This window comes from Thunnus thynnus, chromosome 13 (genome assembly GCF_963924715.1).
Source record: "Thunnus thynnus chromosome 13, fThuThy2.1, whole genome shotgun sequence".
Lineage (NCBI taxonomy): Eukaryota > Metazoa > Chordata > Actinopteri > Scombriformes > Scombridae > Thunnus > Thunnus thynnus.
In genome coordinates, this window is record NC_089529.1 from 2,891,073 (window position 1) to 3,012,983 (window position 121,911).

The window sequence follows — 121,911 nt, forward strand, 5'->3', positions numbered from 1 at the left end:
TTAAGGTCTGGTTAGGTTTAAGCACAAAAACCACTTGGTTAGAGTTAGGAAAAGATCATGGTTTGGGTTAAGATGCCATTTTTTTTGCCAGAAGAAACAGCTCCAAATATCCCAACGTCTCGCTAAAAACACCCAGTTTCGTCGGTTGAAATGGGAAGTGAGCGGTGGTCTCAAACAGTGGTCTCTGCTGCTTTGATGCTTTTGCAACCTTATGCCATGCAACTAACTTTCTGTAGATGTCATCTGAACTACATCACTTTCTCTATGTTACGCATTGTAGAAATGTTGATATGCTACATATTAAACATATTGAAACATAGAGATTAAATGTATCCATGGTTTGCAGAAATGTACAATGCCAACATTTTATTCTGGCGACTGGGCTGATAGAACCTCAACACAAAAGAGGCTGCCTATATTTCAGGTAGCTATTACTGGACATGAACACAGTAGCTGTCATCCCTGAGAATCACTACCCCCCCCCCCCAAAAAAAGAAACCTCTAAATCGGTCTTAATTAGTTGGTAGTGTGGTCAGTCTCAAAGCAACCTGATCCCATACACCCACGGTCCTCTTTTCTCAGCAGCTTCTAACACATAGATCATTGCCATACACAGTGGAAACAAACAGGATGAGTGCAAAGTAATTGGATGTTTCTATCTGTTCCCATCAGTAGATTTCTCACGCAGAGTTGAGGGAAAAGCTCAGGGCACAGAGAGTTGTCAAGCTGTATAACAGTATAACAGTACAAATTCAATCACTTGGATCCAGCACAGAGCTTGCTGCTGTGCTGTGAGCTGCAGAAGAGTATTATGTAAACCTTGTGATGATATCGCCTTAACATTGTCTGGATATAGCAGAGGCATCACCATTATCCAGGCAGGCAGGAACGACAGTGTAAAGCAAACTAAGGACGTCTCTGATCCCTCATTTCACTCAATCAAATCCTGCTTTAAAGCATGAGCATTGTGCCCAACATTTGGGGAAACACTGAGGGCAAACAGTGGTAGTCTGTGTCCAGCCTGCTGACATAGCTGAAATCAATGAAGATTGCCAGCAATTTCTTGTTTCCAAAAGGCAGTGCTCCAATCACAGCAATACCAGCCTCCTCACACACACTGACTCTGGGAAATTGGCTGCGGCACAGAAGCTTTTACAGACTCTGGCAGATGAGTCTGGACCTGGTGAACGCCTGATAAAGCTGATTTGAATGAGACTGCATTCTCTTTTGTTTTGATTACAGAAATTATAAATATCAGCAGTGACCCCACTTGTGATGCAGCCCTAAATTAATATATTGCAGCTTTCAAAGCAATGTGGGTAGTCTAGCTTCAGCGTGACTCAATGATGCCCTCAAGTGGCCTGAGCCAGCCATCTGTAGCCAATACAGCAACAATACCGTCACAGACAGCAAACACTTATGGTTCTGCTTTTCTGTGAAGTTTTGAGTTAAGACGGCACTTATTCAAAAATGTGCAGTTGAGAAAACAACAATCATCCATTATCATCAGCCTGCCTTTTTTGTTTGCCAGATGGGTGAATGAGGACTGGACATGCGTTACTGTTGATGACAAGAAAACTTTTTAAAGTTTTAGAGAAGAGCAGCATAAAAGCTTAACCATTAATTTATACCCAGGACTGAAAAAAAGTGTTCCATGGCCAGAGACCTTCTGTTTCAATAATAAAACACAGCACATTCAGAATGTTGCAGGGACATGAAATTCTGCAAAACACATAACCATTCTTTGTAATTGGACTTCCAAGGGGGGTGCTTGTTCATTATAAGTCTCAGATCTGCAATGTATTCCTCCTGTGCACCAGTGGCCCCTATTACCCATCAAGCAACTTGCCTGCCTTTGTGTCTTCGAGTACATCAAAATAATTGCAGGGTTTGCTCTGTGGATAATTCAGTGTTGCTGTGCAGTAGTTATTTTGGGCTCATTCAGTAGAACACACAAACATGGTAACACAAGCGGAACAGTTTGCTATATATTTTTTGCCAGGGAGGCTGTGAGTATCTAATTTGTGCCCAGCTAGGCCTCCCTTCAGATGGCTTTTGGTCGGTGTGGAGCACACAGTTGGTGGTAGATGCCACATGTTTACTGCCTATTGCTTGTTTGCTGTATGATCTGGTTCTTTCACAGTTGAATATGCATTTAAAGCACTTTGACCGACCAGAAACACAAAGTTGTGTCGAAATGTTGAAATTTATAGAACTCCATGCCTCCTCATATAAATGAATGTGATCACTCAAAATGTTCACCTGTGAATATAAACTTTTACAGATAAAGTACATATTTGTGAAAATAATGCCAGTGACAACTGATACAATAATAAAAACAGTTAAGAATAAAGTAAATTACCAACTAAGAAAATTCCAAGCTTTTTAAAGTCATAACTATGCCTATGACCTAAATGAAAATATTTTGTCAGCATCTACGATTTGTAGACAAGTACCTATAATTGTGCACACATGCAGCAAAGTGCACAAGTCATTCCATCTCTGAAATTACATGTACTAAAAATAAAAGCTCTAAAAAAACAAGTGACTCTCTGCTGTCCTTAAACTGACAGTTGAATTAGAATTTCTTATGTATTACTTCAGAAGATTGTTTGTCAAGAATTCTACTTTATATAATGTAAACTTCTGGGATTTAATGTAATGATGGAACATTGAAGACACTGATGAGGGGAACACATGTAATTACACAAACTTCATTTATTTAGAATTACATAGAATACACTTTTCCATAACAGAAAGATAAAAACATATTTTATCTGCTGATAAAGTAAATAACAATAGAAGGAGGCAAAAAAGAAAGCAAGTACAACAATTACAATATTCACTAAGCTTACCTTCATCTAAATTACTGACACTGGTGTCCATAGTTGCCACTAACAGTGTTTTTCTCTTTCTCCATTTACACACTTTCATATTTTCAGAACTCATATTTCTAACGAATGCACAAGTCACAATGAAATTTTGTTCATACTTCATTGAAAGAGCCACTTTGACTTGCATGCTTTCCTGTGACTACTTGCCATCACCGACTTCTTCAAAAAGACATGGAATAGAGCTAAGAGACAGACAGAAAGTCTGTGGCAACTACTGATGCATGGAGGCTGAAAACTGAACATCACATCCATTGACATTTCCAGCCAGAACAATTTACCCTGTAATTCTAAAAGAGGCTTTTTTTGTCTTCAGACAGCAGAAACCCTTGATTGGTGTCCACAGTCTTTGTGGGTACAATACTCTTTAAAATCTATTCTAGAGAGTCCACCCCCACCCCCACCCCCCATTGTTATCACATTGATTCAGTCCATAGGAGGCCTAGTAATGACTAAATGGTGCAGTCTCCTTCAACTCATGGTACCCCTGGTGGTTTGGCTCTGTGAAGAGACAGAGAGGGCAGTTAGGGCTGGGAAGTACCACAGATCCATCTCTTCTACATTTAGCCAAAGCTTTTAAAAGACTCTTTTAGAAATATAGGCAGTTCAGTTTGGTTTTATACAGAAATACAACACAATACAGTTATGAACAATACAGAGAAACAATTTTACTTAACAATGTAATTTGGATTCACTGCCTGTGGCTGCAAAGGTTTCTCTATAAACTGCTACCTTGAGTCCACTTGGATGTGACCTTATTCTGTATTCACTGTCTGTTCAGTGACAACTACTCATGCTTCCTTATATTTAGAGTGCTTGCTATTCATTTTCAGAGCCTGTATCTGTAGTCTGGAGGTCACTTAATAATTTTCTGTACATCCCAAATGATGAAGACGAAAATAGCCACTAGCAGAATACGTTTGAGTGTGTAGATAAGTGTTACAGTACCGAGACTCATATTCTCCTCCACCAAAGGCCTCTGCTCGCTGCAGTTTACTACTCTTCCCTGTGCTGCTCCCAGAATAGTCATGATATCCACCAGGTTGAGCTTCCCTTCCTCCTTGGCTTCCTCCACCTCTTCTGCCAGCTCCATAGCAGCCTCTTCACGTTCTTCCATCTCTTCTTGGCTCAGCATTGCGTTTAAGCCCTGCCCTGGGGTGGTGTTGCCAACCTGCGGCGGCGCCAGTGAGCACAATGCCCTCACTTTCCCGTAGGACTTCAGGTGCGCCACATTGGCACGCAGGAAGAGCAGTAGCACATTGAGGTCATTCAGAGGGCATCCTAGACGACGGCGGTTGATGAGATCCAGGGCTGGAAGAAGCTCATAGACAGAGATGAAGGTGGTGTCCCAAACAAAGAGCCGTATCAGGCTGAAGAGGACGATGGGTGCCAGCAGGACATAGATGGCCCCGTTGGCAACACTTATCACCTGAAAGACCAACTGGCCAATCATTTTACACTGAACCAGTTCAGGAACCCAGTTCTGATCACGCAGCATGCCTGTGCGGACAAAACAGCTGAACTCGTCCTGCAGGAAGGCAGAGAGATGGAAGTAGGCGAGGTAGAGACAGGCAGCTGTCATGAAGGTCAGAAGGAGGAAGCCACGCAAGAAAAGCATGCTAACAAGGAAGTAGGAGTTTTGTTTGCACTGCATGTATCTCTCCAGTAGAGGGTACTCAAAGTATCGCTTCTTCTTGGCCCTGCAATTGGACAAGAAGAAACTCAGAACATGCTCCTCCCACTTCATGTTCATACAGCTACACACATTCCCAGCTGGGAGCCTCCCAACGCAACCACTATACTTTTACTTCTGGCTATAGGAGCTGCTCACCACAACACCCACAACAGGCCTCCACTGAGAGTTTTGGAGGTTAAGGCCTTTCTCAAGGGTATGTCAGTGGTAGTTGCTGAGGGAGATTAAAACATTACTCTTCATATTCCCAGACCACATTTCCTAGTTTATCAAGAGATTCAAACTGACAGCAACAGACGATCAGCAAGCTTTGGGCAATATTTCTCACTGGCAGATCATCTTTATTTGTCACTGTATTGACCCAATTTCTTTACGGGAATCATTCATTTACATTTAATAAGGCTCATTCGGCTGTGGTTTGGGGGCATCTCAGCACTTATAAGATCAGGTTAGTTAAAACATAAACATAAATATGGAAAACACTTTTTAGATTCACATATAAAGAATAATGAATATTCATGTTACAAGCCAACAGTCACCAGTCTCTTACCTCTGCAGCTCAGCCTGAAATGTGAGTGGGTTCTTAGTGATCTGGCGCATATCCAGAATGTTCTGGGCCATTCGGATCGAGCGGTTGTACGACTGGTCTAGTTCGTCAATTATGAAGAGCAGGTCTGAGCTTAGTGTGGGCATGACGAGCTGGCGCCAGATCAGAGCCGGCAGGTACATCAGCACCGCCATGGCCAGAAGCGAGTAAGGGAACATCTGGATGGACAATGAGAAAAAAGAGTGACAGGGAGAAGATGTAGATAGAGGGAAAGAAAAAAGAAAGTGGCAGGGAAGAATTGGGAGAAGCAGATGAGTCATAAAAATGGCCTCACAACCCAGTATTACAAATGAACATCCACCATCTCTGATTTAGGATTATTTTTTACCTGTTTGTGACTGGGCTTTAAATCTTAAGCGCACTGGGACCAAATAGTTTGCAAATGGTTTTGGCAGAAAAACAGATACTCTGGTTCCTATTAAACACCGACACTAAAACTTAAAACTGTAGTTTTGCAAGTTACAGTGAGGAGAAAAAGGTTTCAGCATTTATCTGCCAGCAGTCAGCCACTAAGTGGGAATAACAAGTCAACTAGGCTTGATCTGAATCTCTCAACTTACTTTGTGTACCCAGAGAGAGCGCTCCTCAAAGTTCCCATCGTTGTCAAACTCATGATGCATGAGAGAGTCCCAGCAGTATGTGTCTACATAGCTGGCCTGCTTGATGGTGAAATTGCTGGGAGGGAAACAGCTGATCTGAGGCCCTGCAGAATAAACAAATGTTGATCTGTAACATTATCTGCTAATATGGGGAATTGGTTTCTGCAGCCTCCTTTGATCTTGCTTTATCAATTTACCTCTAAGCAACACCCAGGCACTTGATATCACACACACACACACACACACACACACACACACACACACACACACACACACACACACGGTGTTCAACGCTGGAGGTGCACCACCAGACACATACATCTGAGCTTCCACGTGCCCTTTTCCTTTCAGTGCTACAAAATTTCACTGGAGAAATCATATGTTTCCAAAGGGCAACCTGGCATTTAAAAACCATGAGTGACTCCTTTCCAAAATTGGACTCCTCCACCTTATATTTAGTTCACCTTGATATAACCACATATAGTCCAACCACTTGAAACCGTGCTTTGCACCCATCTGTCATTTCCCAAGGGTGCTCCACCCTTAAACAGAGAGCTTGGGAGGGAACACACCAAGGGTGTGCCCCACCTACTTCAGAGCTTACAAGAAAAACATGGGGCTTCTATTTTTACAAGCAGCCTCCACATCTGCCCAGCTGTCTATAAGTAGGAACATATTGCCACTAATTTACTGTCAGGATGGGAGTCCTGCTGCCAGTCCACTTCATTATAGGCAACCGTTACATGGTTCAATCATACTATAGGTGTGTATGTATGTGTGTGTAATTAATAGGACACATTTTAACATATTGTTAGTGACACCGCAGATGTAAACATGGTAGCTGAGGTTATGATGGAGTATATTAATTAATAGATATTAATATTATAGATATTTAAAGAAAGATAGAAAGAGGTTAAAGCATGTTTTTAGACTGCTACTGAACTCCAACTTAACATTCATTGTCTATGTTGGATAGCGTCTCATATAGTTAACAATGTTAATTTAAAGGATTCCCTCCAGACATGTCAAGACATATAAAAAATACTCTGCTTTGACTAATAATTTGTGTCTAACATGGTTTTACCACAAAAAAAATCAATTACCTCTAAGTTCAAGTGGACAACATAATGTCTCCTTCATTACTGGAAAGTCAGTTTTCAGTGTATGTGCACTGGAGACGTTAAGTTTCCACATCACACTTGTGTAAGTTGTATACTGGACCACAATTGGCTACAAACTAGTGATGTCACAAATCATGCTCACAGGTGCACATGTTAAACTCAGATTTTAGATGAGCACAGAGAAACTTCCTTTCAGCAGGAAAGAGAGCTATATATATTATTATTCATATATTAAAAAATTTATGAAAATATTTTGTAAACATTACATGCTACATTTATAGTAGATTTTGCTCCAATTTTTGTGATTTTAATGATATGTTGAAATCATAAATGAAAGTGGATTTTATTGAAGGCTGTTGTGGTGAAGCTAATGTATAAGTATTTGGTATACAAAGTGGGCAAGCATTGTCAACCATTATTGGCACTCACATAATGCAGAAGTGTTAAATATATGATTTCTGAAACAGTTTTGTAAGAATCTGCCATTTTTTCTGTCCCCAGAGTTGTCACTTAACAAAATCCTTAAGACGTCATGGCGAAGCAATGACTATAATTTGCTCAAATAAAATGGTGCAAAAATGTAGATTAGCAAATGAGCCAAGAGAAAGTAATGTTATTGAGGGTATGGTGAGTGCTAGAGTTCCAATACTACCTGACACCACTGTATGTCTTCATGCAGCTTACTGTGATAATCTATTTTTCCAGTTTGCTTGGAGTGCATGTGTGGGCGCATGCGTTGACAAGTCACCCCAAATAAAGAACGACAGCACACGCCTTCTCATGGAATCTGGTAAAATTTTCTCCCCCTCAACTCCCCACCCCTGTGAGCCATTTGGCAAAGAGAGGGAGCCTAAATTTCTGCCACTGCTCCTATCTCCTACTCCCACTCCCCAATTAACACTGGCAGATCAGCCCCATATTTGTGCTTTGTACAAGAATTCTTGGCTGAGAGTCCAGGTGCGAGTAAACCAAACTCCAGACAGCAGCGCAATCAAGCCCTGTTGTGAAACTGACAACTTGGCAGATAGGCAGCCAAGATCCATCAGTTGAGCCGCGTGCCCCGACACCACATCATGTTCTACGCCCCCCCTCCCTTCCCCCCCTCTGGTTAATCAACATATCCTCTCATTTGACTCAAATGGAGGGGAGCTGCCACAGAAGAACTTGCCTTGTAATTACAGCGTGCCAGCGTTAGTGAACGCTGCTCTCAATCATCCCCCATGGCAATTAGCATCAGGAGCATCAGGCTGATTGCAGACCAGCTCTGGAGAGACAACGTTTAGTTCAAAGTCAAGGGAGTCAGTCTCCTCAGCAACAGACTTGTGCTGTACACTTGCCACGTATACTCTGGATTGTCAGCTGTGCTTTTGTCAGTTCTTTGAATGGACAGACAAGCTGTGGGCTTATTTCATGTGAATAACCATCAGATTTCACTCAAAACATGTTCTTCTCTCTGATCCAAAACTGTTCAGACAATAAAAAGACACAGCAGACCAGTTGATCCACTGCTGAATAGACATGGAAGCCTATTGTGAGTTTGTGTTGTCATATCATTACTGCTACTGGTAGGTATCCATTGTATTTAGGAGGTCTTACTGGAGTCAGCAGTTAATGTATTTTTAAATGTCCTTTTATGATAGGCCTTGTCTAAGTGTTTTTGCCCTCTTGCTTCATAGCACTCCAATTTTGTTAAAGAAAGTACTGTGTAATTATAGCTCTCATTGTTATTGCTCTTAATATTTAGTTTCCTCAAGTAGGAAATGTGAGAGATGAGGAGATGTATCTGAGTGCAAAGAGATATGCTCATTTATCAAGGATTAAGATTTATAACACATTTGGGTGAAGGACTGAGCTTCGGCACATGAACATTTTTGTCTAGACCTTTGTGTCAACTTTGAATTAACTACAATGGGCCACAGGAATAATAAGTATGTTTATATTATGTATAATATATGTATAATATCCCTCCTTATCACAAGTTCAACTAAATACAGTTTAGCAAGTAAATTATAAGCCATTCAAGGACAAACTGTACATGATTACTTTACAGAGGACACTGCGTAACAGTGAAGTTTAAACACAGAAAAACCGCAAAGCCAAAATACGACCATGGAATAAAAAATGAGCACTCATGAATATAGGCTATAATTAGGAGCAAAAGCAAATGGAATACAAAACAAATGTCCTAACACGGTTTAAAAAAAGGACAGAGGCAGAGAGTTGCTCACCCAAGGAGACCTCGCGGGCGAAGGCCATGCAGACCAGTACCAGTGGAAGGCCGACAGACACAAACTTGATGACCTTGTCCAGAGGAAGCTCCAGCTCCAGGTGGTTGATCCGGTTTAACCCGGAGCCGTCCTGCAGCAGGGCATCAGATAGCATGGCCTTGGCCGCCGCCTGGGCGATGGACATTTTGAACACCTACCCAATGATAAGAAAAAAGGTCTTTTTTGAAAAAGTCAAGTAGAAAAGGGAGATATCATGTGCTCTCTGTGCTGTAAGTAAAAATCAGAGTCATGACCTTGTTGCACATCACTGCTTGCTTTTCACTATCTTATCTTGCTTGTCATTTGTTACTATATGTCATATAATAAAGCAGAAATGCCTATAAATCTACAATAATAAAAGAAAATCTCTAGAGTGGTGTGTTGCTCTCCCAATTAGGTGTAAATTCAATCAGAAATGCAATTAACATTATTTCCAGGAAATGTCCTCTTTCTACAACACATCACATTTTATCTGAGACAGCATACGGTGAGAGCTATTGCCATCTTACCTGAAGTCTTCCAGCTTTCTCTGGTAATACTATTAGAAAATATGTTTGCAGAGCCAAAGAGTTTCTCTAAAGGCCTGCACGGTGCTGGGAAGCTCCTTATGTATTCAGGGAGGGCCTCTGTAAATGAGAGGTTGGATTTGGGCTGGACCAGGCCGAGCTGGGTCTGGCTCTAATTACAGAGGGGACATCTGGGAGCATGTAGGCGCCCAGATGGCACTGACTTCAGCAGACCTCCAGTACTGAACACTAGGCCATGTAGTTATGTGTGTGTGTGAGTGTGTATATGTGTGTTTCTCTGCTCTGTCCATGCTGTGAAGCACGATGGCTCTGGCCCACTTCAAACAAGTGAACCATTGCTTTCAGTGGCTTTTTCAGCCTCTGTCATTCTGAGACTATTTTTACTGCTCTTCAACCTCAGAGCTACTGCTGTATACTGTACCATACAACAGCAATGTTCTTCTTTCTGACCTTGCAGTACATGTGTTACAGAGAGAGAAACTAACAATGTGTGAAAATCCTTTTTGTTTGAGTGGATCTGAGACACAGAGGAGAACATTGTAGTCTATAGTAGTCTCTGAAAACATCAAGAGGAACACAGATGAAATAACAACAACAACAAAAATTGTCTTATGTTTACATTTTTCTGACAAGTGACCTCAAGTGGTCATATCCAGAATTGATGAACTGAACCACATAGTTTTAGATGCCTACACAAAAAAGACCTTAAACCAGAATTAACTGATTTGTATTTACGGCTGTAAACACAACACCGAAACAATTTCTCAGTTGAAGATGATATGGCTAACATGTTAGCATAGCAAACAGTTGCTATCTACACCTCCAGCAGATACAAAGCAGTACTAGCATTTAATAACGGTCATGTTTGTGTTCACCTAGTGAATAGTCTAATATTCACTCTTTTAGCTCTGTTTTTGCTCTCTACCAACTCCTGAGGGAAATATGTCTCTTTAGCTGCTAAATGCTCCACAGAGTATTTTAGCATCTTTCGGCTCATTGTTTTAGTTTTCTGGCTCACAACTGTCCTGTTTTGGTTCACTCTAACAGCTCTCCTCAGTATAATTTCCAGCCACAGCAGGCAGCTGCTTTCAACAAAACCCACTGTACATATACGATATACAGAGTAGTATTAGTTGACGAAAGATCTGTGCAAAATTCTGTATACAGACAGTCGGTAAATGTCTGTGAATGTGCAGTAAGGTGTGTGTATGTGCATCTGCGTGTGTGTGTGTGTGTGTGTGTGGAGGAGGGGGGCAGAGTGAAGCATCCTGTGTGTTGAGGTGGGTTAGGGTGGGGGCAGGGGCAGTGGTTTGGATCTGTTGATCAGTGTGATGGCCTCAGGATAAAAGTCCCTCAGCCTAGATGTCCTCCATATTTCACACTTCTGTTGGTCCTGCCAGAGGGCATAAGTGTGAAAACCCTATGTTGCGGGTTAGCGGATTCTTTGATGATGCTGCAGGCTCTTCTATGGGCTCACTGGTGGTAGATGTCCTGCAGAGCTGGTGGGGGCACCCTGACAATCTTCTCAGCAGTCTTTACCATTCTCTGCAGGCTTTTGTGGTGCATGGCGGTGCTGTTCCCATACCACAGTGATGCGGCTGATCAAGACACAACTGTAGAAGTTGCTGAGAAACCTCTGACATGCCAAATTTCCTCAGTCTCCTTAGAAAGTACAGCCACTGTTGTGCTTTCTTGACCAGCTGGGTGATGTTACATGTCCAGGTGAGGTCATTACTGATGTGGATGCCCAGGAATTTAAAGCTGCTGCTGACTGTTTCCACCTCACATCATGGATTGTCAGCAGTTGATGAGGTCTTCTCTCCTTCCTCATGACCACTATCATCTCCATGAGAGAGGTTGTTGTTGTCACACCATGTCACCAGACTTGCCATCTTTCTCCTGTATGCTGTTTCGTCATCCCCAGTGATCAGACCGACTGTGGTGTCAGGAAATTTCAGAATTGTCCTTGTGTGAGGCGACGTAGTTGTAGGTAAATAGTATATAGAGCATGGGCTGAGGACACATCCTTGTGGGGTGCCAGTGTTCATCATCACATTGGTTGAAGTTAGATTTCCAATTCTGACAGATTGTGGTCTGAGGAAATCTAACAGCCAGTTATAGAGTGTGTGGTTCAGGCCAAGGTTGTACAGTTTGTTTGTGAGTTTGTGGGGGAGGACTGTATTAAAGGCTGAGCTTTAATCGATGAAGAGCATTCTGTTGTAAGGATCTATGTTTTACAGGTGGGAGAGGGCTATGTGCAGAGCTGCAGAGATAGTGTCTTTAGTGGATTAATGATTTAATCATAGTTGCAGATCAGAAGGTGCTTGTATCATTTTTATGACAAGGTTGAAAGGAAATGACTAATTTCTTTTAGGTCTTTTAGGTACATATGAGGACTTGTTGGATCACACTTGGGTACATGACAATGTTTCTCTATGTAGGCCAATCAGATTGAACACAGCCCTGCATTAAAAGACATGCATGGGGGTGTTGGTATGAGGATGCTGCTTTTGGAAAATGACTGAATCAGTCGTTTCAGCAAGTGCTCCAAAATAACATTACGTTTTTTTGGCTGGACTGGCCACGGACCAGCCTATAACCGCAGTTGTCTATGAGAGAGTGGGTGAGTGAGTGAGTGAGTCAGTCAGTCATCCAATCAGTCAGTCAGTTAGTTACACCACTGGTCAACCAGCTGAGTGTTAGAGTTTCACCATTGGCCTTGCTCGTTCAAAATGAATTGGCACAGTTAAAGCAAATAACCATAACTCTGACAAAACACTCAATGCAGAAAAACAAGAGACATCCACAGATAGAGACAGTCAGATCAGAAACACATCTGTATCATTTTGTAGTGCATGGAACAACAATTTATTTTATTGTTAAAGTTGGAGGATTTGTTGGAGAATACATGTTTCATTGTATTCTGTAAAAGAAAAAATCTTTTGTCAAGACTGTCACAAGGTAAACAGTATAAATACTGCTTTCATGTGACAAAGTATCAAGAATGAAGTGGCTGTGTTTTCTGTCGGCCCTGTGATGGACTGTTAACCTTTCCAGGGGGTATAACAAACACACAGGCACAGAAAAAAAACCTAAACCACCATTTATATCATATTTAAACATATTCATATTAAAATAATGATTGTAGCTGACCACTGTTGCATTATAAAGAATTGTAAGAACTGAACCTTGAAGTGCTTAAAGTGAACCACAGTACACCAGCAACAACCTGCCTGTGTATTAATAAAAAAATACACTAGTGAATGATTTATGACCAGTTCTCCTGCTGTAGCTAATCCAGTGACGGACTGGCCATTTGGAAATTTGGCAAATGCCAGAAGGACCGCCCTACTATGGGCTGCTCGGGCTGCTCAGAATGGGTCGTTGCATTGATAAAAATAAAAATAATAATAATAATTTTGTCTTTGAGGATTTTGATTCAAAAAGTTATTTTATGCATTCAGCCCAAAATATCTGAGATTGGCCCAATTGCACCTTTTAATAAACACATTCTCCCATCATCCCCTCAATGTAGGTAGTGAAAAGGGGGATGGCGCTGAGGCGATGCACCAAATAGTTGGTGCTGAAGCTGGAGGCGGTGGCCAGCAGCGGCACGGACTCTGCCTGTCAATGGGCACTTCAGCTAGGTTTGAAATAACTCGGCTAGTAACTCGGAGACAACTGGGATTCACAAATAACCCACTGTCACTAGTGAATGGGGCCATTTTCAGTCAACAGTAGTGCTCAAGGAGTTATTTCAAACCCAGCTGAAGTCTCTGTTGACAGGTAGAGTTGGTGCTGTTTGGCTGGTAGCTCTCAGGCAGAGGAAGAGCATTTGCTGAGCAGCACTTCACCAAAATGCATGGAATTAGAGGCTTTTGCTCCAAGAGTGACAGTGAAAATGAAGCCAACAGCAGACTCTTCAGCAGAGAAACGATAACACCAAACTCCAATGAAAAAAACAACAATTCAACATAACAATGATTGGTGATGGATCGCTTATTAACTAGTCATATGAGTCCACATTTACCTACAAAATATGTGCTGAATTAAACAGTGGTTCCTGAGGTTACTTTAAAATATCATCCACATTGCTTTGTCCTACAAACAAGGCCTATTTTAAATTGTGCATTTTTTATACACATTTCACTTTCAGTGTTTCAGAGCATTGCCATTGACTGTTCGGGAGGAAGCGTCAAAAGTGGGACAAAAGTATTTGTACTTGTAGGTTTAATTCGTAGCTGTAAACTCAGGATTCACACATACAACTGAGTTCTGTGTGAACTTTTTTCATGCACAAACCGATAGACGTGTAACTACAAACCTGATGTGTAACTGCAAACCATTGTGCAAATCTTCTTTATGCACTCACACATTGGAAATTATGTGTGCAAAACTTTTTCATTTGTTCACAAAATGTCATGCAAAGTTACAGATCTCCTTATGGATTCAAAAATCAAATCTATTTGTTCAGATATTTTTTACACATTCACACATTTGAATATATTTATACAAAATGTTTCGACACATTCAGATAAGGTGATACACAGTTTCAATACTTATGACTCTAATTTTATTCCATAGGAAAGTGGATTACCAGAGCCGGAGGCAACTGAAGCAGGAGGAGTGAGTGTAATAGCAGGTGCAAGTGTGGCTTCAGAGGATGCTCAATACGATTTTTTCAGGTGCCCAAATTCCAACACACTCACACTTGCCAACACTCCTGATTTTCGCGGGAGTCTCCCTATTTTTAAACCTTTCTCCCACTGTGCTCTTGATTGGTAATTACTCCCGTTAATCTCCCGATTTCATAGTTTTTCCTTTTCGTTATCACAACCTGTTTCTGGCACTGTACAGCGTGTATGTGCAGCTGCTCTCTGTGCAGGCAGTTCTTCATCCTGTCCTCTGTTTTCTGCTGCTGATGTGATTCTCTGCCTGAAGGTACTGCTGATAGAGAGAGGAGGTACTGTTTTTTGTGCACGGCCCAAGACAGGAAGGCTCTGCAGCGGGTGATTAAAACCACCCAGAACATCATTGGTACCCATCTACCAAGCATCAGTGATATTGGTTAGGTGAGGATACTAAAACACAATACCCACCCCAGCCACAGCATGTTCACCCTGCTGCTGTCTGGCAAAAGATACAGAAGTATCTGCTGTTGTACCACCAGACTACAGAGCGGCTTCTTTCCTCAGGCTGTGAGACTCCGCAATTCTTCCTCCGCACTCCAATATAAACATATTGTTTTATTTTCTGGCTTATTATTTATTAATCCATTTATATAATTTCCATTTTTGTGAGTAACATAAAGGGACTACAAACTACATTTCATGATACAACTTGTGTTGTAAAATGATAATAATAAATAAATCTTGAATCTTGAATCTTATTATATCACTGCCCCATCATTAGAGCATGAGTAGATCTGACTGTAATTACATTTTTGTATTCCATTAAATTAATGTGTTGCTTAGATGTATTCTTATGTATGACAATTTTAGCCTTATTCTTTGAGCTGCAACCCCAGCAGTGTCAAATGGACAAATAAATAAATAAATAAAATAGAATTTAAAAAAAACAGAAAAACAATTCAAAGCAGTAAGTAGGCTTACTTTCATATGTTATGAAGTACAACAAGGCTTTAGTTCTTCAATCTGTCTCTTTTCATATTCTGATGAAGCTACTGTAATGTACACTTTGGCTGTGCATGGCTCTTTTCATGTTTCGGTGGAGCTGTTGTATTATTATGTACTGTGTGCCTTTATGTCAAGCCTATGTATTTGTGCTGAATGTGCCTTTAGTGGAAAGTATCATGTCGTAGCACCTAGCGATCTGATGCTCTCAGATTGTGTTAAATTGTTGTCGGCATTCGTCAAAGACTGTAGCGATTATAGTGTGTTGTTTGAGTGTGTGTCCTGTGTTGTGAATTTCTGCATTCTAGTCAGTCTGTATGGTTTTATCTCAAGCTTTTTATGTTAACGTTTGGGTGGGGTTGGTGTTGCGTTTGAAAAGGGCTGGTCTGTTGCAAATGCCAGGGCCGTTTTTTGATCCCAGACAGTCCGTCACTGAGTTAGTCCCATGATAAATCAAAATGCCCACTTTAGCTACTGTATGAGATAGATTATTATATTTACATTTTATCTCATTCCAGCAGGTGTTCTTACTGTTTAGCTGCTCTGCTTATCTGACCTATAAGTGGAATAATTACAGAAAAAATGTTGTGATGCCCACAGAATTGCTTCCTTATGGCAATATTGAGTACCTAATCACCTCATCGCATATTCCCAAAAGCCACTGCAATTCAAATTCCTCAGACTAGGAAATGTATCTGAAGGAGGAGAAAAGTAGCTGTAGAGGTATACAATAACTGATATTTAATAAGCGTTGCTGGGGGATGGGGGGGAGGAGGTAGAAAACAATGCAAATATGCAATTATACACAAACGTACAAGCCATGCAATGTTGGGTAGTAATGGATTACATGTAATTGGATCTGTAATCAGATTACAAAAAATAGTAACTATAATCAGCCCAGATTACATTTGCAAAACTGTGTAGATTATAGATTATAGTTAAATTGTCAAAGATTACTTGATTACATCTTTAAAATATGTCAATTTTAAAAATAATACACTTTTTTCATGAGAACCAATGCTCTATTAACTCATGAAAAGTGCGTCTGACATACAGCGCTTCTTAGCCAAGTGCTCCACTTTGTGGCAGCCCTGACCGGAGAGAAACGAATGGTGTTGATTCAATGGATGGAAGTTTCAAGCAGCAGCAGTCCCTTCAAAACAGCCTACCATTTCTGGCAATATTGTCATCACTTCAACTTCAAAAATGTGCAACACAAGGATATCTATGTCCTGCGCAGTTTGTGCAAGCCAAAAATAAAGTTGCTGTCATCCACAAAGACCTCAACTTCAAATTTGAGGACACACTTAGAGGTAAGTTTCCTTCTCAGTTAGCCTAGCATAGCTAACATCAGCCAGCTAATGTTAGCCAGCTAACGTTGCAGAAAAATGTAGGATGGGTTTAGCTTGGGGGTATAGAATTTTGTTTCAACCATTTTCATGCTCATCAGCTCATTTGCGTCTGCCACAGTAATATGGTTTATGATGGTTCATTAGCTAACGTATAATACCAAGCAAATTACAGATATTGGATCTTGAAAATAGCCTATGTCTTGAGAAATGTGATACTCCCGTCTCCAACTGCGGTTCCTCTGGAGCGAGTGTCACCTTTCCAACTGTTTTTAAAAACTGTAACTACGATTGTTGTGGTGTTTACTGTTGCCATGAAAATGAAGGTTGCCTGACTTTAAGGATGTATTAACTTTAACCCACACCATGTTTCAAGTGATCATTTTAACCCAAACCATGATCTTTCTCTAACCCTTACCAAGTGTTTTTTGTGCCTAAACCTAACCAGACCTTAACCACAGCGTTGTCACACCATAAAACATCTTTATTTTTTAACAGTGTTTTGTAATGGTTTTGGAAAGCACTGAGAAATCATGTTGTCCTGCTGATTATTGCTGATAGAGGCGTCATATTAGAAAATGCTCCTAATGTACATATGTGTACTTTTCATGCCTAGGCAAGGCAAAACGTGACACTGACATGGTGGACCAGCAGGTGTATAACATGCTTTGGCGTGATACCAAGTTATACTAGGGTAGTACCAGTCAGAAGTCAATTTATGATTTATGAAGTTGAACACATTTTCAATTATTTTAAAAGTAATAGGATAAACATATTATTTCTAATGATTTATGATTAAACAATGAAAATAACTTTCAAGTGAAAATTGCATTTTTGTTTCATTTTTTCCTTCCATGTATGTATTTCAGAGAAAACATGCTGGGAAATTTACGAAGAGCACACAGAGAGCTGACATAGAGGCTTCAGGACCTAGCAATGCTTTTCAGCAGACTCATGGAGAGTAAATTCCCATGTCTTAAGTTCCATTGTGGATAATGTCCAGTCATTCTCTTTATTGTAACAGCATGTGTTCAGGAAACTAATTGAGGGCATAAGTGGGGGAAAGACTGTAATGACCCAAAAGACACTGATGACTTGGCTTGATAAGGCATACATGCATATGAAAGAGGAACTTCAAGAAAGTTAGGCAAAGTGCATTTGGTGTGCACAACAAATGATATTTGGACAGCTTCCAAAAGGAGCTTTTTGGGATGACTTGCCAATGGATTGAGGGCAACGAGCTGGAGAGGAAATTGGCAGCGCATGCCTATGCATGGATTCAAGGTGGACACACATATGACATTGTTGCTACTAAGATATAGGAGATTCATGTAGCTTATAACACTGAAAATAAAGTCCAAGCTACTGTCACAGATAATGGTAGCAAATTTGTAAAAACTTTTTCAACAGCAAGTGATGACCACGATGAGGTGGATGACCAAGGTGAATTCCAGGATATGGATGCTATACCCGTATCTGTTTGTACCATCCCACCAGAGATGTGCATCACTCACAATGAATTTGATAGCCTCCAACGATCTTGTGAAAGCTTTGACACAGGGACCAACGTGCACTGCAACGTGTACTACAGTGCAATGGCCAAATGCTCAGCCTTATGGAACAAGGCGCACTGATCTCCATTGGTTGCTGAAGCTGTGGAGGACATAGGGAAAATGAAACTCATTGTTCCATGTGTTACCTGCTTGAACTCAGAATATAATGTGCTGCAAAAAGTTGAATCTTTCAGTGAGGTACAACTGGGGGAAGTTTGTGACTGCCTGGAGATTGCCAGGATGCTTTCCCATGAGATTGCCCTCTTGAGAGCATATGCTGAGTTCTTGAAGCCACTCATCATCACTCTTGACCTTTTGCAAGGAGAAAAGAATTGCCTCTTTTTGCTGATACCCACACTAAGAAGCTATACGAGAAGAGGGCTGCAACATGCTTTTTCTCTGATGCCATTAGCTGTGTTTCCATTAGATTCGCAAGATAATTTTAAGCGAACTTTTGAAATGACGGAAAAAGGAAAATGTGAATTACGTGCATTTCCATTAACTGGTTTGAAGCAAATAAACTAGGCTACGCAATGCATAGTTTCATCAGTAGATGGCAGTATAGACTTAAATAATCAGCCAGTAAACAGAGTAGAAGAAGTAGAGTTTGCAAACCAGAAACAAAACTAATAGTTATATTGTCTTGGCAAGAGAAAAATGGAGAGAGGTCTTCAGGAATTTGTTTCAACTGGGAAAGTTGTCATTGTTCTTTCATGTCAGCTAGTATTGGCCATGCTTCATGTTATCTGGAGAGGCCAGAAGACGCCAAGAGCGGAAACAGCTGATCAGTCATGTGAGTTAAATGTTCGCTACGTCATAATTTATTCGACAAATGCGTTTCCATTACCCATTTTGCACTTAAACTCTTTTTCGACATTTCCAAAATCCAACTCAAGTGAGCGTAAAAACTTTTTTGTGAAATTGAGGATGTTTTTTAGAATTTTGGCGTTTCCAATAAGCTTTTTTAATGTGATACTTCAAAATGCGCATAAAAATAGGTTAATAGAAACACGGCTTTTGGCACCATCCTGGCAGCAATATATACGCTTTTGCACAGTTGTTTAACAGTCAGGATGCAAAAATTGCAACAGCAACTAGACCTATGCCACAGTTCTGTTTGTGGTGGCTGGCAGAAGCAGAAAGAGAGGAAATATGTGTAGTGTTGGTGTCAGAGTTAACCCGACTGGACCCAGGTGATGAAGCTGAGTCCGATGACAGCAGTGTAAATTCTACACAGTTAGATGAGGATTTCTTCAGTTATGGACCTGGAAACTCCAGTGTCAACAGCTCTTCAGCCATGGTGGCAACATCCTTACCCTCCAGAGGAACCGTCTGACAGATGAACATTTTGAACAAGTGCTCCTCTTGGTGTTACAATAGCAAACTCCTCCCTGTGGCCTTTGTTAAAAAAAACATCAGCAACAAAAACTTAAAAGAAACAATACAGTACACCTGTAGATGTTTATGCCAGCATGTTTTTGTAAGGGTAATTTGATTTGATCAATCCTAAATACTGAATATGTTCTACTGTATATCAAAGTAAGTTACTCCTCTCAGGTTGCCAGGTTGCTGTATTTGTTAATGGTGACTTAACTAGTATTTGTTTTTGTTTTTTTAATGATGATATATGGATAATGGAGTTTTTATTCCTTTTTATTTACACTGAAAATGGAAGATGAACATTTTGAGTAAGTGCTCCTCTTGCATTACAAGAGCAAAGTCCTCCATGTGGTCTTTGATTAAAAAACCATGGCAACAAAAACTTGCACAAAAGAAACAGCATCTCACATGTTGTAGAATACACACAATACACCTGTAGTTTGTGCCAGTACTGTTTTTGTAAGGGTAATTTGATTAGACCAGCTGTAAACACTGAATATGCAAAATGCATTTTATTTGCATTGAAAATGTTTTGAGATGTTTAAAGAGAAAAGAGAATATTCATTTTTTTGTGAGTGCATCCATTTTTTAGTATAACGTGCAATACTTTCAACATTTGATTTTGAAGTAATCCAAAAGTAATCCAATCCATTTTGGTAATCCAATGGATTATGTTACTAATTACAAAAATTGCTGTGTAATTTGTATTCAGTAACTGAATTGCAAAGTAATTTGACCCAACCCTGAAGCCATGTTATGTTGCACAACAACAATACAATGTGGCTCATGCAGCAAACACCCACAGTAGTGATTAGCATTTACTGCGAGGGAGCAGAATCCACATTTCAAACGTTGAAACCCCGTGGTTGAAAACTGTTGGGTTCTTTTTATTGTAGCCGGCTGAAAAGGTGGGAGAGCGTTTGGGTGGGCGTCTTCCACAGGCTTGTGGAAGTTAAATCACAGTCTTGAGCAATGAGTGGGTGGTAGACTACACATGTTGACAAGATAATGAGGGAAGTTAAACCAATATTTAGACTAACTATTTAGACCAACTCTGTAATCTGTAAATATGTCACAATGAAGCAGAGCCTGAGAGGGTTTTGAAATGTCACACACACACACGTAAATCATTCTCTACTGTGATACTGGCTTAGATATTTGTAATTGGGAACAATATTCAAGTTAATTGTTCTTTTTGTATAGTGCTTTTCTTCTCTAAATATTTTCATGAATCAAACTGCCTGTGTGTGGATCTATATCCCAGCATGTGTTTGTTCAGCCTTAACATATGCATCAGTCAAAATCAGTACCTTTACATGTTTTAATTATTAAAATTGGTCTATTGAAACACAATAGATTATGACAACAAAGTGTACAAATGAAATAGAAATATTCCCTATTGTCTGTCACTTGCTCTGGAAGATCCATTTAAAAAAAGCAATTGAGAAAAGAATATTAATGAGCAACATACTTCACAATGAACAGTCAGAACATTCAATATAACATGGGTTTCTTTTTCTAGACATCTTCACATTAGAAACGAGTGATTCCAGTTTATGTTTTAGTACAAAACAGAGAGCTGAAATTGTTTCACAGTTTCTTCAAAATCCTTCACATAAAATTGAAAGAGATGTTACTACTGAGTTTTTTTTCCTTTCTTGCTCTTTCTTGTTTTCCTCGAAATTCCTCAATGAAAAAGTTTGTCAGTAAATGACATTGGCTCTGTCGGTTGGGGATTCCAAAGTCACTGGCCATCTGTGAGTGATTTCTCTCAATGTTGAGATGTGGGTGAGAAAAGTTTGTAGTGACCGGCAGTGCTTGCCATGCTCTTTTTTTTGTGACAGAATCACCCAAGGTCACAAAAATATACAAGCAATCTTCTAAGAACTGATGGTTGAAGTCAAGTGTGTGCGTGGCCATCATGTACTCAAAAACGTTATCTTTTGCAGTATCTTCATGATATGCAGAAGCAACCATCATTATTATGTCGTTCTTGAGCTACCTTCTGGTCACACGGAAAAAAAAACTGAATAAATATGCAAACTTTCAACACTAGAATGCAAACATATGAAAAATCCAATATACATACTATATGTGCAGTCAGTATACACTGGTTTACTACAGTTGTTTTTGCTCATGGGACAAGGAAAAAAATTAACTAAGATTGTTTCAAAAGTCATGCTCGAAAAGGTTTGCTGCAGCGATGAGTCAAGTGTTTCGCTCATGAGGAAGAAACACGCGAGTGTTGTTCAACCTGAGAACCTATGAGTCATTTAATAGGCATGGATGATGTCCCAGCAGTATAAGCCAACGTATACAGTCACTTCTGCAGATATTTGGACAGCATCACACCTTTTTTCCCTCCCTTTCTTTTAGCTCCTCAAGGAAGCTAGATGGCACACAAAGTCAAAGTGTAGACTGTTAGTTAAAAATTGAGAGTACTTTCAAATGAGCTGTTCAAAAAGCTGCAGCCCTTTTTGTATCTCATTTATGATGCTAAAATATTTGGACAGATTGCATTCAGAAAATAGTTGTTTTACATATACTGTCAAGAAAAATCTCACTGTGCAAAGATTTTTAGTTTTCTGACTCCTCGTACTTTGTCTTGTCAGTGCATTCTCCTGTCCAGCATTTCATTTTTCAGTTCACTGTAATCTGTGTGAGATTTCAAACAGCCTCAAAATGTCATAGTTCCTAACATGGTTCAAATTTAAACTGACAGTAATCTTTTCAACCTCCTGGTTCCTGTGCCATCTCTTTCCATAGTAATAAATGTGCTACTATCCAAATATTTCTGGTGCTCACTGCATGGAGACGTACTATATTAAAATGAAACAACACATATTCATCATTAAACTAATATTCGTCCTCTATAATCATGATCATGATGGTCATTGTGTCTGATTAGACTCCATCGTGGCTCTGCAGAAGAGTCTCTGATGAATCTGGAGAAAACCTAATACACCCTTACATGCTCTCAAGAGTCACTTAGCATCAGAGCCATCCTAGTTGAGTTTGAATGAGGCAGCATTTGCCGTATTAAGGGGACAAGTGAGATTAAAGTTCATACAGTCTTCCCCTCTTCTCTGACTACTCCAGTTCCTCTCTGTGCTCCATGCTCAGATCTCTCCTTCCGCCTCCTCCACCAGACATCTGCCTTCCCCTGTCATTTTCCTCTTCTCCCTCCTCCTCTTCCTCCTCTTCCATTCCTTCCTCTTCTTCCTCCTCCTCCTCTTCTTCGTCCTCCTCCTCTGTGCCGTCCATGGAGTCATCAGCTCCCAGCATGGCCTGCTGCATGGCCAGGGTGGCTGAGTCTGATGACAGTGACTGGAGGCTGTCCATGCTCAGCGGGTCTGGGGGGAGTCGGGAGAAAGAGCAGGGGTGAGGGTGTGGCACGCATTTATAAACCCAATAACAGACCAAATCCATTCCAAGACAGACAGACTTCTATATTTCTTCATTCTTACACATCATTTATTAAAATGTGCATTCAGGCAGCAAAAGTATAAATACGGTCCTGATTTATGTGCAGAATGAAGAATTATCCTATGTATGACAATGAAGAAATTTAGTTTTGATCACAGGTGCAGTACAGAGATAGCAGGTAACATAACCAATAAATTACACCCAACGACTAAAATGTAAGACCTAAAATGGGATTTGACATGATTTCTGATATCACTATTTCTTTATCTAACTATTTTCAAGACATGTAGACTCCATGTACTTTTAAATACTCAGATCCAACTTATGATTCTTGTATGAAAAATACAGATTTTATTCAAGAATATGTTGCTATCTGTTCTTGACTTCATCTTCTCACTTCCCCACATAAATAAAAGGAAAGAGTCTATAGTGGCACCTAGTGGTGAAGATTTAAACACACAAGATCAAATTTCACTTCTTCAACTTTCATGCCTGTGTTTTCTGTATTTAAAGAAAAATTACAAGTACAATTAAGAAGCTCGGAAAAAAAAAAAACTTGGAGTGAGTTTGTGTTTTTTATTTCTTGGAAACTGTTGCCGTACTGTCTGAGTTGTTTCCTGTTTGAGATCTGTGCGTCTGCAGAACTCCAGCCACGATGGAGTCGGGCCAGAAGCGCTGTGTGGGACGGTGCTGGGACTTCATCTTCTTTGCTTTGGGAGCTGGGTCAGGGTTACTGGCATCCAACATAGGCTGGAGAATACGCCGACGAGCGTTGATGAACCTGCAAGGAAGAGGCAGGGATGAGGGATGAGGGGGTGGGGTTGATGTAGAGTAAGCAAGCCAGCAAGAAAAACTTTATGTCGCACATTTCATTGCAGGTGGAAGCACAATGTGCTTCACAGAGTGTGAGCTACCACAGATCCTGCATCCACAAAAAGTATGTGGATAGTGTACAAGATAAAACATTAGAAATGAGTAAACACAATTAAAACAAACACATACATAATACATGTGAGTTAAAAACCATTAAGAAAGTAGGAATAAAATAAAGTAAAATAATTAAGACCACTAAGCAACCAGTAAAAAATAATAAGACATGTGGGTTTAAAACCATTAAAAACAGTAGGAATAAAATAAAATAATAATTAAGACCAGCAAACCAGACTGCTGAGAGGCGCTGTTTCAAAAGTTTCAAAAGATAATAGCATTGGAGCACACCTAACAAGACTGGGTAGGATGTTTCAGTGGCTTGGAGCATGAAAGCTAAAAGCAGTTTCACCAGTTTTCGTGGAGACCCAGGGAATAACCAGATGACCTGAGGGGTTTAGCTGTTTCATAGCTCACAAGCATGTCAGAGAGATCTTGGGGTGCCAGACCATGTAGGGCAAACAAGCATTAAAATTTTAAAACAGGTGGTCATATTTACTATTTCTAGTTAAAACTCCAGCAGCTGCATTCTGGGGTAGCTGCAGTCGATTGAGATGTTTTTTAGGTGTTCCTGTGAGCAGCATGTTACAGTAGTCTATCCAACTGAAAACAAAAGCATGGAGGAGTTTTACAGTGTCCTCCTGGGATAAAAAGCTCCTCACCTTTGCGATATTTCTTAAATGATAAGATCCAGTTCTAATTATGCTGTTAATGTGGCTCTGGAAAGTGAGGTCAGCATCCAGGATGACACCAAGGTTTTTGACCTATGTGACACTTTCCAGAGACAGTTGTGAAAATTTAAAAGTGATTTCCTGTCCCTTAACCTATGCCTTGATAGCCAGGATTGCCGTCTTGTCACTGTTTAACTGTAAGAAATTACTAGACATCCAGTTATCACTATGCTACTACATATCTTATAGTATGTCAACAGGGCTCAGATTATCAGGGGACAGGGAAACATATAGTTGCGTGTCATCAGCTCAATTATGGCATCACACATTGTGTTTCTTGATAAGTTGGCCCAGAGGCAACAAGGGCAAACTAAACAACAATGGGCCTAAAACTGACCTCTGGGGAAAAACACATGTGATACATTTTATTTTTGGAGCTAAAATTCCCAAGACAAACACTAAAATCACGTCCTTTGAGGTATGATAAAAACCAGTCCAGTGCTGACCCAGACAGGCCAACCCACCTCTCAAACCTCTCCATTAAAATATCATGATCAATCGTGTCAAATGCCACACTTAGATCCAGTAATACTAAAATAGATACTCTACTAGAAACTCTGTCACTATTTATTCTTAAGTCACTAATAACTCACCAAGGCTGTTTCTGTACATACATACATTCAATACATACATTCAGACCTTTGTTCAAATCAAGACAATGAGCATGACTGTCATGAAATGGCTTTGTGGATAAATTATGTTGGAATAAGAGAGAAACACAGAGGAAAAGAGGCGTAATTTGGTCTGTGGTGTATTTGATGTATATGACCAGGAGATGGCGCCACAGTGCCAGCAATGTGCTGAGGAGCTCCAGTACACTCAAGCTCAATTTAAGGAAAGCCTCCAGATATATTTCTACTACAAATACTTGTCTTTCTCTCTACATGTGCAGATAATGAATTTATGACTCTGGTGATACTGTCATTCTCCTTACAGGAATATAGCATCTTACCAGTTGTTGACTTGCAAAAGGGTTAGACTTGTTTGTGCTGCAATTTGCCTTTTCTCATCTTCTGTTGGGTACGGGTGCTAGAAGAAGGAAGAAACACCATCTCAATTTTCAAACAGTTTGCTCTCAGTCACTGCATTTGACTTAATATTGACATCTCATGTTAAACCAATGAGTAAAACCTCTGAACACTGAAATGTTCTCTGACAATACAGGAAACAAGCATTCAATCTTTAATTCCCATATACATCTCATACATCATCCTTTCCTTCTCCTGCATCCATAGCTACTGCTTCAAAAACACTTCCACTGAAAAGGCCAGCAAATGACCATTTCAGCTTAATGCACACACACCCATTCACCCATAGCTTCCTTCTCTGCCTCACCATGAGATGCTGAAAGAGCCAGGAGCGCATGATGTTGGTGGCCTGTTTGGGCAGGACCCCCCTCTTATTCTTGGACTTCTTGTCTTCGCTGTCCAACAGGGACGACAGGTCCACGTTTAGCTTTAGAATGGACACCAAGAAGAGAAAGAAAAGGAAGTAAGAAAAGGAGCGGATGGCACATCTTAGTTATTGTTGCCACGGAAACAAAGGGAGACTACCAATTACCTATCATTTTTTCTGTGGCAAGGGCAGAAACACCTCCTCAAGTGTCACCATGGTAACTGAATTTGAGTAATGATACTTAAAATATAAAAAAGCAGCACCCTTGATCAGTAGTCTGTTTAGTGCTTCCACAAGGAGTTTGAAGAGGCGAGAATCAGGCCAGCCTTGGGTCAGAAGTTTGGACATTTGGTGCTAAATTAGTAAGGAGCTGGTACAAACTGTGACTGTGTGTGGCTTAGTTTTTTTTCCATTTGTGTTGACCCAAAGCCTGTCTTTGTGTTCAGTGAGAAATCATTATTCAGATGTTATTGTTTGGAGTGCGAGGGCTGAAGGACGAGATGCTCTCAGAGTATTGACAGTCTTTGAAAGCCTACAGTGTACATATGGATATGTGTGTGCATGAGTGTGAGTCCATGTGTTTGGTCTGGCTAAACTGTACTTGTGAGGACTGACTCTTGATAGTCCACTATTCTTGTGAGGACATGGGGTTGTGATGGTGTTCAGGAGATTGTTAATTCAGATTATTTCTGTGGTTAATGTTAATTTTAGGAAACGTTCTAGTTAAGGGGACATATGGGTAAGTACTGGTGATATTCTATATCTTTCTTATCATGAACAAATACCATAAAAAGACCCAAACATACAATAAATTGATCCACTAACTTGTGTGTGTATCCAACCCCTGATATATCTCACTCCTCTGTGCCATAGAGCTCCATTGTTGTCCAAAAACTATTAAAAACACATCATTGAGTCACACTGTTGCACTGGGTGATGTTCCTTCATTACCATCAATATACACACTATAGAGTCAATCCCTCATACACCATCTGCAGCCAAAAATACTCACTAGAGCACCAAATGTGGATTAATATGCCGTTAAAAATAATCCCCAAGAAATGCACTATTTCCTCCTATTTGAGTAATGTTTGCTAAAAACTACAGTGACCAGCCTTTTAGGAAATAATGGAGTTTTCTTCTGGAGTTTTTTCTTTTAAAAAGTGAAAGTATATATTTGTGAACTGTTTTTAAATATTTGGGTCTTCAAAAGTGCCACAGACAAGGTAGAGAAGTCGGAAAGTACCGAGAGAGGGACAAACACATTGTTGGTGTTGGTCTGTTCATGGGATTTATTGACAATAAGAAACAAATAAATATCACCAGCCTTATCTTTCAGTGCCAGTTAATGTGATGTCTTGTCTAGTAAAATCTATTCACATGGTCAAATGTGGAGACCTGCCAATTTTGGGCCAAATGCTTGATGATAAACTGGTTAACTCAAGGGTTAAGTTTTTGGTTCATGTTAGGGTAAATGTTAGGTTAGGGTTAGCCATGTACTGGTTATGGTTAAATGTTAGTTTGAGTCCCCAGAGAGAGGATTTAAGTCGATGTAATGTCCTCCTAGTGTAAGTGAAAAAAAACAAGTGTGTGTACACTAGTACAGTGTGTGTGTGTTCATTTCATTGTGGAGATAAATGTGCATGTGTGCTCTGAGCCAGATAATAGGAAACACAATGGGCCCTCAATAGCAACCATTACCAAGCCCTCTTTGACACTACCAGCAAAGAGCTACACTTCATATTCTGTATAAAAACTGTATCAGGATGTACACACATACACATCTTTTCATGCCTGCGTATTCATAAATATGTAATATATAATAAATGACACAAATCTTTTTTTTAATTTGTCACTGTTATTGTACCAGGCAGTGCTAGTAAAAGTGAAGATGCTTTAGTGACTTTGAGTTCTTTTTATGATACTGTATGAAAATTTCAAATGCATAAGCGTGTAGGAAAAAAGTGCATGAATAAATTAAAAAACACATGTCTGCTAAAGAATATCAAATTGATTAATTTTATGCAAAGCATAGTAATGGAAACAACCCTGGCTGTGTTGGAGATAAATAACAGACAAACCTATATGCACTCACACAAATGCAGAACCCCCTTAACCCACACAATGCCCATAAATACACATTTGCACATGCTCAGATTCCCCCTTAGACTCTCCACACAAAACATGACTCATTAGAGTTGCAGCTGGGTGTCACGTGGATAACCCTCCTCTTATGCCCCCTCAGCCCTGGGAGCGCGTGTGTTCCGGGGGAAAGCGAGGTCGAATTAATTGGCGGCACCGAGCTCAAGAGTGTGATTACTCGGGGCTTGTCTGCAAAGTAGCGACGGGGCTGTGTTCAATTCCCAGCCTACATGTAGCACTCTGCCTCGGCTGGGTCACGGCTATTCACCGAGGCCTCGTCTCACTGTCAAGCACAGAATTACCTGCCTGAAACTGAGCCGCTGCTGCTGCATGTGGAGCCCTGTTAAACTCCCATGCTCACAGTTTTTATTTATATCTATAGGCAAATGTTGAGACCGTCAAGGCCAGACAAAGACTGGCCTTGCTGGTGATACAATAAATCTACCCAACCTGGTGCTTTTCTGAGTTGTGTGTGTTTGAAATGTCTTGAAAAATAAGAAAAAGGGCAGTGGTTTTAAAATTGAATCCTAAAAATAAGTTTAAATCCCAACTAAATTTAATGTACTGTATAATCCTGAATTCTAATTACCTACCCACATGGATCACAGTTTGTGGGTCAAAAACTAGTTACAAGTTAATTTCCTGCCTCCAAAATGAACACTAGCATCACACAGACTTCCCCTCTGAAGAGCAGAATTACATTTTTAGAAAAATACATGTTTCAACTCACCCATTATCCTTTGTTGCATATTTTAATAGTATACTGCCAATGAGACTTGTGGCTCAATAGAAACGTGGTCTCTTATAGTATATTTAAAATAAAAGTTACTCATTGTTTCACTTTATGCATAACTTTCACTTCATCTTTTAAACTTTTCTTATAAATGACTTATTCTACCATTTGCAGTAAGGAAAAGCATGCAAGTGTGATTAACTATTATTTTAACACTAACACTGATAACTATATTAAAGACCTTTTACTTAGAAATGGATAGGAATGGAAACAATTCTTGTGTGTTTTTATGTTCCACTGACAGTATGTTTTGTCTATGCAACTTTTGTTGGTCTGCTATTTTGCCTTCAGTCTGGTGCTTCAGTCCAGAGTTGTGACTGTCCTTTAATGAGTCAGCACCAATTATACAGGTCAGATTCCTCGTGCTTCCGTTGTACGGAGCAAAACAAAGAAGTTCTGACTCTGAAAAGATCCTGCCCGTTACAAGCGTCCTGTGAGCAGACCTAACAAGGGCTCAAGTGCCTGATGGTCTCTACTTCAAGAATAGGGTTTCTGCTCTTGAGACTCTGGGGCCTCCCTCCCAACAGAGGAGGGTCTGTGCTGTGCTGGTTGCTATTGCTGGATACAACAAAAGGAAAGTCATAAAGGTTTTGGATGCCAACAACAGTTCTCTCCATACAGTAAGACTTTAATAAAACAAGCACACTTTACAAAATAATTAAAATGGCTTTCTAATAGCTGACTGCTTGCCTGGAAAACCTTAAGGCAACAAACACTGCATTGTAGGTAAATTACAGAATTACAGAATGAACAATAAAGTTGTCCTTTTGTTTTATGATATTTATAAGAACATAATCTGAGATTAAAGTTTTATTATGTTATTCTTAGATTCTATATTCATCTATAAGACATAGTTAGATTGGAGCTAGACTGAATAAGTACAAGTAAGCGAGTGTCAAATCAACTCTGACTCATCATACAGAGATAAACCAGAGTGAATGAACAAACTGATAATGTTTTGTATTAAGACATGAGAACAGTACATAGTAGTGGTTCTATAACTAAGCAGTTTGTCCTACAGTAGCAACATTTAAAGAAAACTTCAGGAAGAGCACTACATTAGCTTTCAGTAGCATTGCTTTTGGCCTTCAATATTCTAAATGACGTTTTTCATTTGAATGTCTCTTTTCATAAATATTGTTTGAATTCATACTTCATGAAACTAGAGATGCTCAATAGATGATGTTTTTGGAGTTGAGTAACACCGTAACAGTCTGTTCTACTGAAAGATTCAATTGATTAATAGGAAAAGGTATGAGGCTCATTCATCTCCACAACAACCGAACAGTCAAAGACTGAGGATACAGTGAGTGTCCCAAAACAACTATAGATGCCTTTTGAGGACAAAATTTAATTGAAAATGAAGGAAATATTAAAACCACAAATGTGTCATAAAACAATCTAATTCCAAGCATTCGTGTGGGCTTGACTGTTATAAAGTCTTTCATGGAAAGGAGATAAAACATTTGTGGTCATCATATTTCCTGTCCATAATTATTCCACAATGCTTTCCTCTCTTTGTTTGTGAAAGACAAAAACTCGGTTTGTCAAAAGGTTGTTGAAAAGAATAATAATAATAAAAAAAAAAATGTTGAGAGAATGTTGCAAAGCAACTTTGAGTTGATTACTTCTTGGATTTGTGTAAATCACATCAAGAAAAATATTTGATCCCTAAATGAAGTTAGTCTTAAGTGCATGTCCTTATGACTTTCATTCACAATCAAACCTGATAGACTCATATAAGCACCCAAACATCACAGGAATAAACAATTTCCATTTTGTCTGTCAGCAGGGGATTGTGTGCAGACAGAGACAATGAAAAGGCGCCCGGGAGGGCTTCTGTGAGATGTAAAGAGGCCCTTTTAATAATAACAAACTGAGACAGTGGGTGGTGAGGGCACAGTGAGGGAGTGAATGTGTCGGCCAAAGCATCATTGGTCAGATGGCTTTACCTGTGAGTTCTGGATCTGTATGGTTCCCGGCGGCAGCGCCTGTGTTAACACTTGCCCTTGCGATGTCACCATGGCAACCGGCTGGTACAGGGTCCCACCTGAGGGGATAATTTGTCGTCATGAGTATCAAGTGGCTTCAGCAGCCAGTAGCAGCCACATCCTGCGCCACTACCAGAGCTATATTAACTTCTTGTCAACACAGAAAACAAAAGTATGGCAAGCAAGAGGCAGAATTATTAAATTCAAGGTGCGTTAATGTCCTTTAACCCAGAAGAAAAAGAAGAAGAAGGGAGACTGTTTTTGCTGCTGGTTTAATTAGCCTTGATCAAGACACTCTTATCACAGTCTGTTTGAGCTCCTCAATGTGTAGTGATCAAAGGCAGAGACATTGATTTATTTTGGGTTAAAAGGGATTTCCAGAGGGCAGGATTAACATTTAACTGTACAGGCTTGACATTATGAGAATCTATCAGCCAAACACTCTAAAGGATACTTACCATGCTCTCTGATCACATGTACACAACACTCAGTCACTTATACACAGCAGTGTAATGAACAGGAACATTTTTATAAATAACACTTAAATGTTACGGTTAAGAATGGTGTACAATGGATATGCTTGAGCTAGGTGATTATGATTGAAATCAACAACATGCTAACAATACAGAGTATTGAAATTAAAATTAAATTTAATTAATTAATTAATTGAGTGCTGTCCACCACGTATTAACTAAACATTGACGTTACATAATATCAAAACTTTAAAAAAAAAATTTAATGGAAATTTGTATGGACAATTTGCTCGTTATAATCTCTTTTTCATTTTGTGGATCAAATGTCATTTCAACACAAGTCCCATGATGATTATTAATATTTATTTTAATATTAAACTGTATTTACATAGCATTTTTCTGAACACAAAGTGCTTTGCATGGAACACAACAAAGCAGCACTGTAAGATTTGCTAAAATATTTCTAAACATGTCTAAAATCTATACTTTATGCTTTTAATGTTATCAGCAGGATCTTGAAATTAATTCTAAAATGCACAGGGAGCCAGTGAAAGGAAGAAAAGATGGGTGTAATGTGTTATCTTTTTCTAGTATTTGTCCGAGCGGCAGTGTTTTAGATAAACTGAAGACTAATTTATGGCTGAGACCTGAATAAAGGGCAATAGAGTGGTCTAAATGAGAAAATAAAATCTGAGAGAGTTAAAAACTCACTTATGGAAAGCATGACTGAACCTCCCCGGTCACTTGATTTTCAAACAAAAGATGAGTGAAAAATCACTGCCAAGTTATGTGCACGGTCCTATATTTCGAATGATAGATGACTGGTTGTGACTGTACATGAATAGTGAAAGATGGTGGGCAGAATAGAAGTTGTAAAGTTTCTGACATCCAGCTTTTAATTTCCAATAGACATGACAAGGTTTGTGTTATACTAGCAGTGTCACCAGGTCTTAGAGGGACATACAGCTGTGTGTCATCAGCGTATAGGTGAAGTCATTCACCTCAGATCTCCTCAGATCTTTTTGGTCCCAAAATAGATCCTTGAAGAACACCACAGGCGAGACAGACAGTTATGAAAGATACCCCTAAAATGACGACGGAGAAATTTCTACTAGTATGGTAGCAAAACCAGAGTCAGAGTAAGGATGTTGCATTGAAGTGGTAGAGAAGCTTTTTGGGCAATAAAAACACCTCAAAATGGATGATATCTTTAGCAATATTTCCCTCTAGATTTCTCTGTCTGTTTTTATCAGTTTCAAATTTATAATAATAATAATGATATTACATTTTATTTATAGAGCGCTTTTCAAGGTAAGATTAAATAGTTATAACTTTGATTTAGCAAAACTGATTGAGATCCAAACCTAACTAAAACTAAATGTCTGACTGGTACTGTATATATATATACTTTTTTTTTTCAAAGCATTTTTTTTCCTACAACTAAGGGTGTTGAGATTTAAAGTGCACTTCTTCAGACCATGTCCATGGATTGGTCAAAATATAAAGTTTTATTATGGAAAATGGACCAAAATAATAAATTAGAACTCAAACTTCACCATATGATCAGGGTAAACCCTCAAATATAAGACTGGGTAGTCCTTACTGTTGTTCGTTAGTAACAAATATGCATATCACTGCATAATGTCTGTCTATATTCTTACTGTAAGTGTCAATTATTATTTCTCTACATTCTTATTCTGTGTTTTTCCCCCTGACATTGACAGTATGAATCACTAATATTTTGTTTATGTTTTGAATATAGGAATGTCTCAGTATTTCCACCATATATACAGACAAGCAAGATTCTCCTGTTTACATCTACAAAAAAAACACTATACACTACAGTACAGTGCTGGCAAAAATGGAAAAGTTAAGGGTTCTGAAGTAATGTATTCCCACTTACTGATAATGCCTAAAAATAGTTGCATTGTAAAAGCAAATATTACCATGGGAATTAAAACTACTTGAATGAAACTACTTGTCTGGCCAGAACAGCATGAATCAATCCAAGTCTCATGGATGTTAAAGATATTAGCAGATTATGCCATACAGAGTAAGTCGGAGACATATGATTAATAGTTCAAATAATCCCTTCCCAAACTTTGAAATGTGACATTGCAGTAGGAAGAGAGGAAACTAACACAAGCCAGGATTAATACTGTTTGTGTATATGTCAGAGTCACTGTGTTTTAATGTGCTTACCTGATACCACTTGAGAGTTGATGGTAGTCATGGCGACATTGCCCTGTTGCAGACCCCCGGCGGGCACCACAATCCCTGAAGGGTTAACAGAGCTGGAGACAGAGGTCATGGATGGAGAGGAGGTCTGAATTAGTTCCTGGGGAATCACAGAGAGACACTAGTGAGCAAATGTAAAGAGGTAGCTATATTGTGTGTCAGGCTCATGTGACTCAAAACTCCCAACAGCAAAATCTACATGTAGATAAAGGAAGGACAAGGTGTATCTTGGGGAGTGCTAATCAAAGAGGGGTACCATCGAAGAGCTATGAAATCCACAGAGTCCATGACTGACCTGCTGCATGCTGAGACTGGTGTGTGTTGGAGAATAGGGTCCTCCGAGGTCATTACGAAGGAGGTTGTCGCTGTGCATCTTGGTCTTGAGGCAGGTGATGTAGCGGTTGCAGAAATCCTTACAGAGCTCATTGACCTTCTCTAACTCCAGTAGGTGGATCCGCAACACCTGAATGGCCTTTACCATCTGAAGGAAACAGAGGCAAACCATGAGCAAAGATCACCATTACAACATACTATGAAACTGAATCACTTATTGACCATAAAATAATGCTGATTTACCCCTTAATAATGGTGTTATTAAGGCATTTTAATGGGATTTTAAGGGGATCATGGAATAATTCATGCATTTTGTGTAGATTTTAAGAATGTCTGTACAAAATTCATTCAATGGTCATGCATCCAATCATTGAGATATTTCAACCTGGATCACAGTGGTGGACCAACATTGCCATCCCTAGCTGCTAGCATGGCTAAGAAAATCCATGCAGAAAACCCATTAAAAAAATCTTAATAGTGTATATTTTAATCCTTTAATTTACAGCAAATCTAAGATGAATCCCTTAAAATCTGTCAACAAACAAAGGCAACCATGAATTTACACCTACATTTGAAAAATTGTGGTCATTTTAAAGCAGTACTCTAGTGATTACCTATATCCAGTTGGGGGACTTTTGAAATATAGATTTTAAAAAAATGAATCATCAAAAATGAAACAGCAGAGACTGCACTTTAGTCACTAGTATGGGTCAAACCCCAGAAACACTGGATCCTACATTTCCCACAATGCAATAAATTAACGTCTTTCATTAGAACCCTTAGAGGCTGGAGTAATGAGCTGTGCTCGTCGCAAGCAAAGAAGGAAGTAATTTGACATTGTTATAGATGACAGAGTCCACAAAGGGGAGAGGGATGGATGGGTCAACAAAATGGCCGGCATGAGAGAGCTCAGTTAGCTTCCCATTTTCTACCAATAGTCAATGTTGCTTTCTTTTAACCATAACGACAAAGGTCCCCTAACCTTAATGAAGTGGTAATTTTAAACCAAACCATGATCTTCCCTCACTTTAAACAAGTTGTTTTTGTGGCTTAACCTAATCACACTTTAACCACAGCTGTGCCAGCTCAGAAACACTTATATGTGTCAATCTGGAGGGCATGGACCAACAGCATATTGTCATAACATATATAACATATTGTCATTGTCTTCATTTGGAGGATTTCTTGTAAATCCATGCAGAAGACCCATCACAAATTCTACAGGCTCTGAGAGACTGGGTAAAAGCTTTGTATAAATATACATAGAGGAGCTGATCACCCATATCAGCTTTGGACATACTCAAACACATTAAAACAAATCAAAAACCAGATTGTCAGGACACTATGTGAAACAGGTGAGACAAGGTTTTAACAGTCCATTTTAAAAAGTGAGATGTGATGAGAGGAAGTGACATGCAGCAATTTCTTTTAGTGATGAGCAGGGAATGACATTCGATTTTAATGTTTATGTCAGAGATGCATATAGTATACACAATGCATATAGTATATACAAGTATACAGGGGGGCTGTAATCCTTTCATCCTTCCCTCTCTCAAAGCCAGAAGTCAACAGACAGAGCTTCTTATATGCAGAAAGGCAGACTCTTCTCCACTGAATCGCTCTAAAGCTAGCTTTGTGGGCTATAACACTTAAACAAATAAAATAACTTATTTTCATCATGGTTTACATGCTAATGATGTTGATAAAATGTTATGTTATGCTCAAATAAGTTTTCACCCGTTTGCACTTAACCTGTAAAAACAATTCAAAGCGGAAAACTAATAAATAGTGTTCACTATTTATGGTACTCCTCCTTTTGTTGTAGCTTTGAAGTTATTATTAAACTTTAGAAAAAAACACTGGCAGACAAGAGTGATTGGAAATACTAATATTTTGTGCTGATGATTGCATGCATTCTGTATTTTTCTCAAAACAGTGTTCCTGGCATGCAAGCAAAGAGACCAGACAGCATTTAGACCATCAAGGGACATTAACAATCTCCAGTGAAACATGTCCTAAAGGAATTCTTTTTAGTAGCTTCTTAAGGCTGACGAGGCAGCTTTCAGTCCAGGTTTTACAGACTAACACTCCTCAAGCTGTTGAGGAAAATCATCCCTTGCCACAATGGATTTATTGGTCTGATCAGACATATTCAGGTAATTCAAATAAATGCAATAGCTGGGGTCAGAGAGGAACTCCTATCATAACAGAGGTAGATGACACAGATGGCCAAATGTCTGATATTTAACAGACCGTTTCATTGGAGTTGCGTTGCTAGGAAACAACTTGGGTCCAGGTTTATTTCTTGACAGCTATAGATAGTAGCAAATACAACTGAAAAAACAATTTGAACATATTAAGAATGTTGTTTGAAACTGTGAAATGGCTAAAAGGCCAATGTTGAGTCAAATTTTGCTAAACCTATAAATCAGTCTGACCCTAGTTAGGGGTTTAGTTGTGGTGATAACAGGTATCTTAACAGGAATCATTCAGTGAATGTACAGTAATAATATAATTCAGTATTTTCTTCTCTTCAGCCATTATCTGACCATCAACAGCTTGGCTTTTCTCCACTCCATGCGGCACACTGTGGTGCACTCCCTCAAAGTCACCACTCAAGGTCAACAGAATGGACAGAAAAGTGCTTGGCCAAGGAGGAGATAAATCAGCTAATTAAACTGCGCTCGCTTAATCAAGGGACCAGTAACTCTTGTGCCCATCACAGCCAGTCAGGCCCAGTGTAACATTACTACCCTGTGGAAGAGTTAGTGCCCTCTGGGAGGGATGCCCGTACATAGTGCCTCATAAAACACACAGATGCGGGGTTAATTGACTGTTCAGCACTTCCCAAGTACTGTAATGGCAAAAGTGCACTTTTTTTTCTTGTCTCTGTCTTTGTCTCTGTCTGGCTTCAACTCCTCCCCCTCTTTTCTCAGTGAACATGCTCAGCATCCTCCTTCTCTTCGTTTGTAATTACAGCTAGGTGTTGTGCAAGAGGAAGTGCAGGGGGAGGATGGGGAAGATTGTATGAAAAAGGAGGGAATGATTAAGAGTAGAAATGATGGGATGCACTGTGAACATGCATTTCTACAGTTTCACTATTTTTATTATTGTATTACTTTTCACGTTTCCTAAAACACAAATATTACAGCGCTGGTTAAAACATTTAACTGAGGAAGTGCCACAATGAAAGGACTTGAAATCAAAATGGTTGATGCCTATGTTGTGTTAATGATTACCATCTATTATTTGTCACAGCAGTTGACTTACCAAGTTGTCCAGCTCTGGATCTTCACTGAAGAAGGGCTTGTGATCTCGCTCCTGCTGGTGCACAAAGTTTTCAATGTCCACATCAAAGCTGGCTGATGTGATGCATTCAGATCCCTGTGTGGCCTGCTCACATTTCTCAAACAACAACGCAAGCAGGGGGAACAATGGATGTCTGAAGAGAAAGAGAGATGGGAGAGAGGTACAGTATGTGTCAGTTCATATTAGTATTGTCTTTTATTACACTTATAATTCTTGTCTGTGTTATTAATTGTGTATTAGCAGTACATTTTGAAGCTTAGGAAATTCTCATTTTACTGAATTTCTTAAGTTTCATCAGAAGATAATCAATGCATTTTAGGAGTTTGGGTGATTTTTGTGTGTTGCAATTCATTCTCCTGGTGCAGCCTACTTTTACTTTGGTTAGTAATTTCCTACATTTCTCAGAATGCCTTGCCACAGAAGAGGTGTTAATTTGTCACTCTCAATCAAAGGTGGGTGTAAGGACAACTAACTAGTCAACTTCTTTTTGTGAAAAAACTTGTTATTTGTGCTTGTGTGATTGTGAGTGCATTTGGGGTGTGATCTGTCAGGTCTGGAAGAGGCACTTGCTCCTTGACTCTAAAGGGCTGACACCAAAAATCTGATGTCTGCTGTTATGTTTTATACACAGCTGAAAATGTTTGTTGCTTGAAACTCATTTGGGTTATCTTGACATGATGTGACATATAGTCTTTGTTTACCTTTGAGAATATGACATTTGACCTGAGATGCAAGATAGTGACCGTTTTATCATGGATTTTTTCATCATCCTGTTTCCATCATCAAGTAAAGAAAAAGAATAAGTTACATATTTTATATTCATTACTTTACAATATCACTTGAGTGCTGGACAGATTATCATGACCATGGGCCCTAGCACAAATTTGTAAAGGGCCTTACCTACCAAACAATTTACAAACACTATGTTTTATGTTGCAGTTATGTCAATTATTTTGGTATATTACTTGACAAGTTCATATTCAGTGACTTTAAGTGACAGTTCGTTGAGGCAGTCATTCGTCATTTTGGATCATTTGTGTTTTTATCTTTGAGATTTGAGAACAAGTATGTGTCAGAAACACATTAGGAAATATTAACAGTAATCCACAATCCAGCTTTGTTTTCAGTATAGTTCTGATGGAGTTGTAAGTATATACACTTTATTTCCATAGCACCTTTCAAAACCAGAGTTACATGGTGCTTCACAGGTGCACAGAAAATCCAAAACCATAAAATACAAGAATCAAGCATAAAATAAATAAATCAATACATACATACATATAAAAAAACAAAAAAGCCCAACATAAAACCACTAAAGTAGAACTCATAAAAAGGTTATAAAAATGTCAGTCTATACAAGTGGGTTTTTTAAGCTGTTTAAGCTTTTTCTGATCTGATACTGAATGGGAGTTTGTCCCACAGTGTTGGAGCTAAAACAGTAAAACGCATAATTCCATTTGTCTTAATCCATGGAACTTTTAACAACATTTGGCCGTCATATCTACGGGGGGCTTGGCACAGAATAAGCCATATATATGAAGCGAATGAAACATAAAGCAGAGCCAGACTGTGTGGAGATTTAAAAGTAATTATAATCTTAAATTGAATTCTGAAAAAAATAGGGACCCAAATAAATTCAGCAGGACAGGAGAGATACAGTATATTTTACATCTAGTGTTGTTTGGAAGTTTTGCTGCTGCATTCTGCACCAATTGTAGACAGGCAACTGCTGCATCATTCAGGCCACTAAATAATAAATTGCAGTAGTCTAGGCGAGAGGAAACAAAGGTGTGAGTAAGTTGTTCAACTATGTTTTTTGTGTAGGATTAGTTTAACTTTGGCAATATTTCTGATTTGTAAATCTCAAGATTGAACAAGACTCTTGTCTGTCAATGCGGGGAATACTGATTGGTATGATTTCCAGGATTAAATGAGACATACAATGCCATGTCATCATCATAACAATGGTAGGACACAGCGTTTAAGTGACAAATAACATAAACAAAGCTGAACAAAATAGGGCCAAGGATTAAGCCTAGTGGGACACCACCATCCCCGAGCTGGGAAAGAAGTTAAGTTGTCAAAAGTGACTCAGTTGGGTCTAAGAGATGTTTGTTCAGATTAGATCCTTGATATCCTTGATATTCTGTCTGTCAACTGCAAAACTGTGCTATTCTGTTTCTAGCTGGGTCCATAGTGTCTTTTTCTGTTTTTAAGGTTACACAGGTTGGTGCTGACCCACTAGCAATGTGTTTTTTTTCCCCTTTTGATTCTTGACATTAGTGTTACTTTATTTTTGCACAGCAAGCAATTTAATTGTGTATAACACCCATATAAGCAAATAACTATATCACATTTTTATTTACATGTGAGTCTGCTCTTATATAAACAGAGTCATTTTACTCATATTTCTCCTCATATGACTCCAGGGCCTTGAGCTCATCTGTCTATGATCCTTTCACCTTACATCTAAGACACATTAATGGAGAGAGAAGAATTCAAGACATAATATGAGCTCCACTCCAAAGCACCTCTCCCTCCCTCGCTGTACTTTTAATAGCGTGGCAGCTCCATGACATTCCCTAAAGGACATGCTGAACATACGGACAAGGTTCAGCTAGAGATCAAAAAAAGATCTTTAAGTGGATAGGATATGGTCCAGTGACAGCGCTAGGCTTCAGAGTGTCACCTACATTGTTACCATCTGCCTTTTATAGGGAATGTCACTCACATAAGATTCCCCAGATACACTGTGCAATGGTCCATATTGAGCTGCTGTACGTAGTACATGCCAGATTATTGAGCATTTCCACTTGGAAAAAAGCTGCTGCCCTAATGGCCAGTGTGATAGAATACTACAATGCAATAAAATCTTACAAGAACATGGATAGGAGATTGACTGATAATAAAAAGTTTTGGTACATATGAATATTTGTGCCCCAGAAGAGCAGTATTTGATAGTGATGAACTCCTTTCTCCGTTCTGATTCTTTTTCTACACTCTGCCTCTTCCATACTCACTGACTGTCCTTTGTGTCACCTTTAACTTAGAGGAAACCCAGTGGAACTTCTCAAAATATGTCCCAGTCAAATTAATTATGATAAGGACACTTGGCAGTATGTTATATAACCCTTGTAAGCTGCTTACTAGTGGCACACATTTCATTACTTTTACATCCAGAGGCTTTAAATGTTCAGAGTACACAGGAAGGCATCTTCAATCGTGATGTTTTTGCCATTTAAAATAGCAACAAGCAATAACGGAAGAATGAATTAAGTTTAAACATATAGTAATTTTAGGATTTGAAATACAAGGCACTGCTAAATGGCATTACAGTACTGCTTTCCTCATAAAATTTCAAAACATCAAGCATTTCCTAATCGGATTCTGGGTGACATTAAAGCCCCTATGTGTGGAATTTCAATGTGATTAGAACATCTTTCATTAGCATCATTTTTTCTGATTGCACAAGTTTTTTGTTTGTAGAAAAATGACACAATCACAGTAAAAACTGGTGGAGTCTACAGTATGTCTTGCTTTCATCTCATTCATGTCAGTGTCCCCGGGTCAGATCAGTGGGGGGAGGGGGTGTGTAACTGTCTGCCACAGTGTGTATTTTGATACCATCACTTTGGGGGTGCCAATGTCACTCGTCTTGTGATTTTCTCACCTATCATAGATTGCAGTAGTAATTTTATGTTCTGTACACCCTCTGTGGGAAGGCCTATAGGCAGTTTTAGGTCACCTTCCCACCTGTTGTTCAGTTCATTTGATCCACATTGTTTCTAGAACGGTTCATATTCAGGCTGACTTATTACAGATGTTTCATGATGATTAGACATACAGTGATATGGACTCACTGGTAACTCTTACTGACAGTCATGCAGTGTTTTTCTGCCTCTTATGTGTATATTTATGTTCTCATTAAGCTCATCAAGAAACAATTGATCATGAGAATTATTATATGACACTGTAACTGGACCTAATTTTATGAAACAGAATGTAAAAGAAGCATCCCTTATCCAAATACAGACAAGTACAAAAGCACAACACACTTGTGTTTAAGTCCTTTTCATTTCTTGGTCCGAGACAATCCTGACACTTGGTGAAGCCAGTCTGTCTTCAATGATGTCAATATAAGGTGACAAATTTCCATATTTGGAGGTTGGGTGGATGGCTAGATGGCAAAAAGTGGACTTAGCTGAAGAAGACAGCTGTTCGCTTCCCATTTCCAACCGTAAGTGTCATGTTTCTAACCATGAGTCAGGACAGTTTTTAAAAACGAAACTGATTGTTGTGGTGTTTATTGTTGCCATGACAACAAAGGTTGCCTAACTTTACGGAGATAGTAACTTTAACCCACACCACATTTCAAGTGATCATTTTAACCCAAACCATGATCTTTCCCTAAACCTAACCAAGTGGTCTTTGTGCCTAAACCTAACCAGACCTTAACCACAGTGTTGTCACACCATAAAACATCATTATTTTTATAACAGTGATTTGTAACAGTTTTGGAAATCTGCCAATGGAGGCTGCATGGAGTACATGTGGTCATTGAGGAGCATGTGTTTCGGGTGAAGCACATATGTGTTACCATGGTTACTAAATTATCTTACATATCTTATATATATATATATATATATATATGCTGCTTATATAGATTATTTTTAGAATTGTTTCTTGATCAGCAGATGGATTTAATATTAAGTATTAACTTCATGTTTAAACCCCTTAGTGTATCTACTATCATAAAAACCTGTTGTTGGTCCGTTTTGCTTCCACACCACATGCAAACCACACCAAACCAAATTGGCACACACAGTAGAGTTAAATTAAACCTGAACCAAAGAGATTAGGTGTGAAAGTACCCTTAAATACTGATTTGAGAGCTTCAGTTCACTATTCTTTACCGCGTATTTCTTTGACTGTAGTTACACAGCAGGTAATGGTTACAAAAAGCTTTTGACTGGAATATCAGCAAGATCAGCAGGATTAAATCTGTCGGAAAGAGGAAAATCAGTGCTTGCCAACCCTCTCCTCACTGTTAAGGTGCCATTGAGCAAGGCATTTAACTACCCAACAAAAGGGCATTTACTCTCAGCCAATCAATGCTGGATAATAAAGGTAAAATAAATTGAGTAGAATACAATAAGTTTCATGAGTCTAGTTTTATTTGTGAAAGTATAGTGATTAGTGGTAGTTGTTTGATGATGACAATCAACTAGAGGTAATATTTTTCTCATGTTTTTATGTCACACTGTGTCATTGTTGTGGTCATGCATGTGTTTGTGTGTGTATGTGTGTGGTGCATGTACATATATTGCAGGGGACTGCACTGGCATGGAGGCAGGCTGGGCCCCTGCTCAGGCTCTAACCCATGACTCTCATTTGCAGCCTTTAATAGTCATCTATATTATACTCTAATCTGCCTGATCCCAATTTAATGCCGCTCTCTCAGCCAGACGTGGCAGGAATACTAAACAGGAGGGTCACGTGCAGAGTGGAGAGCCTCTGCCTTTTCTGTTTAATGTCTGCTTGTGGTGAGGTGGGGAAGAATCTGGCTGGGGGTGAAGGAGAGAGAGGCGGGGAGGGGGGTATAACTGAGAGCAAACAGGGGACTCTCAGCACTGCAGATGGTGTCTTAAGTTATTTACTCTTACATTCAGTCTGTGTTATTTTTATTACAGAAAGTGATTAATTCTGCCAATTGGGTGTGCTAATTAAACCTCATCTTTTTTTTCCAAAAGTGTTAAAATCTATAAAGAAGGAAGAATAAGACATATCAGCTCACTAGTGTCAACAAAATGCCTCTTTGTTTGAGTGTTGACTTGCTTTATAGACATCACGCGGGGATAGAAAGGCGTACTCTAACTAACACATCTATTCACAGACATCTGCTGTCAAGGAGATGTGGCACTGCGGGGCCTGAGGACCCAGGAGCATTGTGGGTAGGCATACGGAGCACACAACACCTTTACTAGCTGGTAAATCCATAGACATCCATGTGTGTATTACAGAACAAACACAAAAAGCCAAGCTATAGACAAAACAAATACAGCAATTAAAGGTGATAATCCAATGATAGCAGAATGTCTTACGTGTCAAAGAAAAAAAAAACTGTTTCATAAAGCTGTAGATACACTGTGCATCAAGCTGTTGCCTCATAAAATCCTTAAAAGACAATCAAACTTTGTCTCGGATTCATCATACACACAAGTAATGTTCATAGGATTGCAAGCAGATTTCAAAATGACATCTTACTAGAAAAACATTACGATGCTACACTAGTGTATTACTGCCACCCATGACAAAAATAATATTTGTTCAGTTTCTTGTTAGCACAAGAATTTCCCTTTTGTTATAATGACATATTTTTCTTGATATTACTACACACCAAATTATTCTGTGTCAATGAGAAAAATGTCTTGTTATAACAACATATCACTCTATCACTAACAGTCAGGAGCCAAAATGAACATTTAAATATGTTTTTCTTGCTGTAATAATTCCTCCTGTTCATACTGACCATTAGAAGATTCCTTCATAATACACTAACAAAGTAAGTGATGGGGGACAAAATCCGCAGTCCTCCTTTTGTGTAAAAATGTATTTAAAAGTTTATCCGAAACTAATATGGAGCTTCAGCATCCAAATGAGTCAAATCAAATAGATATCTTTCAACGTTACAGTTTTTTTAGTGCCAAAGTCTCTCTTTCTGTTACTATACTTCCACCACAAATCAACAGCAAAACACTGTCATGAGGGAACTTGATGCTAAAAAGACTGTAAATGTGTCAGATATCCACTTGATATGACTAACTCTGACTGATGAAGCCTCATATAAGCTGCACATCAACTTTTAAATGCATTTTTGCACAAAAGGCTGTGTGGACACACTGTGGATTTTGGTCTCCATCACTTACATTGAAAGCACATTTAAGCATGTATGAACAGGAGGAATGATTACAGCGAGGAAAACTTCTTTCAATGTTCATATGGGCACCTGACTGTTGACACACTTGAAAAATTGTGAACCTGTCCTTTAATATGATTTGATTTAATTTTAATTCATGCTAGTCCTGTGCAGGGTCACAGTGGGTGACAGGCGGGGCACACCTGGACAAGTCACCAGTTAGTCAGTAACTCGCCTTGTGGTTTTTGTTCACGCTGCCGGGAGGGGACAGCGGGAGTCTTTACTTGTGCATAACATTACGGCGGTATGCAAACACTGCATGGACCAATACTTAGTTTAAAAGTGAATCAATCTAATCAATCAATTAATCTAATATGACACCAAATCCAGTCATAGTAATGACACATAGGAGCACATAACAATACAAAAGCAGCTAAGAGCCATAAAACATAAAAACATCCTGCCACATATCTAGATTAATCGTGTTATATGGTTGATCTAGGCTACAGTGTCTCTAGGTATTGACTGATCTTTAATGTATCAAGAAACTTTTCTGTTTTTTACAAGGAACATTAAAATGTTTCTTGTAAAAGCTGAATAATTTAGTATATGCAGTAGTAATAACAGGAACAATGTCATTACAGCATTAAAAATATCTTGTTATAACAAGAACATTTTTTTATAGCTAAATACTGTTTTTTTTTTTTAATCATAGAGGCATAGGCAACATGCTGCCATATTATGTCTTCGGAATCGCTCAGTAAATTATATCAGATGACAGTGATTCAATAATGGCACTGCCTGTCATGTCTTTGCCACTCCATAACTGAATATGAGTCTGAATGAAAATGGAAATGTCAGTGTAAGTCCAGCTTATAGATACAACCTACTGTATAAAAGCCTTGTGTTTTCAGCTCATCATTCTTTGTTCTGATGTTTATTGTTATTCATTGTAATTTCATGTGACATTTACATGATCTGAGATCTGAGAGTGAAGCAAGTGAAGCTAGTTTGCAGGCACTAGTCTGTGTTTGATTATAATTGCAGATTGGTGTGCTAACACACAATTCTCTCCACTGAATCCAAACGGGTAAATTTGTTGTTACATTTCTCAGTATGTCTCTTTAATTCATGGCCATTTGAGTCAAATTCTTAAATGCAACAGAAGTTATTATTCGTTGCACATTTACAACTAACAATACAGCTACTGTAAGTGACACTTACACTCTCATTAGTCAGATACATACAGTATGTACTTTCTGTTGCTACTTTTCTTAAGCAGAAACAATAAAGCATGTCTTGTTTAATGACACTGAGTCTATTCCACATTCAGACACAGTGAAGTTCAATAAACTAAAATTACATTTGTTCAACAGACTTTGTTGATCTGACATATAAACAACTGGTTAAAATACATGTTGAGAATATTATGTAGACAGCAACAGTTTTTTATAGCTTGATGTGGTTCAATTTGCATATATATTATATTTGCATTAATTTTCTTTATTACTGCTGCAATTTATTTAATTGCTTTCTTCATTTATAGATGTGTCAAACATTTCATGAGCTCTTCATGCACATAGTATGCAGAGCCATGAAAACAAAAGTGCTATAATTAAACACATATCAAAAGGAATGTTTTCAACCTGCCATTTTGCTGTTTAACTGGGCAAAAAATGGTTTCTTTCAGTTTGATGTGTGTGTGTGATATTTAGCTTCGATTGAGTTATCGTACTAGAAAAACCAAAATAGGAGCATCATAATATTGCGTTCTCTCTAGAGAGAGTGAGGGTTCAGTGGTTATGTTCAAGATCATTATGGTTGTCTGAGATTAGCTTCAGTGTTCGGAATTGGAAGCTCTGTTGTCACTTGTGCTCTGTGGCTATCAGCCAGATTCAGAATAAATTACGTAAAAGGCTAAAACCATCAAGGCAATCAGGGTTTGCATGAGGAAACGTCTGTCCTTGATGACGTACCATTGCGCACAGTTGGACCTCACCAACTTGGAGCGGGGTAAAATCACTACCCTTCGGCTCTTTCTATGACCTTTACACAGGAAGTTGGGATTAAGGTAGATGGGGTGTGAAAAGGCATGCATTTTTATGAAAGTGAACATAACTGCATGTGTCTGCTTGTGTGTGTGAGCGCATGGTCTCGCGATGTGTGTTTTCCAGTCTCCCACTATACCTCCTCCAACCATCCAGAGCACCCCCCGCCCCCCACCATGTCGGCTGCCAGAAGCGGCAGGTTCTGCAGTGCAACGGAGTGGAGATTGCCGGCTGGGGGATCATTACAAGGACCATAAAAGAGCGATTTACAGGACGGCCAGTGAGTGGAGTCAGCACGGTCCCCCACCCTCTAGCACTGCACCGTGCTGGGTCACCAGTGAAAAGCCCAAAACGGAGAATCAGAGGCCTGTGGGGTACTTGATGACTTAAACATGAAGGTGAGGGACGTGGCAGCTCTAGTGGCATCTGGTTTATGGTCGGAGAGTCAGACGCTGAGGGAGGAAACAAGGTGCTACTTGATTTTTCATGTTTGATCAGTGCACCTATAAAGATAAAACATGGCATGCCTTAGAGGTAGAAAACAACTGTAACACCTATTTGACAACCTTGTTGTCAAGTGACAATTACTTAAATTCTGTATCTGATCTGGTAGCTGAGCGATTTTTTTTAGTCAAATACTGCTTCCAAGGTCAGGAATGAATGTTCAATCTTCACTTTCGATCTCAGCTGTTTAAGTGAGGCTTGAACATAGTCAATCTCACAGTCAATCAGCATATCAATAGCCTTGGTCCTTACAAGTAAAATGAGCAGTCACACCTGGCTGCATTTTTCTTTCTTATGGCAACCAAGCAAAATGTGTGCATCAAAGTTGGGTGGTTTCGGAAGAGGTGTAAAGAGTTCACTAGTTGCTTGTTTTATTTATTGGTTATGATGCTTTAGTTAACTATTCTCATTGTAGGTGTTAATTCTTGAGCGACATGGTTTGAAATGTGTTTTTTTCAGTTTCACTTTGGTACATTTCTTGAATCATCCTTAACATTTGCAAAACAGTAAGTGCATTTCTCAAAACAATTCATACAAACAGCACCACACAATGGATTACCTGAAATACTGTAATATTGCATACAGTAAGTATATAGTATTCAGTGCAGTTCACGTTGTTGGATTACATGCCTGCTCTGTCTATGAAATATCTGAATGATTGAGGACAGTTGTTCTCCCAACATTTGGCTGCACCCTTCGACCAGCCTTGGCCATTTTAAGGCCGTGATTGAGAACATGGTCCACAATTGTGTTGACCCTGTTCATTTCCTTGTTGTTCTTTCATTGCCATAAACGGTAACACTGTGTTGTGCTCTGTCTGTCTATGCTTGCCAGTTGAAGGTTCATGAGATGCACCTCTGAGCTATTTTAGAGAACTGGTTGATCATTGGTTGAACTAACACTTCACACATTCCCCTTCATTAGTGAAAGTCAAGATTCACCTGAGAGCAATTCATCAATTCAGGACACATTTACAAAAAAAAAGTCTAATAGAAATGTCCAGAAAATATGTCTGACAGATTATGACAACCGGTTTGACCATTTTGCATGTGATGAATTATGCAATGAACTAATGCTTAGATGTTTTTGGGGGTAAGACTTTTCAACGAAAACCAGTATAATACATTTTGATCAATATGAAATAAGCAATTGATAATGCAGGAAACAGCAGACAATTGTACATAATCATTTGCACAAATGTGCCAAAGCATTTGCAATTTGTTCAAAAGAATGAGAAATTGCTTCTATGATGTGCACAAGTGACTAGATGATGTGGAGGTTGAACAAGTAGTTTTGAGAATTTCCATTCTGATCTGAGAAATGTACCAAAGTGACTAAGAAAAACTGTAAGTAGACGTTAGTTGCAGTTTCTTCTTGCTATGTATTGTTTATGAGGCTGTTGTAAACCAATGGTTGCTGTCAGTTTCACCAACAACCTCATAGATTTCACTTGATAGTTGTGTTACCGTTCTGAAATGAGCTATCATTTTTGACACCTTCAGCATTCTATTAAAATGCATTTTGTAACAACATTTTTCTAACCTAAATACTACTGTATATAGTCCATTATAGATATTGAATGCAATTATTCATATGAAATATTTAAATATTTCTTCATTTTCAAATAGTCTTGACTTGAAGCTAAATAAGAGGCTTTAGGAGGATGATAAATAGAAGCAGTGCTCAGATTCAGGACTGAGAGCTCAGAAAATTTTGAGCATTCCAAGGTCAAAAATTAACCTTCAGTCTTAGCTGGAATTACATTTTAAATTTGAGTTTCATCACCGAAAACTCAAGTTTTCTCCTGACAATGAGGAATGTTAAACCTGCAGACGCAGAGCTGTGCATGAAAACAAGCTCAAATCAAAGCAGCATAGTCATCTAAGGAACAAGTCATGTTTGCCTGCTTTCACGAATAATCTGGCAGGCCACCAAGGGGGTACTGAAAGAGGTGGGGGTGGGGTTTAAAGGTATGTGTTTATGTGAATGTGTGTGTGAGCTAGAGAGAGAGAGAGAGAGATGGAGGACTCTCTCTCTCTCAGCTCCCCACTGTTTGCCAGCCTAATCAGGCCTGCTGTACCCCCGTATATTAGAAGCCAGTTTGTGGTGGAGTCCTGCTGCGTTTGCTCCTGACAAGGCCCCTGTTTCCCCAGGCTACATGTCTGAAGCACACCCTGTGTAAGAGTGTGTGAGGAGTTGGGGTACACACACACACATACTGTACACATGTGCACACACATACACAAAGAACACCCGGCATATCTGAATAAACTCTGTCTCCTTTTCTCTACTTTTCAAATTCCCCTTTTCATTCTCATGTCTTGTCCTGAACTTCACTCTGGTTTTTGTTTCTCTTAGGCCTCCTGAACCAAAACCTCCATCTCTCCCATCACCAACCATAACCCAAAATGCAAGCTACAGCTGCCTGTGTTCAGTTCTGGCTGAAGTCCACAGCAGATGTATACAGAAGGGAGTACGAACTGCAGTTTTTCTCCTGCCAGAGAGTACACCATCCTGACTTTAGCTCACACTTGGCCTGGTGTTAAACCAATCAATGGACAATGTTATAAAAGAAGTTCTAAAAAATACACAGACATATCACTAGATTCTGCATCTAGCAATACTTCTTAAAATAATAATGAAATAAAGAATTTCAGCCAGCCTTTGTGGATGACTGTTGTTGTCTATCCAGAGGGCATTACTTGACAGCTGTGAAGCACCAATCATCTTCTATTCTCTTCTATGTCTGCTGTAGGCCACTCTTGTGCCAGGAAAAGATAACATGGATTGCTAAGTTGCCCGAGTAAAAAACAAAAAGAAAAGAAAACTGTGGACTTCCTTTCTCATCCAAATTCAAGCAGTGAGGAAACTCATAAAAATGGGTATCTGAAAGAAACAGTCAATAAAACTACTTGAGCTTTGACACAGTTTCCTGCATTCAGCAGCAGCTGAACACCAACACACGCTGACCCGCTAAATGGAGGAGGCACGGCCTGTTTTAAGCCCGTCAGACAGCGATAGTCTCTGCGCCGCTGGAAAAGCTGCACAGTGGTCGAGGATGCATTGATGCATTGTGGCAGTGAGGATAAACAGACTTTATGGTGCATTACAGAGGCAGACAAACACACAGGCAAGCACAAATGTGGCCGCCGTTGGATGTGTCAAATTAAAAACACTCCCTCCTGTTGTGTACGACACGAGAGGTGTTCAAATCGTCATTTCTTTTATGCCATTAACAACAAGTGCATATACAACCATAAAATTCCTGTATCTCGTGGAGTTGGCCGACTGTCAGCATGACGGCATGTTAAACATCCCACAAATACACACACAAACCCTTAAATCCAGTCTCAATGCAAAATACCAAGGCTGACCAGCATGAGGGAGGCTTTCAGCAAAGACCCACTATGGAGGGGAGGGAATGATAATATGCACCATACAGGGCTCTGCACTGCAACACTGGCATCTTTGTAAAAGGATCCTACCACTGTCAAAACACAGAATAAATCCAATTGAAATCTTTTTTTCCTGTTTTCCTCTTTTTCCTTTTTCTCACTTTCTCTTGCATATAAAATGTGTTACATATCATTGACAACTGTTTCTTAAGCCAAGCATAGTTCAATATGTGCAATGAATAAGACAGATGTAAAGAACTATTGTGTCTTTTATTCTGGACTATTTAGATCGTTTTCTCTACAAGTGTGTAGGCCTATGGGAATGTAGTGAATGTGGCTCTTACTGTGTGCAGCAGATGTGTAATACTGCCTGTGTGGACTTCTGGAGAACACACTTGTCTTATTGTTTATCATTTATTCCCTAAGTTCTCTACATGTAAAGCAAGCGAGCAGTTAACTCAAGCAAACTCATAAAAGTGTGACCTTAACGCAGCACGTTCTGGTAAATACAGCTCTTCTACCCGACTTGTTTCGAAGCACAACAAGGACATTTCTGTTTTAAAAAAGAAAAGAAAGGACAATTATGATGTCTCTTTCAATTAAGTGCATGTCTCCATCTCTAAGCTGAATCTGCTTCCATCAGCCGCGCACGCTACATCTGCAACCTGAAAAACAAAAGCCTTACCGGCTTTTTAATAAGATGCAGAGAATCCAGAAGGATCTTTATAGTAAATGCCACAACTCATTAGGCTAATTACCCTATCACACATTTACTCCGCTGCTAATAACAAAGTAGGCAGAGAGACAGAGAGAGGCAGAGAGGAAACCACACATCTCCTCATAAAGTTGGCATTCTAGCAATTAGTGAAAAGAAACATTAAAGCCCACACAGACTTCCTGAGCAAAATAATTAAAGAAAAATGGCAGAGATGCTGATTCTCTACACTTCTCTTTTTTCTAAGTCTACAGCCCCCATATGAGCACTGTGTAGAGGCAGGAACACTGTCGGATTAGACTTTTATTAAAATAAGAGCGCTATTTGTGTCTTTTTGCATAATTTGACTCACCGTGGGAGACAGTGACTTGTGAAGTCAAATTTAATTGCGTTTATAACAAGGTATCAAGGTACGTTTAGTCATTAGCTCTTTGCATGGGTAAAATATTTCCAAAAATTCAAATCTGCTCTGCCTCTTCTGAATACATAAACAGCAAGGATTTCACTTAAGAGCTACAAATAATCATATTTTAACAGCAACACGCTGGTGAACCCTCAGCTCTTGTTGCTCCCTGAGCTCTGCACCACCTTTGACACCGTTGATCACAACATTTTAATTGGCCATCATTCAGATTTACAGACTCAGTTTTACAGACCATATTCTCCATGGCACTAACAGGTAACCGTTAGGAAACTCAAGTTCCCATCTTACTCTATTCTATCTGCTCCAGCAGGATGCACAGCTATATTTGCCTGTAAAACTAAATGATAGGGACCTTGATACTCGTTAAAGAGTTGCACATAGATAATTGGTGCTCTTGAAACTTTCTTCCACTTAACGGTAATAAAACTGCGGTTAAATCTGAATCATCTGGAAAAGTAACACTTATTTTACAGTAAAGTATATACATAGTCAGGTATATTTATCTAAGAAACAGATTCACTGCCTGACATCGAAGAGTGATGTTAGCACAGTGTTGTTTTACCTGAAAGAATCCCTTTTAAATTGAATTTAATTTAAATCTCATGTCTGCGTGTTAGTTTTGCTTAACTTAGGTTAGACTGGAAGCAGGGTCCAACATCTAGCTTGGCTCTGTCCAAAGTGAAAAAGTATGCCTACCATCACCTCTAAAGCTCACCAGTTAACACATCGTATCACATTTTTTTTACCCCGTGCACAAATAGAAATATGTGAACGCCCAGCAGTTGCTGCCAAAAAATTGTTCCAGCATGAAACTCCCTAAAACCACAAATGTCATTTTTACATTTCTGTCTGTCTATGGGTTACACAAACAAAAATGTGTGTTATTTAGTAAGCTTAAGGGGTGTTGGGAGGCTTTTTTTCCCCCACTTTGGACACAAACTGTTTCTCCCTGTCTCCAGTCTTTATGTTAAGCTAAGCTGACCATGTCCTAACTCCAGCTCCTTACTTTAAAGATAAAGCTGGTGTTATTCTGTATTTTTGTTATTGTCAACAAAGTCCTCAAAAAATAAATCCAACAATGTGTTTGTCCAACATTCTGCCCAGTCTGTGGCACTCAGCCCCGAGCCATTTGTTCTTACTGAGGATGTAATACTTGTCAGTATAGGAGCAATTGATAATTTATTGTTAGTTTGGGTCTTTTTCATTGGATTTGCTGACAATTATTATTCTTTAACACACAGACATGAGGTTAATATCCATCTTCTTGTCTCACTCTTAACTAGTAAGTCAGTCATACACCACTCCCCTGTTTGATGCAGCTCGCTATAGTTGAGCCGATGCTTTTAGCACCCGGCTCCACACAAACAATACAAGCTGCTGCAATTGCTCTTCCACTGTGCATGTTAAAAACTGTTTTACATTAATTAACGTAGGAACGCACTCAAGAACACAGATCCCAGCTCTTATAGAGGCACTCCAATCAAGCAATTAATGAAGTACATTAGGGTTATTAACATTAATGTATTCTCTATAGAAGACAACATTCAAATAAAGTCATCAGTAAGGTCTATACTGTATGTGATTGCTACAACTCTGGTTGTAGTTGCTGCTGTGAGCTTCTTCTGTTTCCTGTGTATGTGGTTTAGGGGAAGAAGAGGAGGAAAGTAGAGATCCAAAAAAACCCACGTGGAAGTGGAAGAGGGGCTGATTAGAATTGAGTCCCCCACCACCACCACCACCACCACCACCCAGAGCTGCTCCAAACATGGCTGCTCACATCAAAGGGAGCCTTGTATCTCAGAGGAGCTGCTGAGGACTTTACAGCAGCTCGCCTCAGGCCTGAGTGCGGGGGCTCGCACCTACTCAGACAGCGGTGGCGGATACCCGCCGGTGGGACCTGAGGAGCCGGGACAGACGGCCCAGCACAGTCTGCAGTGTCATCATTACAGGACAGACGTTGCAGGGCAGCTCAACTCTCCTTTGGCTCAACAATTCTAGTTAGTTGTTGGTGCACTGCCTACACCAATAGATCACCCAGCTCGATTAAAAATGTCTGTATTTTGAATAATTTACTTCATAAATAGATAATACAAGCTCATTATAAGGGTGCATCAATATTCTAGTGATAAGCTGTGAGAGGAGTGAGGTGTTTTTTTTTTTTTTTACTGGTGTTTTGGGTTTCACCCAGCAGTGATTTTCCTTCTTGTTTTCTACACCTAACAAGGTGGTGCCTTCGAGGGCTTCTACACGGTAAATAAAAGCATAAAATTTGCAACAAATGTCTGTAGGGTGATCTGTAAACATCCGAAAATAAGAGTGACAAAAAAGACAAAAAGCTTATCTAAAGTTCAGTGTGAAAATTGTCAGACAGTGTTCCAGACAATGCTTTTTCTGAGAGCTTAATGCAAATTAATTTTAAAGTCTTCATGAAATGTGGTGCAAATGATTATACATTTGTTATTAGGGTTATTTCGACCAATAACTCAAGAGCAAGAGAGGTGGGACGAAACATTAAAACAACAGAAATGATCGGGACAATACAACAAAGAAGTTAAAAGAAGACCACTCAATGCAAGAGAGTTTTTTGTAGCAATTTAAAGGAAGTCATTAAAGTTGCAAGATGAATTTCAACAGGAAAGCTGTTCCAGAGTTTGGAGGCTCTGACAGCAAATGCACAATTTCTTTTAGTTGTATATCTGGTGGATCTGAGATTGAGTACGTATTGACTAAAAAGCTCACAAATCACCATAGTGTGCTTTAAACATAAAAAGTATGTATGATGATTATTTGAAAACTTCCACACCCCCTTTGCTATTTGATGGTTTAAATGTGTTCATAATGAAAGTGTGGTGTCCCCCTTCACTTGTTCATATCTATATTGTGTTATTACCTACACCAAGAAGGATACTTGTAGTAAACTAGTAGTTTCATTCCAAAATTAGGTCTCTACCTCTTGAAGAGTGATGCTTACCTTTGAAAATGACTGTTGGCGTGAAAGAGAAATAAATTATGTTTTACAATTAAAGTCTAGAGTCATGCTGAGACCTTACACAAAACAACTATATGTTAAGAGTTTGCCTGATGAATTTCAGGAGGCATTTTATAGCATTTTGTGGTTTAAATATATTTTCTGGATTTCTTTAGTCAGCAGTAGCATAGTGGTTATAAACCAGTGCAATGACCGGAAAGCATTTGGAAGTCATTCAGTCATTCATTCATTCATTTATGCATTCACAGATCCCCTCATTGTCTCATCCTAATAATCAAAGTCACAGGGGGCAAGAGCCTATCATAGTGATCACTGCAGTCAGAGAAACAGCCTGACTATTGCCCGTATATCAAATGGTTATTTTAAAGTCAATTTATTAAAGTCAAAGAAGAGGAAATGGAGGGTGCTTCTGCTCAGCTTTGATGAGTGAAAGCATTTACTGAAGGTGCTCTTTGGTTTATGAGCGATACTAAGTGAAAATTGAAGGAGACACCTTTCAAGTACAATTTTCAAAAGCTTTATGTCATTGCTAGTTTAAGGGAACATATTAAAAACAACACTAGTGCTTTTGGCCTTCATCTGGAAGTAGCGCATCAAGCCAATTTAGTACAATTTCTTACAGCCAGCAGGGTGCAAGAGAGAACATGCAATAATTATTTCAAAGGAAGAACAAGTGAAAGGAAACTCACAGGCAGAATAGTGCACACCGCTGGACCCAGTTTGACAAATTTTGAGCCAAATAGTCATATTATTTAGCAAAAGACAAAGTGATTAACAGTTGTAAAAATAAACTGGTGTTCACTGTGGTCAGTGCTCTGTGCTCTATGGCAACTATTTCGGAGTTCAAACTTTTGCATCTTTCACTTAAGACATATGTGTAAACCTATAATATAACTCTGTCTCCTTGAAATTATGTTTATGTACTACTTAACAGTTTTCCCAGTTACGTAGTAATAATCATATGTTTTGGCAGAAACATTTTACTCCTGAATTCAGTATCAACATTTATGCAACTTACCAGATGCAATAATTAACAAAATGTTCTCATTATGTTGACAGAAAACATAATTCCGCTGGCATTATGTTTCCTTCAACACAAAGTTACTGTTGCAATTTAGTAGTATACAAATGTAATTTCTAGGAGATATATGGGATTAGATTTGTGTCATAATAACGGAACTTTCACAAAAATAAAAAAATAAACAAATTGAAAGTGAATAGAAATAAATTGAAACAAAAAAAATACCTTTAATTACAAAATATTCTCACTTTTCTTTCACTGATCGGAATTTCTCTTTTACAGTCACTTTTTCAGTTTCGCTGCAAATAGCTCCAAATATCTCCATATGTTGTTATTTGGACCAGTTTTTAGCACTGCTAATGAAGCTAATTCAGTGAGGAACATGTTTTTACTTCCTGTAAATTCTTCATAATAAAAGTCTCCCATTAGTTAGTCATTGAAAAGCTTTAAGATACACAACTCTGATACGTAAAGATGACCAATCAGAACAGAGTGGGCTCATCGGGAGGGGAGAGTGTAAGAGAAACTGCGTATTTTGAGGGGCTGCATAAAGGGCCAGTATAAGATAAATAAGGAGTTTTTTGAACTGTGAATCATCCCAAGCTACTGTAGTGGAGTCCAAAAATAAAAAATTTAGAGCTGAAATGAGCATAATAGGTCCTCTTTAAGCTTTCATGGGGGCAGGTGTTACAGGGCTGCATCCCCATTGGTCAAGTACTTTTGGGGGATGGGTCAATGGTCCAGAAGTGCAACAAGTGGTATGACTTACTTTTTTTTTTTGAGGTACTTTTTGTTTCAATTTATTTTTGTTTACTTTCAATTTATTTTTTGTGTTTGATTCTTGTGAGATTTTCATGATTATTATGAGACAAATTTAATCCCACAGAGACAGGGTTGCTGTAGTACATGAATATCTCAAAGGTGATTGAATTTACCTGTAAACAGCTCTCTTGTCAGACTCAAGCTGGGCCTGGGGGTCAAGGGTCACACTGACAGAGGTATTTCCTGCTGCAGAGGCTGCTGGGATATGGACCTGTGGGGTCTTGGTGTTCTGCTGAGTGGTGCCCGTCATCTGGGGACAGAAAAAATAAACATAAAATGAATTTAATTTAAGCTACTACCACAAAACCAAACATCTGTAAACAACTGTAAAACAGGCCAAATTTGAAAATCACATGAAAATAACTGGCTTCTCAATCATGCACATTCCTTGCATTCTACTGCTTGTCATGAGCTTGCAGCTGCTTGTGTGGTCTAAGTAAATTTTTAATCACTTTTCAAAAGCAATAAGGTGCAACATGCATCTGATGCTGACAGACTACAAATGAGGATGTAGCTGGATTGAATCATTGTTGCTTGACAGGTCAGCAGCCTTGTAATGAAGCTGTTAAGCAAAATGAATGAGATAGGAAAGATTCAGTAATTGAACAAGGAACACTCAGGTCATATATAGATTCCTGTTAACGGATAAATATTCAATTAGTATTTAGCAATTGAACAGTGCCACTTCAGTGAGTGTGTTCACACCTGAGTTATCAGTGACCAACTTGTACTGAGATTACCTTACTGCTAGCACAATACATCTTCTATTCAATTGCTCTGAAGACAAGTGAGGGTTTAACATGGAATCATTAGAGAATCTGATCATTTCTTTTGGTGTTATTTGTGCTGTGGTGTGGACAGGAGAGTGACATGTTTTATCAACACGATCCGTTGTCTTCTTCATCTTTTACCCCGCTTTCCTTTCTCTCTGAGGAAATGAGTCTAACAACCCCCAACCCACTGCCCCCTGCCTTTTTTTTTTTTTTTGAGTCGAGGTGGGGTGGGAGGAAGCTTCAAGACTTAATCCCAGCACCAAATGGGAAATAAATTAGCTTCTTCACACTTAACTAGCTCTCATTTGCATTTGCCGAGCACGCAGACTGCAGCTCGGGAGCTCTCCCCTGGCACTAATCCTTTGGGCGAAAGCAGACAGAGGTGGTGTGGACGAGGAGGAGGGTGAGGCGGTCGGATGAACCTGCTCTGCTTCCCCTCCACGGGATGGTCTGCAGCATTAGACAAAGCTTGGGTCCAGCCACAGTCAGGCTCCATTAATTACACTGACCTGTTGGTGGCATCACGTGTTGTGTTGAACACTGCAGGCTGGGGCATGACCTTTATTCCTCCACTTTGTTCAGTTAAACTCTTTGACATACAGTGTGTATCACTCTTGCACTCATGTCTTAATTATGAAGTGCAAGTCAACCTCATAAAAAATCATTTAAATATTCCTATAGACACTAAGACATTATGTTTTATAATGATATTACTGTAGCTTATGTTATTTTTACTCTATTTTTATTCTTTGTCACTGGCCACTTTAAGTGTGTTGTTTTCTATAGTGAGTTAATTGTAACTCTATTGTACCTTTTTTCTGTATCTGTATAACCATAGAGTCTCACAGTTTACTTGTCCTTTATTATCTGTCACAAACACATTCCTAGACTTTACAGTGCTTTGTGTAAATGGAATTATTATCATGAGATTACTGATTTAAAGCACCGGAAAACTTCAATTTTTGTTTTTTCTTATAGCAATAAATAATCATGACTAAATAAGCAACAATTAAAGTTAAGATTTGAGGACAAAAAACTAAAAGCTAAAAGCTTCAACTGAACTACTGTGAAGTTTTTAGATTGCTAAATTCTGATTGGTGCACGGAAATATATGACATCCCCTATTTCCAACTGAGCCTTGCCCACTTCAAATCAGAGAGCAGAGATAACACACATATAAAAATCTGTCTAAATAACCAAAACTGTTCTGACTTTGGCATTTAAAGTGGTATGAGCTGGTACTATAAGTGCTCAGGTACATTCTGATGAAGCCTCTGACCTGTTGGCTCTCCTGGTACGATGGTGGAGGAACGCTCTGGGTGGTGGCCATCATTGTCACTGCAGGTGCTGGGGACACATGTTGCATCATGGGATAGCTTCACATTGAGACTGGGGAAAAACAGAAAAAAAAGAGACATGAATCAAGTGCAAGTACTGATTGTAAATTCTATTACAGCAACAGCCACCAGGTGCTGCTATGATTAAATAATAGATGGGATTTTCATGCAGCATCTCACTCTCTTCCCTCTCACAATTCTTTTTCCCCTTCTCCATTAACTAAATTATTTCTTTGCCCCTGCATGTATTGCATGGAGCTGACAGAAGGGCTTGGATGATGTATTGAGTGATCTAACAACACTTCTAAGAAGACAAAGCAACACAAACTCAATCATGAAGCCCTTTACAGAAATACTTTACATACCAGCAGGTTCATAATGACACCGCAAACAAACTCGACTACTTGTTTACCAATTACATACTGCCATGCTTGTTTGCTAATTACAGTTGGCTTTAAAGCAACGCATCACAGTGGAGTCACCTTGGTCGTCTGTATGTGTTGGCTGCTGGTGTTGTTGTTACGCTGTTACCAAGCCAATCAAGAGGGCTAATTAGGGCTCTTGTCGGTGGACTAATTGCTATTGGCCGGAACCCCACAGGGCTGAGGGCTGTACCCTGTGGAACACCGCTGTAACCGTCGCTCCCACCCCCACTGAAGGAGCTAATTGGTTCAGGGGTATGTTACACACACACACACACACTCATACAAACACACACACATAGACCCCCTACCATCAGCCCATCTTACTATAGGCAAGCACAGCAGGTACTCCATCCTGAAGCCACATATAACCTATGTGTATACGCTGCATGAAAATGTCCTGTAAATTACCCATTTGACCAGAAGGGAAAGGGTGTTTTGATAAATGTGAGGGCAAACTTTAATAAACCTTTTATTCATCAAACAACATTGTTTTCTTTAAAACGTAAATTTAAAGTCCTGATCTCTTTACTTGATTGATTCAGACACTACAAAGGTCAATTTGGTGCTTAAAATAATGGTGCGGACCATCAAATAAACATTTTTTCAAAGTCCAAATGTTTGCTGGATACCTTGAGCCACTGAACTTGTGAATGCCTTATAATGCCACATAATAATGCCTTGTGTGGTCATGAAAGGCAGGCAGCAATTACAATGGACTGATGCACATGGACTGAATGGTATTGACCTGGAGGAAAACGCTTGATTATGAGCTAGTGAAATGGAACTGGAACATCTGAGCAAAATCTCTGCACTGGTTGCAACATCCGTTCAGAGCTACTGCCTCAGGAAATAAAAATGTGCAGTAAATCCGCCTGACCACTAAAGCCAAGGATTTGCAGTATGTGACTCTGAGCCGTGAGGTTATGGCCTGATGAAAAAGAACTATAATAATCATATAATACATTTTACAAGAATGCCATGCAAGGAAATATTATAAAAGGAATATCATTCATTGGTATCATACAAAATGAAAACATACCATTTAGAACAATGACCACATTATAAATGTATAACTGAATATTACAGACACACTAAGTGGGATTATTAAAAGAGCATTAATGTGATGTTCATTCAGCTGTATGCTTAATTCTGGCAAGAATGAACACTTTTACAGAAGTATTGCACAGAACTCCTGCTTTCAGTGTTATAAACCGTCTGCTGCATGCTACAGTCTCACACATCTGTGTGTTGAGCCCTGCACTCCACGAATAAAAAGACACTTTTTGGGTAGTTTTCAGATTCCTGATGCCAGACAGGAAGTGATGCGAACATCTCATCCCCCTCTTCAGAATCAGGACAATACATGACAGACGTTCCCCGCCAGTGAGCTCATCCCCCACTGAGACCCAGACCCTGGCAATATCTCTGACTGGAAAAGTCAAAGACAAGAGAACTGGCTGAGACCCTTCTCGATTAGAGTGGCATCCGAGTCCAGCACTGCTGCCAAAATTCAGATGTTAAATGTTGGTTTAGTTTCATTGACGAGTTCTAATTTGGGGTTTTAGCTGCAAATTTGCATGTTTTATCATGTCATACTGTGCTTGTGTGAGCTGCATATGCGTGTATTCAGTGCAGCATTATATGAGCATGACTGTTTGCACTATGGGTGTTCACACATTTGTGTGCCATGTGCATGTCTCTGCAACTCATTTTGTGTACTGATTGCGTCTTCTGGTTTCTGTTCTCATTCCAACTATCAGCTGAAAGGCATCTTCTCTGTTATCAGTCCTCATTTTAATTGCAAATGCAGCGAGCGTGTTAGTGATTAAATGGAAAATTGCACATTAATTGATGAGACTGAAGATAAAGCAATTCCAATTACTGCACAGTATTTTAGGCGGCCTCTCAAGTTTCGCCATCCCTCGAAGGAACCAGCCACCAAACGCCAAATTTAAGCAGGCAATCGTGCATCCATAAATACACACACAGACACACATAACATGTGCACAAACACATGCCATACCATGGCTGCTGAAGCATGAATGTACATACAAGAACAGACAAGAACACTGGAAAAAACAACAAACAAGACTTTCAATAGTGTAATTAGATACACCAAAAAACTTCCCTCATGAAACTAAAAGTATAAATCTCTCTCCTAACATCTTGAAAAAGGAGACAATAATCGTCAGGCAACCACTCTCTGCACTCACCAAAGGTGTACAGTTACACAATAAGTGGTAAAATTCATTTTGAGGACAAATGACATGTTTGTTCCTCAACAAAGGCCTTTGAATTATTACAGAGTTCATAATGCATATCAATTGAAAAGTGCCTGTAGTCGCAATCAAAATTCAAAAGCAAGCATAAAATGGAAAATGAGAAGTAGGCATAAAATTATTCCAAGAAACATCAAAGGGTTCCGTGAATTTGGATTGGAGGCACTCGTACTCTTTCATCGGATTCTGTGCAGTAAGAAACGCTTCTATTCAGCATTCAATTTTCCAACAATTCCCAGGCATAGAATGGGCCTCTGCTGTATTGATGTAAGGTTAGTCAGTGGCGTAGCTGCAGTTTCACCCTGTTTACCACCGGCATTGAAATGAAAATCCATATCTGGTCACATATGATGTGATCACTGCCTCTGGCCTCCACATTTCAACCATGTCCGAAGCTTTTTTCTTGTCTGCTTTGGTTCGAAGTTGAATATATTGTACAATGCTGTTCTCCTATTAAATGTAGAATGGAAATGCTTCCTGCGACAAACCAAGGTGATGAAAAAAAAGAAAAATGATCCTACTTGTTATTTAAACACAGAGAGCAGCATCATGGAGAACAGTTCTCACACTCCAGATCGTGACCTAGCAGGGGTCTCACACCACTTTATTAAAATACCTGTGCTATGCAAAGATGTGTCTCTGTCATGTTGAAATATCAACACTTCACCCTCTGCAGCATTAGACTTATGAAGCAGTGAAGGGAGGTGTTACACAAGTTGTAGAGCACAGGTAATGGATTCATTCCTCACATGTAAAACTGAAAAAAACAGTCGGAGTCGGCTGTTTGATGTGACTGAGACTGTGATGTTCTGCGCTCCTGAACGCAACTCAACTCTCCTACCAAACCAAACATGGGGCGATGATTGGAGTGGAGAGGATGCAGCATGATGAGTGTTTACAACCCTGAATGTTAACATGAGTCAACAGACATGCTAGTGGCCATGTCAGGCTGTATTTAGGCATAGTCATATGCTAATATGCTCACAATGACAATGTCAACATGCTAAGAAGGTATAATGTTTACCATTTTCCATCTTAGTTTAGCATCTTAGCATACAGTTATAGCTGAATATCATTGGTTTTGTTAGTATTCAGTTGTAAACCAAAGTATCACACAAAGTCACAGTTTGACCTGATGATGGCGCTAGATGAAAGGTTTTTAAAATTCATCCTGAGGAGGACATGAATGTCTAGACCAAATTTGATGGCAAAACATCTACATCAATACTTGTGGAGACATTTCATTCAAAACCACAAATGTTGACCTCATGGTGGCGCTACAGGAAAAGTCAGGGGATCATCAAAGTCAGTAGGTTGCATCCTCTGGGAACTATGAATTTCTGGACTAAATTTTGTGTCAACCCCTCTTGCAGTAGTCGTACTCCACATGAACCAATGTGATGGACTGAATGACATTGCCGTCCATTGTGCCATGCCACTATTGAGTCTAAAAACACTTTTCATCCTGAAGATGTTGCAACATGCCTTTGTATTTTAGGTACTCTAGGTGTTTTTTTTTTATTTGACCTAGTTTCATTCATTCTCATTTAACTTGACTCATTAAAGCATAGATCCAATGACTAGAACACAGAATAAATCATGCTGATATTTACGTTTAAACTCTTGTATTTTATGTAGCATTGATTACTTGGAGCATTCAAAATTTTCCATGTTGATGTTTTCACCAAACTAGTAGAAGCCTGTCAGAATCACATGCTTTCATTACCCACAGAAGTGGTTTGAAAAAATAATGAAATAATCTCACAAGGGCAGTCTGAGAAAAATCAGCACAATTCCCATGATGCCAATTTCTTAAAAACCAAAACAACAACAGTGCGAAGGCTTTTCTGACTTAACTAGTGATCAATTGGAACCGCTTCTCAGAATCCTGAAGCTTTCCATAAATAATATCTTGCTCATATTCATGAAAACAGACACAGCGTATCACAGTTTTACACCCAAGGCTAGATTCAAATCCAAATGTTGAACTGGTGACAGATTTCAGCACTTTAACCCACTCTGATACTTGATCCGATCTTACATGTATACATGCATGAAGGAGAGAAGCAGCTGAATGGCTTTTCTGTGGAAGGAAGGAGCGGAGGAGATGTCATTTGCATTTCCTCCCATCAAAATCTCATTTAATCTGTCCTGTTTGAGTTTGTTGGTTAGGAGGTTGACCTGCAAATGCAATGAATAACATTTGGAAGTGGGTATGTCACCTTGGTCAGATATTATGCATCTTGAGGCCCTGCAAGAGAGGAAGATGAATAAATAAATCAGGTGTTTTTGAATATGAGTAGGATCTAATCATCGCCTTATTGTCAGGCCTGATTTACAATGCAAACACCAGGAGGCGAGGCCTTGATGGCGTTGAGTAAAATGGTGGAGGGAAGGGCAGAATGGTAATGAGAGTGGGGCCGAGGAGGGGGGCCCTGTGTACACATTTGTGGTCGGACTCAACACAGAGATCGGAAAACACACAGATCAGAGCGCAAACACCCCACATACACATGGGAATGGGCATGCATGCAAACACAGACATGTATATTAATGCACAAATGCCAACACTAAACACAGACATAGCAAAGCTTCAACCAGTGTCATCCTGAGGGCAGTACCACACACACTTCTCTCTCGCTGTAACGTGCAAGCACACATACATTCATACACACACTTAAAGGCGCAAGTGCATACACAGCCGGAGGCGAAGATAGTCTTACCAGGGCTACAAATCCCCCCCAGGCTAAAGCGAGCTCCACACACACTGCAGCCAGGACGCAGTCCACACTCCCAGACCACCTCATTAACCTGAGCCAGCAGCCCTCCCTCCACCCAGCCTCGCAACACCCTGCTCCACACCAGCCCACACTTACAATTCAAACTAGTATCATTTATTCATCTGCTCTTGTTGATTGGACTCATCCTCACCCACAAGGTAGATGAGGCATGGATTTGAAACTCGGTGAAGGACGTTTCAACATTGTTGTGGACATTGTTAAGTCTGGGTTCAGCCAAGATCAAATGTGGCAGATTGATGTACGCTGTTGTTTGAAAGGTTTCATCTCAGGGGTCAAAGAAGAGAAGTTTTTATGGGATTTCATATCTCTAAAGTGTTCTGGAAGCTGCTCAGTGTTACTATTATGTATGGCAAATATCGCAGCGAGGGATACAGAGCAAGGTGTTCTGATGTTGAAGTAAAACATACAAAGAAGGAGAAGTGAGCACTTCTGTGGTGACTGCTTAGCTGAGCGTGTTCAGATTTAGATGTGAAGCAAGTCACAAAAAGCAGGAAGCAACTCACCCATATGCACACTCACTGAAGAGATTTTACACAAGATCAACACACTGTTGTGTTGCTTGCTGCTCATGAACCTCGAACACTGAGTTGGCTATTGAAAAGGGACAGTTAATTAAATGATTACAAGCCAGAGTCAGCAAACGCAAATTGGTATGTTCAGAATTTGTTAAGGCCTCACAAGGTTAAATCTCCACAAGGCAACATCACCCTCAGCAGCTCAGTGAGAGGAAACTAAAATATTTTTACTCTTACTGACTTAATACCCATCATCTTTGTCAACATGATGCTAGTTTCATGAAGAACATTGAGTCCTTTGGCATTTTCCTATTCTCACTCAGAGGAATGGCTTCACTAAAAAGGTTCTTTTCACTCGTCCTCATCCATTTCCAATGACATTTTATACTTGAATTTTAAATCTATAACCTTTCCAGTGTATTCTTTCAGACTGAACTTCTTAATGAACATCCTTCACATATTCAAATATGCCCCACAGCCATAATGAAGACATGAGGATTTCCCTGGGGTATGACAGTTTGCAAGATTCATCGCTTTCTTTCGAACTGCTGACAATGGCGTCAGTGGTCCAATCAGACTGCAATTCTTGTTTTCTTTGTATTTATGCAAATGTTTGTTTGGATATTACGGATTCCAGTTTGATTGTGTTCCTTCCTGCTTTTAAAAATTAGATTAAAGTCTCAAGTAAAATGGATAGTGGTAAATTTACAGTACAGTGGAAAATTTTTGTAATTCCCTAAGGACAGGTGGTTTGCATGCAAATAACCTTATTAGCATAGCTAAAAGCCCTTATTATAATGAGGCAAGTTTATTTTCTGAAGAGGCTAAACATATAAGACAAAGATGAAAAGAATATTCAGACTGCAGGTAAATGATTGTACCTTCTTTAATCATCTGTATCAAGGGGTACCTGATTTTTAGCCCTTTTTCTAAAAACTTTGCTTTCTTTCTAACTTTTTTTAGTAAAGTGGTATTCATGTCACTACTCTACTAATTAGGGCTGGGTATCAATTCAGATTTACCAAATCAATACAATTCCGATTCACAAGGTCCTGTTTCGATTTGATTTGATTCATTATCGATTCGCTATCGATTCGATTAGGGATATTTCAGTACCAATTTTGCTTGGATATGAAAGACATTCTCAGAGAACTAATGCTGTAAATTGTACAAGGAACCCTCTACCTGGTGCCTTATTAAAATATTAAGGTTTACATTAGCAGTTCCATTAATGTTCTTTTTATTTAACACGAACACAGTACAGCAGACAACACAATATGGTGCAACTCTACAGTGAGTATTGAGTGACCAGATAAGTGCTTTCTTGATTGCAGTGTATAACCACCAACTTTAGATTTTAAATTGAATCAGCAGGCAGCCAGTGTAAATAAGGTGGCTACTAACATACCTGCTATAATGTAAACAGCACTAATACCTCAGGAAAACATACACTTTGCTGTGATTTCCTAACAAAGCTTTTGTGCAACAGGCTTGCCTTCAGTGGAGCAGCTCCCACCATGTTCAACGAGATCTGGCCACGAGATCTCGCACAATGAAATCTTGTGTGAGATCTCATGCGAGATGTCATGTTAAGAGATCTCGCACAAGGAGATCTTATGATGTGACAATGCTGTGGTTAAAATCTGGTTAGGTTTAGGCACAAAAACCACTTGGTTAGGGTTAGGGAAAGATCACAGTTTGCATTAAAATGTTAACTTGAAACGTGATTACCACTTCCTTATAGTTAGGCAACCTTTGTCGTCATGGCGACAGTAAACACCATGTTACATTTTTTTTTAAAATGCCCTGACTCGCAGTTGGAAATAGGAAGTGAACAGCGGTTGAAACAGGAAGCAAATCGCAGTCTCCAGTAGCTAAGTCCACTTTTTGCCATTTAACTATCTATCCATCCACCCAACCATATCACCTTATATAGATATCATTTGAACTGCATCACTTCTATGGGTCATAATTAATACGACTGAAGGCAGATGTCTGGATTAATTTCAGATTTAAAATCCACAGGAAAAGGTACATATTAAAAGATCGCTCTTGGATTTTATGAATCGATATCAGAAAGTTTAAACGAAGATCGATTTGAATCAGAAAATCGTTTTTTAAACCCAAATCGTGTCAAAAGTAACAAACCAACAAAAATGTGGGATTTTACTAAGAATTTCATTTTAACTTGACACCTGGTTTCTGCAATACACTGCTGCTTAATGTTAATGGTGTTCTTTTATTAAAAACATTTAAATATTAATTTATACAAGTTGTACAAAGCACTGAGTTGAATTTATGACAAAAAGTTGTTTTATATTCATTGTGCAATCAAAGATTTTCAGAACCAAAATGCCAAAAATGATCACAAAAATGTTCAACAATGCATAGAGCATAAAATACTAAAGATATATTTTCTGATTGATTACTGTGTCATGTAACGATAATCAATAATCTTCTTAATTAGTACAGAGATCCTCATGACTGTTGGTTCTTCCCTTGCGCAAAAAAAAAAAATCGAATCCAAGATCGAGTGAGCACTCATTAATGTGAAAACCAGCTTCCCGTTGGCTACAGCTCAAATATGCCAGCGTGGAGGTTTGTGTCCTCCCAGTAGGCTGCAGCACACTCCTCAATCCTCCTTCATAAAAAAAAAAAAAAAATTATAATAATAAGAACATGGACATGCTCCACTACATGTATGACGCACACATGGCAAACATCGCACATGGCAACCAAATGGTTGTCGGACCTGCTTCAGTGAACTTATTTTTGTTTCAGCTCTGTCGCGGATAAATTTACACAAACTGGTGCTGCATCATTTCCTAAAACAAACACACACACACACACACACACTCGTACAGGCACATGCACACACACACACTCCTGGGAAGGGGGTGGGTGGAGAGTGCCAACATTGCGCTCCCCTTCACCAACAAAAATAGCACTGCAACAGCGTCTGTATGGTGCAAAAGGCTCAGAGAACCATGGATGAGATGGCATCTAGCAGAACGTTGATCTCAAGCCATATTCATGAAAAGGATAAGTCTGGTGATATTCTGTTTTGTCTTTTTGTTGACAAATCCAATAAAAAGACAAAAACCCAACATTGAATTGATTGTACTAACTAAGCATTGTAGAACTTTCTATCTAAAGCTTGATATATCGTATTTCTCTGTGCCATAGAGCTCTACTGTTGTCCAGAAACACATCAATGAGCCACACCATTGCACTGGGCTTCATAATAATGAACATGGGTACTGTAGTTTATTTTGAGTCAATCCAACATCAGTGTCCAATGTAACATTTTTTCCCCACTGGCCCACTTGGCCAGTAGATCAGAATTTTACAGGCCACTTGTATATTTTTACTGGCTCGGCAGCCAAAAAATGAATATAACTCTTTTTTTTCCATAATTTTGATGATTTATTCATTGTATAAATAATATGTACAACAGTTAAGTTCCCTTTAGTTATGAATATGTAATGTTGGTATATTACACAAATATGCAAAATATAAAATTAGGCACATATCGGATCAATAAATGAACGGTGTAGGTTTCTCCATGTTTTGTGCCAGAGAGTATGGAATTCACAGGGAGATGGATGACCTTGATAATAAACTCTTCAGTCAAAAACTGAGACAATGCTGAGAGATCTGCAGAAATGTACTCGTTAAGATAGAGCAGTGAGAGAATGAACATTTGTTTGTGTGCACGTGTTCACTCCAAGCTCATTCTGCCTGCTTCCGCGAGCCACCTGTCCACTACAGACACAGAGGTGATCTGTGAATGAATAAATGGAAAGGAGAAATGCAGAGGAGGAAAATGAAACAGAAACTAAGATTGTCTGTCTCCACAGTAAATCATCTGTTAAGTGTTTGATGGTTATTTATTTGCGCTTTAGAACATAACCGCCTTGAAACAATCAGAAAATAATGTTTTATGTTCTCTCTATCACTATTTTGCTCTCTCTACCGCCGCTCCCTCGACTCACTCCACCACCACTGCTCTCTCTCTCTCGCTCGCAATCTCTCTCTTTTTCTCTCTTCTTTTTTATTTTAATTTTATCAAATCAGATCTGATTTCCGCTTGAACATGTATGGATGCATTTGAGAAGTTGCCATTACGAGTAAATAAGGAGGAAAACAAGTAAAATCCTACTACCATTGTTTGTTTACATAGCCTCTGGAGCAGGCTGCTGAGGAGCAGCTTCTGGAAACTGACCAATCAGAACAGAGCGGACTCATCTGAAGGGGGGGCCTTAAAGAGACAGGAGCTAAAACGGCCTGTTTCAGACAGAGGCTGAAATGAGGGCCGGTATGATATAAATATGTCCCATTTAAACCTGCAACAATTGATTTTTTGGCAACTTAGGTGCAGTGGAAACAAGTGAATACAACACTGACATATTATCACCTTTTAGGTTGATATGGGAACTTAAAAAACAGCCACCCGGTGAATATAAGTCCACTTTCCTTACATATTTATTGATCTCCACTACAGTAAAGTTGCCTTCCATAAAACCAAAACAGAGATAACTGTAGAGTTGGGTGATAATTCTCTGTGTTCTCTATGGACAACTATCACCTACAAATACATCACGTGATCCATGGTTAATATAGAACTATTTATTTTAGCTGCTTTAAAGTTGGACTGAGATATATGTGTAGTGTTCCGATCCAGATGATTAGAGGAGTAGTCATTGGTACATTTGGGATGTAAAGCTTTTATTAATTCTGTCTTAATTAAGTCTAAGAACATTGAAGAAGTGAACTGATGTTTCATTAAAGCCATAGTGTTCTCTCTACCAAAGATTCATTGAGGTCTTAGTATGGAATGTGGAGGCAACTATATTCATGTCCACTTGCATGGACCTTATTATCTATTCAGCCAACTCCAAGAATAGCAGCTAAGGCATTTTGATGTTGAAAGGTGGTGTGGGGCTGAGTGCGTCCTGCAGTCAACACACACACACACACACACACACACACACACATACACACAAACACACACACACACACACACACACACAGGAGCATTTCCTCTGCTAAGCTGATAACCATCAGAACACTGAAGGTAGAAAAATTCAAGCTGAAATTGGAACGGCCAAGCTCATGGAGAGGAAATGTAATCTACAAGAGTTTCCCTGCTGAATCCTTTCCAGACGCTTTGCTTTGCTCCCCCCCCTGCCCCCCCACCACCACCACCACTTCAGTCCCTCTCGTCCTCCGCTGTCATGTTTGCTGGCACATACATTGTGCAGCTTATCTGCTGTTGCATCTGCGAGGTTCTTTTTTTTTTTAAATGGATACCTCCTTATCACAGTCAGTGAGTGCCATCCGTGTCACTCCGGAACAACTTTAGCTACTGGTGGAGCGACATGACTGACAATTGAATGACACAGGATGCAGGGGGGCTTGTTTGCTTTAACGTTTAACTCTCTACATGATAAATTACACAGTCCAGTGTGGTGCATGCTTTAATATATTAAGTTGTCAACTCAAACTTCGGAAATGTGGTTTTCCTGAAGTGATTTCTGTGGCATGTTCAATTATTATTTATGCATTTGACAAAGTGGCTTTTTAACCATGTGGTATTACTTGTGTAAGTATTCTGACTATGGCCAGAGGGTTTAAAACGCACAGAGCGGTCCACCAAGTACAATGAAAGCACGCCATCACTTGTGCTTCTGAAGCTAGTTGCTATAGTCAGACTTGGTATATTTACTAAAGAGAAAAACAGATTAGAGAGCAGTGTGGTTTCTAAACATAGAAATGACTGATACAGTAGATGAACTTTGACGTTAGCAGATGGAATCAACAGCGTTTTGAAACTAAAAAATGAAGACCTATACAATATATTAATACCATAGTCCTACAATGTCCTACAACAACCTTTGTGAAACCTGAACTGTACAACTTTCTGTCGCTGTGTCAGACAGGTGTTGATTCAACATGGTCAGTTTTTTCAGGCTGTAATTTGTCATGGTGTTGTATTAGATCAGGGCATGCTCACTGCGCATATCTAGCTTGTTTGGTTTAAAGGACAGGTTCACAATTTTTCAGGTGTGTCTTAAAAACAGTCAGCTGTCCATATGAACAGTAAAAGAGGTTTTCCTTGCTGTAATCATTCCTCCTGTTCATACTTGATATTAAAAGATCCCCTTCAAATGTGCTTTCAATGTAAGTGATGGGGGCCAAAATCCACAGTGTGCAAAAATGCATTTAAAGTTGATGTGAAGCTTATATGAGGCTTCATCAGTCTGAGTTAGTCATATCAAGTGGATATCTGACACATTTACAGTCTTTTTAGAATCAAATTCCCTCTTTGTGTTTCCTCAGACAGTGTTTCCCTGTTGAGCTGTGGTGGAAGTATAGTAACAAAAAGAGGAACTTTGGCACTAAAAAAACTGTAACATTGAAAGATATCTACTTGATCTGACTCATTTGGACGCTGAAGCTCCATATTAGTTTCAGATAAACTTTTAAATATATTTTTGCACAGAAGGACTGTGGATTTTGGCCCCCATCACTTACATTGTAAGTGCATTATGAAGGGATCTTCTAATGGTCAGTATGAACAGGAGGAATGTTTACAGCAAGAAAAACCTGTTTCAATGTTCATTTGGACTCCTGACTGTTGTTTTAAGACAGACTTGAAAAACTGTGAACCTTTAAAAAACATGTGTCTCATGTGTCTCATTTGTCTCCAACACTAGTGTATTTTTTCCCTTATCACCAGGAAAACTCCAAACCCGCTAATGTTTTCGCTGCTACCTGTTCTTAGGGCCTTATTTCTTTCTGGGAATAAGTTGTAAGGTTTGTCCTGAGGGTGGCACCAAAGGGTTTATCCTCTGATGTTTTAGATTCAACATCCAACCCTGTCTCAAGGAAATTATGTTACTTATTTGTTTTGCCAAATACATTTTGCAGGAAATGTTATTGCTGGTTGGATTGTGTTCAGTGGCAATTTTGTGAAGGAAATGCTGCATTTTTGCACAGTGTATCAAGTGCAGCACTTTGACACTGGAGACCAGGGTTCACATCTCACGTGTAGTTAGGTTCAGGCAACAAAAGCACCTTGTTAGTTGATTGCTGTTTTTAGATCCTTACTTGAACCTGAGGGTGGCACCAGAGAGTTTATTCTCTGATATCTCAGACTCAGCTCATCAGGCTCAGCTCTATGTCAGACTTTCCTCAACTTCATCTAAGTTCTACTTATTTAGACTGAGCTGTGTTATATGCCTGCTGTTGCCATGTAAACATGTTAGCATTTAGTGTGTAAAGTTTATCATGTCTGTTTATTAGCACGTTAACAATAGCTATCCAATATACCCTTACCACTTTAAACTGAGAAGATCTTAAAATCCAAATGATGTTTAGTCTGGCATACATAAATAGGGTGAATGTTACCATGGGAACACAGCTAATGCAAACCGTGAAAATCAACAAGACATGTTGGTTCAGGTGTACACATGCTTCAGGAAGAGAGGCTCCAGATAACAAGGTTTTCTAGTATGTAGAATGAGTTTATTGGGCTACTGTATGATGTATTATGATTAATATATGTATACATAACAGTATACTGGTGACTATGTGAATTCAGCTTGAGTATATGAAAATCAACACACTACTCAAGATGAGCTACTGAAATGGATGTTTACAATCCATCTCCAGAGATGGTGCAACACGCTAAATACAGAAGTAAGAAATTCAGCTGAAATTCAGCTGAAATACTTCTGCATGACTTTATTGATTTTCATCCATTAAAACCGGCTGCTATTTGCTTCCATGTTCAGCTCCAATTTCTTCACTTCATTTTGGAAATTTGTACCTCCAACACATTTGCAAACAACGGGAAATGACTCCCTGGGTAATAATATTTTCTGTTTGTTCTGGATCTGCCTGTTAAACAAGTAGTTGAACACATGTGCGATTATCTATAGCCCATTAAAAGCTGGGGAGAAAATCCTGAACCGTGTTAGTGGCAGCAGATCCCTAAGCTGAATTGTCCTGGACTCCTGTGAAGGTGTGCATATGCTGAAAAGTGGAAATGTTCTACCTAACTGAAAGTGAAATATCACTTTAAATGGACCCAGGCATCTGCAGAAGGCCCTGGCCACCACCACCACCATCAGCACAAGCACACACCAAACACACACACACACACACACAATGAGATCAACAGAAGGGAATATTTGAGGAGAGTGGTGGGGGATTAATGAGAAGGGGATTAGCAGGTGGGTGGCTCTCTCTCCATGCATGTGTGTGTGTGGGTAGTGTTAGCCACTTGAGTGTCAGCAGAGCTCTGGTCGTGGAGGGGAGGGAGGTGAGTTTGTCTTGGCGGGAAAAGGCAGGCGGGTAGAAGCTAGACAGAAGCAGAGGATGACTGAGCAGACTGGTATGCACGACAGGTCTGAATTGAGGAGCCCAGCCACGGTAATGACAGGTCAGACTCTTTGAGCATGCCGAGCAGTGAGTAGATAGGGGACATCTGGCAACTTGGTTTGGTAGAAGATATATTACTTGCAGCCAAAGTTATCCAAGGTAATTCGTGTTCCACTAAAAGCTATATCTGTATATCATAAAAATGATTAATACTGTTTGTACTTCATAACGACCTGTTGTTGAGATACTTCTTAAGGTGACTGTTGTTTAGATGTCACAAAGCTAACTATTGTTGTTTAAACATCATCAAAACTGAGATTTACTGTGTAGGTAATGGGGGTGTATAACAAGCTGCTGTCTGTATCTGTTTATTTCACAAAATATATGTATTTGGGCCTACATTGGAAGTTGTTAGAAATCACCTAGACATTCATTTTATGTGTTCTATGTTTTCTACTGCCATTTATACTCGCCTTATGTATAGGTTTAGCTGCTCACTATACAATATAATACTTTTACCATACATCTCAATTAATCAAATAATATAGCATGATTTGTATTTTAACCCCACCTTCAAAAAAAAAGAAGAAAACTTAGTCTCAGTCAGTCAATCAAAGCTGTGTAACTGTTAATGGTCCACATGGAAATGAATAGTGATGATAGAACAGGAGGTAGAAGAGTACAAGTCAGAATTACACTGGACCATGTCACATGATTGCATGATTTTGCTTTGAAAACTAGAGGTTGTGTATATAATTGGAGGAGATCCAGATGAAAATAAAGCATCTTTGAATTTTAGTTTAGTCAATTTTATTTCAAACATGTAAAAATAAAAAACAGATAAAAACAAAACAAGAAGAACAATAAAATGAAATAAACAATAAACCTATACAACAAACTCAATAAACATAATAAACAAAACAAATTAAATATTACATGTTCAAAAAGGAACAGGAAGAAGTATACACTTATTTATTCCTTCCCCTTTCTGTCAGTTAACGCAACCCTTCCTCATCCATATACCTCTGAATTTTAAAATTTTTTTTGTATGTCTTCTTGAACTGATTTATCTGTTCTTTGTTTTAGCTCCACATCCAGACCATTCCACACATTCACCCCACAGATTGAAATATACATACTCTTCATAGTGGCGCCAACACAGAGTTTCTTTAAATTAAACTTTCCTCTCAAATTATAACCCCCCTCTCTGTCGAAGAACATTTTTTGTGTATAACCTGGTAGTAGATTATGTCTTGCTTTATACGTTATTTGTGCTATGTTAAATTCTACCAGATCCGTGAATTTCATTGTTTACTATCCTTATGACTCTTTTTTGTAGTATGCATAATGGCTGTAGGGTGCTTTTGTAGATGTTACCCCACACCTCCACACAGCAACTCAGATACATCAGTACAAGTGAACAGTATAGATGTGCAAGATGTGCTGATCCAGAATGTGTCGTTTTTCCTAGTATTGCTAGTAACGTTCCTTGCCAGCTTTGCTAGCACATATCTTATATGAGGTTTCCAGCAGATTTTGTGGTCTAATATCACACCTAGAAATTTATTTTCATATACTCTTTCTATATTGACATTGTCTATCATCACTTGTACTTGAGTGTTGACTTTACAATTTCCAAACAACATAATCTTTGTTTTGTTCAGATTTAATGACAATTTGTTCATGTCAAACCATCGTTTTCATTTTATCATTTCTTTTATGATCACCTCCTGCTGTAAATTCTTCCCAGAACAAAGTCGTCCGCAAATAATACAAATTTCAATATTTTTGATTCTCTACATATGTCATTTATGTAAAAAATGAACTATTTGGGGGCCTAATACTGACCCCTGAGGCACTCCACAAGTAATATCCATGCATGTTGACTTAAGGTCACCTATCTTTACTGTTTCTTAAGTAGTTTCTTAACCAATTCAGCACCACCCCTCTGATACCATCCCTTTCCAATTTATCGAATAATACATTGTGGTCAGTGGTATCAAAAGCTTTTTTTAGATCTATAAAAACTCCCACTGCATACTGTTATTTTATCTACACCATTATTAATTTGTTGTGTTAGCGCCAAATATGTTGTTCTGTTTTTCTGAATCCATACTGACTGTCAGTCTACAATTTGTGCTTCTCAATGAATTTGTCTAGTCTTTCAGTATCTTGGAGAATTAGGAAAGTAAAGAAACAGGCCTGTACTTTGAAAGGTGGTGTCTATCCCCAGTTTTATATAATATTTCCTTTGCAATTTTCATTTTGCTTGGAAATTTACCAGTTCAAAAGTGCAACTTACAGATGTGAGTTAGATGACTTTCTTAACTATTGTCATATCAACTTCATTCCAGTCAGTAGAGTCTTTGTTCTTACATTTGCTTAAAATGTCCATGATTTCCTTTTCTTCTACTGCTCTAAGAAAAATTGAACTCAGATTTCTATCCCCATAATCATCATCAGTTCCCTCTTTGGTTGTTTCTGGGTCACTGATTTTTTCTGCCAATTTTGGTCCCACACTTACAAAGAATTTATTAAAACCATGAACCACATATTATTTATTGTTCGTTATTAATAAAATATTGAGGGTAATTTGAATTTATAGATCAATTTCTAATAATGCTGTTTAACACACTCCATATGGCTTTGATGTTATTTTTGTTATTCTCTAATAATTTTTTATAGTATTCCTTCTTACATTTATTTTTGTATTTTTTATATTTATTTTCTGACTCTATAGATCTATACATTATGAATTCTCTATATAGTGTTTTTTTTTTTTTTTTTTTTTTTTTTTGCAGGCATTTTGTAGTCCCTTTGTGATCCATGGACTATCTGCATATTTTTGTTTTCTACTGTATTGTTTTAATGGACAATCTATATCTTCTTATTCATATACTATTTTCCACTTTCATGTTAGTAATTCATTTTTGAATGCATTCATGGGTTTCTCTGTGCTCACTCTATATTTAAAGTCACTGGCTTCCTATAATTACAGTCATAGACTACAAAAACTGTTAAGTGGTCACTGATGTCATTTAATAATAGCCCACTCACTGTATTGTCTTCCATAATGTTTGTGATGATTTTATCTATTAGCATGGCACAGTGTGATATTATTCTGCTAGGTCATGTGATTTTTGGATATAAGCTCATACTAAACATTGTATTGATAAATTCTTCAGTCATTTTGTGCTTATTTAGATTTAACAGGTCTATGTTGAAATCCCCACATATGAACACAACTTTTTGAACTGTTTTTGCAAACATTTTTTTCCAACCAATCCTTAAATATTTCAATTTTAGATCCAGGTGCTCTGTATATACAGCTCACAATTACATGTTTCTTTTTTCCCATACAGATGTCTATTGTAATACATTCTAGCAGCTGTTGTCATACTTTCCACCACCTTTTAATTGAAGCTTTTATCTATGTACAAAGCCATACCCCCTCCATTCTTGTTCTTTCTGTTCATATAAGTCAGTTCATATCCATTCAACTCAAAGTCCACACCCTTCTCAGGGCTGACCCAAGTTTCTGATATAGTTATTATATTGAATGGTTTCTTGAATTGATTTAAATGTTCTTTGATGTTTTGGAAGTTGGCACATAGGCTTCTGCTGTTAAAATGGATAATTGCTATTTTGTGATCTGACTTAACCATCATAAACTGATCATCTGTGTAATAACAGCAGTTTTGTTGATATTGTTGGAGAAACGATTTTCCCGATCAGTATCGTTTTCCATATCTTGCAATTTATGTTCTGTATATACAAAAGCCTCCATCTCATTTCTGTAATCCTTGATGTTTGTTGGTCATCCTTATCTCCAGATGGAGATGAATGACTTCTGTCAGGACTTGTCATGGTTACGTAGTGTAATTATTTACTCTGAGTCACTCTGAGTTTCTTCATGACCTTGTTGTGATGTTCTTTTGGCTTCACTGGTATTTGTCCAGTTCCTCCATGTCTCTGATGACCAGCACTTTAGCCTCTTCTGGAGGTCAGTTTAGTTTTATGAAGATTTTGCAGCTTGCTGACCATGTAGATTGGATCTTCCTCTGCTTTTGCAGGAAGCAAGCCTTTCTGGTGATGCCTGCATTCCTTTTTGTCAAATGTTCGTTCAAGTAGACTTCTGATCCCCTCAGCTTTTTTTCTTGCCGTAGCAGTTTTATCATTTCTGTTCACAAACCTTATTATTATGGCCGGTTTATCACTCTTGTTCCTCTGAGGCTGAAGGAAAGCAGTCACCTGTTGCTCCACAGAGTTTGAGTCCAGCTAGCTGAATTCCCTGCCGTTCAACATCATTACCACCCTGGCGTATTCCGCGATTTAGTCTCCAGCTCAGTGTCTATGATGTCATTCATCCACATGTCCCGCTCCAAATCCACCACCTGGTTCTCCAAAAGGACAATCCTTTTTTCCTTCTCAGTGTTTTGCAGCCTCGGGTCATTGATTTCCTCCACCAAGTCCAAAATTGTTTTCTATTATAGTCTGACAGTTGCAACCTCCTCCGTCAGAAAGTTGAACAATCCTTTTATATTGACTTCCTCAGAACGCCAACTTGATAGCTTATCCAGCTAGTTAGCTAGTTAGCTTAGCAAGCCACCGGCTCAGCAGTCATCCAAGTCTATCTTCCAAAAAATAAGTGTCGCACTCCAGGCAGTGGTCAAAGCCAAATATCTCTTTGATAGATAGTCCTAGGTCTGTAATCTAAAATCAGTAGTCAAATGACAAAGCTAATTTTCAAACTATTTTGCATGCACTCTAGAGACAGTCCCTAACTTCAGTTTGTCAGTTTCTGTCTAGGCTGTGCAAGAAAACATGCTTTAATATTCAGTCAGCTTTATCGTGCACTGACCAACTAGTGTAAACTGCCTAGTGTAAACCTTTCTGAATATTTGAAAACTGAACTGAAAACTCTACTACCTCCTTTTTTTTAAGCCTATTTAGCTTATTTGCTTATATTTTGGAAAATCAGCAACATGGTAAGTCATGCTGCTTTGGCTACTAACAGTTCCTGTTCACATTTTACAGACAACAGTCACCTGGATTCAATTGACACTTTTGATGAAAAAGAGTCAGAAACTGATGATTATGAGACAAGATCTAAAGTTATAAGGAGCAGCTTTTATATATGATGCCTAAAGAGGTTTGACATTTATCCTGGATGATCCTGCCATCACAGTAATGAGTGGGCTCCACTGATTGTAGCAGTGTGATGTCTGTATTTCCATTTGAGTGAGTTATGATTCTGAGAAGTAGTTGTGTGACATGTTGCATTTAGGTCGCCAAATTTTGGATGATATTCGTACGTGTCCAGAGAGCATTATCTGTTCATATTCAAATCATTTTTACTCGCTAGGTAACATAAGAAGCTGTCAAATGCTCCCTATATGTAATGCTGTTTAGATATAAACTGTATAACACTGTATGGATGCCTTTTTTACCAATGAGCTCATGTATTTCTGCACATGTAGGTGCAATAGACCCAGAAGTGAAGCTATCTAGAAAAGAAATCAGGCAGAAGGGAACAAACACAAAATGAAGTGGAGCTGGAGTCGTCTGAAATGCGAAGACCAAATAATGAGGCCAACACCAGTGGTGTTTGCTGCTCTTGGCTGGACGGCCTCTGTTTGTCTTAGTGTCGGGGGGCAAAGAGAGTCGGCAGCCGAATGGAATTCTTGGAAACGCCAAACAAACCCATATTAAATTTCCTCTGAAATGCCATGGGGAGAGGCGTGGAGCATGTGTGGCAGGGGAGGACGGACAGAGAGGTGGACAGCAGAGGTAGAGACATAAGCAAGGGGGGAGCACAATATGGGTGGTGGAGAGAGCTCAAAATAAAAGGGGAAGGCGGGAGAGAAAAGGGATACGAAGACGTAGAGGCTTGCAGGCGGTTGGGTGGACACCGGGAAAGACGAGGGGGAAACGGAGAGTGCAAGGTCATGCTGGAGATAGAAGAGAAGCTGTGAGAAGGGAAAAGAGAGTAAGAGTGGCAGTAGTAAAAGGACCTATCAACCAAGCATGAGAAAAATGGTTTACAGGAGCAGAGGGGAAACAGAAGCAAAGAACACAAAGCCACAAAGACGTATACACACTTATTCAAGAGACAAGAATGACTTAATTTAATGAGTTTAAATGGGGGAATAACTCTCTTCACCAGTCACCAAAAACAAAACTGCAGGTGCATCAACAGCAACCCCCCTGAGGAAAACGTTTGACAAAGCAGAGCTACAGTCCATGAGCCAGATCGAGGTCTGCTTCGAGGTACTAACAGTCTCGCATTCTCCCTCTGTGTTCCCCCCACTCTCTCTCTCTTTGCGCTGAAGGGACATCTGGAGCGCATTAAAGCACTAAGGACATTGGATCTCCCCAGAGCGACTGACTGGATGGGTGGCCCACTGTAGCCCCCTTTCAGCAGCAGGGCCCGGCCCTACCTGATTGATAGAGGGAGCCCCACACGCACACTTAACACTCATACACACTGACAAATCCCATACGGTTAACACACACGTACACCACTGAAACACTGGTGGTACTGCTAACATGGATTAGTATGGACATGTGTACTTCCACCTTTCACTGTGTGTAGTTTGGCCTATCAATCATGTATTCCCACAATGTTCTCCCACATTAAACAGAAGAATTTAGAGCTAACGTTGTAATACAACCAAAGTAATCAATAAACACAAACTGTGCACCTTGTGTAGCTTGGTTTTAATGGAAGTAACAACTCCTGACATATGGAAGTAATATAGAGGAACAAGAGTACAACTCTGAACTTCATTGACAACATGCAATTTCTTTGATGACTAAAAATTTTCAAAGCATTCCTCAACACCCTATTCACAGAAATAAAGACTTTTTCATTAAAACACAGCATAGATGTTTCTATAAGACTTTTTTTATCCCCAGATGCTCCCCAATGCAATGAGAAAACACAAACTTTTTCAAAGGAGGAAAGTTCAAAGCACCTCCTCATTTCCAGTAAATTGCTTTGCCTGATTTGCCATTTCAAATAAATTGCAGTGTTGGCCAAAATTTGCAATTCACAGGAAGTCGTCCCCTCAGTCACACAGAAGAGGTTAATCCATATTTCACGTTTGAATATAAGATGGAAGCGGAGAAAAGGGAAGGGAAGGGGAGATAGGTAACTCCTTGCCAGGAGATGAGGAGCGGGAGGGGAGGGGTAGCAGGAGAAGCTGTGGGAGTGGAGAAAAGGCGAGAGAATGGGAAGAAACAGGCGTCATTTAGAGTAAATGGCATCCAAAAACCCTCTCCAATTATCTTTGCCTACCATGCCAGTGAGACTGACTTAATTAAAATGACTTGAGAGGGAGGGGAGAGAGGAAGGAGCTGCCAGTGATTGAGGGGGCAGGCAGGCGACATATCTGCACCGAAACACAAAGCTCAGGCATCGCGCGGGCTGTCGACCACTCTCCCTTTTCAATTCCCGACTTCAAAAGAGAATAAAGAAATAATAATAAAAAAGAGAGGGGGCTCTCACCATTCGCAGCCATGTAATTGCACTATTTAAATCCTACATTTTTTATCATTGTTAGAATATTCGTTGGGGGGAAAGAAGGATGTATAAAAATGGATAATAAAACTGCTTTTTTTTGTTCTTGTCCGACTCCCTCCCTCCTATAATCCTTCTGCCTTTTTACTGAGAAAAACCTCTGACAGTGACCTTTTCACATGAGGTCTGTTTCTATGGAAACAACGTCCAGCCCCTCTGTGTTTGGTGTTTTCCTGTCATCGTGCGGCCAAAACTGGCCCACTTGTGACTAAGAATGCATCACGTATAAAGATTTGGCTGTCTGTCTTTTATTTCATCTTTCTACTCGTGCGCATCTAAAGGCCTTGAGGGAAGCAGAGAGCCATCTACCGCTGTAAAGACATGAATGAAGACTAAAATTTACATATTTCATGTTCATGTGGATGTGAAATTATGAAGGCCATTCAACTTTTTTTGATGGTATGATTTTTGTTTTTGACTTGTGGACCAAGTTGCAACAAAAAGAAGCTTCAAAACATCGAGATGTCACCTGAGACAATCAATTTGCTGATGCATTAGGTATTTTAGAATCATGTTCCCAAAATTAACATGGATTTTAGAGAAGATCCACAACCAGAAATTAGAAGAATATAAAAGATTTGGTTTACTAGCATAGCTGATGTTATGCAAACTACTATTTCAACATTACCTGAGGGTTTTTTGTTTTTTAAAATTTAATGTTAGAATCAAAGTTGGTGTCTCACTTTGGAAATATACTGTAAATATAAAGTATTTTAATTAAGTTTTTATTATGTTTATCTCAACATTTATAGTTTATAGAAATATTAAATTGAATTTTCACATTCCATGCAACACTCCAGTTAGGCTGTTGTGTACTGTTAGTAATTCTACTGAGAGCTCAGCCAATCCAATTGAGAGTGAAAACTTCCATATAGTATGATGCTTTTATGCTTTTCAATTGTTTATTCTGTTGTTGTTGTTGGGTTTCTTTTTTTTTGTTTTGTTTTTTTTTTTGTTTTTTTTAAAACCTGTCACAGGCTTTTATTTTGAAAACTATCTGCAAATCATTTAAATGTTGTATAGCTGACAACAAAAGTGACACTGTTTAGGTTTGAATCTGTCTCTTATGAGAAATTACAATAATTATCTTATAAAAACAAGAGGATTACAAATATCACAGCAGTACAACAATTATCCTAAAATATTACACCACAGTAGATTAAAAAATACCATTAGGCACAATAAGGTTCAGGTGGTGTTAATGGATGTTTCAAATTTGTTTCTCATAGCGACTGCATACATTTGCATCTAAATATGAGCATAGAGGCAATTTAGATGTAAAATGTGTTGCTTTTTCAAATAGTTGTATAACTCACTGTCCTTAAAAAACACAGTGAATTTAAATTCAGTTTTCACCAACGTATGTGCTGATGTCAATAAAAAAAAAAGCTCTTCTCCATAAATACACACACATTCCCACTCACACACACACACTCTCCTCTCACACCTTAATCAGCCAATACACAGTAACTGCTCATGTGTCACAGCTAACACCTGTTACTGTGCTTTTGTCTTGCGAGCTTATTGTAATGGACTGTACAGTATTTCTCACTGCACACAACACAAACTCGGGCTGTTTTATCAAACGTGTTTGCACAGAAGGTTTGTGGGCGCTATCATTTGAAGTTTAAGCGTGAGAATACATTGTTTAAGATAATTGCCAGGATTAAGCAACCACTGTATCGATATGCGCTGGTTGGAAAAAACAGTTTGGATATGAATCAAAGTTGAAAAAAACAGCAAGAATCCAAACTTTGAAATGACCTGTTGGTGCATTTGCACAAAAGTTTACATATTGTTAAGTTATTGCAAAACATGACATTTTAGTAAGTAGAAGAAATCATTTTTGCTTTTTAATACACTGTACATATAGTAACTCCTCTGGCTTTCTTTACACTTTGTTTTTTACGTTAGGTTTTTAATAAGTAGTGCATTTGATTAGACACTGTGGAAGAGGTTTGGGGTCTGAAGGTGAAAGAGAGTCTGGCTGTGTGTGTGTGTGTGTGTGTGTGTGTGTGTGTGTGTGTGTGTGTGTGTGTGTGTGTGCGCGCAAGACAGAGAGAGGAGGGTTGAGTTAGCATGACAACCGCTATTTTGATGGGGCCAAAGCCAAGTATCTCCACATATCCACTTTCCCTCCCCTATTCATCCCCTGTCCTCCCTTCTTTTCCATCTCCAGAGCCCACCCTCTCCTCTCCTCTCCTCTCCATCCCCCCGTCTTCTTTCTCATTCTTGCCATTGCTCTCTCTTCTTTCTTCCTAAACTCACGTTCTCCTCTTTTCACTGATCTCCCTTCTCCTCCCCCCTCTTTCCTTTTTCCCCTTTCTCAACGTCTTGCCCTGCTCGGGGAGCTTCACATTCCCTAGTGCTGAGCTTACAGAGTAGTTAGAGAAAAAGAGAGAGAGACAGAATATTAATCATCTCAATGTGGCTTGAATGTGGTTGTTTGTTGGCTTTGGGGGGAAAAAAAAGACACTTTGTGCACTGTTTGGCCATGTCCCATATTATCTTGGGGAAACAGTTAATGCCAATAGTGGCTGAATTGAAAGAGATACAGATAAAATGAGGATCGACTCTGTACCCTTTACCCCCGGTACTCTGCCTCTCACTGGCCAGATTGTTCTCCCTGCTCACACACACACATACTGTACACACATACACAGACAGACACACATCACAGTCTCAGCTCCAGTTGCCAGGGAGACCGCCATACCAGGGCTCTGACCCAGGAGGTTTGGGACTGTTTTTCAACCCCCCCCCGCCCCCCCAACCCCCAAAAGCAGGAGAGATGGCAGCTGTAGGACAGCTGTTCCTACCAGGCCCAAGCCTTAAACTACAACCATCGTCCCACCATCAGTGCAGCCTTGACGGCATTTTAGGGGACAAAAACACCCCGCAGCCCAAATGATTAGACACATCTGCCTTACTTACTAGATTCTTCAGGAAAAGTCTGTGGAAAAGAACAGACAGATTGTGGCAAAGTACAATAAAGACATGACTGAGTTGACTGTATATTTCAGTATGATTTCAGCTCCCAAACTGGACCCATAACTCAAAATGACCATACTTAATGTAATATTATTACTCAGTTGACTGTGGATCTTTAAGACCGTGGTATTAGGACAGATATTTAAGAATTCTTGCATTTTATCATCCATACTGTATTGTGGAGAAGTATTTTGATTGAGACAAATAGACATACAGTAGTTTAAGTCTCACTGTTGAAGTTTATTAGAAGTATTTTACACGTATTCTATTTTCTGCATTATTTATTATTTGTGCTGGCTCAGTTGCGCCTGATGAGCACTACTAAGGCTAAAAGGTCAATTGGGCTATAAGGGCTAATCCTAGCAAATAGGAAGCAGATGATCTTTAAATCTTTATTTTTGAATCAATACCAATCTCTCTTCTTTGTCCAGCTATGGTTTCCAAGGTCAAGAGGGAACTTTCACACTAAATACTTTTTCTATTAGGCTAACAATATGCTAACTAATAGCAGTTTCTAAAAGCAATTTTTGTTTTGTACTGTTTTTTTAAGTTTGTACCTGTTTGATTTTGAATATATGTGTCATAGAATCATCTATATGGTATGGCTTCTACTTCTATAACATCAGTGAATGTATGTATGCATTTTCATTATACGATAATTTAATGGCACAACAGTGAAACAACTTCACAAAAGCCACACGAGATTCTCCGTCATCTTTACAGTAGTTTTAACATGTAGACAATTTAAAAAAAACATCAGACTGCATCATCTTTCCTTCAAATGACAATAGTTTTACCTCTAGTCACTGCCCACAACAGATATGACCTGGATAATTGGCCTAATTTCCACTGAGTGTCCAGGCAAGCCGTACAATACTTCCTAGTTGTTTATACCACTGAATTTCCCTCGATACCGACTCCATGATTGCTATTTGCATGTTGTCCCCAAAAGAGATAATTACCTCCCATTTGGCCTCACTGTGGAGATGTAGCCCTGCAGAACCCTAAACTTTTGTACCCACTAAGGGCTAGTTAAATTAAAGGACAATTCTGCCATTAAGATGTGATATTCAGATAGACATTTGGTTTGCAGAAGCTTCTATAGTGTTAAACTTACAGCACAACATGTGCAGGTTACAAAAACATCAGTTTCATGTAGTTTTTGTCAATGGTGCAAAAAGTAAAGAAATGTTTCTCAGTTATGTTATAGTAATAGTTGACATGCATACAACTGTACCCGACTGATTCCACTCCTTGCTCCCATAAACAAACCGCCAGATACTTAACAGCCAGAGAATGAACCCAAGTTGAGGTTGTGGTAGTAGTACACTCGCTTTACAGTATCCATTACCCCACTGACTCCAAAATGCTTTCTGCTCACAGGTGAACACGTTGGTTTATTCAGCGTGTAATAGAATTTGGCAGGCCCCTCATCTACAGGAGCCAAAAAGGCCATTGAACTGAAACCAACGGCAGACAAACCGTGTCAGCTTTAAGATGGCGCGGCAAATTAAAGTATAGGGCAATTGATCTTGCAACTGCACAGCGCACAATGTAACTATATTCCGATGGGGAGGCGAACGATTTCACCAAGATGGATGGCTGCCTTTCAATGCATTTCAAGGGCAGACAGATCAGTACGGGATCATTACTTCTCTGAGGGGTTTGGTTTGGTGGTCCGAATGGAGAACTGTGTCTGTGCTAAAGATTTTGTGGGAAGCAACAAAACATAGTATCTTAAGCACACACACACACACACACACACACACACACACACACACTGAAATGATTCTGTTCTGTTATGCATCAAAATTAAAGAAACATACCAAAACCAATAATAACAATGATAATTCTGAGACAGCTTTTCTTGCAGCACTCTATACACGATGTATATTTTCATAGTAATTAGAGCACAATTTGTCATCAGGCAACAACAGATTTAACTGCTCAAAATTATTTTATTATGTTTGACCCAGTGGGCTTCTGGTGGTGTTGGTTGGCCTTCAACTCATATGCAGATTTGCAGTATGTATTATTGCCTTGATCTCATAACGTCCTGTTGTGTACAAATCCACATATTCACATCCATCCACCCATGTTTGCACCCGTCTAAGTCTCTCTCTGTCTAAATGAAGTGTGAAAAATGTGGGAGGACTTGGACTGTACTGTCCACTCAGTTGTAAAATATATAATTTATCTATTTCTGTTACGTTGCCAAAAATGAAATACTTGCTTTGAGAAAGCTACCAAGGGCCTGAGACACATAAAAATAGCTGTATTTCATGTTGAACTGGACAGCCAGAGGAATTATGCACACTTGTAATAAAACGCTTATCAATGTGTATTTTTCACAGTAAATCACTGTACGGTTCTTTCAGTACTATTGTCTTTCTCTATAATTAGGTAGCAGTCTTCTAGAGGAAGAGTAACCTGTTCTTTTTTTTTCATCAGAGTGCCAGGAAAAGGAGCAGGCTAAGTTAGAATAGTGGTGATTTGGCTCTCCCCCTCCATCTGTTTTGTTTTCCTTCCATCTCCCTCTTTTTGATGAGCTGGGTCTTCAGTCCGCCTTATAAAATCCCATTAGCTCTTAATGAAGTCGGGCTCCTAGCCTCTCGGCCTCACCTCATTTAGCACGATTGTCTGGCGGCCATTAGCATGGAGGCAATTACAGCCGCACGACAAGAGTAATTGGAAATGCCGACAGGGACCCTGAGAAATGGGAATAAATAAATATAAAAAAAAATATTCAAACTAATAAGCTTCCATTCAGATGGCAGGGAGGGAGCCGCATGTGTCTAAGTTAAATCAACATAATTACAATTAGGGTTGGTAGGGTAAAGAGCCTGGGTGAGGGAGAAATGGATATGGATGGATTGGAGGATGATGGTTAAGCATAGAGGTAGTAAGTGTGATGGAGGGAAATGTGGGATCACACAGTGAAGCTAATAATGAAGAGCATAAGCGTGACCCCAAAATCATGTAACAGAGAGGTCAGAAAGAGTGTGCTGGCACGTGCCGGTTTGCCTTCCAATCCTTTTAGATTAAAGGTAGATTTCCCATTCTGTAGCCAAGATAGAGCCTAAAATCATTCCATTACCTCGGAGAATCCCCCTAACCCAAGGCCAGATTTCAGGCCTTAGAATTTGACAAATAATTTGCTAAAGATGGTTTGATATTTACTTGGGCAGAGGAGGCTGAAGGAGTTGGTTCCTGACATTTAAAGCTAGAATTCAAGCTAAAATAAGCATGCTATACCTATAATAAACTCTGCATTTTTCAACATTATGTTTATGAGCAACAACTGCATCACGCTCAATTCCCAAAGTTATAAAGTTCTTATGATTAATATGCACTTCCAGGCGTCTTGATTTAACTAAAATCTCACAAAATGAGCACATAAGCCTGGCAGGGCTAAAATCACAAGTGATGAAACCTGCTTCTCTAACTCAGGAGGAAAGGCAAATGAATTTCTCTCCATGAGCAAGGCTAAATGAGGCCCTAAACACTTTACTGCCAGCATTCCACTAGCATCTAATTTGTAATAACATGCTGTGTTTGTGAGATGAATTCCAGTGATGAATTACAGCAGGTTATATTGTTTTTTTACCCCCACCAAGGAGGTTATGTTTTTGTTCCAGTTGGTTTGTCTATTTGTGTGTTAGTTGGGAGGATATCTCAAAAGTTTTGTTGATTTTTCAAGATTGTTTTTTGTCTGTTTGTTTTGTTGAAAGAATTGTGTTAGATTTGGTGGAAAGTTTTTGGTCCAACATGAGTCTATCCATATTTACCACCCTCATTTCAATTCAACTAGATTTCCCACCATTTTTCTTGCCAAGACCTTTTTCAACACTATCCCTGTCCAGTCTTCACCAAGTTTGTTACCAAGATTGGGATGACCACCCCCTTTTTTATGCAACACCATTTCCTTATAGCTGATTGCAAAATGTCTGGTGGGCATGGGCTATCTGACATAAATTGTAATATAATTGTTAATGGCATTTAACAGACAGGTAGCACTACAATAGTGTTAAAATTAAATGGTTATAACTCAGTTGTCAATAGTCTTACTCACTTGAAATTTGCACCATCCTTCTTTGTTCAAAGTTCTAATTTTTCTAGGATTGTCCATCACTATGTGTAATCCTATATAGATCTGGACCGGCAGATTAAAAACTTTTATATATTTTATTAAGATGTTGCCTTGGCAGAGGTCTCTACTCTCTAAGTACTTTCAAGTGTGAATATGAAACCATTAAATAAAGTAGTAAAATATGATCTAGATTGTAAAAACGTGACAAAGATGTAATGAGGTCTGGTGTGCCTCAATAAAAATGCAGTTTAAGAAAACCAGAGACTGAGCCTTTTGAACATGATGTGTGGTACATACATACGATGTAACATTTATAAATGTAGGCTATGACCTACATGTAGTAACTTTTTTAAAAGGAACGCTTATAGCTAAACAAGCATGGTTTGACCTGAGAGACCACAGAGTGCGCTGAATCACACTGAATGTGTTGTCTTTTGAACTTTTCTTTATGTGCTATTCAACAAATGGCCTATGAAATATATACTATAAGGTTTAGTAAACTTAAACTTAAACTAAGAATTGATTACTTTATTATTATTATATTATTATTAAATGGAAAACTCACCACTGCAAGAACTAAAATGGACCACTTGAGAAGTCTGGGAAGCTATAAAATACTGACACAACAGCAGGCTGCAGGCTTGCTGCCAGATTGCCATGGCATCTCTCCTGTTTACCCCGCCCCTTAACCCCCACCGCCCACAACCACGCTTGCCCCCTTTCCTGCCTCCTAAGCTGAATGACAGGTGGCAGAAACCCGATCAGCACAGGCCTCTATCAAGGAAGCACTCCCATCTGAAACGGGCGCGCTGCCCACTCACCCACCCGAGGGCCACAGCACAGAGGCTTCTGAAGCTGGACGTGATGTTTGTGTGTGTGTGTGTGTGTGTGTGTGTGTGTGTGTGTGCATAAATGAGGCAGGGAATGGGGGAGTTGGGCTACAATGGACACAGGGGCACGGGAAGGAGAAGGGGGGGTGAGGGGTATAATGGACTTTTTGGCTGAAGAACCAAGTGGCAGAGCTGGCACCGGGTGTCCAGGGCTCAAACGGGAAACGGGAGGCTGGCTCCCATAATAGTCAGAGAGAGCGTCCCAGAGGATCGTCCACAATAGCAGGGCAAGCGGCTGCTGTCAACAATAGCCTCCAAGGTCTCACTGCTTGAACTGAGATGGTCCCACCCTTCAGCACTTCCCTTTTAGTACTGCCACACAGCTAATGCAGGGATTACTATTAGGGACATGTATCTGCAACATGCCTGCATTTTGTCAGTGAAGTCCCGTCACTTGGATTTGCTTTTGAGCTTCAGCTACTGTGCTGCAATATATGACCAATTAGTGAAGGGATATATAGTAGAGGGCGCCGGGTTGTTTTAGGGAGAGATTAGATGAGAACTTTTTGAAGAAAACTCAAAATTCTCACAAGTTTCTTAAATGAAACCAATTTAATTATAAAATCTTCACTTTTATTTAAGTAAAATCACAAATATTGCCAATAAGATGAAAAAGTTGTTACAAAGAACTTTTGACATACACTTTAGCACTTCATCTTTATGATGCAAAGACATCTAGATGTATTTGACAGTTACTTCCTGCTCTCACACACCAATTCAGACTTGAAAAGCTATTGGCTAACACAAGAGCAGCGGAGCATCTGTGCGAAATTTGAAATCCACAGAGTAACACAGGTCAGTCATTGTGCAACCCACTGTCAAAAAAAGTTTGTTTGTCTAAAATAGCTCTACAAGTAATCTCTCTATGGGTTAGAGTGATTGTGCGTGTGGGGTGGGGACAATGTAAGGGGGGGGGTCCCCAACCAGGAGGAGATTTAATTAGTGAAATCTCATTAAGTCTAACAAAATTAAGCGTAAAACAATCCTTAGTAGGGAGTGGAGGTTGAGGTTTTGGGTTGGGAGAGGGAGGGCAGCAGTGGGGAACACTTAGGGGCTGAGACAACCCAGTATCACAGCAGTTTGTGAAATAGTCACGAAATTTAATCTATAGATTTGTGCACATGGACATGAATATTCCATTTTTTTCCTGACGACTTTCAACTAATATATTTCAGTTGGAAGTGTGTCTTGTGCCTGCACCACTTTTCTTTTTTCTATCAGTCGGGACTCGGGAGCACAGAAGCTGTTTTTTCTCATTTGTTATTAATTTTTTAACTATAACCACTACATAACTCAACATTTAATCACAAGATTTTATCCTTGTCTTTATTTCTTTATTTTAATTTTATACGTACAGTCAATGGTCCAATACTTCCTCCAGTCTGCTCGCCAGACTGACGCGGACCATTGACTGTACTGATCAAATTAAAATAAAGAAATAAAAACAAGGATAAAATCTTGTGATTAAATGTAGAATAATGTAGCAGTTATAGTTAATGAGAAAAAACAATACAGCTTCTGTGCTCCCGAGTCCCGAATGACACGAAAGATACTTCCAGTTGTAATACTTTAGTTTGAAAGTCGTGCTGAGTGTTATGAAAAAAAATTCTGAATCCATGTCCATGTACACAAATCTATACACGAACTGCCGTGATATTGGGTTGGATGAGAAGACATGGAGGCTGGCTGTGCGGTTAGTCTGGCCTGTTTATGAAGACACAAATGGCTTAGTATAACCAGACTGCCATGTGTGTACAGATTGTTCATTGTTCAAGCTCTTATTTTGTCTCCAGGTCCTTCACAATACAAAAGAATTTCATTTTTGTGTGTAATTTTACAACAAAGATTCATTCGGATCTGGAGGCATATTTTCAATAGCCAAAAACTCAACACTTATCATGAAGTGGTTGATGTAATAGACCCAAACAGAAAGAGAACACCGGCGCTGACAGGATCATCATGCTGTTTTTTCCCCTGTAATGATTAAAACGCACACATGCAGGCAATTCTGCTGCCATCCATTCAGGTATTAGATATATTGACACACAGAGCTGAGACAAAGCAAAACTACCACATCCTACCAGGATAAGACGTGATGTAATTTGGACCCGGCCCTGCTCAGGTTCCTGGTCAAGTCTTGAATACTGCCCATCAAAACCTCTACTGTGCAACTAAAAGTAGCATGGTGCTGGCTTTCCTTAGAAAGCCTTTAAAAGCCTTTGGATTTAAAGAAAATCAGAATCACTTTCAATTCAGCAGGAATGACCACAAGCCTCAAAGTTCTTTCAAATAAATTTGCAATTAGTTGCAAACAGAGAGCAAAGAACATTAAAGTCCTTTGGCTTATTTCAATTTGAACCATGTGGACAGGCAATAATATTCAAATGCTCCAAGACAACAGTTTCCACCTAATTTCTAATATCATTGTCTCTGACATGACTTGGGTGGAGGTGGATATGGGCAACAACAACAAACAATATCATAATTACGGCAAACAAAATGGGGCATGATCTAACTCTTAATCACCATATGACTGTGTAGTTATAGCAATAATAACTAGGCAGAGTCCTTTAAACCAGTTTATTGTCTCGTAACTGTTTTGTGCAATTAAATGGTTCCAAATAGAGCACATATTGTGACAACATTGTTAGCTATTGTGTTAGCTTCAAAGTCATTACATCAGGCCACACACTGGTAGTTATCACAGCTACAACAACATGAATACTCAGTTATCTTGTCTGAGAATGTTAGAGCTAAGACATATTTTCTACAGCAGCAATTAGTTACCTAAAGCAGTAACATTTCGAATAACCAACTAATTAGCGCTGCAACAGCTTAATAATGGTGTGTGTTTTATTAATCTACTTGTCCTTATCTACATACAACATTTTCCACCGAACAAGCCAGATAATCTAAACCTGCACAAATGGACACTTTACATAAAAGTGGAACACTACATGGTTACCTCACTGTTTAAGTGACTCAGCAGCAACCGCAACCTCTCTGAGTGTTTTTGTGGGGAGTTTGTGGGAATTCAAGTTCCAGTCATGGGCATCCAAAAACATTTGGGGGCTTTAATGACCCTTTCTGTCATGGCAATACAATACAGAACTACTATCCACTCCAAAGCAACACTGCATAGCCAGGCAATTGTTTGAGTATATTGTTAGAAACCAGTATACTGCCCTGCTCTATGTCTCCACATGCCATTAGAAAGGAGCCACTGTCATCTTTTGTTTACCTATACAGTATTTACATTCTTGTGAGATGGCCTTTGGTTCCCATTGCTTCACCATTTCTTGCAAAGACAACATACAAGCAGACATGCAGTATGTTGAGTGTTTGAGGTCCCTTTTCTCATCACCTGGTCTTATTGGCCTTTTATTGAGAATAAAATTGCAACTGTCAGAATCAAAATCAAATCACCCTCATAGAAAAAGCACCCACATCCTCAATTCCCATCAGGTCACATTCATTTTCATCCTGGTCCAAGATGCAAATTGTATGCTTGTTGGAGATTGAGTCATCAATCATTAAAAAGAAAAACAGGGCTATAGATTGAAGTTTCAGCAAGAACTCAGCACAGAAATCAAAATCCTCATTGAGGGGGTTGAAGAAATGTTGAAAACATGCTTAAGTGATTGAAATGATCGTTTGGTTTTGACCAGCTGAAGTGAATTGCAGCAGGGTAATCATTAAGCGTGTACTCAGGCACGCCAACATGTTTATAGCGTGACATTTGATTGTGTGCTCTTAAATTAAATCACATACTGATGCTGGCCTCTGAAGAAACAGATCAGCTATGCCAGACATGTTGTTATTGAGAGTCTATCTCAAAAACAACAGGGCGGTTGTGGCTCAGTAAGTAGAGCAGGTCATCCACTAATCGGAAGATTGGCGGTTTGATCCGCGGCTCCTCCAGTCCACATGTCAAAGTGTCCTTGGGCAAGATACTGAACCCCAAATTGCTCCCGAAGGCTGTGCCATTGGTGAGTGAGTGTGTGTGTGAATGTCGTGATGAGCAGGTTGGCGCCTGCCATGGCAGCCTCTGCCATCAGTGTATAAATGTGTGTGTGAATGGTTGAATATTGACGAGTAGTGTAAGGCGCTTTGAGTGGTCAGAAGACTAGGATGAATAGGAGGGCACTATATAAATGCAGCCCATTTACCGTTTATCAAGATTCTTTGTTAATGATATCATTAAACAAACACAAGCTTATATGACCTGGCTATAGGGAGCTGAAGTGAAACCATAACTTCCAGAAGTAGGAAAACCTAACTTTAAATCCCACTGACATTTGTAATGACGCAAATAGCTAAAAATGGAACACAGCCTTTAGGAAACCCTGGGAACATACTTAATTGTTTCAGAAAGACCAATTAAAGAAATGCTGACTGAGATATTTTGTTGAGCTACAGAAGCTAGTGGAATGAAGCTAGGCAGGAAGTGACATCATGACTTCAGCTCTCTATATCATATGGTGTATAGGAAGATAACTGACAACTTACAGTTAGCTTGCCCACAGCAACACAGCAGCTTTCAGTTTTGTGTTCGCTCCGTGGCCCAGTATCCAACTCTCCACACAAAGCCTGTTGACAGATGCAATTTAATCATTTAATAACAATTTAATAAAGTCTGAAAAGAACATTATGAAAAAAATACATGTTCATACAAGCAGGGATGCACTGAAGGACATAAAGGCATTATTTTCTAAGGATATAACCCCTTAACCACCAGTGCCGTCATACCAGTATCAGTGCCGACACACTAGCAGAGGTTAATGAATTAGTCTGTGTCACATACTACAACTAATACATATAAACAATGAATTTGGCATTATTCTCTATTTTTCTTATTTTCAACAAATCCCATAAAAAGACCAAACCTAACTGTGTGTTAGTCCATCTCTTAATACTTTCTGATTTTCCTACCCTGTCTGCGGCTCTCAGCTCCAAGTCCATTAGTTCTTACTGAAGTTGTAAATCGTTAAAAACAGCTTACAAATATATAGTTTCATTTTTTTTTTAATAAAAAGCTCAGCAATTTCCTAAAACAGCGGGGCGCCGTAGTTTTTAATAAACATTATTCAAACCGAAAGAAACAGTGCATTTGTTGGGAACTATTTTCAGTGGCAGATTAATCCACATTTAGTGCTCTAGTGAGTATTTCGGGCAGGAGGACAGTGTATGTGGCTTTGAGTAAAAATATGCTACAGTGTGTGGTGATGGTAATGAAGGAACATGTCATCCAGTGCAACAGTGTGACTCACTATGGTGATTTTAATAGTTTTTGGACAACAATAGAGCTCTATCTCTACCTAAGAAATACCAGGCTTTGGATACACACACAATACTGTTAGTAGGATCAATTCATTGTTGGTTTTTTATGAGATTTGTTGATGAAAAATATAGAATAACAGCAGCTTTATCCTCAACTAAAATGCCCTTAGAGCAGGACATATCCTCAAAGCCTGAACCAGAAATTGATATTACTTGAATTTGAGCCATTTACACATTATTCCATTTACAGTCTATTATTCAACAATGTTTTATTAAGGACAGTCCACTGTATAACTAATTGTCACTGACACACAAGTTTCTGTTGGTGTTTAATTTGATTGTATCCTAATCAACTGCATCAATAAGTATTTAAGTATACGACTTGAGTCTTGTTTTTATACTGTTCGTCATCCCCATCCATAATAATAAAGTTTTACTTTCCAGTTTGACTGCGTAGATCTGGGGACATGGTGAAAGCAGTAGTCTAAGTAAAACAAAAGTTCAGACAACCAGACAACCCAGTTTATTTGGGGACTTGTTTGAATGTAGTAAACCACTTTTTGGTAATTTTTTTTATTTGACACCAAACAGAAAGACTGACAGAACTCAAGGAGATGATGTGCAAACAGAAGTTGCCTGCAGGATTCAAACTGGAGACGCTGTGGTAATGTGGTATGTATCTGAGACCACCAGGCTACCAGGAATCCACATAAACTACTTTTGATGCAAAAAAATCTAACCACATCTCACAGACTTCCTCAGAAAAAAGCTCCTAAAAAAGCTTGTATGTGGACCTCTGAATGTTTTTGTTAAACTACTGTTTCCAAGGTCAAGAATAAAACTGCCATGCTTTTTTGATGTCAAAATGAGAGTGAACGTAGCCAAAATATCTGTTGCAATGTAAAACTTTGATGGTATGGTACATACTGCAAGTCAAAGCTTGAATCAGAAAGTATCTCTGAAAAATGTAATGGAGGTATTAATTATTAGCTATTAATTATTAGAAATGTGGTGTAAAATGTTATAGTTTGAGTCAATTGTTATCATTGGAAGAAGATTTTTCCTGTAATGAAAATGAAACTGTAGTTGTGTTGGTTGTGTACTTGTACTTTTAAGTGTGTAGTATAAGTCATAGTGTCAAAGTGCTTGTATTTGTTCTACTTTTTGTTCTACTCACTTTGTTACTGCCTTATAATGATCATTAACTGGACTTACAGTTAATCTAACTTTTTGTGTAACACTCCATCACTGCAAACAAAATACATTTGATAATAATTTTCAATGACATAGGTTAAAACAAGAAGTTCAGAGAGCCTCTGTGACTCTACTTCCTTTGAGCAATTGACTGGCTGGCCCTGTCTGAGCCACACTGAGCATAGCACTGGAGAGGAGTTATAGCGCACATGCAAAAGATTTAAGTTCAATCAAGCATTCAGGGCTGGACACCTGATCTTTCGCTTAAAGCTCCTCCAGAACAGTGGGAGTGTGGTCGGGCCTCACAGCAGGCCGCCTACCTCCAGCAATCTGCTAACACAGAGCCTCTGAAGGGATGGTATTTATCCAGTCCTGCACAGCTCAGTGGGGACTACTGTGTGTGGTAGGTAGGTACTACCGGAGGCCCCGGGTGGATGGGGGAGATTGGAATGAAAGCTGTGGAGATTTAGTGAGAAGAGTTCAAACTTTTCTCTTTTTATCAATCTCCCCACACATGGGGTGGATGGAAAAAACAATAAAAAGTTAATATTCTATCCCACTGTCATGCAAATCATGAGAAAACTCAATTAGAAGTATTTACGTCATCAGAGATGTAAAAAATAAATGATTAAAGTCAGAAAATTCCATAAGAAAATTGCAGAGCAATTTTTTGAAGATTGTTTTCAAGAACTAGTATTAGTCAAGTTGTTATTGCTCTTGATGTTCACCATATTTCATGCTTTAAACTGAAAACGAAAACAAAGAATGTGCTTGATGATCTAATACAATAATTTTGATAAAGTTATTTATCAGAGGTACAGGTATGAAATGTATTAATGTCATAGGCAGACATTTACTAAAAAAAATAATCCAGTGCAATGTATCTCAGTGTCTTTATCAACAGCTTTTCCATTCCCATATTGTCCATTAAATTACCCCAGTCATAATTCCAATAAATGGACTTTATTCGGATGGAAATCCACTGGTTGAACCAGGGTTTATTTCCATCAGGCTCTGTCTTAACAATAAAAGATATGGAGATCAGAACTGTGAAAGAAAATAGGGCATGTTCATGATAGTAAAGACAAGCTCAAAGCCCAAGAAAACGAAAAAGTCTTTAGGATGTAGCTTGAGTTTCCCTGCCAAACAGCCCCCTCAGACCATGGGAGATTTGGGTGAGAGCATTTCTTAGGTTTCTTTCAGCCACAAAGAAAACATTTTAGCCTCTCACTAATCCTTCCCTAAGCTCCAAGGGCCCTTCCTTCCTTGGCCATCCCTCCGGCCCCGTCTGAGATCCTAGAGGAGCATCTCTGTAGCGAAGCCTGCCACACACACCATTCCCCATCTCTCCATGACCCCTCTGGGACCCAGCTGACCTTCCTGTTGACGTCAAAGTAAATCAGAGCGGGAGCCGGTGCAGTGAGGGGCTCCACCCAGGGGGTTGGAGGTCTAATCACTGTGTTCCTCACAAAAGCCACAGAGGAAACATTAGCATTCCTGAATGTGTCCACCATCGCTCACACTGCAGCTTCCACATATGTTCTGTACGCAGGTACACATATATAGTCAGTGGTGGAAAATAACTAAATCCATTTAGTACTGTACTCATGTATAGTTAAGTACTTGGGTATTTCTGTTTTCTGCTACATCACTGCATTTCAGAGGAATATACTGTATTTTTATTCCACTATATTAATGTGACAGCTACAATTAAAAGTTACTTTGGAGAGTAAGATATTACACGCAAAATATATGACCAGTTTATAAAATATGAAACATTGATACAGATCAGTTCAGTTCAATACAGATCTTTATTGTCTCTTAAGAAGAAATTCTTTTTGCAGGAAGGCAGCATAAAAACATTTTTAAAAATGTGTTAATGCATTAAAAACATGATGAAACAAAATGACAAGGCATTAAAATGCCGGTGCGATGCAATATAGACACAATCTACTTTTTGCCAACCAACAATGGACAGTGAATGGACAGAAGTATTGTAGCACTACCAACAGTATATGGCCATTTTTAAGTTGTAAGCACACATTTATTTTTATTGTAAATCCAATGCATTTCCAACTTGTATTTATAAGAGCTGTGGGGTGGTCTCTCTGTGACATTGTGTTGTTTATATATTTGATTGTACTTGATTGGTGATGGATTCTGATATAAGGGTACAGAATAAAGGTTGTATTGTTAATGAGCCCGCTGTGGTTGAAATGCAGTTCAATGTGGGCGCGGCCAATGGTGAAATAGAAAGATAATCTGTCAAAAAATGTTCTATTAAACATAAAGCATTGATGGATAAATTGGACAAGAGAGGAAATCCTAAACTAAACTAAATAAACAAAGCATCTAAACTAAAAAGGACAATTCAGGGCCTAATGCAGGACAGAGAATCTGAAACAGAGGTGCATTGTACTTTGGCCAAATACAAACTCAAAACACTAATCTTTGTCACAGTTTTTACCTCCCGAAGAAAAGGAGAAACATAAGATATGGTTCAAAGCAAAAATGTTGAGTGTCGATGAATTCACTGACGATGTGAATAAGAGGTTGTCAAATATAGAAATTTCCAAACCTAAAAATGTTAACAATGAGGATTGTAATGAGTAAAGTAAAACCCAGTGACATTTCCAATGTTGAAACAAATGTTTCTAGTAAGAAATCAAGCTGAAAAAGTCACACCAGTTCAAGAACCAGCAAATCCAGTACATTTCTACTGCATCAGTACGCATTCAGGCAGAGGCAGAGAGAGCTGCACTTGTAGCTCGTGCTGCAGCCTTAAAAGAGAAGCCCGCTCTGGAGGAGCAAGCAGAGTTGCTGAGAAAGAAAAAGGAAAGGCTGGAGCTCGATACAGAAATGGCAGCTTCTGCAGCTAAATTAGCAGTATTTAAAGCCTCTAGTCACCAAGCTTTCTCAAATGCACAATCAAATGGAATGGAATCGTACTTTGAAAAATGAGCAAGGTTAAAGGAAACCTCTACCATTCTCAGCCCACATGCCAAAGAATATCAGCCAACAATTGTAGATTCACAACAACAACCATCTATGCAACAGTGACAAAAAAATTCATACAGGAATGCAACATAAGACAACAGTCAGGACAGTCAACTAAATAAAACACTAGTGCATGAAAAAAACATCTCTCTCTCTCTTGGATCCTCATGTGCAGCTAACAAACCAAAATGTCATAAGTCTCAACTATCTGTTCAAGGAAATGACAAAACATCAGCTCTTTGCAATTTACTGCAAATGTAAAATGAAATAACAACATTGCTAATACAGCAACAAACATCTCACTTAGTACCACCAAAATAAATTCCATTTTTTGACAGGGATCCTCTGCAGAACAGAACATTTATCAGAGCCTTTGAACATTGTGCGGAGAGTAACACAAGTAACAGAGGGGATTGTTTGTATTTCTTGGATGAATGCACAAGAGGTCAGCCAAGAGAGCTAGTGCATAGCTGTCAGCATATGGCTCCAAACAGAGGCTATGCTATGGCTAAAGATATGCTACAGAAACACTTTGGGAACGAACACAAGATCACTGCAGCATATATGGAGAAAGCCCTCGGCTGGCCAGTATGAAGCCTGAGAATGTTAAATCTCTTCAAGCCTATGCACTCTTTTTTGCATTAGTATTGCAATGCAATGGCGGACAAACTGGATATGCCAGCGAATATGAGAACAATGATTTTGAAGCTTATACAAGCTAAGAGAAAAATGGAGAATCTCTGCATGTGAGATACTGGAAAGATTTAAATCACAGGGCACAGTTCATTGATCGTGTCACATTAAAAAAGCGTCAAGTCAAAATAGTGTCTGACCCAATCTTTGGGGACGTTCAAAATACACAACTCTGTACAGTGAGTAAAAATGTGAACAGGATGAAATCACACTTAAAGCAAAGACTCAAAGGAGACAGTTTTGCAAGTATTGTTACTACTATTAACCCCTACATTTGAAGAATCCATAAGCCTAACCAGGTTCAATGGCAAAGCGGTTCATCTGCAAACAACATCAGCTTTTGTATGTGCTGCTTTCGAGGTCACACACTGGAGCAGTTTCCAAGATTAGCGGAGAAACCACACAGGGACAAGACTAACTTTCTGAAGGAGACAGGAATCTGTTTTGGCTGCCTTCGCATTGTACACATGAGCATGAGCAAGGACTGTGATGAGCACTTGATTTGTAAAGTGTGTAGCCAAAACCATCCCAGCATTCTTCACATCAACCAAAGAGAGAGAGCAGTCAACACAGACCCAAAACAGCCAAAGAAACCGTTGGTGAGTAGCACACTTGTCTCTTCAAACGTGGTCATAAGTGAACAGTGACAGGATTCTATCCATCCTATAGGTGCAAGTGAAGTCTGAGAAGGGAGACAAAGTCATACAAACATTTCATGTATTTCTAGATTCGGGTAGTGCAGCCATATTTTGTTCGGAAAAACTGATGAGGAAACTAAATATGAATGGAAGGAAAATCCATCAGTTTTCAGCTACATGTTGACAGGTTTGGAGATTTCAAGTCTCATTGGGAAATGGTACTATGATCTACCAGAGGTCTACACCCAGAAGAGAGCACAAATAACATCATTAAAGAAAAGGATTTGGCTGACTGGCCATACCTGGATGGTGTTGGTGTGCCTCACATTCAAGCTGAAGTGGAGTTGTTGAAAGGTACAAATGTCTCCAAAATGCTTGAACCTTGGGAAGTAGTCAACAGTCATAGAAACCAACCCTATGCCATTAGGACCCTATTGGGATGGATTATTAATGGTCCCCCTCAAGAATGCAGTGATGAGCAGTGTGAGAGTGACTATCCCACTGCTACATTGACAGGATTTCCATAGAAGGAAGGAAGAGTTGCTGAATAATCAGTACAATCATGATTTCAATGAAAATACATCAGAAGATAAAGAGGAGATGTGAAAAGATGATGTGAAGTTCATGGAAATCATGAAAGGTTCAGTCAAGCTTCATAGTGGACATTAAAGCTTGAAACTTCCCTTTAAGAAAGAAGAGGTCTCTCTGCCAAACAATCAATGTGTTGCCAATCAGCACATTCTTGGATTGAAGAGGACGTTTGAGAGAAATGAAAACTTCCATACACCACGGAATACATCAACTTTCTCAATGATGTTATCAGTAAGGAACTCTTCATGTTGTATTTGACTATGGGGGAATATATATATATATATATATATATATATATATATATATATATATATATATATATATATATATATATATATATATATATATATATAACAATCAACTTCTACAAGGCCCTTATCTCACCAGTTTTTTGTTAGGAGTCCTCACATGATTTAGACAAGAACCTGTGGCATTGGGTTAGAGTTAGAAAGACAGAGATTTTCTTCAGTTCTTGTGGTGGCCTGAAGGAACTTTAAAGCAAGAATTTGTGGAATACATGATGACTGTGCATCTGTTTGGGGAAGTGTCTTCACTCAGTTGTGCTCCAGAAGACTGCAGAAGATAACCAGAGTAGTTTCCCTGCTGAGGTAATATAATAGAAAGTTTTACATGGATGACTGTTTAGAGAGCTTGCCGTCTGAGGAGGAGGCTGTTGAAATGGTCGGGAACAGCTGTTTGTCATAAGGGAAGCTTCCATTTGACAAAATGGATTAGCAACAATCAGCAACAATGCTGAACATTGTTGCTAAACAATTAGCAACAATGGAATACTGCTATCCATTCCAGAAGAGCACAGATCAAAGAATCTGCACAAGTTGGATCTCGACAGAGACCAACTGCCGGTTGAGAGAGCCATTCGCCTCCATTGCACACTTTCAAGTATAAGATGGCACTCAAGGAACAGCCCCACACTAGATGTGGGATTCTATCTGTGGTCAGCTCAGTTTATGATACTTTGGGATTTCTTGCACCACTCACACTTCCAGCTAAGCTCATACTACAGGATCTGTGTAGTATGGGAGGAGCTATGGGTGGGATGAGCAAATTCCTCCAGCTCTCCAATAGCAATGGATCAAATGGTTGAGAGACCCGGAAAGAGTGACAGTATTCAAGGCTGATAGATGCCTCAAGCCGACAGATTTTGGACAACCCATTCGCAGCCAGTCACATCACTTTTCAGATGCCAGTGAAACTGGATATGGCACTGTGACATATCTCAGGATGCAGAACAACAGCACTCATGTCTCTTTCATGCTAGGCAAAGCCAGAGTGGCACCACTGAATACACATACAGTTCTGACATTGAGCACAGGGTGGAGCGTTAATGTAGTAAGTGCATATAGCTAAGTTCCAGGTGATAAGAATCAGGTGTGTGGAAGGGGAGGCAAAGTTTTTGACCATTTCAGTGTGGCAGCATGTGAGTGTGGCTGGCGTACTTGAATCTGAATTTGCTGAATGGAAACATAATGGTGATTGAATATGCACAATGCTGCTATCTACCAATGCTAAGGTGAGCACATGTATGCCAAACTGTGAATATATGGATCACCAAATCCAAAGATATACAGTGCACTGGACATTGGTTTATTTTTAGCCCAGAACACGTGTCCAAAACAACACCCCATTTGCCCCACAGTGGCATATTTGATTAGGCTATATCATTTTTGTTGAGAGTCATTACACAGTATAACAGTGAAGGGGACATTCTGCATAGTGTGCACTTTCACTTTTGATACTTGAAGTACATTTTGCTGTTCATATTTCTCTACCTTTACTTATGTAAGATTTTGCAAGACTGTTACTTGTAATGGAGTATATTTTACATTGTGATACTGATACTTTTAATTAAAAACAAAGGATCTGAATACTTCTTTCACCACTACATACAGTATCCACAATACTGACAGTACTGAGACACACTTACAAGTCAGTAGTTTCTCCATTAAATCAAACAGTGGAAGGATGAGACCTTTCTCTTGGGTTACGTTTCAGCTTTATTAGGGCTGAAGGAATTAGATTCAGGGAGTGCTACTCCCTGGACGAGTTGTGCTTCTTGTGAAATGATTGTTTTACTGTTGTACTGTGTACAACATTTGCTCATATCAATAATGGGATATGCTCCAATGCATCAGGCAAACCCTGGGAGAGAATCTAGCCTCATTTGACTCATTTGATTTCACCGTTCGCATTTGTGGCAAAGCAGGTTTGGAGGAGACACAGATATGACTGATTATTCACAACTTCCTGTCTAAACTTTCTCTGTGCAGGCTCTGTACAGTGGAGGGTAAACTCCAGATGGACATCTTTAAGATTCCCAAATCTTCCTCTTTTTGCTAGCAGGAGTTTTGGAGTCAAGGTGTGAAGGGAGGACCAAAAGACCCTTTTCCCACAATCCCTCTGCAGTTATAGCCCCCCAGCTGTTCAAGGGCTTCCATAACAACAGCTGCGCAGAGGTTTAGTGGTTCATGTTGCTATGACAACAGCAGGATCAATTGGCATGCACAGACTCTCGGTGCTAATAGCGAAAGTGACATTATGCCATAATTTCATTTCAATAAAACACAGGCAGGTTTTTTACTGCACTAAGATTCACGGGGACATAAAAAGGAGGCAAATAATTAATTTTGCATGATAATGCGAGTGGCTTGTGCGCCCAAAACTTGCAGGAATCTCCCACGCATATTGACAACCAACCGAGCAACCTCACACCTCAAAACCCTTCTTCCCTGGCATTAGAAGATTAACTCAGTACAGAGTGCAATTGTTTCCAACCTCATACAATAGAGGCTAAATAAGTCTTTATGCCCGGCAGCTGTATGTGCCACAGATCACTGACCGGCAGGATGTGCAGCAATCAGAAATATTTCTGTTCTCCTGACAAACAGGATATCAGGTCACTTGGCCACCTTAACAGTGAGGAATCAGACGCTATGGCGGGGGGGAGGGGGGGTATTACACTATTGTACAGGGCCACGAAGAACCAACCTCAGCTGTACTCTAGGTTGACACGTGTACAACAATAGAATCTCCGGTGGCGTATCACAAGCAGAACTTTCAAATGTGATGGAAGAAAGGCAGAAGTGTATTATAAATCTGCATTATGTTGCGCTCACTACTCCTTCTCATGTGTTTAACAATTAGTCAAAGCTCAGTTCTTGCAGCTTTTATGTGGCCAGCCAAACTTCAACCATTTGAGGCTAATTCCAGGGAATTATAAGGGGCTTAAGATGACAATGGCAGGTATTCCCAAAGGGGTAACCAGAGCCGGCGCGGCGTCACCACGGGTGTAAACCCAACATTTAACAAGCATACAGCTGATACAGGCAGCTGTGCCAGACAAAACACAGTACAAACACACATATAGTCTACACACAGCGACATGAGCACTTTATCCAGCTGCAAAACACACTATAACTAAGTTTCAGCATGACACAAGGTTCTCTAACTTTGTGTCTCTGCCATGATGACACTAATCAACTCCTGGCTGATATTTGACATTGATTATTCCTCTCTGTCTCACAGAATATGATAGTCCCTTGCGAACAGTGGGGGGAAAGCCAAACAGGAATCCACTGCTAAAAATACCCACATCGTGATGAGTCAGGATGGATTGAGCAAACAAAAAGAGACCAGTCTAATTTCCTCCAGTCTGGGCTTTCAGTAAAGACGTGGAAAAGAAGTTCCAATCCTCAGTGCCACCAGTGGATTCTTCTATTTAATGAATCAAGCTGCATCAAGAAGAGAAAAAAAGGAATCTGCAGACTAGTGGGATAAAAACAGATTATCCAAATGGAGGCTAATGATGTGAGAAAGAATTGCAGACTTAAAGAGAATAAAGGTGCAGGAACATAAGATTGTTTTGTACTACCATTGTCAACTATGTTACACCTGACTTTTTCATATTTAAAATAACTGAAATGCTGCTTCTCATATCCTCCAAGGTATATTGTACATCCACACTGGTTGGACTTTTGTATAACATCTCTTAAAACCATCAAAATGACCTATAAGGCAGAAAAAAAAAATCCTCTCCTTAATCTGTCTGGAACAGTCTTTTAAAAAAAAAAATCACTGTACATATGGCAGAATAGACACAAGAGCGATTAAAATTATATGTTACTTGAAGTGTAGGACTTAATAAAAGGCTGTATGGCATACAGTTTGTCTGTAACATAGTTGACAAATTCAATGGGGAAAACCTTTCCCCTAAAATATCAAAACAGTTTTTAATACTTAAGCTTCGCAGCTAGTGGATATATCATACTGAAGGTATCTATTAACTTGAACTGCTGATTATTTTATTGAGAAAGCAGTAATGTGTGTGGAGGCCCAAAACCAACATAAATAACTTAAGACGATGAGTCTAAAATATAACTAAACAGGCTACATCAATAAAGAATTCTTAGTAAATAGGCCTTATTATACCCTACTTTTATTTTAATCTTCAATGAGTTGTTAAAAAAAATTAGATAAATGCTTTTTATTTTCTTTCCTTGACTCCAATCAGTTGATATAAATTAACTAAAACATAATCTGTGTTATTTGTTTACTAGCTAAATTTGGTAAATTCTTTGGTACAGTCAAACGCTGAACTGGAGGCTTCACAATGGTAGTCCACAAACCAATGTGTGACGTCCATTATTTTTTTACAGTCAGTGTTTGGTACTGTTAGCTTGCTGACTAAAATTACTTAGCTACTGTCACAAGAGTTTATACAGTGTATGCAGTATATGTAGGATAAATATTAACTACACTTGCTGATGCAGTTATTTGACGAAAGTTAGCTGTAGCTGGATAGCTAGCTGAAAAAGCTAGTGCTCAGTTTGTTTAGCTACCAGTATTCAGAAAAATTAAGCTACGCTAGCTCACCATGCAGTCTTCTCATTGCTCCTGTCTGTGCCCTGGACAGACATGGACATGCCCATGTGGTGATAAAATAAGAAATGTTGTATGGGGAAAATAGGGAAATGGTTAATTATGTGCTAGGACCAACAAAAAATATTTTACCTCTCCACTTTAATTGTTTAACATTATTTATTGATGTATTCAGTTTTGACTCATCTGATAACCTTTTACTAACTAATGTTGTTTTCTGGGCTCCATTCATGTAATTCATCATAGCTAGGCTCTGTCAATTTAAGCCCATTTTCTCATGTTAACATGTGTTTCTCAATGTATCAACCTTTCAACAGTGCTAAAATCCAGCATGATTTTCAATATTACATATTTCACACTCTCCAGTACAGTTATTATATTTCAGCCCAACTTCCCAAATGCAATAAAAGTCAGGTGAGTAGCGAGCTACTGCACATAGCGTCTATTATCTGAACCATACTCTTCAAACCCCTTTAGGCTCTGGTGAGACTGGGCTCTTGCACTCATATGCTCTTTCACTTACACAAAGGCAAACACAAGGATCTGGTTTTCAAGCGGGCCTCAGGAAGCCTTCAGTCAAAAGTTTCAGAGTAGTTCTGTTTTACACCATGGTACTATTTTTGGGAAATACTATTTTTTTTATTACTATTTTATTACTTAATTTTTTTTTTTTTTTTTTTTTTAAATATTTCTTCACTCATTCTTGTGGTTTTGTTATTGAAAAAAAACATTTTTTTATGACCATCAATAAGGAAAATACCTTCTAGGGTTATGGTTAGGGTTAGGTCAGTAGTATATAGATCAGAGCATTTGGATACAGAAAATGGAAACAAGTTACATTTTATCACCCAGGTGGCAGGTACTGTTACTTGTTCTAAGCAAACACAATACTCAATAGACTAAATGACTTGTTAAGAAAGATATTTTTGTAGAGCGGCAAAATCCATTAACTGCACAGCAAGTGTATCCAAAGCAAAGTAGTTTAAAATGATTCTGGAGGAAACAGTATCCTCTCTCTGGCTCCAGAGTAAACAAGCTGTGTCGGACCAGGAGGGAGGCTGGCTGTCATGGTGCTGGACACAAGACCTGCTGGATTTTTGGCTTAAGAATAGAAGCTCTGGTTCTTACTGCCATGACTGACGTAATAGACAGGATCCAGCTGAGGCTGCTGTTGTGATATGTGGAGAGCATTTGGGAAAAGGTAAAGTTACAGCCATGGAGAGGTTATTTTTTTTATTTTTTTTATTCAAGAGTGTGCATTTAAAATAGTTTTCCATTACAAATTTCTATCATGATTGCAGGTACTTAGTACTTAGGTGAAGAGCAGGTTGAAAGACACAGTATAGTTATGAAATTCCCCCAAATATGCAGAAAAATTTAACTGCATTCTCTAGACGGTCAAATCTAACACACTGAGGAGACTCTGCAGAAATATGTGGAACCCTCCCTTGTTTCTAACAAAAAAGACCAGTTGGAAAAAGTCTTCCGAGCTAGCGTTATGCAATATCCACCTCAGGTCTTTCATTGTCAACATTTTCTTTTAGTCAAATAAATAATCTGTCAAAGAGGGATTTTTTTTCTAGCGCAAATGCACCACAAGTGACAATATCTTGAGTCACCTCCATTATCAAGAAAATGACATTTCAATCTCAGGAAAGATCCTAAAATAAATAATTGTGCACAGGAAGTGAAGGAAATTGATCAACCCTTTCTGCTATGTTTATAGCTGCCATGATGAAACAGTGACAGGGCATGGTGGAGGGGAAGAAGTCTAAGCATGTTCATTTGTTCTTGTCTATTCTTCTGTCCTCAGAGAAGACTGATTGGATGCAATATTACACTGATCATCCTACAGGAAGTGACTACAATTAGAGGTCAAAACAAGGTGAAATCTCAACAATCATCACTATATTAATTGTAAGATGGTGTGTAATCATCATAACAAACAAAACCATCAGCAAAGACATTTGAAGTCTCTATCGGCCTCTTTTTTTCTTTTTTACATTGTCGGATCAGATATAGCGGGAAAACTTTCTATTTGCTTTATGGCACAGAACAGGAGGCTGTTCTTCAAATACAGACGAGGCTTTCAGTTCCTTTCAGGAAAAAACACCTCTAACGTGTTTCTGTCTGGAAACATAAAGAAAAAAGTTGAAGCAGCGGGATTCTCTTTGTGACAGGAATTTAAACAGCCAATCATTTCCACTATTGCCTCATTATTTGTATATAAAATGTAACAGCTATGACATAAAAGACAAAATACATGGTGATGGTGATTCTTTCAGTGTGTGTGCATAAAACAGACAGGGTGAGCCGGGAGGATGGAAACACAAAAGGTCTAGGCAGAACAGACAGGGAGGAATTCCCCATCAGTGTCTAATGTGAGCTAACTTTTTTTTCTGACTATTCCCTCCTGGTGAGAGTGCAAAGGAAAAAAGTTAACTCTTTCACTGACACACTGGATCTCTACTTTAAATTGTTTTCTCACAATAATGCATTACATCCCTACGGACTGAGCCTGCAGAGTTTACTGGCAGTCAGGTATTCTCTGTGGTCTCCACTATGCATTTCCACACATCATAATAAATGCACCACTTGTTTCACAGCCCCCCTCAGCTCCATATCCAGGTAGTTAAATACAAAGTACTTTCTGTCCCTTTCCCAGGACAGAAAATAGTGTCTTTAAATTTAAGGTGCTCTGCCATCTGTATTAAATGTCGATGGCAGTTTATAAATACCTCTGACCGCAGGGGGAAAGAGGGACAGCAGCCTGTTCAGTGAGACGCAGAGAGATTCACACTAACACACATGCTGTTGGGAAAAAAGTCAAACCGACAAAAACTCAGACAGCACATTCTCAATCAATTTCTCACTCTCTAGCTCTGTCTCACTCTGTCTCAGTCCTAAACACAGACACACACACGCACACACACACACACACACACACACACACACACACACACACACACACACATACACACACACAAGTAGGTCTGTTTTGAAGTGGGCGTCAAGAAGGCAGGTGCAAGTCATCCCTCATCTCTTGCCATGGTACGTCTCACCTTCATAGTCCGAATGACAGCTCTCTCCAAGCCACTACTCACAGATAATCATCTCCCCGCCTTCATGTTGACCTTTACCCGTTAAAGAAGTTCACTAAGTTTTTTGGGAGATATACCCACTGGTCAACTAAGCACACCAAAATCATCCATGTGTCCCCAATGGATCTTTTTCCATGCTGTGTAATGTTAAATCCTTAGCAAACTATGTTACATGATAGTAGCCAGCTGGCATAAGACCTCATTCTAAAGTAAGAAGCTGAACTTGACTTAAAATTCTATTCGACTAAAGGGCAATGCACACAGAAAGTTGTCACATTTTTATATGCACTAAGTCATAATCTCCATGGGCAGCAATGTGTATATGTTTTGAACGTATTATCAGTATTTAAAATGATTGATCGAGTTGCTGTATGAGCTTTCCACTGTGATTATAAGCAGATTTCCTCACCCACCATAGTGAATTATAATCATCAATTTTTTCCAGTAAATCTGAGATGTTACTCAGAGGCCGGTGTCACGCTGGATTGAACAGATGAATGCTTCGGTAGTGCTTCTGACGTCTCACTTTTAATGTGTCACAGTTTATAAGAAGGAGATTAGTAAAACCACTGTGTGTAGTCTTTCAGTTTATTTAGATGATAAAAGATTTTGTTTGTTAAAAAAGAAGATGATGGTGAAAACTGCTGCAGTCCATCATGTGTTACTTGCACTCAGTGACATTGAGTTGAATTTGTTGGGGGTCGGGGGGGTTCTACAGCATATATGTCCTTTTTGACACTAACACTATGTGTTGCCAAAGTTCAATATTCTAAAATCCTTCTGGGCTTTAAACTAAAAATAAATCTGATGTACGATGACAGCAATTGGAAATGACTTAAATAATGGGAGACAAATATAAACACATGGGTGACTATCCTAAATAATAATATGCAGAGTTAGCTGTTCATCTTTAATATAAAAGCATCACTTTTTATGACTTACATGCCATATTTTGAAAGTTACACATATAGTACAGCTGCAGTGCATGCTAACACTTTAGCCTTGAACATACAGTAATGTACTCCTCAAGTGTCAGCATGGAGCACTTGAGCACAGATGATTTCACTACTTAGACAATAGGTTGACCGACTAGCCTAACCCCCCCCCAAAAAACTTTCCCTTTAAAGCTAAACAAACAAATCTGACCCGCAATCAGCACTATCACATTTCAAACTGCCATTTACACCACACTGACACTGTAGCAATGCCAAAGCGGTGCCAGCAGGGAGACGGGCACATACATACCACAGGGGTATCGAGACCTTGACCGGGAGGAAAGAGGCTGAGAGGAGGGGGAAGTTGGAAAGCTTTCTCTCCTCACCCAGTCATATAGCAGCACACAACGCTGTACCGCCTCCAAGCTGCCATATTTACCCGCACACCGGTTCAGCAGCTGTTTATAACTCACTTTTAGCACAGAACCATCATCATCAGCCTTTGGAGATGAACCTTTATGAAGTTCCACAGGGAGTGGGAGGTGTGCGTGGGTGCGTGACTGCGTGTCATTTGTTGTTTTTTTTTACTCTTTTATTCAATATTTTTTAGTCTGTGATAATTAAAGTCCTCTACACTTTGTTATGAATTCCTCAGAGATGCTCTATCATCTCCTTTACAGCAAACTGTTGTATTTGGAAGGACTGCAATGGGGTTTTGATCATTTTCAGATCCTATTGTTATTTTTATTTGGAAGTTGTCTGGGTTATATGAACAACAGCTGTATCTGTGGAGACTAATAATGTCATGCTGTGTCTGCTATAGACACAGATATTTAAAAGAAATATTTGCTCAGAGGATCTTGCGTAAAACAGTTTCAGTCAGCATATAAAAAAAATAAAAAAAAGATTCCCAAAAATTCAACAAAACATCTACTGTGCAGTCATTACAGTTCCGTGTCAGTGCCGTTTATTGGTAATGACAGGAATTACATTAAATCTAATTGAATAAATGCTGACAAAAAAAAACTTTTTTTTAAATCATAGCTGTCATTCTGAATATGAGTTTTTTTCCTGAACAACTCACTGAATAAAACAATTTCTCAGTGCAGAAAATAGCTCATTATGTCTCTGTTTTACAGACTTTTGGCACAGTTTAGCGAAAGGTGTCACTGCCAAAAATGCTGCAAGGACAAAAAACTGCAACTGAAACATTTGGCGTCAAAGAAGTTGTTCTTGTTATATAGCGGTGGAAAAAAAATGAAGCACCCGAGATACTCCGGTGAATGAGAACTGCAACGTTTAAATGAGTGCTATGCAGGATCACCAAACTTGTATTTTGACAGCATTTTTTGTACATCTAGAATCTGAGAGGTTGGTTTATGAGTGGATGTTTAAGAAGCACTAAGGTGTTTAAATCAGTTTGGTTAAATCATGGTGACTGTAAAATTCCTTAAATTAAATCTAAAACTTTTTAAAGCCTTTTAAAAGAAACTATAGATGTGCAAGATCATATACTCTACATCACTGCTGATTCACTAGCACAGCAAGAACACCGTGTTTAAGGCTCACATTTGCTTGTATTTTTATACATAATTTCTCACTGATGGTTGATGAGGACAGTGTGAAAATGTGACTTTAATTGGGTTGTAAAATTTCAGGCTATTACATTTTCAAAAATCCTCATGTTTTTATAGGCAGTTACAGACAAAACTCCAGACAAGCCATCACAACTTGGTCCTGATTGGCTCCCCTCATTAAATAATTACTGAAATGTTTCCAAGCAGGGCAGCATTTAACTGGAAAAGCATCCAGCAGCGGGTTTACCTCATTTGAATTGGAAGAGTAGTGCCATGTGAGGTCACCACAGTTTAACTGAACTTCATTTATTTCGTAATACTTTAAAGTAATATTTCTTATCTGGAGGTATTGCACATTTGAAAGGTGAGAACTTAGGGAACTGCGTTTGAGGGCAAGCTGTAAATACTCTTATACTTTGCAAAAAGGTTCCAGAAAAGTTTAAGGGGACACTCAGTCTATTATATCAACACCACACCATCCAAACCCGCTTACTTATGACTGAAGACTTGACTGAAATGATGCACATCTGTCAGTTGGATCGGACAAGATCTCTGCAGCAGACAGCTGCCAAAGTCAAGTAGCGTAATGGTCTGTCTTTCACAATAGTCTCCATTATGCTGCTATGTCTAGTTCTGTCTTCTGAATATAAACCACTGTCTGCTTTAGACCTTGAATCCAACGTAAAATACATTACAAGGTAGATTACTTTACATGAAAATGTCCTAAAAACTGAGAGGGAAACATATATGCAAATATATACGCATACACACACATACACACACACACTACAAAATAAATTCAAATGAAGAATATTTCTTGATACTGAGACACTAGAGGGATGTTAATCTTCCACTTCTTTCTGCATTTCTCACTTTTCAGGAATGTCTTGAACAATACAATCCTTCTCTTATCGCAGCACATATCCTAACATGCTAATTACCCCACACACAGTTTGAGTTCATTTATTATGCATGAAATAATCTAATATGATGACTGTGATAATTATGCGCACATAGATAAGATAAAAGAGTAGTAACCAATTATGGCGCGGGAGTTGGGAAAAGTAATTATTCTTTGTAGTGGAAAAGAAGTCTCGGTTCGAAAAATGGGGGGTTCTGTCTGCTTTTTTTTCATTCAGTCTGCAATTAACATGTGGAATCATGTCTGCGCTCACAGATAATGTTTAAGGAATATTTTCTTGATTAAGCATACGGTGACACAGATTTGCCTTGTTGTTTCACTTTTGGGAGATTTTCATTAACATTTAATCATACCACCAAGTTGTAAAAATAAAACCTGCATAGGAGTAGTTTATAAAACTATCATGCAACACTAGACTCTTACAGCTGCTGAGGTAAACTGCATCCTACATAGATGCATTAACAGCAATGTGTTTGTTATGATAATTGCGCACGCTCGCTCCCCGAGCCTCTTCACACACTCCAGAAATCTGACATGTTTACATTACGACTTGAAAGGCGACATGACTCGAAGCCTCGGGTCTCGTCAGCAGCAGCAAATCAGAAAAGACGTTGAATCGAAGGAGTGGTGCTTAGAGTGTAAGCGCTCGCAAATCAGACGCGTGTTGTAGAGTCATTAAAAATTACCACTTCTAAAAATCAGAGCTGGTGTGCGGTTAGCCTGCACCACTGTACAAACATACTTAACACAGCACAGTTTTCTTTGACAAATTATGTGCCTGCCACCACAAATCACAGGAAACAGAGACTCCACAGTAATTTAATTTTTTCTGTGACTGTTTTGGCTCCATTTTTGTTATGAATCAAACTTTTATGTGATGGAACGTGGCAGCCTGGAACAGAGTTTAACGGGGTCTAATATGTCAGCATTCATTTCGCTCATAGTGAAGGGAAGAAATGTTTCATGGCTGCACGTGGATACTTTGGATAAGATGCAAACCTGATGACTGAGTCATTGCCGCAGAAAACAATAAAAAGAACACAGGAAAGAGGATGATTAATAAATAGAGTAACTGGGAGTCATATAACCATATAAACAAAGAGTGAAGTAATAATGCAGAATATGTACAGTATAAAACAGAAATTACCTGAAGGAGGATTATCTTTCTGACCTCTAACTAAAAGCACATTTAACTGACTCAGAAGTACACACGTCATCTTTACACTCATCCGGAAATCTCTGTCACCCATTACCCAGTTCAGGTCTCCCTTGGACTGCTGTAGTTGACTCATGATTACTTGCAGAGTCTAAGCTTCAGGCCAAACATGATACTCACACACTCTGAGACCAGTCAACGACGCTCACAGCTGTCCATAAGACAACTCTCACAAACAACACCGAATCCCTTTTAAAAAGGGTTGCCTGATTTTTAAATTCAAAACTCCAGCACAATGGGGGGGGGGGGGGGGGGACATTTCCTCAGAGGGAATGTCTTTACGTAGGTGCCGATCCTGTCATCATTTAAAACAAGAAATAAAAGACAAGAACATGAACAAAGAGACTAAACTAATCACCGGCTTCTCCTGTGCTCTGTAGCTTTAAACTTGAGGTTAATGTCGGTGTCTGTCTTATGTTTCCTTACACTCTCAGCAGAGTCATAATGTTCTGAATGTAATGAAGTGAGGAGGAGAAAGCAAGGACAATGAATACGGCCAACACGGCAATGGTTGCATTCCCTGTGTTTTATACAGACAGCTGATGTTCAGAATAATCAAGCTACTGTAAGATTCTGAAGAAATTACAGTGAAGCCATGTCATAGCATGGTTGCAAAAGTCCCTCTGACTCAGATTCCTTCAGATTATCAGTGATTATCCAGGACCTCACATTGGGGAAAAAACCTACAAAAAACACCTTTAAAAAAGCTTATTTCTTCAACCTCTGGGAAAATTGTGTTAGAGACTCCACAGACACAATTTGAAAGACTATTTTAAGGCCATTTTAGCTACTGTAAAGCTTTGGTTTGGAGTTTACTTTTAAAATTAATAACTAGACTTTCATTCCTCACAATATCATGTAATGGTCATACTTAGTGTTGCAAATAATTTAATGGTGCATCTGTGCAAATACTTCTAGATTAAAGGTTTGCTTATGAGATGTCTCATGTACTGTGTATCTGCAGTATTTTACTTGTGGTGCATAGTAACTGAACTGAAAGTGTAAAACTAGCACACAAGCAGTTTAATATACATGATAATCACATTCAAACTCAATAGACATTATATTAGCAACATGATTTATAGTGTATTCTGTGTCCAACCATGATATTTATATACTACTGATTTGTTTTGCCAGTTACGCTATGAGGAAAATGTTATGCTTGCCAGGATTATGTGCAGGAAAGTTTTTCTTTTTTCTTTTTTTTTTTCTTCCCAAGGAACAATGTGCTGCGCTCTTTTACCACAAGGAAATCATAGATGGTTGGATGAATGGTGGACATACCAAGCGCAGAATTTTGAAACATACTGCGTGTGGTTAAGTTCAGGCAGCAAAAACACTTTGGTTGAGGGTTAGAGAGCGATTGTGGTTTGGGTTAAATGTTAATAATGTGAACTTGTCCTGTCTGGTTCTCAAAGTCAAAATAAACTTTTTCAATTTTTAGCCAATACCACAATCACTCCCCCCATTCCCAAAGTGCTTTTGTTGCCTAAACAAAAAGATAATGAATCATGTTTTATTTGCTATGAGTGGATATTGTATTGCAAAGGTGGATGTTTTAGGAAAATAAATAAAATACTTTGTCAAATTATCTTTTACAGATGTGTCCAGGTGGAACATTTTTTGACTTAGCAGATATGTTTAAAATGTTTCCTGATTATTGGGGTTATGGTTAGGGTTATGGTTAGGGTTAGGGTTGGTTGCTTTACATTTCTCTCAGAATGTATTTGCTGCTACAAATTAGTGCTATACTGTATGAACATAATGTCAAGGTGACAGGGTTGCTGTGTCTGGTTCCACAATGTGTATTTTATTATTTTATATTATACCATGTTTAGTTTGTGACTTCTTATGCAGTATTGGCAGCACTTTGAGTTAAAAGATACTGAGCCACTGAGAGTTAAACATCAAGGTAACATGGAACTTTCGCAGGTCAGTGTCAGAGGCATTTAAATCCTTTAGGCATGAAAATCGACTGATATGAGCCAATACGCCAGAAGCCTTAATGAAATATAATACAGGGATAAAACAGTATATTCCTCCTTTAATATTTTTAAGAGCGCAAGTCTCATGAAATACTGTAAAAGATGTAGCCTTCCCATAGGCAAATGAAATGCACTTCGACTGCAGCCTGTGCTGTCATAAAATCATAGCACTTTTATAGCAGGGGACAGGACTGCATAAAGGAAGTCATTTGCAGCTAATAAGAGCGATCACGAAAATGCATTAAGACTAATTATTCTGTCCTTGTCACTGTACAGTGCTTTTACTAAAGTCTGTTGATAAGCTGCTGTACCCAAAGAGGTTATACACTAACAAGTGTTTCATCAGGCGTCTGCAAAGACCACTCGGAGATTAACAGCAAGGTATATAAATGGATTTGAAGAGAAAGCCACTTTTGTTAAAGTCTAATGTCAAAATAAAGGAGCAGCTATAGACTGAGTGAAAATATTGTCCTTCAGATCAATGGTGTCCTGGAGTGCAATAGTCTGAAACATTCAGATGAGATGTGAGTGGCAGAAAGAGACATACTTGAATATCTTTGGAGAGGATTCTGAAAAATGGAACCGTGCCTTTTGGAGGTCACAACTTTAGTGCATTTTTATTTGAAGAGCAGAAGACTTCAATGAGCTGCTCTGCCAATAATCAAAGTATGGTGGTTTAAAAAGGTCGTCTACCACCATTTCTTCAAGGAAGCTAATTTTTCATCTTTAGGGCACCTTTTCCCCCATTTCCATATGATTTGAGCACCTAAACTTTTTCTTACTACAGCTCATCTGTGTATCAATACAGCTGTAAATGTACCTAAAAGTGAAAAACAACTTCAGGAGATGGTCAGAGAGGCAACAGCGTTTCACAATGGTGATATGAGTTAGCTTAGTGTTCACAAAAATAGCTTCTGTTGATGTGTACTTGGCTGTAAAACTCTGTGTGTTTGTATTCAACCTTGTAATAAAAGTTATTCTGACTCACAGAGGAGGAACAACGGCTTTCCTGCTGGCAACAGCACTGCAGTGCTGAAAAACAGCTGCTACTGTACCTGCAGTACGGAAATACTAAAGCTTAAGCAAAAGAAACATCTAGTAACAATGAGACAACAAACAACATATGAGAATATTAATTTTCCTAAAGGTACACACACTCACTTGCATTTGACAAGAAAAAAGCACTGCTATTACAGACTGTATTGTATGAAACATATGAATGCATGGTGTAAAATTGGAGCTATTAGCATGGAAAACCAGCATTCATGACATTTCACACAGTGGTGTATCAACACTGTTAACTCTTAACTAAGGTTTAAAGACATTTTCAATAGTAGTGACACCATTTTGGCCTATGCATTTATTCATTTTAGATGGAAGCACAAATATGCAGCCACACACTGCTTGGTGGGATTTTCTCTGCTATGATCTGCTGTTGAATTCAAATCAAATATTTTGAACCTCGCCCAGCTCATCTGTTACCAGGACTCTAAAATATAATAAATTCAGGATTTACTGGCAGGCTTCATATTTCTCTGTGTGAAGCTCTACTCATTTATTAGGATTATCTACATTCCACCAGAGATAAGAACCAAAGGCACAATGAGGTTCGGAGTCTTGTTAAAGGTCTTTAAATGCAGAATATATAATACGCTGTTGCTAATTTGATTTTGTGCTTGATCCTTGAATAATAACCACAGATGTCTAAAAATAATGTTTAATTGTTTTTACTGCAAAAAATAATGACATCAAAAGCAATTTATTCCGACACTATGGATTCTAAAGACATTAGAGAGTGGAAATAGCCTACTTCTTACACGTCTTTGAAATACACTTCACACACAGTAAACAGTGTATTTGTGTGTGCATCCTGCTGGTCGTATTGGACTCCTCTATTCTATGCTATGACTTCGACTTAAGTTTATAGAATGTGTCCCTGCTGGGTTTTCATTTCCTCTGTCTGAAAAAGGAATGCAATCAGAATACTGATGCTAAAATCATTACCTAATGACTTAAGCCTTTGTACGACTTCTTCCATGCTGTGGCGTTCACTTTTATAGACCCTGCTCAAGCACACGTCACATATTGTGTGGAGAAGAGCATTTGTAAAAGTTTGTTTGAAGACTGTCTCCGGGGCCAATTGATTCAAATGTGCAAAGTCCAATCAATTGCTGAATCACATTGTGAGGACTTGAATGGATTTTCCATATGTCTAGGTATGTCTGGGGGTTTTTTTTCAGCACAAGATGTTGTGAAGACGCATTATGAGCAAGGCGAGATTGAGATAACATGCTGATTTGTCCAAAACTTCACTGTTAAGTATGGTGAAAATAACATATGCTCATTAAGAAGGTACTAACAATCAACATCAACGTCACCTGCATACATTTTCTGTTCACATTCCTAATGTGTTATCATCTCTGCGAAACCACAGCTAGAGCTGTGACGATACAACACTTGTTTTTTTGAGAATTTGATCTTGAGATTTTTATCAGGATAACAACAATGAATCTGAAATGAATTTATAAAAAAGCTAATTATATTGACGCAGGCTTTTTTTTTTTAAGATTTAAAAGGTTTAAGTTTTGTTAGATGTTTCAAACAGAGGAAATTCATTATAAAATGTTCCATTGATGTTTCAGCAATAAAGCTACTGTCTAAAACAATTACATTTCTGTCTGATTACAGTTTTCTAGTTTGTCTAGCCCCGTGCCATACCACACAGACCTATCCTCTATGTATGTTCATGATATCTCTATGTCCTTCCAGAAACAAAGCTCCGTGATGTTGACAGTATGGAGGATCATTAAATTTGCCTGCTGTTCCTCTTGGAGCATAAATCAAGTCAATCCATCTCTCTCTCTGACCCCCCTCCCTGGTGGCTTACTTAGAGCCATGCCAACGCAGCACTGGCTGTGGAATGAGCAAGGGTAAGCATGCACGGGCTGTCCTTAAGCTGAGCTGTCTGACGGTATAAACAGGCCTCTGCCTCCTCTTGAGAGCAATAGGGATCAAGCGGGCTTAGTGGGTATGACCTGTGAGGGCCCAGACAGGGCCAAAACATGCAACACAACACAATTGTCTTAAGGATTGCTGCGCTATTGAACATGAGAAAACTACTACACATCACATTGCTCACGGGCCCGGAACAGGACCTAGATGCACTCCGCTGAGGATACCCAGCAGACTAAAGCCTTATGAATAATTCTGAACATCCTCTCACTTTTTTCCAGTCTGATTTAAGGAAGCAAGCCCCTCAAAAACAAATTAGACATCTCACAATTGGATAAAGTAAGGCCTATTAGTCTTACAAGACCTCAAGAAAAAAAAAACAACCTTAGATCTTCTCAAAAAATGATGTATTGGTTTTTTTGGCATCATGCAGGGCAGAATTAGAGGCAAAGGCGAAGGAAATGACAATACATTTGCTTGTGGTTTAATTTCCTCAATTGCTTTATGGCCATACATAAATGCTTAAATTGGTTTGTAACATATGCTCTCCTCGCTCTGTTTACTTCCTTCATTTAGTGTGACTGAATCACTTTATTAGTGATTATCCCCTCAAAAGCTGCAGGAATGCACAGCATCACACCTCATCATGTAATTTACCCATATAGTAGGAATGGGAATATGCAAATAGTGTTTTGCAGCCTCAAATATGCCCCTGGGCTGCTTGTCCAATGACACAAATCATCAATTAAGATCTCAGCAGGGTTTGGGGATAAACTAAATTGGCATTATCCCTATCTGACAATATGTAGAGCCGTGTGGGGTACATCACAACAAAGAACAAACATCACTAAGGGTGATTGGTGGTGATGTGTTTCGATACGTTTGTTTGAGCATGTGTTTGTGTGTCTGTGTGTGTGTGTGTGTGTCGAAATTCATCCCCAGCTGAATCGTTCACTTTGAGACGCTGACAAAAGAGACCCGATCATTTGAATTGTGTAAAAGGTAACAGACCTTCTTTGGGTCTTTCAACAGCGACTCACAGCAACAACAACAGTGTCTTTCAAAGCATTTACTTTCACAGGGGATGCGAGTTTAGCTCCTCGTGGGATTTTATGCTCAGTACTCTGCACTTGTCAAATGTGTTTGATGGAAGGAGCTAAAGTGGTCTAAATCGCCATTGTGATTTGTCAGGGAAGCACATGATTAGTAAACAAATGGTTCAGGCATATTTAATTAAGCTAATGTACTCCCAGTGCTCAGACTGTAGTCTTAGCTGTGGGAGGCCTTTACTGTGTTGCACACTTTACAATATACAGTAACCAAGGAAAATGATACTGAACATTACATTTACAAGAAACTTGTGTTGTTGTTTTTCAAATGTAGATGTTTGCCAAAGCAATGTATGCAGTGGTATGTTTATTGAAGTGTACCGTGAATTTTAGGGGCATGAATCAAAGCTGACAGCAACCCCAACAGATGAGTCGACCTGATTTGACTCACAGAACTAGCAAAACACGGTGAACGACCCGCGAGCCTGTGCCTTTTTTAATGGCGAGATCATTAAAATCAAATCGGACAGGGCAAGCTGCCTGACAAACACGAGCTCTGTCAAATCACACTGACTGCTTTTTTATGCCAGTCAAACGTCTCATATGAGTGAAATAGTCGTTCAAGCAATTATGGAATAAAGCAGTCATCTGAAATAGAAAGTGGTAAGTGGCACACAAAGAAGGCCAGTGTTCAGTCTAGGGAGGTTTCGCAGGGCAGGGTAGGCTGAGAGTAAACATTAGACCTCACTGAGATGTGGATAGTTTTAGCATTAGAAATACTTCAATCAAACAGGTTCAGGCTCCTTAGTTTGACCTTTTCAAATACAAACGAGGGAGAATTTTTTTGCTTCACACGATTTTCTGGAATAGTGCAAGACATTAGCTCCATGTTGTTTGCTGTTTATGAACTGCAAAGAGAAATTGAAGACAGCCATCTGTCACAAGTTACCAATTTAACATTATATATATATATATATATATATACATATATGCTTTATTAGGTATACGTGTGCAATCGAATGCAATCCAATACAACAGTTCTGCCATAAATTCTACTTTTATGAAGCTTATACATTTTCAATTTTTGTTGACATTGTCAGAAAGGTTTTAATTCTACTTTATGTTTATTATTGAGGTCACAGTGGGTGGTGGTGTACTGGAGTACATTATATTGAAAAGTGTTCCTAATATATAATAATATATAATATATTCCTCAAATATGTTAATGCAGTGGACAAAATATTAGGAACACCATTCAATATAATGCACTCCAGTACACACACACACACACACACACACACACATATATAGTATTTATTTTCTTTCAAGTCTGATATAAATAGGATTATTACTTTATTTTTGACACAAACAACAACAAAAAAACAGCCCCATAGAAGATTTTCCACTCACACACACACACACACACACACACACACACACACACACACACACACAATCAATAAGATTTATTATGATCAAAAAACTGGTGAATTAATTTGAATAAAATCTAAGATGTTATTTTATACTGAAAATTATTGAATGTTATTTTTCAGCAACATACCAAGTTTGCGAGTCAAAATAAAAGCCTTTTTTTTAACTCAAATAAAAACACAACGCAACTTCAACATTAGAAAAAGAAAATCGCACGAACAGTGAAAAGACACCACCACACGGCTTTAGCACGGAAGATTCACACCATCAGACATTAACTGTTAATTTTACAAATAACGTGGTGTTCCGGTGCTAATTGACAAAAGCCAGAGATAAAATTCCAGCTTCCTGCAGCTATGCGATCATTCTCTCCGATCCGATCACTATTATAAATATTATTCTCTAAATTACACGCTTTTGCACTAAAACATCCACCGAAAATACATCCTACACATGTATCACAAACAACAAACATTACCGACACATTTTTAAATCCAAACGCCGCATCAAGCAAAAGAAAAAAAAAATCCACTGGTCTTTCAGTCCAGTACAAAACTGCATCTCCTCTCCTTTCCCTCTCTCTTTTTTCTCCCCCTCCTTTACTTCCCCCTCCCTCCCTTCCTCTCTCTCTCTCTCTCTCTCTCTCTCTCTCTCTCCCTCCCTCACTCTCTCTCTCTCTCTCTTTCCCTCCCTCTCTCCCTTTCTCCCTCTCTCTCTCTCCCTCTCTCACTCTGCTCTGGCCTGTCTGGCTGTCTGACTGTATGAATAATGTCCTGCCTTTTGTAATGAAGGGGGGGAAAAGGGGAAAAAAGGACGCTGAAGTGGTAAAGCCCTGCTCCCATGCACTGACATTGAAAATGAATGACAGCTTACCTGCATGCCAATCTTCATCAGACTGACACTGGGCTGACAGCACAGCCTATACTCCTCCACACAGCCGGTGACGTCAGCCATGCCAGGCCCCTCCCACCTCCATCTCCATCCCGCTCCCCGTTTTCCCAACCCCGGGCTGCTGATGCCTTCCAGTGTCCATGGGAAATACGGCAATCTACGCGTGGGGCTCCATGAGAATGGTAATTCCCATAAACACATCAACCTGGGGAAAGATAGGATTTACTGTTTGCGTTCAGGTTGTATGGGAACACCTGCGGGTTCAATGCAATAACTTGGAGGTGATGAAGCTCTAAATACCACCGTGTTTAATCTTCCTGCATTGCTTGTGCATGACAGGAAGAATAAAGATTTATAGTTAGCCTATTCATTTCAATGTCAACAACAAATGCACAAGTAATGTCTCCATTATGTTCTATTTTGGCATACAAACAACAAAATACATAGTGTTTAACATGGCAACACAATTGAGAAGTATCATATGATCTTACTCAACCATTCCTTTTGCATACAAATGTTCTTCTGAATGAGCTTACAGTGTCTCTGATGGTAAAAGAGTAGAATACAAGATAGAATGTGGGGGTAAGGAAAAAGTCTCTTTTAACATATGAGAGAGATGCCGATGATAAAAGAGGTTTTTACTTATTTGTTGCAGGAAACCTGATTAATCCCTTCTTAATTTTTGCAATTATCATTATGCAAATTTCCTCTCCTGCAGGCAAATGCACCCTAAATCATTCTGGTCTATATAAACTACTGAAACGATCAGAGATACAGGGGGAAGACACTGGAACACCAGGTTGCCAGTCAGAGTCCGTAAGAATCAGAGCGAAATGTTCTCTGTTGCTTGCTCTTTCATCTGCCTGACTTTTTTGAGATTGTGGAGGAAATTAAATCATCTGAGTGAAATCCAGGCAAAACCAGCGCCTCTTTATACTCTTTTTACTTGTTTTAATTCAAAGTCCTCTTCTACATGACTTCTTAATTAAGTAACAATAGGCAAAAGACCGTTTTTACAGTGTGCTATTCATTAGTAAACCCTAGATGTAGGCCTCATATATCATACGAGGGGCACTTAAAGGCAACACGTCTTCCTCCAGTAAGCAGAGGCACCGTCACTTAGGACTCATTTGTTTTGAATGGCGGATCTGGCCAGCCCTCTGTCGGTCGGCATTTATCATTACATGCCTCGAAAAGACAGGTGCCCCATGAACCCTCAAAGCATGAATATTCACAACTAGGCTTGAAACGACAGGAGTTTATATTGAGACAACAATTATCCC

General features: G+C 39.1%; 1 protein-coding gene across 1 annotated transcript; it reads right to left on the reverse strand.

Annotated features, from left to right (window-relative positions):
• Positions 1–3,417: 3,417 nt before the first annotated feature.
• pknox2 (pbx/knotted 1 homeobox 2) lies at positions 3,418–120,828 on the reverse strand. Its single transcript, XM_067609141.1, has 17 exons — positions 120,611–120,828; positions 92,790–92,870; positions 58,265–58,374; positions 56,326–56,462; positions 37,340–37,511; positions 34,032–34,217; positions 33,701–33,836; positions 30,987–31,084; positions 26,040–26,159; positions 25,657–25,733; positions 23,649–23,827; positions 22,712–22,973; positions 21,973–22,009; positions 9,140–9,332; positions 5,752–5,894; positions 5,135–5,349; positions 3,418–4,591 (listed from the first exon to the last, which is right to left on the reverse strand). The coding sequence occupies exons 3-17, from the start codon at positions 58,352–58,354 to the stop codon at positions 3,748–3,750; spliced, it is 2,889 nt and encodes a 962-aa protein (XP_067465242.1). The 5' UTR covers positions 58,355–58,374; positions 92,790–92,870; positions 120,611–120,828; the 3' UTR covers positions 3,418–3,747.
• Positions 120,829–121,911: the final 1,083 nt, after the last annotated feature.

Bases quoted from the DNA above. Each gene is read 5' to 3' on its own strand.
- pknox2 (XM_067609141.1), bottom strand. From the start codon at position 58,354: ATGATGCAACATGTGTCCCCAGCACCTGCAGTGACAATGATGGCCACC. The intron at 23,828-25,656 runs GTAAGATGCTAT...TCTTCCTTGCAG, and splicing joins CTTTTGCAAGTCAACAACTG to GTTCATCAACGCTCGTCGGC. The intron at 22,974-23,648 runs GTACGGCAACAG...GACTCCCCCCAG, and splicing joins AACAGGAAACAACTCAGACA to ACCCGCTGAGCATGGACAGC.